Here is a 141,425-nt window from a genome sequence, read left to right as displayed (position 1 = left end):
TGTGGTCACTGCCCACTGACCCGTACACTCCAAAATGGTTAACGTGGTCAATTTATGTTACGTGTGCTTTATTACAATAAAACAATGACGTGGGGGGGCGGGCGCCTGGGTGGCTCAGTGGGTTAAGCCACTGCCTTCAGCTCAGGTCATGATCTCAGGGTCCTGGGATCGAGTCCTGCATCGGGCTCTCTGCTCAGCAGGGAGCCTGCTTCCCTCTCTCTCTCTGCCTGCCTCTCCGACTACTTGTGATTTCTCTCTGTCAAATAAACAAATAAAATCTTTTAAAAAAATAAAACAATAAAACAATGACGTGGGGCACCTGGGTGGCTCAGTTGCTGAGCGTCTGCCTTTGGCTCAGGTCATGACCCCAGGGTTCTGGGATCGAGCCCTGCATCGGGCTCCCTGCTTGGCGGGAGGCCTGCTTTTCCTTCTCCCACTCCCCCTGCTTGTGCTCTCTCGCTCACTCTGTCTCTCTCTGTCAAATAAGTAAATTTTTTAAAAAAGAAAAGAAAAACAATGACGTGAAATTCAAATTTCAGCTTCCATAGGTCAAGTCTGATGGGAATACCGCGCGGCCAGTCACTCACAGATCATCGAAGGCTCCTCGCATTACAACTGTAGACTCCAGTAGTCACAACAGAGACCATATGGCCCACAAAGCCAACATCATTTCTATCTGGCGTTTTGCAGAGAAGGTTTGCTGAGCCCTCGAGTCGTAAAACACTCCGCTCTTTGCCAGGGGGCACAAGCTGCCATCACAGCACTGAGGCAGACAGTGGGAGCCCCACGTATTCAGGTGTCTCTGAATTCAAGGCATCCCTCGTGGAGGTGGGGTGGTGGGACAGAAAGACATGGTGACGTGGGGGGGAGTCGTCAAGCTCTGCCACCAGCTATCTGGGTGACTGTGGACAGGTCCTATCCCTCTCTGGGCCACAGTGTACTGAGAGGTGTGGGGGTGCATGCGGGCCCCGGAGGGGCAGGTGTATATCTACGACCAGTCAGAGCCTCTTCTGAGCTGCGGGATGGTTGGACTAGGAATGGTACCGCCCCGTGCCCCAGTTTCCCCCTCCTCACTGGATTAAAGAGGAAAGTGTGTAGTTTGGGATGGTGAAAAAGTTCTGGACACAGGTGCTGGTGACGGTTGCACGACAATGTGAATCAACTTCATGCCTGTGAACCGCCCACTTAGAACACCTAAGACGATATACTTTACGTGATGGACATTTCATCACAACAATACAGAAAGAGTGGATCGCGCGCAGGGGTTAGCCTTGCACCTGGCATGCAGCAAGCACTTAATAAAGACAAACCATCTATGCGATGAAGGTTTGAAACCAGATGATGGTGAAGAATGATGGTAACACTTGGGATCGGAGGGGTGTGTGCTCTTTGGATCCCAAATTTATTGCCCTCCCGTTAGTTCCTGAAAGCAGACTCCACCTGCTTGGGCCTTCTCCCATGGGGCTTTTGCTCAGTGTCCAGCAGGGACAACTGGGCAGCCGTTAGGATTTTCCTCCCCATTGAAGGGAGCCACCCCCTTAAGGAACATGCTTGCGTTCTTCCTACTCCACGATACCCAGGGGGACAAAACATGACTTCTACCTCCCAGGGTCCCACCTGTGCTTCCTTGATGAGACCCAGCAAGTGACTGGCCCTCAGTGGCCCCCGTTATGAGCTGAGAACGGGGAATTACCTCGCTTGCTTGCTTCTCGTAAGAAAGCAAATAGTTCCCTTCCGAGATGATTAAGAACATTCCTGCTGTGTAATTAAGTGTCCTAAAACCCACTATGCCAATGCCGTGACTTACTAGTTTTAGCAGGCTTTACCAGCCTCTGCATTGGGTTTCCAAAATAATCGAGTTAGAGTTAAATTAACAAGGAGTGATCAGTTCATTGCTTTGAGAGGCTTGTACCGTCACATGGAACGGTCATTTCTAATAGGGCTGGAACAGGCGGGGAGGGCAGGAGAGTTAAATTAAGACTTTTCTTCGAGGTAAAGCTTTATCTCTGGTTTTTAAAACCATCACAGAGAAACGTTCGAGGAGAGAGCCAGCTGAAGCCCAGCAGCCTCTCTGCATCTTTACCCAGGAAGCCCACATGCCTGGAAGCGGACCCATGAGAAAGGCAGGGGCTGAGCCCTGCGCTTCTCAATTTCAGCAGGCGTGCTAAAAATCACAACCTGTGCTTTTGCAAAACGGCAGCTCAAACTTCAGTCTTGAGGTTTGCCACAGTCTGTGACCATCCGTTTAAACAGTCAGGTTGTAACTTAATTCTGTAGATCAGCGTTCCTCAAAAGGAGACGTTTTTAGCTGGGGGGCTCTGCCCAGCCTTTTCCTGGCAGCCTCGCTTGGAAGCCGTGTGTGCCTTTCTGCCTCCTCAGATCTTTAAGGACAAAACTGAATGCTGAGAAACTTTAGTGGATTTAAAAGAAACCCAGACCATATGTAGACTCCTGACAGGACCCAGGGCATGCTGGAGATTAAAAACTGTGATGATCACACTGTGTTTGGGCTGTGGGAGGGCGGGTAGAGGGGAACGGGATTGTTTTTTTAACCAGTAAAGGCATGTGTAAGTCATAGATCTGAAAGAATTTCTGTAAATGCATTTTTACAAGCAGCATGTTAAATGCACTCGTTTTGGGGGGAACCTTGATGGTAAAGGATTCTCTTCCAGATGGTCTCTCTCTCTCTTCATTCTTTTTTTCTAAGATTCTAGCCATTTATCTTAGAGATTGAGGGAGTGGGGGGGAGGGGCTGGGGGAGAAAGACAAGCAGACTCCGCACTAAGTGTGAGCCCAATGAAGGCCCTATCCCAGGACCCTGGGATCAGGACCTGAGCCGAAGGCAGAGGCTTAACCCACCGAGTCACCCAGGCTTCGCAACAGTGTTGTGCTGACTTGCCCACAATTGCCAGGGGAGGGCAGAGAACTGGGACGATGGGTAGACACGGGGAGGAGGATGTGGGCTAAGAAGAGTCAGGCAGGGTTTGGTGCCATGATTATAGTAGCAGCTTGTAAATGTGTAACAGCTGCTTCCCCGAGAGGGGAAAAAAGCGCCCCGATTTATAGCATTTGCCGATGTCTGTGGTGGAAACACTCCCACCATGGCCATGCTCAAGCTGTCCACGTGACCTCTCCAGACATGCCCTCGGCGGAGGAGCACACCGCGGCTCCCGAGAACCCGAGGAGCCAGCTCCATCCCACCTATGGGATAAAGATGATTCTCCAGGATTCAGGAGAGAGATGGCCGTGGGCACGAGGGAAGGAGCCCTGGCTGAGGAACGTCCCTGGCTGAGACCTAGGCTCAGTCATTTGGGGGTGGGGAGCTGGCACCTGACACTTTTCACTAGAGACAGGACGTGTCAGCAGGGATGCTTGGGGCCCTTTCTGAGAATTTTCATGTCTTGACAGGGGAAATTTGGACCCCGGTCTGTGTGTATTGCATTGTTGGCCATGATACTGACACGGAGAGCAATGGCATTCAGCAACCTCTGTGAGAGGCAGCAAGACCACCCTGGGCCAGGCATAGCCTCTCCTTCTGCAGAGCTCAGACTCCAGAAAGAGACATGTAACATTCCAACGATGCCATGATACGGACAGGTAAGGCAGCAAGGTGAAGGAACAGTGACTTCTGACCAAATGTCTGCATTGTACACCTACGATCACGACCAATCCGTGAGATCAGAAACACACACACCAAACGAAGATGTGAGATGTTCCTGGAACTGCAGCTGACATCAACATGCCAACTCCCCCTTGAGCTCTTAGGAGCCACGTGCTGACATCCCATACTTCAGTGGAAGAGTCTGGGACGCTGCCTGAGCTTACTGCTGTGTGGCCTTAGGCAAGTTTCTTAACTTCTCTGAGGTTCATGGTCAAGCATTGCAGAGTGGGACCTTGGGTCACAGGGATGGAGACCAGAGTGGCACTCCGTAGTGCTCCTGTTCTTGAGGGCAAGGAGCTTACACCCGCAGCGTGACTCTGAACCCGCATTCTGCTAATGGGCGATGTGGCTTCAGGTTACTCTTTACCTCCGCAGGAATCACTAATTTATGTGTTGAATAAATAGGTTGGATCTTATTATCTCTAAGGATCTCTTTACAAAACAGGGACAAGGGGGTGACCACGTGCGTTCACTTACCCGGAACAGTCCTGATTGACACTTACTGTTCCGGCATAATTATGAAAGTGCCCTATTTGGCCCATAGCATATACGGTCACCTTCTACAGCTGACATTTTTCAAGTACTTACTACTTGTCAGATGATGTGCTTTATAAATTTGATTTCATCTAATGATTTCACTTTCATCTCATCATTTAAATGTATGGATTCATAAGCCTGGAGGGTGTAAGGTCATCCAGACTGGCAAACATCACTGAGACACGGACCCGGATCCTTCAGTCTCAAGCCAACGTCTCAGTCCCTTCCAGACACCAAGCTTCACTGCCTCAATGTTGTTCAGTCACTCAACAAATATTTATAGAGTGCCTATTATTCTATTCTAGTCCTGTGGTTCAGAAGAGGGTTCCAGAAACGAGTTCAAAAGGCTGTGCATGTGAAGTTGGTTATTGCTAATAAGGAAAAGCATCATTAATTAGCCTGTGCCTACGGCACACGCTGCGGGCTTTCACGCACATGTGGTGCATACACGTGGCACATCTAGGCTTCAGGGAATCTTGCAGTAAAAAGAGATTTGCCTTTTTCAACTTGATGCTTTGGGGAGGCCAAACTAATGTGAAACATTAGCTTAAGTAAAGCTCCAATTAAGTAGGTGTGTTTGGTGCAAGGCGTGTTTCTGCTTGATAATTGTTCTTTATCGTACACAGATGTGGGTCAGATTCCCAGAGATGCCCAACCCTGACGCCAGAGAAAATCGGGGAGACCCATCGGGGGCTTAAAGAGACAGTAGAGCCTTTTCGAGTAGGACTGGTTTTGCGTGATATTTTTGCAAGGCTTCTCTGTGACTCCCAGTTGCTGTCTTTTTCTCTGACCACCGCAGATGCGTTCATCCGACGCTAAACCATACAACCGCACGCCCAGGCTGACTCCCAGCCGCTTCCTTCACATCGCCAACTAGGATCCCCATCGGTCTGCTTCAAGGCTGGGTAAACTCCAGGCTTCTAGATCTGACTTCTCATCATACGAATGTCCGTTTCCTCTGGTCGCACCATACACTGCAAGGAAAGCAGGGCTGCCCTGTTAGTATGGTCCACAGGCGGGCCTCCAGGGCCAGGAGGTTCAGTGCTTGCTAGCAAGGTCGCTGGGGCTCGAGTGTCATCCCGCCCAACCTGCTGCTCCGTCTGCAGCACCCAGGGCGCCTGAGGACCGCGTACAGCCCTCAGAGACTCGGTAATGAAAAGACGCAGGTCCAAGCAGAGTGAAATGGCTGGGTGCTGAGATGTGTGTTGGGGGCGGGGGGCTGCTTTGGGCAAGCCACTCGGCCAGGGTCTGCAGCGTGTCCCGTGGTCTGTAGTCCTTGGACCAGCAGCATCGGTGTCATCTGGAAGCAGGTGCGACAGGCAGCGTCTCAAGCCCCAGCCCAGAACTACGGTATGAGACTGAATTTTTTTGGTAGGATCCACAGGTGGTGCTTCGTGGGCAAACTGAAGTTGGAGACCCTCTTTAGACAGTGGCTGCCCACCTGCAGGAGGGTGGGCTCCAGACCACAAGGACGAGACCCCTCGGGCACTCCTGACCTCCAGCCTTTATTTCCTTGTTCCCCCTTGGTGTGAACTGTAATTGTCTTGTTTATTTATTTACTGGGCTATTGTCTGTCCCTTCCAGAATATAAGTTTTATTGAGGGGGGCAGCAAAGACCTCGTCTTATTCCATGCTGAATTCCTGGTGCCTCAGCCAGAGCTCTGCACAAGGCAGGTGTGCAAAAATACATGAGAAGGTTGGTTGGTTGGTTGGATGAGAATGAATGAATAGGGGGGCGGTAAGGAAGGAGAGAGGTGCGTTGGCAGACAAGTGGCCATCCTTTTCTCAAATCTCCTAAAGGCCCCTCTTGTTGCTTGTGAACTGTTTGTCCCTCTTTGTCACAAAGCTGCCATTAGTAGAAATGGGTGACATTTATAGATTGACTCTAAGAGATACAGAGTTGTCAGTGGGATCCTTTAATGACCTAGCACAGGGGTTGTCCCGTTTATTTTAGCAGGGAAACTCCTTCGAACGTGAAGTCTGATTGCAGAAACCAGACTTAGATGACGTACATAGCCAGCAGCAAAGGGATTCCAGATCCGGGGACCCTGGCATGTCCAGCTGAGGCCTCCCAGGTGCCCTGCACGGGGGCGGGCCTGGGCGCCTCCTCACTTCCATCACTCTTGTTCTGGCCCTGACCACCTTCAGAATGAACACAGAGCGCCCCCGTTTCTCCTCTTCCACGACGGGGCTCGGTGGTCAGCAGAGTGGTGGACAGCGGAAGGTGCTGCTCAGCCCAGGACAATGGGGGCCGCGGCCGGGACCTCCCTGGAGCCACAACCTTCCCAGGCCTGCACAGCGTGGGCTTTTCCCCTGCTAGACGGGTAACAGCACACAGGTGCCCAGACAACAGTGTGGTTGGGGACCAGCCTCTGGCCCCAGGGGAAACTCCTCCCCCCCCCCCCCCGCTGCCCGTTGCTCCCCTGTTGGTCAGTGGAAGAGCATGGCCCACCAGCCCTTTCCAACCATGTTTGCAGAGAGAAAAACAAAGCCAGAGAAGGGCAGTGTCTGCATCTGGCCTTCAGTGACCAAGCTGTGATGAGAACGACCGTCCCTGGGACAGTCCCAGTCCGGCCCCCGCTCCCCAGGCTGGGCCTGTCTTTTGGAAAGAAAGAAGGAAAGGAAGGAAGGAAGGAAGGAAGAAAGGGAGGAAGGAAGGGGAGGGAGAGCCGGAGGGAGGAAAGCAGGGAATTCTGGGAGCAGACGGCTTGTGTTCCCACCTCCCCGCCCCGGCCCTAAATTCAGGGCCCAAATGTGACGCGATCTGGAGGTGGGGTTTTGGAAGGGAGTTAGGTCACGAGGGTGGAGTCCTTGTGAAGGGGATCCACGCCCCGATAATAGAGGCCCGAGAGCTCCCTTCTGCCTCCACCCCTTGAGGACCCAGCTGGAAGATGGTCATTCAGGAACCAGAAGGCGAGCTCTCCCCAGACCTCCAATCTTCCAGCACCTTGATCTTGGCCTTCCCAGCCTCTGGAACCGTGAGAAATCACTATTTGATGTTTGAGGACCCGGTCTAGGTGTCTGTGTTGTAGCAGCCCCAACAGACTCAGACACTGAGTCACCAGAATGATGGGCTGCAGGGCTGAGTGGTGGGGGAGGGGCTGTTCGTCTCCATGGTCAAGTGTCCATTTCCTGGTGTGAACTTCAGACCAGTCTCTGTACGGTATTTGGTGGCCGGGTCATGGCATCACATGCAGGACTCTGCCCGTCGAAACTCGGCAGCAGACACCATTAATTCTCAAATCATTGGTTCATAATGTATTACTTTTTCAAACAGGACCTGGGCTGAGAGCTGCAGAACCCAATCTGTGCGGGCTCTGAACGGAGACGCAGGACCGACGACATGATTCGCATTCGCAGTGAGAAGTGGTTCTACAGCGTTCTTCCGACTTGTGATGACTTATGGAACACCTGGGCTCCCACCTGACCGCAAGCTCCAGGACGACGGGCTCGAGCCGCCCAGCTACTCAGTAAACGGTGACTGAATGACTGAATGTACAAATCAGAGTCATAGAAGTTGTCTGGAGTTTCTTGTTATTCATTGTGTGGCTGTCCATGCGTTTTATCAAATGCTCCAATTACCTCCCAGATACGTCTTGATGTGGAGACCGACCATTTTTTGTTGTTGTTGTTTCATTTTGCTGGATTTTAAATTGGTTTTGGGAACATCTCCAAAAGTAGGAGAATGTGCTGAGACAGCTGACCGGCGACACCATTAGTCACTGCGGAGAGTGAGGACACAGGCGTGCGATGACTGTCCCCACACCCCTGGGCTGCAGTCCGCAGCTCTGTCTTTACGCTCTCTGGAATTGCCTTGTGGATGAGAAATCGCTTTCTGGAAACCTAGTGTGGTTTCCGCATTACGGTTTGGGAGTCCTTTAAATCTATTTCTGCTACCCACACCGGTCCCCCACCGCTTTTCCCAGGAAAGGATTGGATTGGCCTTCTAGGTGTGGGGTGGGGGGGTCCTCGGGGGCCCAATTCAGAGATCACCGCCAAGCGATAGTAGTATCTGTAGTCTGTGTGTGTGAAATCAGGCAGGGATAAGAGTAAAGAGGTTAAAAAAAACCCCAAGACAAACAAGTGTGTGTCTCTTTCCCGACTGTTCTCGATGTGGATTTAAGTGTTCTGCCGTGAATTCAGCCCCCAGCTTAAGCTTCAGCAGATTTAGATCCCAGCACGGAGAAAACAGCTCCTGGAAAGTGTGTTTGAAGCTTGGGATGGAAAAGTGCGGAGCGTTGGGTGTCTTGTGGTCACCGGCAGACTCAAGTGGGCCAAGAGGACCTTTAGGGTCAGTGAGAGCTCCCCGTTTGCATCAGGAATGTCCAAACCAGGGAAGAAGTGACGAGGCCAGGACAGTGTGGCTTCAAAGCCAAGCCATGCTCCCGGCCATCTCTGGCCCATGGAGGGAAAGGTGGAAAGTTTCCTTGTTTCCATGATTCGTGTCTCCAGCCACACGTCTCCCTGCCGCTTCAATGTCAAGCTGGGACCGCTGTGTGACCGATCCTTCCGCCCGGGCTGCTGTGAGTCCTTAGCCACCAGTGGGGTCTTTAGCACCACAAAGGGGAGCGTCATCCTCCATCCCCCAAGAGTGGTCTCCTGCGGTGGATTAAAGATGGCCGCGAATTTTCTGCTGCTCCTCCCTCCTCCAAGGGCCCCTTCCCACGCCCCTTGGATTTGGGCTGGCCTGACTGGCTTGGATGAAAGGGATGCGAGGGAGCCTCTGGGGCTGGGGTCTCCCAGGTCTGCAGCTTCTGCTCGGAACCCAGCGCTACCCCCGCGAGAAGCTCAAGCCCTGCAGAGGGACTGTAAAGAGGGAAACTGAGGCTCTCTGTTGACGGCCCACCGGAGCTCCCAGATGACAGCTTGCACACATCGCTGACCGTGCGAGTGGTTGAGAGAGTGGGTATTCCTGCCCAGCGAAGCTTCCAGATGAGCGTGCCCCTGGTGACTCCACTGCAGAGCCAAAGACCCCCAGCTGAGCCCAGCCAACCCACACGACTGTGGGGAGAGCAAGCGGCTGCTGAGGCAGTCAAACATGCCTCCGAATTATGATAAAAAGGAGGTCCTGGCTCAAGAGCCCCAGGTGGCCTCTCACCTGGCTTCCTTGACCTTGGCAGGTGCTCTGGGCTGAGCCGAGGCTGTGAGCGGCAGGTGCTGAGGATGACCTCCTCGGCTGCTGGAAGAGTCGACTGGCTTGTGGCGAGGGCCTGACTGGATTGCACCTGGAGATGTTCCAGAAGGATCTGCAGCTTGGACTCTCCCTCCCCCACAACCTAACAGGGAGCATTTCCTCTGAGCGGAACTTCCACACGCAGGCCCCTAGGAGGGATCCATAAACTAGGGTTATTAACCAGCTGAGAGGCGAGGAGCTCCGGACCCAGGGCTTTGACGCTAGGAAGATTCAAACATCACCACATTTGTTTATTTTGTTTTACGTTTCTGAGCGAATGTATATTTCTTCATGTTTAGAGATTGGCAGCCCTGGAAAATGAAGTTTATTTATCCACCAGATACACATCATATAAACAGCTGCAAACGGCTTCCCCCTACTCCCCCCGCGGCTGTGGCTCTTAGCTCTGACCTGTGGGACCGCTCTGTGACGGAAAGGTGGTTTCATTTTCTGGCATGCTCTGCCCTTGGCCTGGCCTTGGGGTGGTGCCTGTGGGCAGTGGAGACCCTGCATTCTGGGACCCAGGTAGTGGGGAGACTAAGTCTTGGCTGCAGGAGGGGGCGGCTTTCAGAATCCTATCTGGTTGCCTCCAATCATTCCCGGTTTGTGCTTACTTGTTCATTCAACAAACTGATATCCCTCTTTGCCGAGCCCTGTGCTAGCCCCTGGTAATGCAGGGATGATCAGCCCAGCACCGCCCCTCCCGGGAGGGACCCTTACCCTGAAGGTGAGAGCCTCGAGAAGCAGGGTCTTGGGGGAAACGGTGACTTCCCTCTGGGGCGTCTTTCACCCCCAACGGAGCCTACCCGCCTCTCCTATTTCCCCAGCGGCTACAGCTGTCCCTCGTCCTCCCTGCCCTGTTCCCATCTGTGCTGGGGGGTGGGGGTGGGGGTGAACTTAAGGACGTTTCCGGAAATGAGGAGAGGTCAGGATGCTAAAGTGTTTGGAAGTCATTCTAGAGGACGCCCGCTGAGGCCCTCGCTCTCCATGAAACTCTGCTTGTGGGACTGCTCTGGCTTTGCACGTGTTCCCATTTATTAAACGTGGAGGCGCTCAGCTTCGGGGTGAGATCCCAGGGCTGCTGATGGGATCCATCAAACCTTTCCTTCACTGCCTGTCGAAGGCGGATGGACAGAAGAAACGCACAAGGGCGGTGGTCAGCCAATACCCAGAGTCTTGTATGTAATGCAGATCCCCCAAGAATTATGGCTCCTGGAAGGCTCACTTGGCAAGAGTGTTTGGATGTTATTGTTTTTCTTTCTAGGAAGAGCGGTTCACATTTACAAGATGGATGATTATTGGGCCAGGCGCGGCAGAGGGTGCAATTTCTTGCCTGAAAATTACTCGTCTTCTGAACCTTTCAGCCACTGAGTCAGCCCCTTGCTTTGTCTTTGCTTCTTCCTGGCAGGGCTGGGTTTTTCCTATCTGCATTTCCTAACAGGAAGGCTCTTTTTTTCCCGGCCAGCTGGGCAGCAGGATTTCCAGGGTGGTACCGCTTCTCCGTTCTCACTCTTTAATCAGCTCAACCTGCCAGTGGGCGCAGCACCTGAGATCTGGCCTTCCAGAGCAGGTGGGACTTGAAGAGTGGCCAAGAGTGGCCAAACGTGCGTTTGGACAGCCCGGGGGTGGAGGGCGGCTCGCAGGCAAAGGGGCAGCCTGAGTTAATGGCTCTAGGGAAAGCTGAACCCGTGCTGAGACAGGGACAGTCAGGAAGGCAGGACAGAAGGAGGCGCCATTTCTCAGGCTCTTGCCACGCGTGCACCAGCTGGCCCAATGCATGCCCGCCGGGACCCAGACCGCATGACCGTAGAGTTGCCCGGTGCCTCCCCCATTGGTTAAGCACCAGCCAGAGGTCTGGTCCCCATGCTAGGAGCTTTTCTGCCATTACCTTGTGTTTTGGGTTGAATTTTGTCTTTTTGAAGTCCTAACCCCATGATCTATGAATGTGACCTTGTCTGGAAATAGGATCTCTGCCGATGGAATCCAGTTAAGATGAGGTCATCATGGCGCGTCCCCCTTCAGTGGACTGGTGTCCTCGGAAGAAGAGGAAAATTGGGACCCAGACCTGCAGGGAGAAGGCTGACTCCAGACAGAGGCAGAGCGGCAAGACGGGGACTCGGTGACGGCCAGCCACCGCCAGGAGCAGGAGAAGAGAGGGAGAAGTCTCCCCTAAGAGGGAGCATGGCCCCGCTGACCCCTTGATTTGGGCCTTCTAGACACTAGGACTGTGAGACGAGTCACCTGGCCTGTGGCACTTGGTTCCACTAGCCCTAGGAAACCAGTACGCCGGGTGTTACCCTACAACGTTGTCACCCCACTTGTGGTTGGCAAATAATGGCCCCTGTCCTTCGATGTCCATTCTCTACTCCCCAGAAGCTGGTGAAAGGACTTGTACTTGTTGAAACAGGGAGCATACCTGGGTGGACCCGACCTGATCACCTGAGCCCCTGAAAGCAGACAGAGTCGTCCAGCTGGAGCAGAAGAGGTGCCTCAGGGGGGAAGGCACAGAGACTCGGAGGGCGACAGGGGCTGGAATGAAGCTGCCGGCTCTGAACATGAAGGCCAGGCGCTAAGGGAGGCTCCCGGCTGCCGGTCAGGCCAGGAAACAGCAACTGAGTTCTGCAGCCATGAGCAACTGCCTTCTGCCAACAACCAGAACACGCCCGGAACAGGTTCTTCCCCTTGGAGTCTCCAGGAAGGAATACAGCTCGGCCGATGCCTTGATTTTGACGGAGTCCCCCCAGGCCCCTGGCCTTACAGAACTGTGATCTGAGAAATATGTGTTGTTTCAAGCCACTAAGTTTATGGTCACGTGTTCTGGCAGCCCTAGGACACCGATGCACCATGTATAAACTTCATGGAGCAGAGAGAGGTTAGCCACCTTGCCCAAGTTCAGATGAAGGCTCAGTGGAGAAGTAGGCATGGGGACCCAGCTCTGACTGAAACCAATGTCCACGACTTACCTGTTGGAAGCCGAAGACATTTGTGGCAAAAGTGAATGACGGGTAAAGTGAGGCAGAGAACATCATTGATGTGACATATGGGGGCCGGCAGGGGGTAAGGGTGGATAGACAGGGGGACTGGTGATCCCCACGCTGATAGGGGGTTGGTACCCACCAGACATGGCTGACACGGACAGGGTCAGGAGAAGGTGCTGGGAACCCCACAGACTCGAGCAGAGAGCCAGCCCTGACCACCAGAACCAGGTAGAGTGGCAGAGGCTGGTGCTGGCAGGCAGCCAGAAAAATGGGCCAAGCGTGTGAGGGCGCATTTGTAGCAGGAGGGTGGTCTGGCTCCATTCTGGACCAAAGTTCTATTTTCCCCATAAACTAACTCCCTATAGGCTAGCTAAGACCAGGTGAGAAACCACAGTGGTGGAAGGCTGTCATCCCGAGCTTTGTGGCCACGTCCTCTGGGACCCACACGAACCCTGAGCAGGAAGGCGGGACCAAGGATGGCCCATGAAGCACCGTTCTGTGGTGCCATGGTCACTGGGTTCTAAGAAACGGACGGTGACCAGGATTTCTCCTGAGGACGGGTGCCAGAGGCTGGCTGCTGAGGACCTGCCAACAGTGGTGAAACTGGCTGGTCCCTTAAATGTCTGGGATCTCACAGAGATTGTCCACTGTGGCAAGACTCTGCCCTGGGGAACTGAACACAGCCACACATTTCATACGCACATTTGATGACCAAACACCATAGCATCCTCATGCCCCAGTCAACAACCAGATGCTACTTCATTCAAGAGAAAATATGGCGGGCGCCCGGCTGGCTCAGTCAGGAGGGCATGTGACTTGTAATTTCAGGGTTGTGAGTTTGAGCTCCACGTTGGGTGTAGAGATTACTTAAAAATAAAACCTTAAAAAAAAAATAAAACCTTAAAAAAGATCCCTTTAATTAAAAAAAAAAAAAGAGGAAACAGGACATTCTATAAGATTACTATCATTAACACCAAATATACAAATAGCTCTGTCAATTCATAAATGAATCACTTCGAAATAGGCCCACGTCTGCCATACGGTGGCCCCAGAAACCAAGCCCAGGGAAAGCATTACAGAGTTTCTGATCAGGGCTGACCCCCTTCTATTTAATGGAGACTTTTCCAGTGTGAGCCCAGGATGGAAGGAAAAGTCAGGTAATGCCCAGTGCTCTCTGGGAAGAATGCCCATTCCCTTGGACTTGTCCCAACCAGTCACTCAAAAGTGAGTGACTTTTCCCCAGTATTGGGTTGCCATAGAAAATATAGAACCCAAAGTTCAATCTGAGTTTCAGAAAAACAATAATGTTTTTAAAAAATTTTTTAATTTGATTTATTTATTTGACTGAGATCACAAGTAGGCAGAGAGGCAGGCGTGGGTGGGGGGGATGGGAGAGCAGGCTCCCCGCTGAGCCTAAGACCCCGAGATCATGACCCAAGCTAAAGGCAGAGACCCAACCCACTGAGCCACCGGCACCCTGAAAAACAATAATTTTTAACGTAAGTATGTCCCATGCAGTATTTGCTCATACAATATTGGGGAATGCTTCTACTAAAAAAAAAAATTTTTTTTAAGTGTTTATCTGAAATTCTAATTTAACTGGGTATCCTGCATTTTTATTATTTGGTCCCCCAAACTAGCAGTGTTCTGAAGTGGTATCTTGTCTTATTTGGAGGAGACAAGGTGAACAAATGTCTTGGTTTCCATTTTGAAGCACACAGAGGACTTTTTTTTTTTTTTTTTTAAACAAAGGAAATGTCCTTTTTCCCAGAGGATGGGAGAAAACAATGCTTCAGGCGGACCCATGCAGAAGGTGCCCATCACCATGACAAGCTACCTCTGGAATGAACCTGCGTGATTTCGGGAAGACCTTTAGAAGAAAGTGAGCGAATGCCCTGCCCTCAACAGCTCCAGCTTCTGCAGGAATCAAGGCTTTTAGAGGTGAGTCTGCAATATGGTTACACCCAAAATTCACAACCTATGAATAAGGACACAGAGTCAGAAAAGCCAAGAAACTTGCCCAGAGTCACACAGCACAGATAAACAGGGGGAAGTAAGGCCAGGGTTAGGACAGGGCTACAAAGAAGGTTCTGCATGCTTCTAGTCTGGAAACCGGAGTCTCAGCTAACACACACCGACCGGTTGCCACGAACTGAGCACCCCCCTGAAACCTCCCATTCAATCCACACAAACTCGGGTAAGCACGTTAAGCAGGTTTATTACTCCAAAGTACAGAGAAAGATGTGGTCAGAGGGGCAGACATGAGGCCCTTTGGCAGCCAAACTGGCATACAGATCCCGTGTTCCTAGCCACTTCTGGACAGCAGATGATAAGACCTGTAGACTCACAGGCCAACCCAACAAAGGAGTTAATGTCTAAAAATTGAGACAATTAGGGGCTCCTGGGTGGTTCAGTTGGTTCAGTGGCTGCCTTTTGCTCAGGTCATGATGCTAGGGTCCTGGGACGGAGCCCTGCATTGGGCTCCCACCTCAGTGGGGAGCCTGCTTCTCTCTCTCCCTCTGCCTCTCCTGCCAGCTTGTGCTCTCAATATCTCTCAAAAAAATAAATAATATCTTAAAAAAAAAAATAAAAACAGAGACAGTTACCGTAATCTGGATCGGAAGGCCGTCTCCTCCGGAAGGATTGGAAGAATGGGCTCCATTGGCCTACATTCCCAGTCTTGGGCTGCCCTGCCACTCTGGACCCTCCCCCACCGGGCCCACACCCCCTGCTCACCTATACGGGCAGCATAAGTGAAAAGCACACACTCAGAGATCAGGCTCCCTCCCTCAAGACCCTATGACCTTGGGCATGCTCTCAGAGTATCCGCTGCCCAATTTGTAAAACTGGGGTCATAATAGAATCCACTTCACAGGGCCCTCATAATCAATATGTGATGATTCATGGAAGGCTCTGCTCACAGTTGTTTGGAATGTAATAGGAATCCAGTAAGTGTCCGCCACCACGCAACCACTCTGTGCAGAGAGAGCAGTTGCCATGATTCTTGCCAATGGGGACCCACCATGGTCTGAGTGACCTGATGGTGGAGGAGGAGGATGGTGGTCCCCTCCTCTGGGCAGAGTGGCTGGCAAGCTGCCCAAGGATCCTGAATGACCATCCAGATGGAGCCTGGACAGCTTCAATAATACTGGAGAAAAGACCAAAAAGGATGGGGTACGGGGCTTTCAAAAGACAGCCCAGATCTAGGCTTGGGATGGCCTCCGTGAGAGGAGAGCCGGCAACCCCCCCGCCTGGAGGGGGCCAGCCCGGGTGGAAACTGGGGCCTTAAGCTCAAACAGGAGGCCAGTAGTTGAAGCCGGTAAAGGCAGCTCTCTGGATTGAGGATCCAGGGGAGGAGTTGCCGCCCCAAGCTGTGGACAGAGAGGAAGCCGGAGAGAGCTTCAGGCCAGGCCAGGCCAGGCCAGGCCCCTGGTGGAGACGGGGCAGGATCCCCCTGCCAGCCACGCTTCGGCAAGCTCCAGGATTCCTGCTGCAGACACGCCTCGGCCTTGATCGCTCATCACCTGCAGAGCCCGAACGAGTTCGGGGTGAGGCCTGGTGCAGACGGATCGCCCCTCCTCCGCGCTGAGCCTCCAACCCGCCTCGCGCCCCCAGTCCCCCAGCCCCCTGCCCCCGGCGCCGCCCGCCCCCGCATCCATCCTGCGCCTCTCCGGACGCGCGCTGCCACACGGGGGCGCTGGCACCCGCCGCGCGTACCTGCGCAGAGCCCGAGAACAAAGGGAGCCCCGGGGACCTTGGCCTCCTTCACCTGGAGCCACCTGCGCCCCAGGCTGCGGGCCCGAGCGCCACGTCGGCATCTGGCCCCCGGGAAGGAGTTAAGTTTTGCTCAACGCTGCTCTTAGAAATCTGTTAAAGAAATCGCTCCTCCCTTGATGGCCTTTCTCCCCAGCTTGGGGACAAAATATAAGAGCTCTGGGACTCGAAAAGGGTTACTGGGTTTGTGGTTTTACGATGCGTCCTGCTCTGTATTCTCCGTCTCCTTCCCGGAGTTAACCAGGATCCTGGCAGCATCATTTTTCTCCCATTTGGTTTATTAAAGTGAACTTCTTTTCACGTTTGGACGAAGTAGACACACACTCTGGGGAAGTGTGTAACAACCTCAACAGAAATCATGGGGAAGGAGAGAGGAACGCCTGGTGGAAACCGGGTCATCGCAAGGAAGGGAAACGTGCACCGCCGGCTTCCACAGGCCTTGCCCTGATGCGGCTTGTATTCTCTAACTTCGAAACATACCTCATCCACTAGGTGCAAAACCCCGTGCTAATGTACCCGGATGCCTTAAATGGGAAACCCCAAAAGAGGCTAAGTTACAATCACCATCAATCAAGTATCTATTGAGGGCCCGTGAGCACAAAGGGCCTGTAGCAAACTGCCAGAGTCTGGCCAGGCAGCGCGCCCGGCCCTCCAACTGCAAGACGGAGGAGGCAGCTGAGCTTTCTGGGTGTTCTAATGCAGTAGTCCCCGATTAACCCCTCTCCCCCCAAACTGATGCCCACGGTCAGATTCAATGGGGTGTTTTCGAAGTGCATTGCCCTCTTGGTTCAACCAGCCTTTCTCCCTCTGGGTTCCTGGCTCTGAACGCACAGCTCTGAGTTCCTGGGGACTTGAGAGAGGAGGAGTCCTCCCAAAGAGAATCAGAACCCACAGAAAACCCCTGTGGGGGCTCCTTCGAGTGGTCCCCAGAATCAGGACGTGATGCTAAAGACACCATATCACTTGGGTTCAGTCACCAGTAAGATTGCAGTTGTCCCACAAAGACCTTTCCTGGGAATCCCCAGGACTCTTGCCCAGCCGAGGAGTCAAGTTCCCACCCCTAAAGTCCTCTGGTAGCAGGACACCAGCGAGAATCCATGGGAGTTGGAGTGGGAGAGGCAGAAGCAGTTCCTGGGGACTCTCCTGGCTAAGGAGACCTCGGAGGAAAAGAGGAAGACAGGGTACTCTCCAATGTTCCTGTAATCCCAGCAACACTCAATTTGGTGGCCAGAGCCATTAGTGGCTGTTGAGCTTGTGAAATGTGGTTGACACTCCTGAAGGGCTGATGTGTAAGTTTTATTTAGTTTTAATGAACTTAACTTGAAATCCTCACACTGGCTAGTGGCTACCATATCAGACAGTGCAGGTAGAGCTCTAAGCAGGGACGGTGGGCAGGGGCAGCAATGGGACATCATGGTGAATCTCTTTCTAACTGCCCCACCCTGGCGAAAAGCACCTGCATATTTTCCCTCCAGTCTGCTGGGAGCCCATTGCTGTGGTGGAGATGGGGGTTGAGGGCAGGCCAAGGGTGTTGGGAAGGCACGGAGCCTTGCAGTCAAGGACTGACATGCCAGAAATTGTTCCTAAGCAGCAATGGGCCAGGGATTAGAGGATTTTCCTGGTAGATACCGTTACCAGTAGACAGGGGTCAACAGCAGGGTTCCTAGACTGTGGTTTTAAAATACTTTAAAGGGTATGCTGATTTCCCCTAACATGGTTGCTCTTTGCTGATGGGTCAATGACAATTTTTAGTGTCTCTGGAGGCAGCAAATGTTCAGCGATTGGAAAAGCTGGAGATCTTAGACAAATTTATTTTTTGAGGGGAGGCATTATGCAAGAGAAGCAAGGCCAAGTGGGGGGAGGGGTGGGACATGTTCAATGACTGTCCCAGAATCATATGGTTCTTGGCAAAACTGGGTTAAAAACCCAGGCCTTGGATGTCTTGGCCTGATGCTGTTCTACTGCACAACATGGCAGGTCAGATACCTTGTGACTTTGGGCAGTGCAGACATTACATGTGGCTGGTTTGGCCAACCATTGAACTGACCAATCAATTTTCTTTCACAGATGGACAGGCGCCTGGTAGGATGCAGCCCTGGTAGTGGTGGTGGTGGTGGGGGGTGGTTAGTGTTGAGCCCAAAGTAAAATTTCCCCAATTATTCCCCCTCCCGCTACTTTTACAGCAATTTTTGCTTTTCTTGAACCAGGATGCTGTCAAGGTTCCTGAACTGCCCATTCATCACTGTTGAGTAACAGACCTAGTTACCCAGTTTTAAATAGCAAATGTGTGGCAGATTGTTAAGCCTTAATTCCTCAAACGCAATTCTTCAGAATTTTCCATTTCTATTTGTTTTCATATTATTGTCGATAAGAGTCATTTTTATGAACCTCAAACCTTCAAAACCTCCTCTGTTTTGAAGACTGCGAATTCAGCTCGTGAACTGCAGGTATGTGAAAGAGGTCTAACAGTCTTAGGTACCTGAACTTGAAGGTTTCTTGGAAATGTTAACAGCAACAATGACCCTCACCAAATCCTTGGAGCACTTGAAGAAGTCAGATGAACCTATGATGTGTGGGTAACTGTTCTCTTGAAATATTAACACTTGGGGAGGCAATGAATTCTACTCACATATTTCAGCTCTGCCCTGAGTTGGACCACCTAGAAGCCATCATGTGGCACGGAGAGATGAAAATGGTTGACTTGCTGTAGTGGCTGCGGGAAGGAATCGTAACCCCATCAGGAGACAAGACTTTTGGTTTCCTTCCCCTGAACCAGTGGTGTGACCCTGAGGCCACCACTTCCCCTCTCTGAGCTCCACTTGCCTCCCTTGTCAAATGTGGAGTGTCAACATGATGTTTTAACACATACTTCCTCGCCTCCGGGTCTGGTCTCCTTAGGAAGACCTATGCATGTCACTGAAGCCAGTTGGAGATCCGAGATACCATAAGAGCAGAACGTAGTGGTAATTTTAATTCAGGTGCTTCTCATGTTTATACAAAAATTCTTTCTTGGGGCCGAATTTTTCACCAGTGTTAAAACAGCTTCTGTCTGACCTTCCTCCTGCCTCTCTTGCCACCCCTAGGTGGGGAGCAGTGGGTACCAATAAGCATGAAGTTGCCTTCCATTCGGATAATCATTTGTATGACAGGCGGACATGCTGTGCACGCGGCATTCCGTCTCAGGTGGGCTTTGGGTAGGCGTCACCAGGTCCTTCAACTGGGGCAGAGGGTGGGCATGGGGAATTCAGAAGTCACGGCTCCAGACTCTGTGAAAACCAGGCTGTAGGCATATCCGGATGGGGCCAGTGGGTTCTAGGCTCTTCACTGAAACACTTGAATCCTTTCAATAGACCCAGGGTTAGGAATATTAAGAACAGCTAATAATGATTATAGGAGACACATTGCATTTCCAGAGCCATGAGGAGTATCTGAATAAAAACTGGTTTTGTCACACTTTCATTCATTTCGTCTTGTTAGTGACCCTATTAAAAAACTCCAAGATAGGTACCACGATTGTCCTCATTTTGCCTGAGAAAATGGAAAACTCCGAGGAGTAACGTGCCCAAGGTCACACAGCCATTGAGTGAAGACAGCGGTACCTTGCCTTTTGGAACCAAAGCGCCTTGCCTCAAAGCGAGGTAGGAATTCTGGAAGGACTGTGTCTCCAGGGACTCTTGGCTTTGAGATTCTGTTCTAAGTTTAGAATCATCGCTAATGTTCGATGTGTGGTGCTGGGATTTATAATATCACTTCAGTGAAATGTGGTAAGTTCCCTGAAGATGGGACCGAGCTGTGAGGGGTCAGGCCCCTCCCCTCATCCCGGGAGTTAATTAGGCTAACCACAGTCCTTGAACTAGTCTATATATTCACCTCTCAAACGCTTCCTTCATGCTCCAGATATTATTGAGATGTAGCCTAAAGAATAAAATTCATACTTTCCCAGTGAGCTCAGGACATTAGAAGGGCTCATTAGCACTTAATGCCAGCGGCCTTTATTCATCTAAGTTTTCTATAGGGCGAAGGAACAACCACGCATTAAAAAACAAATTATTTAAAAAAAAATTCTGAATCTTTAGAGGAGAATGGCCCGTGGCTGCAAGGGCTCCCACCCCTCCGACCGACCGACCGACCATCTCCCCCCCCCCCCCCCCCCCCCCCCCCCCCCCCACCCGCCGCCCCCCCCCCCCCGCTCCCCTCCCATAACCGATGGGCTAGCGACACAATTTGTTTCTTGAAAGTCATGGGGCTTCAGAGTTCTGGTGTCCTCATTTTTCTTCCTTCCATTGATGTATCATTACTAGAGTGAAAGAAAGAAGGGCGTCTTGAGGGCTTTTGAAGAAAAAAAAAAAGGTGGCTACTCAAGACATTTTGTAAAGGGGGGAAAATTGTGAAGAAAAGGGACGCCAGTGGGGGGCGGAGGGGTGGTGAATGTGGCCTTGTCTGGCCTTCTTTCAGCAGAAACCTGGTGCTGGCCTTGTAGTTCAGTGCAAACTGTCACCTTTAGTTCTTGCTGGCTTTTCTGCCCTTGGCCCTGAACCTCAACAGATTGGGGCTTATTTACCTATTCACACTCGGCCGGGGAAGCTCATTAATAGGGTTATTAGCAACACCATTCACGGGAGGCCATTGACAAAAGAGGTTCCAGCCACTTGAAGAGGGAAGAGAAAAAAAACTGTCCAGAGATTATTTTCTCATTCAGAAGCCTCACTGGTGTGAAAGCTTTCCTAGACCCTCTGAGATCACTTGAAGCCTAAATATGATGACAGAATTGGTTTTTGTTTAAAAAAAAAAAAAAAAAATTCCAAACATGCTTTTGCTTCTCTCAAAACTGAAGAAGGTTGCTGCTGTGGGCCTGTGGGCCTTGCTCCCTTAAAAACGGGAAAACTCTTAAGGGAATAAGGGTCTTGTGACGGATGGGTGTCTTTTTATCCCTAGAAAGAATAAATTCTGCAAACTGCATTTGGACATGAAAGTAGGTGTCCTGATTTGTCATTTTCAGCGGAAGCCTGCCTTTTTATTCAGTGTGTGTAAAGCTATTGATGATTGGGGTGAGGGACGATGGCTTCCTGCACCAGCAATTTATGTGAGAACGTGTTCACAGCATTTTGAATGGCTGACGGATATGTTGCAGGACAGGAAGGGAATCCGTCCTGAGACACTTGAGTTTCCCATTGGTGGGGAATATAAAGATGTTAAGTGCCAGGGCCTGAGCTGGCAGACATTCAGCCCCGTCTCTTTTTGTGACCCCAGGTCTGACAACTTGAATAAGGTATTGGTATGTTCAGAACCATCCGGGTATATGAGCGGATCCGGCTGTGTGGCTGTGTGAGCAGACTGGTAAGATGTCAGTTCATGAAAAGACCTCTGGACCGATCCAGGTGAAAAGACTTGACCAAAAACATACGCCAGCACTTGGACCGATAATTTTGGTTGAGAATCTATTCTTTTTGCTGTCAGATTTCCAAAATAGAATTTCACAGCCATTTGCCTGAAGCATGTCAATGGATTTGATACTTCCAGCATGTAAGTCATTTCATGAAAGTTTTCTGTGATGTATCGTGAAGAAAAATTATTTTCTCATGATGCGTGGCACCTTCAAAAAAAATTTTTTTTTGTAAATGTTATTGAAGTGTGCTACGTCGGTGACCCAGGAGCAACTGCATTTCTCAGTGCTGGAAAAGTCGATTTTCCAGGTCAGTTTTGTACTCACTACTCCATCTATCTTCAGGCCTCAAAAGCATTCTGAAGCACTTTGGGGTTTAATGACCTTTTCTAAAGAAAAATAATTAAGGTTTTTATCTATATTGTCTTGGACTTAAGCACAAAAGCTTAGGAGCTGGATGAGTGGGGAGGAGAGAAAGTGTATTAAAAAATAAATTACCCCATTGCCACAGCCTCCCGAGAAAGGTAAATGGAAAACATGAACTTAAACCAGGTGCAGCCTGGCATTTAGTTGAAGAATCTGATTTTGCGGTTGAAGAATCTGAGATTCAGGAGGAGGAACTGCTTTGCTCAAGGCCACACAGCTATTTATAGCAGAGTCGTCTTTAGAATCTTTCTAATTTCTTTGGATTACTCCAGATATATATTACTAAACAACACTTTTTTTTTTCCCCTTTGTCGTTGCTGTTTTTGACTTTCTTGAGGGGAGGCCGGATTCAAAGTCAGGCTGTGCCCATAAGCGGCTGTGTGGCCCTGGGCCAATGACTTAACCTCTCTGCTCCTGTTTCCTTACCAGAAAGTGGGAATAGGACTTTCTGCGGGGCGTTGGGGCCAGGAAAAAAATAACCTGCTCAGCGTGTCCTGCCCAGAGGAGGACCTCCAGAGATGTTGGTTTCTTCCCTCACCGCGGCTGTTTTGCAGGACAGAGAAGTGCAATGTCCTGCAGACCTTCTCATCCACAAGTTTCAGTTGCATTAACCCCCACCCCCCCCACCGCCCCGCCGCCCCCACCGCGCAGCCGGCAGGCAGGTCGTCATTTGTTTTCTGCCTGGAACTGAAACAACCAACGCGATCAGCCGGCGCGCCGTCGGTCTGGGTCCCCGGGGAAGGAGGGGGCGGTGGCGCGGGGCGAGGCCGTCGCCGCACCTCTCGGGGCCGGCGGTGGCCGCGGTCTCGGGCGGCTCGCGGGCGTCGGGAGCCGCGCCGAGTCGGGGCGGCCGGGCGCGCGGCGCTGATTGGCAGAGCGGGCGCCGCCGTCCAGGAAACGGCTCGGGTTTCAGCGGGGGCGTGACCCGCGGGGAGGGGGCGGCGGCGGCGGCGGCGGCGGCGGCGGAGAGCGCAGCCGAGAGCCGAGCGGGCGGGCGGCGGGTGCGGAGCGGGCGAGCGAGCGAGCGCGGCCGCCACAAAGCTCGGGCGCCGCGGGGTCTGCGCGCGGCGTAGCTGGCCCGGCGCGGCGACTCTTCCCGGGCTGGCGGGGCCCGGGCGCCCCGAGGCCGCGGCTTTCCAGGGCGCCCCGAGCGTTCGCAAGTTGCGAGCAAAGTTTGGGGGAGGAGACGCCGAGCCTGAGTCCTTTCTTCCTCTCGCTCCCCAAACCCGAGGGCAGCCGGCGGGCGTCATGCCCGCGCTCCTCCGCAGCCTGGGCTGCGCCTGAAGCCTCGGAGCCTGGGCGCAGGCAGGACCCGAGGACCGCTCGGTTTCGGAGTTTGCCCCGAGTTCGTCGCTTGCTGCATCCCGACTCGCGCCGGGCGCGGGGACAGACCGGCGGCCGAGGAGCGTTGCCATTCAAGGTAATCGCCGCGTCGGGTGCCTCGGGGAGCCTCGCCCGCCGGGGAAGCTGGCGCCGCGGGAGCGCGGGACGCCGGGTGCACCGTCCCCCGAGCGGAGGGCGCGGGGGACTGGCACCGTGGAGCCTGTTCCCCCTCCTCCCTCTTTGGCTGCGTAGGTGATGGGGGAGCCGGGTGCGTGCTGACCGCGGCCCCTCGGGAAGGTCTGCCTCTACTTACACCCCATCCAGATGCTGACATCTGCCTTTGGCGCTGACACCCCCTCCCTGTCAAACTCCGGCCGGCGCCGTTCCACGGGCCGGCGCGATCCTCCGACCCCAGGGCGGTCAGGCGAGTGGCGGGGCTACCTCGCTGGTGGTTCGACCCCGCGGGTCCGGGGTTCGGAGGGGCATCGTCGGGGTGCCTCATTCCGGGGTCTGGGGGGCGCTCGCCTGTCCCATCCAGGCCGGGGGTGGGCGGATGGAGACCCTTCCCGGGGAGGGAGCCGCTGGATGGGACCGGCGCCCTCTCCATATAGGGCTGGCTATGCTCGGGGGGTGGCACCTTGGGCGGGTAGGCCGCTGGGGTTCCCCGGTTTCAGTAACCGGCGCCCCTCTCCCGCTGCCGCCGTCGGTGCTGGAGGGAGCGCCCCGCGCCTGGGGCTAGGGGGCGAACTGGACCGACTTTTCCTAGCTCGCCGCCTGCTCAGCCGGCAGCAGCTCGGGGGTGTCGAAAGCGCCGGCGAGTTCTAACTTGCGCGCCCATTCTTTCAGCGCCGGGGCCGCGCCGGGGAGTCAGCCGAGGGCCCTGCCAGGCGCTGGCTCCCACCCTCGCGGCCACAGGGCCAGGCTTCGGGGTCCCGGCCGGGCGCGCCGAGTCGCCGCCGCTTCCTTCGAAGCTCCGCTCCCGCCAGACCCTTCTCCGGGCCTGCCTTCCTCCGGCCCAATTCAATAAAACCTGCCCTTAAAAGCAAACCTGCTTTCACACTCGGGGCACCCATTATGTGTTTGGTGTGAAACGCTATCAACATTTAAAACCCCATTGTCCCCCTGGTCCCAAATCCCTGTAAATCTTCCACTGGCCGCGACTCATTTTCATCTGAAAAGCCTGTTTAGTTTGAATAGAAAAGCAATCAGGCGCCCCTCTCCCTCTCCCTGGAATGTCAATTAAAATGCAGATTTCTCTGAGCTCTTTAGCGCCCCAAGAAGGGGGAGAAAAACAGGATATTCCAGGCAAGCAAATGAAAGAAATGCTACAATGGAACAGGGGCTGGTGGTGCTCAGGAGTTCCCCAAAGCTGCGGCAAGTTCTCACTGGCTTGCTAACATTTACCAGGGCATGGATTGTCGTCCTGGATCAGCCTGTATTTTGAGTTTTTTGAGATTTCTGTATGTTGAAGAATCTCTTCTCCATCCCCCCTTCCCTCACCCGCCCAGATTTGACCCCTGATAGCTCCCTCCATTACTCAGCTCAGAAGACAAGGAGAACAGTGGGGAGGCTTTGAGCTCACTGATAGGTCTGCCCCCTGGGGGGACCCAGGCATCCCAACCTTGCCTGGCACTGTTGACTTTTCTGATGTAGAATCCACCAGAAACAAAGCACCCAAGTGCTCAGCATGGGTTAGGCGGCCGAGGACAGATAAGCGCTCAGCGATAGAAGCTCCGTTAAGGTAGGACTGTGTTGGTTTGTCTTCTTGGAGTGTAGGGGGGGTTGGGGAGTATTTTGGTTAATTGAGCTCAGCATGAACCTGGCATAGGGGCCACTCGCCAGCCAGGCCCCCTTGCTTGTCAGTTTGCCCGTCTATGGGGGCAGGCTTGTGTCCAGGTGAAAACGGACCAGGGGAGCGGGTGGCCACGGAGAGCCGTCCATCATAGGGAGGGTGACAACTCCTCCCTGGGCCCAGGCTGAGAAGAGAGTTCCCTTTCAAGGGGAAAAATAAACACGCTGGGGCTTTCACTGAGGCTCAGACTCCAGGAAGGATTATGGTATTGAAGGCAGGAAGCCGGGATTGTGGCCGCCAGAAGCCTGCTGGGCCTGTGTTCCCAACACCGAGCCTCGGGACCTAATTATCCTGCCTAGGAGGTCCCTCCACACTTGTGTCCACTCTAGTGAGGAGCTGTGCAGACCTGCTGCCTTAGGCCTCCGCCTTCCAGAGATTCGGGCAGGGGGCGGCCTGGGGCCTCGAGCTGGTAATGGCTAAAATTCGAGTTTCTCCTGCAAGCCGATGGGATGAATGAATGGTGTGAGATTTAGCTGGTTTAGGTCACTGGCCTGTTTTCTCTGCTTGCAGCAAAGGAGGCCCCTCTGCGCCGGGACAGGTGTGTGATGAGGCCAGGGAAGCAGCCCAGGATGAAATCTCCTGCTAGGATTTAAGATTGTTTAATGAAGTTGTATCAGAGGCAGAACATTCCCATGCATTCTGGAAATGCTTAGTAAATCGATGAGAATGCTTGTGTACTTTCCTCCCACACGTGTGTAGAAATAGATACGGAGTTATCTTTTGAGGCTCTTAACTTCAAGAGGAAAGAAAATTGAGGGGGGGGGACATCCTTCAAGCAAGCCTAAAATAGAGGGTGTGCTCACAGGCACACGCTTTTCCTTGCTTTTGCCCTGAATCACACCGTTTCATATGTGCTTTCTTTTGAAGCGGAGGTTTTCTTCTTTCCTTCCCAGGAACTAGTGCAGCATTCTCTTTTCCCATTTTAATCCTTAGTCAAGGCTAGCAGGAACAGTTTTTCTGATGTAGCTTTGGAGAGACTCAGGCAATGTTGAAGTCTCACATGGCAGTATTTGGAAACATCGAGTTGGCATGCCAAAAATCCAGGCTTTGGAGATTTTTATATTAAAGTTCTCACCCTTACAACTCCTCCCCGCCCCCCCAAAGTGAGGTTCGTTTGTTTCACCCAATCTGTGATTGTTTCAAATGTTCTCAAGTTTGTATATTTCGGTTGTGCACTTAGTCATGGAGGATAATGAATGCACTTAAAGTTATTTGGAATAGTTAAGCTTGGACAATTCTCTTTGCTTTTGGGTCACATGGGTGGCCAGACCAATGAGTGGAGCACCCTCTGTAATTTTTGAAGTCTTAACTAATAGGTTAGCCTATTGGAAGTTATTGGCCCAATCACATACCAGGGCAGTAATTTGCACATCACCTTCGTTCTTAATAAACACCTGCCTTCGCAGCCCCTCCCTTCCGTCACGAACCCCTGTGGGCTGAAGACAGTTACCGGGGCGCGAGGGGGGGGGGCTGTTGCGCGTAGTGGCAGTGGAGGGGGATTCAGGCTTTGAATGTATTGGCGGCTCCGTTCATTCTCCTGTAAGTGGCTGCTTGGTGAAAGATGGAAATACATTTCCGTATTGGAAAATGAATCCTGACAAGTGTAAACTGGTGGGGGCTTTCTGGTCGCCTTCCTGGGGTTCCCTTTATTTTGCTGGTCTCCTTTCTGGTCCAGTGCTACAGGGAGCCTGGGGCCAGCCACTCTGCTGCAGCCCCCGCAGAAATTCTGCACGTAGACACCTCCACCGTCCAGCTGTCTGAAGCCCCGTTGGCCTAAGAGAAGTTAACAAGGCGGGTTCTGCCAACCTGAGCACTGGTTAACTTGCTTTTGTAGTTGCCCTTGAAACTAAGGTCGTGTTGCTTCTGCGTTTTGAGGGCTGCAGAGGTGACAGTGGATGGCAGAAGAGAGTGCGCCTTGCCTAACCCGAGTGGCCGCCGGGAGCTGTGTCCTGGAGCTACTCCTTCATCTCCGTTTTTTAAAAGTCTGCTTTCTTTCGATCAGCCCGACATGGCCCGCGGGGCACTGATCTGGCGGGAGCACCTGGGACCCTGAGGCGTGCGGCCCAGGCGTTTGCAGATAATGCCGAGGAACTGCTGGCACCCGTCCGAAGAGGCTGAGACACTGTTGTAGCCCACTTGGGTTTGCACCCGTTGGCCCTGGGGAGGATTTCACTGACTCGCCGACTCTGTCTCCCCTAGAGGCTGCAGCAGCTGCGGGAGCAGCGGCCAGACCGGCAGAGGCTGCGGGAGCACCTCGGCTCCGGAGCCCACCGCAGGCTGGAGGTGTTGCTGGCAGTCCATGCTCGCCGGCGACGTGTGCAGATGGGAGTGACGTCCACATGGAGATATGGAAGAGGACGGGGGATTGGCACCGCCGCAGCCATGGTCAGCTGGGCCCGCTTCGGCTGCCTGGTCGCGGTCACCATGGCAACCGTGTCCCTGGCCCGGCCCTCCTTCAATTTCGTGGAGGATACCACATTAGAGCCGGAAGGTAAGTTGTTTCCTCTCACCCTTCAGGTCACCAAGTTTGTTTGGAGATGTGTCTGGGGAAGTGGCCCTGAGGTCAAGGCCTGCATTGTAAGTGAGTCTTTAAGAGCAAGGCGCATGGGCTCTCTGCTCCCCGGCAGGTCAGAGATTGGCAACTCCCACCTCCCCCAAAGTCAGAGATGGCGGGAGACGCTTCCTTGCTGTGACACTGTGGTCAGAAGGGTCCAGTTTGGTGGCTTCTCGGTGTGTGCGTCTGTTTTCCTGCGCAGGCTGAGGGAGGCAGCCGGCCCTTCCCCTTTCTCCCCCGCCCCGGGGAGCTGTGGGAGGGGGACGTCTAGGTGAAGGCCATCTAGAGCCTTCCCGGCAGGAGCAGTCTTACTGGAGGGAGAGTCTTGCTTCGGATGTAAAGAACTGGCTATTTTCTGACAAAAGGAGCCGCAAAGGGAGATTGCCAACATCTGAAATGCTGACATTTTATTTTCATTGTCTAAGGAGAAAAAGAAGCTTCTGGAGCTCACAGAGATGCTTGATGGTTAAGTTTTTTTTTTTTTTTAAAGCCACTGTAAGTCCTAATACCTCAGCAATACGTCACAGAAGCTGCAAATTCTGTTTGAGGTGAATTTGTAAGTGATGGTACCTGGGTGTCTCCCACATCTGTGACAACTTCCAGGTCGACCAAGCCACACACTGGTGTTTCAGCTTTGGAAATTGAATTCTCAAGGGAGAAAGCCAGTTGCGAACACTAAGTGGGAGCGAATTACTCAGCCGGGCAGGTCTGGAACCTCTTTCCTGGGTCTTTCCGAGATGACAGTAGCCAAGCCCTCACTTGGGGCGGCATTGAAATCTGTCATCAGCCGAGAATATTGGTAGCTGAGTTATTTTTCGAGTGGTAATCCGAGAATAAAATGGCAGATCCCAGCACTCATCGCCACTTAATGAACCTGTTTGCTGAGAGCCCACCTGGTGCTTGCTTCGCTTTGGGGGCCTGCCGGGGTCCTGAGTGGTCTGGGGTCAGTTCAGCTGTTCTGGAAAAGCACCCGGGGCCACAGGCTGGCCGAGGACAGAGAGCCTGGTCAGGACAACACGGGGCGGAGGGCTGCATTCCTGCCTGAGGTGACCGCACTGAGAGAGGGGCTCCCAGTGGGACCCTCATGGAGGGATAGGAAAGAGCAACGGCTTTTCTAAAACGGCCCTGATTTTACCCAGAGCAGTCGCGCTCTGCCCAGATGCTGTGTCTCACACAGAGGCACAGAGGCCTCGTGAGAACAGGTGCGGTGACGTCACAGTAGCTTCTCGGGGAGAGGAGTCTGGCAAGAGTCTGTGTCTGTGGCACTTACAGGCTCTAGCTACGGTGATGAGGGGACAGCCTCCTTGTGACCTGTGCTGGAACGTAAGCACACGTGTGATTTGCAAAGGCAGTACCTTTCTCCGGGGCTTAAAGGGAGAGAAAAAGGTCCTGCTTTCTGAACGTCAGGGCTGTACTTCTTTAATTTTGCTAATAATTAAAATCGATGTGTTTCCTAATTGCTGGTTTTCCCTTGAGTACGAGGCTCAGCACGCAGCCAGGCAGCTGAGCCAGGATTTCCCACCCGATGTGCCCGGAATGGCCCAGGTTAGGAAGAAACTGTCATTTTTCATTTCGATTCTCAGGGCAGCATATTCTTGGGAGTTTATCTCAGCAGAAAGTGTAAAACGGTCCTGGAGGACTTCTTTTCTCCTCCTTAATTACTGAGGAAAGTTTAAAATATGCAGGAAGAATGAGGTGGGGGAGAGAGGGGCAGAAACCATGGACAGCGATAAAATGCCCCCAAAGGTTCTTTGTGTAAAAATTTGTCGCCAACAATGGGAGTATTGTTGAAAGCAGGTCTTCCCAACCAGGGTTCTGGGGCTGTTCTTGGGGGTTGGGGGTGGGGTAGTTCGCCAGTTCCCCCAAATTATAGGAAATACTTCACCAAAGATGTTTGATGCATTTTTCTGGGCTCACAGCTTCTGTGAAGTTTGTGTCCAGGGTTGTGAGACGTTTTAAATGGAAGGCGCAGACCCGCAGAGGACTGGCTTTGGGAAAGCATGGGAACCCCCGCCCCTCTGTTTTCCTTCCTGCCCTCCCATGGTTTGATAAGGTGACCTTGAAAGGTCTTCATTAACGTTGTGTATGTTAACGTCGTCAGGAGGCTTCTGGTTCCTTACGTTAAGAGATCACCAGGACGTTTCAGCATCCCTGGGAGCAGAGTGTGGACAGTGTGTGGCCTGGTGTCTGCGGGGGACCCAGGACATGTCAGCCTCCTTGTGGCCCGAGAGATGGGCTCACGTGTCTGCTCTGTCCTGTGTGGGCTGGTCCTGCCAGTTGCCATAATGTCAGGAATCGTGGAGGCTCTTGGGGACAGTTGGGAAGAAAGTCACTCTGTCATGGAGAAGGCCCTTTGTGACTCCAGGCAGCCGTGTTTGCTTTCTGGAGCATCTGGGCCGCCCTGGTCTGTCCTGGTCTGTCAGTACCATGTCGGCAACCGATTTGAGTTCTTCCATTGCAGGTAGTTTTGCTTTAGGGTCAGAGGTTATTAGGAAGGTTATCTAATTCTAGATGAAAAAAGAGTTAGCTGGAAGCCAGTCGACTGACTGGGACAGCTCTAGTTTAGGCCATGGAGCCAGTCCCAGCCTGTCCCCTGTGGTTAGTGTGACTATACCTTTGGTTAATATAAGTTTAAGCTTAACCTTTTATTGCACCAGACCCCACCTTGGAAGACTTTCCGGTTTGTTAATTCGGAGGCTGAGATTAGATGAGGTCTGTTAGGCTGGACTGGAGGAAATCGCACCCAGGGAAAAAAGCGAGTGAGTTCCAGCAAGGAGCCTGAGCCCTAAGACGGGAGGATCCTTTGTACAACATGATCCTTTATCATCGTATCCTATCGTCCATCACGGGCCATTTGTCTTCTGGACACGATGAAGTAGAAACAAACAGTAGGGTTGGATCTACTCAGCTGGCTTGAGCAGCAAATAATCTCTAGGAGATTTTAGTTAATATCCCTGATTAAAAAAGAATATTTCCAGTGGGTCATTCATTGTTGTGGAGGAATGGCTGAAGGCTATAAATTCAGTTATTGATGCAAGGGGGGGGGGCAGTCCTCAATGCCAAGTCCTGTTCTGTTCATTAATATTCCCATTATTTAAAGTAGAGTCAAGCTTGATTATCCCGGGGAGGAGGTGGCTCTTTCGAGTTCTTGTCACCTACTCTGGTTAATTAAGTCATTGTTGACATTAATGATATCTTTGTTTACAGCAGCCCAGTAGGAGCTAAAATAAAAGGGCTTTTCCAACCCCAAACCCCTAATTACTTTCCCACCCTCCAGAAAGTGTGATTCTGGAGAGCAACAACCTGGGAAGAATATAGTTTTTCTTTTCTTTTCTTTTCTTTTTTTTTAAACCAGGTTTTTTTGGCCACCTTCTAAGAGGTGATGCTGTCCTGGACTGATGTGAGTTGGTCCAAAACTCAGTAGCAGAGTGGGCGAGTGTAGGACGCACATGGAGAACTTTCGAAGTTCAGATTTTTCCAGCATGGTTTAAGTTCTTTATTAGAAGTGTTGCAGATGCCACAACGCCAGCCACACGCATTTAATTGCAAGTTAAAAGAAGAGAAAAAAAAGAATGTGTCCGCATACCAAGAGTGATTGATTTAAAATAATCTTCTGTTTTGTATTATCTGCGTCTTTGTTCCTCAATGCAAGTGTTAATATTCAAGAGTCCACTGGACCTGGAGAGTTAGCTCAGGAACAAGGACTTAACTCTGGGTCAGTTAAACCAAATGCAGGCTTATGCAGTTAAACACACAATGAAGTACACACTCTTTATTAGTATATAAAGTATTTCACAATTCAGAGACAGAGAACTATGCTTAATATTACTTTGAGAGTGACAATTTGGCAAGCTGAGTTTCTATACTCGCTCACTCTGATCCAGATTCAGTGTGTGTGTGTGTGTTCTGCCCGTTTATTCTAACCAGCCAGAACACTTTGAGTACCTACTATGGGATGAACTCCCTGGCGAGAAGCCAGAAGCGTTTCTTTCCAAGTCCTTCTGACCCAGCTGAGGGTGAGAATTCAGATAACCAGAACAATCCAGCAGGTGATGTTTCCAGTATGAGACGGAAGGGCGTTGAGTCAGGAAGAGTCCTGTTCCCTGTTCATATTCTCCATAAAATGTATCCAGTAGCCTTGCAACCTGACGTCTTGTTTGGATGTTGACTTATCCAGGGTAATTGTTAAAAGGCTACCACCCCAGGGGCGCCTGGTGGCTCAGTGGGTTAAGCCTCTGCCTTCGGCTCAGGTCATGATCTCAGGGTCCTGGGATCGAGCCCCACATTGGGCTCTCTGCTCGGCGGGGAGCCTGCTTCTCCCCTCTCTCTCTGCCTGCCTCTCTGCCTACTTGTGATCTCTTTTTCTCCGTCAAATAAATAAATAAAATCTTTAAAAAAAAAAAAAAAGGCTACCACCCTTTCTCAGCACAGTCTGGCCTGATTTTCCATTTCCATGGAAGCTGCCTGATTTTAGTCTTTCAGGGAGAATGTGGGGAATCAGATTTTGGCCCCAGGCAGGAAGTAAAACTGGTGTGCTACTTGCCACGGTCCTGACTGGAGTCCTACTATGGTGACTTGGCTCGGTAGGCAACTCCGAAATTCTTTGGGGAAGTGTTTCAGGTGATCCCACAAATGATTCTGATGCAGGGCGTTTTCTGCTGCTGTACAGAAATTCCTGTGATCTTTATTATTTGTTTTCCTTGAGGAGGGTTGACTTTAGCCTTGGGTTTTTCTTTTCTTCTTCTTTTTTTTTTTTTTTTTTATGATTTTATTTATTTGTCAGAGAGAGAGTGAACAGAAGCGGGAGGCGGGTAGCGGCAGGTAGAGGGAGAAGCAGGCTCCCCGCTGAGCAGGGAGCCCGATGTGGGACTCGATCCCAGGACCCTGGGATCATGCCCTGAGCGTCCCATGGCTCTGTATTCCTTTTTATCCATTTGCAGTGTCCACTTACTGAGGTTTAGCAGTGGCTGTGTTTTTTTCAGCTTTAATGGCATGGCTTGAAGCTGCTCATCATGCCTTTGCCTCAAGGCCTCTGACCTGCCCTCTCAGTGAGTTTCTTTTAACTGATGGTGACTACGTTAGAGGCTGTATGTGGCTGAACAGTGAGCCTGACGTAGGGGCTGAAACTTTGGCCTTAGCTGAAGGGGGGTGAGGGGAGTCTTGGTAATCATCCTTCAGCATCGTCATATCCAAGATGAGTAAATGCCTAAGAACACAGCCTGGACTTGTTAGAGGCTCTTGGACTTGAGATTTTAGTATTTTTATTTATCTTATTATTTTCCTATGTAAGTTCTGTTCCCGTCGTGGGGCTTGGACTCATGATGCTGAGATCAAGAGTCACATGCTCTACAGACTGAGCCCACTAAGGGCCCCGGACATGAGATTTTAAAGCTCGGTAAAACTCGTGTTCCATTTTGGGGCAACTCTTTTTTATCTTCCTGTGGAGGCTTGAGGCTTTCTGGCTGCTGTAGAGTCTCCACAAAATGGCCTCTTCCTTCTGCTTACCCAGGTAACCTGGAGTGACCCAGCTGGTTTAGCTCTGGCCTTCTTGAATTAGGGAATGTGTAAAGAAGGAGGTAGGGAAGGGAGCCTGAGGCCAGGCTCTTTAATGAGTCTGGTTGAACAAGCTGTTGGCCTCTTTGCTATAATGATCCTGTGTGTCTTGGAGATGCCTTCTGGAATGAACAAAGGTTACACTTTTCCCAAGTGTTTTTTTTTTTCCTTTTCTCTACCCCTTCCTTGCTCTGATTTGTGACTACCTCCCACTTTTTAAAAAATGTTTTATTTATTTATTTGATAGAGAGAGAGATCACAGGTAGGCAGAGAGGCAGGCAGAGAGAGAGAGGCTGGGGAAGCAGGCTCCCTGCTGAGCAAAGAGCCCAGGACCCTGAGACCATGACCTGAGCAGAAGGCAGAGACCTAACCCACTGAGCCACTCAGGTGCCCCCGTGACTACCCCTTTTAACAGGACATGATAGAGAACCCAAAATGGGTTTCACTGGGCTTCATTTATGTAACTTCAAGCTTTTACCTCTTCTATATTTGTGCAAAAGGGTATTTAATTCTCTGGACAGACTGGCTGCCCTTGGAGAGAGTATGTTATGTAAAATGGGCATGCTGTAGGTTTTCGGTGATTATGGTTTTGGGAAACTTGCACCAGGACGGAGTTGTAAGATGTTGGGTGTGAACTGTTGTCATTTATTCCACTTTGGAATACATAAGTAATTACGCCCCATTCTGGATTTTTGCCACTTCATGGGAATATTGTAAATTTCAGATTCTTTTTGTACTGAGTCAGGGACCTAGGCTGTGACATATTCTTTCCTTTAACCCCTTGTTCAGCTAAAGAATGGTAAATTCTAAGTCCTGTACGAATGGAATACATATATGAAATTTCAGGTTACAGTGAATATGTTTTATGAGGAGGTCAAAAAACCAACGTATAGGAAAGTTCTGATATATTCAGGATGAGGACAAGGTACATATTTATTTGTTTGACTTATGTATCACATTCCCTGGAAAGAAGGAAACTCAGGCCTGACCTCTGACACCAAGAAGTCCTATATGAATTGTCATATTTCTTTTCTTTTTTTTTTTTTTTTTTGTCATATTTATTTTCTAACACCAGAGCTCCTGCTTTGTGGTACTAGGGTCTCTCTTTTCCACATGATTGTTCACTGTTAAGGATTTCCATACATGACCAGGTGCCAGGTGTCCTGCTTTAAGAATATGTAGACATCATGAAGGCCGTCTTGGCCTGTTGGGTGCAGAGCAGGGTGGAGAGGGGCCTTAGAGTGAAAATAAGGGTCATTGCAGCTCCTAAAGTTTTGGATTTAGCCTTTTTTGAAAACCCTGAAGCTTCAGATTCTCAGTTGATGGTGAGATTGCCTCATAGGAGTGTGGCTGGCGGTGTTCAAGGGCTTCCTCTTTGTTCGCCAAAGCTTCCTGGGTTTCCGCCAAAACGTGTTGCATTCTTAGCTGACAGGAGGTAGGTGTACAATTGAATTTGGATCCTAAATGTTCTTAATGTTTCAAAGTTAATATCACTCAAATCTTTAAAGACCAAAAAGCCCCTCTAAAATTAACTTAAAATTTTTCATCTATTCCCCCCCTCCCATAGAAACGAATAAAATACTGAATGGCCTGTGTTGTGTTTTCTGGAGACAGAAGGAACTTAGCCTTGGGAGTTCGGCAAGTCAGGCTTGAATCACTCTCCTCTACCTTCTGGGGCTGTGACCTTGGATAAGATAGATAATCTCTCCAAGCCTCCCTTTATCTAAAACGGGGCTGATAATGTCTCCGGGAAAGGGGGTAATATGAAGATTAAATGCAAATGGAGGTAGAGCCCTTACTGGAGTTCTTGGCCTAGGAGAGGTGCTCAGTAAATGCTACTTTTCTCTCTACCCATCCCTACTTCTTGTATATGTAAAAATATGATAAAGGATTTTTAAACATTTTTCAATTTTTTATTTTTTAAAGTTAGGCCAGTGGAAGTAGAGGGAGAGAATCTTTTTTTTTTTTTTTTTTAAGATTTTATTTATTTATTTGACAGAGAACACAAGTAGGCAGAGAGGCAGGCAGAGAGAGAGAGAGAGAGAGGAGGAAGCAGGCTCCCTGCTGAGCAGAGAGCCTGATGCGGGACTCGATCCCAGGACCCTGAGATCATGACCTGAGCCGAAGGCAGCGGCTTAACCCACTGAGCAACCCAGGCGCCCCTGGAGGGAGAGAATCTTAAGCAAGCTCCTTGCCCAGCACGGAGCCGGATGATTTGGGGATTGATCTCATGACCCTGAGATCATGACCCTGAAATCAGGACCTGAGCCGAGACCAAGAGTCAGACGGTTAACATCTGACTGAGCCACCCAGGCAACTCGGTAGAGGATTTAAAACCAATATTTCAGGTATATTTACCCTACCACGTATAATGATAAATCTTCTGATGAGAGGCATTTACGTTAATTAAAATAGAATGGGTGCTCTAAGCTATCCGACCCTTTTTATTTTTGTACGGTCTTTCCAAGTCTGGACTTCAGGAGTGTGCTCTGATCACCTTGCTGGTTGTAGTCCAGATGGTTCAGGGTTGACCTGTTTTTCCCCATTGAATATATGGGTGGCAGCTCTGCAGTCATGGTGGGACACACACTTCGTGGAGAGCCGTATATTTGGGCAAGGAAAGAGTTTTTCTTTTTCTTGTTGGAGGCTTTCAAAGGGTTGTCATCAGGCCCTGTGAAGAATGGTGGAGACCGGGGGTGGAGGTTGGGAGCGGGGTTGGGGTGTAGCAGGCTCTGCTTCTGTCCGGGCCATAGTATGTTACGGACATCCCGGCCAAGTCTGCCCAGTGATTTCCCCTGGGCAGCCTGCTGGGCTTTCCTTGGGGCTCAAGTAGTTAGGCTTCCAGAATTTAGGGAAGGGAGGGAAATTGTGAGGGGACACACATGACTGAGGGCACGGTGCTGAGCAGTCCTTAGCATGTTATACCCTTGTGGGGTCACTTGATAGGACCATTGGAAGTGAGAGGGGGAGGGGTCAAGATGGGTGGATGGGGTCATATTCTTTAGCCCATTCCTTGAGAGGATGTGGACGAAGATGGTACCAGGAGCTCATTACCATTTACTAAGTGCCTGCCATGTGTTAGATATGGTGCTACAACATACCTTGACCTGTATTATCTCTATCTAATCTTCCCCTTCCCCCCCCATTAATTGAGATACGATAGGCATAGAGCATTGTGTAAGTGTAGGGTATATAGCACGATGATTTGACTTATTTATATTATGAAATGATTATCGTAGTAACTTTAATATCCATTTTCTCCTATAGATGCAAATATAAATATAAATATATGTATGGGTCTCCTTGTGATGAGAGCTCTTAGGATCTATTCCCTCAACAACTGTCCCGTACACGACACTGCAGTAGTAATTGTAGCCCTCCTACTGTGAGTTACATGCCTGGTCCTTGTTTATGAACAAATGGAAGTTTGTCCCTTAGGACCACCTTCCTCTGGTTCCGCTCTCCTGCCATCTCTAATCTTAAGGACCCAGCTGATCCCAGGTGTTAACGCGTTGTCCCATTTTATGGAGGAGACTCTTGGCTGAGGCTCTTGGAGATGAAATGTTTCATCCAAGTTAGCATTCCTCCAGTTTAGCGTTGGCCCAGGCGTTTGGGTGAATTTATTGGTATGACAAAGATGTATCAGTTGATTCCTTCTCTTTCCTGAGTGGGAGGGTATTTTGTGGAATACTGTGCCGGCCCCTCGTTCTTTCCTAAATCTGTCATTGGACTCTTAAACATGTAAGGATGCTGCTGGGTGATTCTCTCTTCCCCACATAGCCACACCTATTTTCCTAAAGCTCCATGAAGAGAAGTCATGGGCAATAAAACCACTCCAAGAATGACCCCTTTGTGTTTCTTCTAGAATGGCCTTTGGCAGTATGTAGCGTATTAGTAAGGAGCTAACCCTTCTGCTCATTAGGGAGATGCTGTGAGTCCCAGTGAGCGACCCAGGCTCAGTCACCCAGGCAGGTAGGGATGGCTGGCCTGGTATTTGCCCATTTTCTGGCAGTTTGCTCTGGCACCACGAAATGTTTGCCTTGTTGGTTGTCACTCTGATAGCATGTCAAGCTTTCCCTCAGCATGTCTGATTTTCCGTGGGGTCAAGACCCACCCGCACAGACCAGTGTGCCTGGGGCTCCTGCCGCCTGTGGTCATGGCAATGACAGATGCCATAGAAATGAAAGATACCTGGCCCTTATGATGTCAGAGACCAGAGAAGAAAAAAAATAGTGGGGAAGGAAAAAAATTAAAGAATGAAAGGTCAGGGGCGCCGGAGTGCCTCAGTGGGTTAAAGCCTCTGCCTTCGGCTCAGGTCATGATCCCAGCTCCTGGGATCAAGCCCCACATCGGGCTCTCTGCTTGGCGGGGAGCCTGCTTCCTCCTCTCTCTCTGCCTCTGCCTGCCTCTCTGCTTACTTGTGATCTCTGTCTGTCAAATAAATAAATTAAAAAAACAAAAAAAAGAATGAAAGGTCAGAAGGAACAATACCTAGGCGGCCTCTTGGCTAGGAGGGGCATCCCAAGGGGAGGAAAAGGCTGGGGAGTAGAGCATTTTGCAAGCAAACAAAGTTCATTTTGGGTGGTTAAAAGTAATTTCTGGGGCACCTGGGTGGCTCAGTGGGTTAAAGCCTCTGGCCTTCTGCTCAGGTCATGATCCCAGGGTCCTGGGATGGAGCCTTGCATCGGGGCTCTGTGCTCAGCGGGGAGCCTGCTTCCCCCTCCCCTCTCTGCCTGCCTCTCTGCCTACTTGTGATCTCTGTCAAATAAATAAATAAAAAATCTCAGGAAAAAAAAAAAAGTACTTTCTGAGCGGAGCTGCTGGTCCTGGAGTTCTGAATCAGGGCCGGTTTAGTCTTTCGGGCTCTGCACGGAACTTGGATGGCGACTGCAGAACGCATGCCTAGGGGTTGCGGGCGTTGAGAAGGGGGCGCTCGGTGCCGGAAGGAAGGTGTTGGCCCGAGGAGACCCTGCACTTTCCCTCTAAGCCTGGAGGCCCTGGTGGGGTGACCACTTGCAGAGCTCGGCAGAGACAGACAATCGTCTGCACGCTCTCCACACTGCAGCACAATCGACTTTGACTTTGTCCCCCCAGATATGGTTTTTGAAACCCCACTATGTCCTAGGCTCTGTGAGGATAGCGTTTCAAGCCAGAATCAGCCTCAAGTGAGGATTTTTCTGGCTACTCCCGATGAGGCAGCTTCCCAGGCCGCGCGTCGAAGGGAGGTGGGCAGCCACCCACCGCATCGGCCCTAGTGGGTACCCGCCAGATGTGCTGGCCAGGTGGCTTCCTGTGCCCCTTGGGAACTGTCCAGGGCTTGGTCCCTCTGCTGGCCTCTGTCCATGTTCACTTGTCACCCAGAGGTGCCTGCCCGTAAAGGCGGGGCCTGTGGATGGGTGGGCAGGGGGAGCTCTCGGCTGCCCGCCTGAGGGTCTCTTTTCCATACCTGTAGTTGTTTATCAGGCCACTGGGGAGGCGGGGGTACCTGGCCTGGGTAGTGAACACCAATGGTGGGGCCTCCCCCGAAGACCTGGGAGTTCACATAAGACTCCCTCCTTTTCTTGGAGCGGGGTGGGGCACAGTCTTGTGTTCCAAAGGACAGATATGCCCTCCACAGCAAGCCAGGATGCTTGGGGGCCCAGCACAGCCCTTTCCAAGAGGAGATGTTCTGGTGGGTTTTGCAAGGGGCTTTGTCTAGAGAAGCAGGATCTCTTGAGTTTGTTTTTGGGAAGGTTTTTTATCTATGCAAAGACGTGGCTTAGGGCCTAGGAGAAAGGTTAGGGTCTAACCCTGCTGTCACCTTTCTTAATTTGGAATTTCCTGAATGGCTGTGGTTTCAGTCCTGGGGCACAGGATCGCCCAAGGGAGAATTGTGACACACACACACACACACACACACACACACACACCCACTCCCGGGCTTGGACCTTCCTTTCACCATCCTGCCTTTCTTGGCTTGAGGGGCAAAGCCGGCTGGGGACGTGCCCCACCCACCACAGAGGCTCCCTTCCCCCACTGACTTAAGGAAACCTCTCCAAGAGGTCATGCCTACCCAGCTGCTTGCTAAAGACCCCTCAGGCTATGAATCTGTGCCTTCAGCCTGAGCGTGATTTCTGCCCCGGCCGGCCTGAACTTGCTGAGGCCTGTGTTGCTAGATCAAACCCATTCAAATGAGGAGGGCCATCTGTTTCCCAGTATCCAGCTGCTGTCCCTTCACTTGTAAATGGCCGAGATGCTGCTGGGTTGGGGCGGGGGACCAGTCCTGGGACACAGCTGCAGACTGAACAAGTGTTGGAGCTGGGGTCCTGCTGAGAGGAGAGAGGTCCAGCCCTTTAAGTCAACTCGCCATTGGTGCGGCAAAGGGCCCCGAGCTGAAGTGCAGGCGTGCAGGCGGCGGCTTGCCCTAGAGGAGTCACTCTTAGCCCGCCCTCTTTCCCTTTTCTTTTGTCCCTGGGGGCACTATTTCACTGGTTCTGAAAGTTCTTACTGCAGGATAGGCTGGGGGAAAATGTCACAGAGGATCTGGATGTGATCTGACCTTTCAGGGACTTGTCAGGCAGATGTATCCACTTGAGTATGTCCCTGTCCGGGGGGGTGGTGATCTGGTCTCAGAGCAGCGGTAACACTAAGTATGGAAAGGTGACTTGCGGCCCCTGAAAACGTGCTTCTGGCCTGTAGTTGGAAGGCCGGCTGTGGGACGTGGTCTCTGGAAAGCAGGCCAGTTTCCCCCTTGCTGTAGCTTGGCCCCTCAAGCTTGGGGGATGTGCAGGGCATGGGTTGGGCCCCGTGCCCCAGGGGTTTGGTGTTCAGGGTTACTTCTGGCATGCTGTGGGATTGTGGTAAGACATCCTGTCAAGAGAACTCTGCTGGGGTTTCTGTGCCCTGCATATAAATATCAGGGACCCCTGATTTGTGGGATGAATGAACAGTAGATGCTATCTTAATAAGCCACAGGCCTCTTCCCTCACTGAAGTCATCAAACAGGTGTCATCGGTGTTGGTAACAACACTCTCAGGACGTTTAGTTCCATTTACAAACATTCCAGAGATCCCCACTTAGGTAACTTACACAGATGCAATGTGACAGATCTGCGCATTTGTAAGAAAACCCTGTCTTAAAGTCAGAGGAATGCAAATCAAGGTTCCCATGTGGTTGGGGAAAAAGAAAATCTGCTGCTCAGGTAGGATCAAGCTACAGCCCACAGGTAGGAGCCCAGGTCAGTCCTGGCTGGAGCTGCGGTAAGGGGCGCTTTTTCTCAGGTGTGCCCCCCACTTCAGGGCTTACAAAGGCCTTCCTAGGCAGCGTCCTGGTTTGTCCTCATGGTGACCTTGATCAGCAGCAGGCTAGCCCGGAGGTGTTTTTCCTGTTCTATAAACCAGGACTCAGGCTCCACAATGGGATGGGGCTGCCCACGTCAGTGTGGGTTCATCACAGCAAAACCGGGTCTCAGACTCTTACCCTTGGACACTGGTGCTGAAGTTCTTCCAGTGTGGGCTCTGGACCAGCAGTATGACCATGATCTGGGAGCTTGTGGGAAATTCAGATTCTCAGACCCCACTCCCTGAGGAGCTGTGTTTTAATAAACTGTCCAGGTGGTCTTTATGCAAAATAAAGTCTGAGAAGTGCCGTGCTGATCCCCTCTTAAGGAAGGTCTGTGGGAGAGGGCGGGTGGGTGAGGGAGTGGACTGTACCCGGCTGTGTACGTACTAGGTGCACAGACAGAGGCTGTAGTGCCTTGGAGATGAGAGCAGTGTGGGCTGTGTTGATGGGAATCAGGAATTTCCACAGAGATGATATCTGAGCTGGGCTTTGAAGCCTGAGTAGGAGTTTGCCAGGCAGAGCAGTGGAACAGGGTTTCCAGGTAGCGGAATGAGTGCCCATGAGAACAAACAAGTCTCGGGTGTGAGGGAGAAGGGGGAAAGCGTTCTGGGGCCAGGAACAACCAAGGCCTTAATGTGGGTGTTGTTCTCTGGGGTTTTCCCTGTCAGAGTGGGGAGTGGTCTTTGCTTTTTTTTTTTTTTTTTTTTTTCTTTTTAAGTCAGGGTCAGATTTGCTTTTCAGAAGCTTGCTCTGGTGGTCTGTGGTGGATAATCATAGGGCGTGCTGTGGCGGTGGGTTGGGGCCCTCGTAGAAGTCTTCTTGAGAAAAGGCTTGCCGTGAACCTGCCCGTGAGGTCTTGCCCTTGCTCTTTTCAGAGCCGTTTCAGAGGGAATTGGCCGCGGTGCAGGTGCGGGGCCCCATCGGATGGGAGGCAGGAGGGAGAAGCCGGGCTTCAGGGCGGACTTGGAGCTGAGTCACGTTGCGGGGTGATTCTATTCAGCAAGGAAGGGCACGTGCTGGTTTTGGGTGGCACGTCTGTAGCAGGGCAGCTGGAAATGGGAGCCCGAGAGCAGGGAGTTGAGCGGCGTTGACCTGGAGCGGGTGGGAAGAGCTGCCGAGATGGAGGGGAACAGAGGGCAGGGCAGGGAGCCCCGGTGCCGGGGTGGGATTTGGCACCTATTCGCAGACACGGGGTGTGTGGAAGGAGGAAGAGGTCCCAGGAAGCCAGGAACACCGCAGGGCTCTGTGGTTAGGAACTCACACATGCGCACGAGCAGAAAACAGAATGACACTGTAGGGGCGCCTGGGTGGCTCAGTGGGTTAAAGCCTCTGCCTTTGGCTCAGGTCATGATCCCAGGGTCCTGGGATCGAGCCCCCCATCGGGCTCTCTGCGCGGGGGGGGGCCCCCCCCCCCCCCCCCCCCCCGCCTGTCTCTCTGCCTGCTTGTGATCTCTATCATATAAATAAATAAAATCTTAAAAAAAGAAAAAAAGAATGCCACTATAGACAAATAACACTAAACCACATGTTAGGGCGCCCGGAATATAGTAGGAGGCTCCCCTCTGCTGCGTTACGTCCCCAGCCTTCCATGCGGAGAACACCGGGTTAGGTGGCTTTCCTTGCTCTTGTGCTTTGTCCGCTGCCGCCGAGGAGCCGAGTTTCGGCTGGAAGGTCTGCCTTCCTACTGGCGCATCCATTCGTGTTTCTGCGGAGGGCCAGCCTGAGCTTGATGCTTTCCGCCCGCTCTCCGTTTTATTCTGTTCCTGGTTTGCAGGAGAAGAGACAGGAAGTGATGACAAAAGCTGAGAGGTTTGTTTCCGGGCGCACAGGTTTTAAGTGGCAGACTGGGTCTTGGGTCTGGGTGTGTTCGCGTCTCCGGCGTGTCCTTTTCCGAAGAGTCACTGGGGCGGGGACCGAGATGGGATCAGAGCCTGAATGCCAGGACACCAGGAAGGGCCTCGGGGACCAGCTGTGGGAGTCCCAGGAGCATCTGATTAGGAAGGTGGCTTCACCCCTTTATACGAGGAAGAGGGCTGTGCCATAGTCAGGACTGGGAGGTGCTGAAAACATTTTGGGGGCTGATGGGGTTTTCAGAACCAGATGATGTGTTGATTTTAGAGGCGGTGCTCCTGCAAGGCCACTCCTGATCTTAAAGATTGTGTCGATAAACGTCCGGCAAATCCCGAGGATTCCTTCCTTCCTTTACCTCCTCGTGAAGCTTTGCGCCCCGGCCCCCAGTTCCCTTCCTGATACAGTGAGTGCGAAGCCTTCCCGTGGGGAGAGAGTTCCCAGGAGTCTGGGTCAGCCGGCAGGGACACCAGCAGTATGTCTAAGGAAGCCCTGAAGATCTTGAGAAGTGCCCCTTCCTCTTGTGTCTGGCAAATGTGTTTCCAGAAGGCAGGGGGCTCTGGCGGCCAAGAGAATGGACTCCTCGTTGTATACTAGACCGGGGCTGTGGGCTACTGCGACAGAACTTGTGGGGCTGGTTTCTGCTTCGGATAATTTAATGGCTTGCTTGGGATATGCTTTTTGAGCAGAGGGGGCTGAGTTTGGAGGTTCTCACTCAAGCAGAGCTCCCAGGGAGTTGAGGCAGAGGGGCCTGTTTGGTGCCTGTGTCCTGGGGGTCCGGTGGACATTCTGCTGTCCTGAACGTGAGGGTTTGATGCAGGTGTCGTGACCAGGGAGTAAAAACCCTCCTTTTGGTGTCCCCCTCCCTTTTGGAGAACGTGATGGGTAATATCCCGGAACGTCAGGATCAAAAGGAGGAGGAGATACAGTAAGACAGGGAGCGAATATTTCCACCTTTGGTCCAAATCTTGGGGGATAGTAATGACCCCTCAGATGGGCCTTCCTTGGCACTTGGCGGTTTCTCCAGTTTGATTTTCTCAGGGGCAACAGCATCATTTCTTTTCAAACTTGGAAAGCTGTTCACCATGGTTCTCAGCGATAGACCGAAATTATATGAGGGGTGTGCCTAAATATATAATTTTTAATGGTTACCATATTGGGACCATATGCCATTATCCCATCCGATCATGAAGCATGTGAGCCAGTCCAGAATTTCTGGAACAGGCGAGCTACTGTGGCAGAGGTAGCTATTAGCCGTTGTTACGGGCCCCGTGGAACCGACAAGGGGAGTTTGAAGCGCTGACGTGTGTCTATAAGACACCCCGACAAAGATTTCTCTTTCCGACCCTCTCTGGTCGGAAAGAGAAATCTGCAGCCTTTCAGCCTGGTTACGTATCTGCGTTCCGTAGCTTTGACTTCTGTGTGTCCCCCGTTTTCCTGCTGGCAGCATCTCTCGAGGGAGGGAGCTTTCGTCTTTGTGCTGTGCGGCCTATTTGCCTCTCCCTCCTGCCTCTTAAAGAACAAGTAGTGCCCCTGCCTTATAAGGTCTCCGTTTGATGTCAGGCTTTTCGTCTTCTGCAAGTCTGATCTTGTAGAGGGGAAGCTTGGAGGATGGCTCAGCCGAAACAGCCAGGTCCGCCGCCGCCGCTGCCGCCTTCACCGGCTGTGTGTCTGCAGAGCTCCCGTAGTAGGGCCCACGGGGGCCGTCGTTTCTGATGTCACTGGGGGGTGGGGACCCTGGTGCCTTTATGTCTTCCCGGTGGTGAGTGTCGGTGCCAGGAGGGCCGATCTGGTGCCATCAGCCTCTGTAGTTACAGGAAAGTGGGCCATGGTGCCCAGGTCTCCACTGTCCCGACTCCCTCCGGTCCTGCTTGTGAAAATGCTTCAGGAGTCCTGTGTGAGACGAGGGGGCTTAGTCGTCCATTCCTGTGGACAGAAAATTGGGTACCGGCCAGTTAAAACTTCGTACCCAGACCACGGTGTGGCGGCTTCAGGCCGTCTCCAAGACCAGGAGGGCGAGTGGAGGCTTACCAGAACGGACAGGATCAGCCGCCACTTACTTCCATGTGTGGCCCGCACTGTGACGCTGCAGTGTTCTGTGGCTGTTTCTGTCCCGACGCTGGCAGCCGCACGGCGGTGATGTTTATTTCTCTTGTATGGGGCGGTGCCGTATCTGGGAGGGCACCAGGAAACCCAGGCTGTTTTACTACTCCTGCCCCCGGGGCTGGTGCGACAGTTCCCGTGGGAGCCCCGAGCTGTGCCGAGGGGCGCGGGTTTGTCCCCGCACCCTGCCGCCCGCCGGGCCTCCGCTCCAGGTCCACACCCGGGGGTCGAGAGTGGGGGATCTGTTTCCCCAGTTCTTGCTCTTTCTACCTTTTTAAAACCCTTTCTGGAGGAATATGTTTGGGGCTTGGGTGCCCCTGGGAATCTGAGAGGGAGGAGTGCGGGGGGCTGCCTTCCGGGGGCCACCCCACCGCATCCTCGAAGCCGGGGTTCCTGTTTCTTAGCCGTGATCACCTTGGCTCGTGAAAAGCCACCGTCCCGAGGAAACCCCAGCAGAGGCTGACTCTGTGCCGTGTGACGTCGTCGTCCTGCTGGCATAAGCCGCTTTGTTCGCCCGGAACAGTTTAAATCTGTCGTCCGCGCTCCGCAAGCGATTGGACGGGGCGAGATGTGGGCTTCCCATCTGTTCTCTGTTTGCACTTGGGCGCCATTTCAAAAACCACACGGGAGAGTTTATAGGCAAACGTTATAAAAAGTGACAGTCTGAATTGCTGCTATGGCTGGTTTGGCAACATACAGCGTTACCTGAAATAGCTTACTGTTCCAAACGCCCGCCCCGCTTCGCTTGTCCCCAGGCGGTCCTGCTGGTGACACTGGCCAGGGACCAGGAACAGGCGCGGTGAAGGCGTGTAAGTCATGGCCCTTTGCTGACTTTAGCGGGATGTCCCCCCCACCCTCCCTAGCCCTCCCCAGGCCGCTGGGCACAGTCAGCCAGGATTTGCTTCCCTCGGCTTGTTTACCCAGAGGTCAACACTGGTCTGGGGCCAGTGACATCAGTGCAGTGTCACTCCGACGGTTCATGACCCCTGCCTCAGTTTCCTTCTCTGCCCCGATGAGGCCCCTCCGCTCCCCAGGGGTGAGGGCGCGAGGCCTTCCTGAGGGCAGTGGGGGGTGGCCCACGGCGGGGATCGCACAGACGGCATTCGGGGAACACCGCTGCGGGCGTGCCCGCTCTTCCAGTTCCTAACCTCCCAGTGGTCACTTTATAGAGAAGCAGTGAGACCTCCTGCCGCTGGCACTTCTCAGGGTTTGGAACTTCTGGGGAGAAAGTTGAAATTCACGTGCCCACTGTGTGCGGGCGGGTCATAGAAAGCAGCACGGAGAGCCCTCCCCGGACGTCACCTCGCCCGCCTACCTGCTTAGCGGTTTTAGGTCACAGCGACAGTACCCAACGCTAGTGTGTGTGTCTGCTCGCTTTCTTACTTCTTTGTGAACTTACATTATGAAAGACAGGCGGGGACATTCTGTGTCTGTCTGGGGACATCCCTGAAAGAGTATTTGGTGTGCAGCACAGTGGCTTCTGGAGCCTACCCCCGTTGTGATTTGGCGGGATCAGATGAGGAACAGCGTTGGACTGTGCGTTCCACGGGGATGTCAGCCCCTGCTCTGCACAAGAAAGGTCAAAAGTAAGCTGTGGCACCCGAAAAACAAAACAAAACAAAACCCCAAATCCAGGAAATGTTAATATGACTATAAAAGGTATTGTTTAAATCTCCCCCGGGGAATACTTTGCCCTGTGTGGACGGTCATGTGTTAGAGAGTGGACCGAGCCACGGTTGGAGTCCGGGGACGGCCCTGGCTGTGTCCGTGGAAGTGGACCGACCTCAGAGAGGCTGCTGGAGCATCACTGCCGCGTCATCACTGGTGTCCGAGGACTGGGGTGAGAGAGATACCTGTGCAGGTGTGGGCAGAGCACTCGGGGAGCGTTTTTGCCTGGCATGGGCAAGAAAGCCACCTGTAGGATTCAGGCACAGAAGAGAAACCAGCCCGGATTGGCCTCTTGGGGATGGGTGGGGACAGAGTGGCCCCCATGGAGCCAGCTGTTGGGGTTCCAGACAAAGCACCCATGTCCTTGGCACCTTGTCCCGAGGTGTCCGATGCCCGAACCCACAGGTGGGCAGGGTTGCTCCTGGGAGCAGTGGACCGGTACGGCATCCCTTCTCTCCCCTGCTCACCCCCCATCTCAGTCCTTCTGGCATGCACCCCGGTCTTGCTGGGCCTCACACAGCCCGGGTGAGCTTTGTGTGAACGGATCGCTCCGGTGAGGGAGAAGCACGTGCATTCTGAATGTCCCACGCGGTAGTCACGGTCAGACTCATGGTCAGTGAGGTGGCTTCATCTGATGGATGGACATCATTATTGATATCTTTGGGGGAGTTATTTTACTATCTTGGAGCTTATCACCTAACTGGGACACTGGGTGACAGTTTTGACCTGGTTTCAATGGGAAGAAAAACCACTTTTAGTGTAAGTCCTCTTCTGTGGAGATGGGAGCCCGTCTGTAAAACCGTCCTGTGTCCTGTGGAGATCCGCCAATCCAGGTTTTGTCTGAGCATCCTCTGGCAGGAGCGGAAGGAAGGCAGCAGCAGTGCCTGTCAGGGGCCCAGCGAGTTACAGGCGGGAGGATGAGGTTCCTGCTGGTCGGCTCACTGGGCCCTCCCAGGGGACACTGTGTTATCTGGGCCTTCTCGCTCGCTCGTCAGTGGATGAGGGGCCGGGGATGCGGAGGTAAGCAGGAATGGAGTGGACTTGGGCCTCAGGGCTCCATCCTCTTCTCGGGCAGGATGGTCCCCATTTATCAAGCAGCCCCTGTGTGTCCAGCCCCAAACAGGACACGGTCCCTGCCCTTGAGGCCTCCTGTGCCCTGTCCCTTCTACGACCGGAAGGATACTTGTGTCTTTGGTCACATGGTCCATGCCCCTGTGGTTTTGGTGAGCCTTAGTGGTTTCCATATTTCAGGTGAGGCAAAGGATTCTCAGTGAAAATGCTTTCCTTTAAAAACAGGGAAATCCTGGCTCTACCTTGGTCAGGGGAGAGATTTTTCTGTATCATAAATGCAAGTATCTTGCTTACCTTTTTTTTTTTTTTTTTTTAAAGCAGTGTGCGTGCATCTCCCTGCCTGCCTGTATTAGGGACATCATTCTGACCTGAGGGGCAGGGTAGAGGCAGGCTGGCTGCATGGGTCCCATCTCTCCTGAAGAGAGAGGGGAACATCATGGTTTGGGTCCAGCTCCCCCTCGTCCGTCGTCTCTGGATGACCAGCTCTGACTCAGAGGAATATGCTTAGTGATGTGCGCATGAGGCCATGTGGGCCTCACCGATACTGATCATTTCATGACCCAGGCTGATCCCGTGTAAATTCACTCTAACGTTGCGGGTGCTTTTCAGTAATTATTGGTCGGTTATAGGGAACCAAAGGGCATCTGATCCTTGCTCTGACCAGCTGTGGAAGGGGTGGGCCAGCCGTCCTTTGGGACACTGTGGGCCCTGAGGGGCTCCAGGCTGCTGCAAGTGGGGCAGAGGCTGAGATTTGTGGCCAAACCAAAGTAGTTTTTCTCCTCCTCTCCGCTCTCCTCTCGCCTACATGTTTCCTCCTTCCCCTTTTCTGGCCAGGCTTCAGAGTTCAAGGTCTCTCTCTTTGTCCTGCAGTTCAGTTGCATTAGGACTTGACCAGCCTCAGGAAGTGTGGCCTGAGGACCTCCCAGCTACGTTCCTAGCGGCATTTTTCAAAAGCCACTTTGCCCTTCACTCCCTAGGGAAGCCTTCCTCGAACAGCCCATTCAACGGGGCTTGGCAAACGTTTTGTAAAGGGCAAGGCTTTGCAGGACGGAGGGCATCTGTTGGGACTCGTCCGCTCTGCCATTGTAACAACTGCGGCCCCAGACAATACTTCAGGAACGAGCGTGGCCGCGAGCCAGCAAAACTCTGTTTACAATAACGGGCGATGGCTGGCTTTGGCCTGGGGGCCGCAGTCTGCCAGCTCCCGCTCTGGGACGAGTCCTCCCCCCGTCTGTGCTGGTGCTGCTGTCTTGCTGGCTTGGGCTTCCTGGCCCTTGAGACCACCTCCCGTACTTTCTATTTTTGGCCGATTTTCTCTTTATTGCCGGTCGCCTCCGCTGTAATTAAGGTCCCACCCGTGTTGCAAAGGATTTCTTGCGCCCCCTTGCTTCCCAAGCATCCAGGCTAAAGTGTGGCCCGTGGTACGTGTTCAGCACGTGTTGAATGAGGAAAACAGATTTACTTGGGAGATGTAATGTGCCTGCGAGTTGGGGTTTTCTGCCCTTGCTGCCGGCTAGGTTTGTCCATGGTAAACCTGACTTCTATTTTCTTCTATTTTGTTGCGGCTGTCCCTTTATGTCCACATCCTCTTCGGCGTCTGGGCCCGTCTCGGCACGTGTGCTTTTGGAGGTGCCCCTTTGGGGAGCCCTGGGCCTCCCATGTTGGCTGTTGATGGAGGTGCTGTGGAGAATTTCTAGAAGCAGAGGCACGCGGTCTTCCCTCTTCCTTCAACAATGGAACGAAGGCACGAAGCGACTTTATTCCCTTGTTACGTGGGAGTTTGGTCCCGACTTTGCTCAGAAGGGCAAAACAGCTGCCTCGTGATGCCCAGATTTGGAGCCATCCCAGAGCTGGGAGGTTTGGGTTCCTGGGCCTGGGACTCTGGGTACCATTCACAGTTCCCATTGTGAGGGATGAAAGCCCATTCATGGGTCCTCGTGGGTCCCAGCCAGCAGCTCCGGCCTGTGGCTCCATCTCCCCTCTCCTTGCGCACGTTGTACCGGCCCCTCTTGCCCTGCACATCTGGTGCCGGCAGTCCTGGTCAGCACGGGCCCCTTCCATGTGTATGCCTGGAGGCAGGGCGGGACCCTCAGGCAGGACCTGAGGCCTCCGTCTAGACCTCGCTGTCTCCCCAGAAGACAGGACGCGGCCATGGCATCCGTGGTGCTTCCCCAGAAGTGGGCGAAGCAGGCAGGTGAACAGGGAGGGGAGATCCACGTCACCCCAGGCCTGGGGGACGGATGACAAGCTCCCACCCAACAGGATGATTTGGGCCTTGAAGCATGAATTGGGTAAATGGGGAGGGGAGGGAGGAAGGACCCCTAAAGGGACATAAAGTTAGAGGCCTGAGGGGGCTGGAACCCAGGATGTGTCGGGGGAGCTGGCGGGTGGGGACGGGTCCTGCAGTGTCCGAGGCACGAGGCTCGGGTGCGCAACGCTCAGTAGGTTTGTTTCCAGATCGATTTGAGTGCGATATGGAGACCGCCTCTCGGACGGGCATTTTGATCTTTTCGGTGTGAAGAAAAACAGCATGTTCCAGCTTATCCAGCACAGAGTTAGGTCTCCAGACCAGCAAAGCAATCTGAGCCTGAGAGTTTTGTAGAAGGACTCCCTTGTCTCCCTTGAGTTTGAGGCTATTTCATTGTAAGAAGCTCAGCTTTGTGACAACAGAGTCTAGCAAAAATAAATACAGGGGTGTGTGTGTGTGTGTGTGTGTGTGTGTGTGTACTTGTGTATGTGTGTGTAGGTATAGACACACAGCTGTGCAGTTGCCCTGAATAAAAAAAAATGATAAAACACACATCCCTACGAATGAAAAAATGCCACAGGAATAGAATTGCCAGGTGTGGCAGTTGCAGGCAGACTTGGGACTGGCAATCGACTGAAAAGTTTTCTTATGATATCGTTCCATGCTGGGTTTCGGGTGTGTGTTTACAGCCGTCCAGCTCACACAGACCCAGCAGGGCCGCTTCTGCTGGGCGCTTCCTGTGGTCCCCGTCTCGGACCCTCAGTCTGCTCTGTGCACCAGGCTGTCTCCTGGGTTCCCGGGCGTGGGCAGCGGTGAATGCCTGCCCGGGCCATTTGCAAACCAACAACAGCCTCTCCTGGGAATAAACGGGCCGCCACTGACCTTTGTTGGACGTTCACTCCTTTTCCTCCTTCCCATCTGTCTCCGTCTTCTCTCTCCTACCTTTCTGCAGAGCCGCCAACCAAATACCAAATCTCCCAACCTGAAGTTTACGTGGCCGCGCCCGGGGAGTCGCTAGAGTTGCGCTGTCCGTTGAGAGATGCCGCCACGATCAGTTGGACTAAGGATGGGGTACACTTGGGGCCCAACAATAGGACAGTGCTTACTGGGGAATACTTGCAGATAAAAGGTGCCACGCCTAGAGACTCCGGCCTCTATGCATGCACGGCGGCTAGGCCGGTAGACAGCGAGGCTGTCTACTTCATGGTGAATGTCACAGGTGAGTTGGCCCGCGGGACCTCCGCTCTCTCCCCTTTGTAGCTGTTTTGTGGGTCAAATCATATTGGATGAGCGAAGTCATAGCGGGAGCCGCTAATTGGATGCCACGCACAGAGCTTTATAGTTTGCTGTTGATCTGTTTCTGAAGTGCTTCCACGGGACCAGCTCGATCACAGAGGCTGGTCGTTAAAAATGACGGGATTCTCGTGTGCAAAGTAACATTTCCCTTCTAAGACAGTCCACTCTTGTAGAAGTAAAAACGCATCTTCAACTCCCATTCCCCGCCTACGCTACCCCCCACCCCTGCCATGGGACTGGCATCCTTGGCATGTAGAACCCAAGATTGAAATTTGATGGGGGAAGATTTCTGATTCCTTTTATTAAAATGTGAGTTTCTCTCCTTCTTGATTTTTCCTCCATGCAGTTAAGGGGAACTGCATGGTCCCCCTGTGTGGCCGAGTTTAAAGGTTTGCTTTGAGAAGTCAGTGGATGGATGGAAGGCCACACAGGGGCTAAGTTGGGCTTGGGACTAAATACAGATTCCCTTCTTGAAGGGGATCCTGAGAACTGAAAGGTGGTGTTGGGAAGACTCTTTGGACGCATCACAACACAATCAGTCAATCTGTTGGGGACCTGAATGCTGTTTGAAGCTTAAAAATCTAGCTTCGATATATATCCAGCTTGACAGCATGTTTAAATAACGTGAAAGCAGAAAGCTTTGCGAATCATAATGCAGATCAACTGTCATCACGGAGAGAACATTTAAGCCATTAAAACCATCTTCGCTAAGCACGGTCTCGGACTCTTGCGTGGGCTCCCGGGTTGAGGAAGGCCCTCTCTAGAAGGACCGAGTTGTACGTGATTACAGCCTTTTGCTTCGCACAAACACAACCATGGCTATATTCTTTTGAATACAGATGCCATCTCATCTGGAGATGACGAGGACGACACAGACGGCTCCGAGGATTTTGTCAGTGAGAACAGTAACAACAAGAGTAAGTAGTGGCCGCCTCAGAAGGTTCCGGAGTGAGCAGAGCCTGGTGGGAAGTCCGGACTCTAACCTGTCATCTCGTCCGTTCTTCCGGATGCCGTGTCTGTCCTGCAGCCTCGCCTTTGCTCTGCTGTGTCTGCTCTCCCGACTTTCGAATTCTGAGAATAAACCATTGCTCCTGTACACCTTTCTCTACCGTTTGTTCTTTCTTACTGTGTCAGAAAGCCGCTCTCTCTGGAAAGCCGTCACGATTTTCCTTTCCTTGAGTTTCTTTTTCTCTTTGGTTTCTCACTATTTGGGGACATCACCCGAGTAGAACCGAATACCATCTTCTGGTGTCCTGGGACTGTGCAGGGCTTCACTCGGGGGTTCTCCGCTGGGGGGCTTCTCCTCCTCCTCCCTTCCCTGGGGACATTGGGCAGTGTTTGGTTGTCCCAACAGGGGGAGGAGGGATGCCAGTGCATCCAGTGGATGGAAGCCAGGGGGCTTCTGCAGTGTCCTGGACCGCCCGTGACCAAGAGGGATCTGGTCCAGGATGTCCGTAGGGCTGAGGTTGGGAAACCAGGGCCTTTTTAAACATTACTGCGTGCCGAGCGGAAGTAAGGGGAGTAGTGTGCCTTACTCTGCAGACCGATAGAGAAGGGGGCCGGCACGTGCCGTTTGCTTTGTGAAGGCAGTTAATGCTAGCAGTGACACGTGGGTGGCCTTGGTGTAGAAGCACGTGGCCTCTCTACCTCTGTCCCTCGGGCAAGTAATTTACCTCTGTGCCTCAGTTTCTTCAACTGTAAAACGGGAATAGACCCAGTGTCCATTGGGGTTAATGAGGATTTTGTTTGTATTTGAGTTTGTATTTGTACAGCGCTCAGAAGAGTGTCTGCGTTTGTTCAAGAAAGAAGGTAAAATAGAGCCTTTGTTGTCTTTCCGATAACACGGCTTGCGTGTTCCCAGAGTGATTTTAGACGGGTCCCCGGCATTCTTCCCTCGGGTGTTACATTCTACATTTTTCCAAAAGGATTTTCGTCAGTTTCATAAATTTAAAACAAGTCCTAAATAATACGACACTTATTAAAAGAGGCCCAGGGCTGTTTCAGGGAAGATGAGAAAAATTGAAACTGTCAGGGACCCGGAAGAATGTGTTAAGTGGGGAATTGCACTTGTCCCTGAGTCTCCTGGCAGCTTAGGCAAAAAGGAAAATATTTTGGTCTATAGTTTTCCCTGTTTCGGAAAAAGGCTTAGGGCCTGGACCACTAACATCAGCGTCATCTCTAACAACTTACCAGAAATGAAAATGGCAAGGCCCCACCCCAGACGCACTGAATTAGAAACTCCTGGAGTGATTCTCCTGTCCCGTGAAGAATGATAAGCTCTGACTTAGGGATTCTTACATGTCGATGTGCCTTGAGCAGGAGTTTGCCGTTAGAGCTCTTGTTTATAAAACAGTGGGTGAGTGAAACTGTCTTCTGCTGTGATTTGTACCAACCCTTTAACAAAGTTATTATTACCATTTAATAATGAAACTCTGGTGCATCAGAAGACATCACTCATTCCCTGTTATTAGTTCTTTGGCTCTACAGGGGAGGATACAAAAGAACCTGCTTTGGAGGTCCTGCTTTGGGCAGACTCTGTGCTGGTTGCTGGCTCGGGCAGAGCATCCCCCCCTCTGCCCCCACCGCATCCCACAAGGTAGAGAAAGGCATTATTCCTGTGTTATTGATTGGAAGTTAACGATTCAGCGAGCAAAAGGCAAAACTGCCATTTACTTGTAGATCAGTTGCATGTCGAGTCACAGTGCCCCTCTCCCAGTCCCCAGGGTGATGAAGGGGGCGCGGTGTTGTTTATAGCCCCAAGTGGGGCCCACTCTTGGGATATCGGCCCTGGCGGCAGCTGGGTTATGTTAGCATGATTGCCCGCTGCACTGTCCCGCTGAACCAAGTCTGATGGAGGTTACCTGCAATCCTTGGGACGCGGTACAATGTAACAGCAAGGTATAGGTTACGTAACAAGTAGACCGACTGAACCGACCCTCTTTCTGACGATTGGGAAGGATTACCTGCCTCGGAGCTCCAGGCTTTCCTCCTGAACACTAGTCCCAACTGCCCGGTGCCTGTGCAGACGGGCCAGAGAGTGGAACGCACTGAAGGGACGCCATACCTTCACCCTGGGACCAGGCTTCTTTGTAATTAGCTCTCGAATGACACCAAGTCTGCCCCGCGATGGGTGCTGTGCAGTGATTAAGGGCCGGTGTTAGCTGTACCAGGGAGATAGTGCTGTCGGGAGCTGCCTGTGTTTGGTGCCTGTGAAACATTAGATGCGATTTAAAGTGATAGCAGTTCTTAGCTGGCTACTTGGCCTCTGCCATCTGTTAGTGTGATTAGGCTGGTCTGATTCACAGGCGCAGCCTGGGGCAGCGGAGATTAAGCAGCTGTGGCCTGTGTGGACAGAGGAATGCCATGGCCAGGGTAATTGGCAAGGCGGGGAAGGGGATGTTGCCATTAAAACAATTTTTTGCCACCTCCAGTGTCAAATGCCTGACCTGATTAATAGGGAAAATTGTCGAAGCACCGAATTCCATGCATTTTCAGCCACCTGGAAAACACCCGTGTGTCCAAACTGATTCCTCTGGTGCCTTTTGATTGTCTGGAAATGCCACTGGGGTGTGTTTGAAAGTTCCTCTTCAGTGAAGTTAACAAATGATGTTCCAGGGACCCTGGGCTGGCAGTCCCATTTCTGGGCTTATCTCAGAGATTTTTTTTCCTCTCCCATTTTTGGGGTTGGTAGTTGTTCTGCAGTCGATGGCTTGAAAAATATATGGCAGGTCATTCCCTCTGCTGGTATGCTAGATTTTGTTTATCTAATTTGGGTGGTTAGCTGTAAGAAAGCGAGCTTATCTGCCTGGTGGAGGTCTTAACTTTTGTATGGAGTACAAAAAGCATGGTAGTCAGGGACAGTGGCAAAGATAAGCTCCAAATTAAGGCAGGATTGTTGAATTTTGGCCATGCAAGTAGGTCTGATTTTTTTATAGGGATATTTTGCAATATTTAGGTTGACCTTAACTCTCACAGCATCGTACAAGACCCAGCTCAGCTCAAAAATGGGCTTCCCTATAGAGATTTCCTTGCTTACACAAGCAGACCGAGTGGCTCGATCTTGAAAGTTCATGTGTCCTGTTTTCTGGCATCATGGGCAGCATCGCATCGTGTCTCAGACCCGCCTTTCCTGCTAGACCACTTTGGGAGGCAAGGACTCGCCTGGATGTTCAGGGAATAGTTTGTGAAATTACAGTCCTCACATACGTCTTCTACGGGTTACAAGTGGTAATGCTCAGGTCTGGTCTGTGCCTTAAGAGGACAAGCTGGTGTTTCCCAAAGTATATCCCTTTGGAACCCTAGTCCAGAATAATTCTGTGCCAAGAAGGAGTTGGATTTTGAAATGAATTTGAAAAAAATACCTCCTCCTATGACCCTTTCTCAGAGACTTACAGTGTCCATCCGTAAGCATAACACAAACTCTGCAGCATTCAGTGATAAAACATCTGTTTAATTTTGGCTTTTCCCAGGGTTTTCCAAACTCACTGACCATACGACCCTTTTTAAAATCCAGCATTTATTCGCATCCTGTTGCCCACGCTTTGAAAATCCCTGCAATGGGCTGATCTGGTTGACCTGACTTTTCTCTTGCCTTTTAAGTCAAGTCCTTCCATCGCAGATGGGAAGGGCATTCTCAGGTCATATTTTAGCAGCTGACTAGCTGATGACCTCACACTTTACCATCCCTAGACGTTTCCCCGAGCGGAGCAATCCTGTGATGTCATTACAAGCTTGGCTGCCAGGAAATAACGCCGTTTACGTATGCCCCTGTAGTGAAACAGATTTTCTCGCTCTGAAAGTTGTAATTTCAGATGCTGATTTTTGAAATGGATCCAGGTTGAGGGTTTTGAAAGGTTCAGAGTTTCTACTTCAGCAGGGAAAGCATAACCTTGCCTCCCCTAGGTGCAGGTATCTTTTTTTTTTTTTTTTTTAAAGATTTTATTTATTTATTTGACAGACAGAGACCATAAGCAGGCAGACAGGCAGAGAGAGGGAGAGGAGGAAGCAGGCTCCCTGCAGAGCAGAGAGCTCGATGCGGGACTCGATCCCAGGACCCTGAGATCATGACCTGAGCCGAAGGCAGCGGCTTAACCCACTGAGCCACCCAGGCGCCCCTAGGTGCAGGTATCTTAATGGGTTATCTGGCAGCTAATAAGTAGATGTGCATGTCCATTTTTTTTCCTCGAGTGATTTTTATTACCTCAAGCGGGTGTTTAAGTGATTAATGTTTCTGAAGAGCTGGAGACTTAGTTCTCGGGAAGATCAGGATTGACAAAGTTCAGGTTAACTGCTGAACTAGAGAGAAGTGATAGCGAGGCATCTCGATCAAGATTTTTGCTCCTGGAGTGGTTTTTTTCTCTTGAGTGCAGAGAGACACAAGGCAATGTTCTTTCTTTCTTTTTTAAAGACTGTATTTATTTATTTGACAGACAGAGATCACAAGTAGGTAGAGAGGCAGGTGGGGGGAGAAGCAGGCTCCCCACTGAGCAGAGAGCCGGATGGGGGACTCGATCCCAGGACCCTGAGATCATGACCTGAGCCGAAGGCAGAGGCTTTAACCCACTGAGCCACCCAGGCGCCCTGACAAGGCAGTTTCCTATTTCGGTTTCATTCCTGTTGAGAGCCGCAGGTTCTCAGACTCTGTGTCAGGGAGAAAGGCAATGTTTTTGGAACCGGCCGGGGAAAATGAAGGAACTCGGCCTGAGATTCCATACTCCTTTCGTGCTTAACCTGCTGATAATTAACAGTTCACCGTCACCTTTGCTCTGAGTTTTTTACTTGGTAGAGATTATATCTAAGTTGGTAAATGTTGTGTTGCAGTTTCCAGGAATTGAAAATAATAGTAATAATAATAATAATAATAAATAATAATAATAATAATACCCAGAGCACACAGCCTTCCTGAATTTTTTGACATTCTTTCATAATGAAAACCTCACCCTAAATTGGTTTGGGTGTTTTATCACAAAAACCAGGGATGGTGTTCTGTTTCGGAAGGTTGGGTTGAATTATCTCTTTCTTGGCCTCCCCTGTGGTCATCCAGCACAGCCAGTAAGTGGAGGGTTTTCTTTTGAAGGCAGATCCTAGAACTCCCATGGGGCAGCTGGTCTCCCAGTAGACTCAGGCATTTCAAAGGAGGGTCACTTGCCTGGCGAGTTCTAATGTGTTTCTTATCAAATGTGTCACTGGTCAGCAAGTTGTTGTTTTTAATGAGATTCTCCAATAAAGCCTGCCGACCCCATAACCACACGCTCACTTATGTCTCTGTATTTTGTTGTATTTGTTTTCTTCGAGTTTATTCAAAACTGAAAACAGATGAACCCAGTCTCGTGGAGGACGGGGTTGGCGCTCAGAGACCTCCTCCCACCCCCACCCCGGTCAGGGTCAAAGCATTCAAATGTCCTGATTAGTGATATTTTTAAAGGCCCTAATTATAGACTTAAGACAGAGGCCTTAGTGGGGCTTTAGGGAGTTTGTGAGACTTAATCTAGGAGCTGAAACAGGCTGTGTTTTTTTATTTTTGCATCAATAAAAATACAGTTGGCAGTCATCAGCATCCACAGCTCACATAAATCTTGAACTTTTGACTTAATTACCATGGGAGAGTTCAAAGGGCAGCCTGGAGGGGTTGAAAGAGCTTTGTCCAGGGAGCTGGAGGCCTGGGTCTTGCCTCAGCCCGGCCTTGGCCATGCAACCTAGATCGGATCACTTGACCTTTCTGGGTGACATTGATCAGACCTGCCGTTGGACCAGACGGTCACTGAGGCCTCTTGGTACAGTGGTAATATGACTCCATGTTTTTCCTTTAAACTGCTGGACTGTGTTCTCTTTTTGATTTCAGAAAGAAAGGAGACCATAAACCGTAGATGTCCATGTTGGCATATATTCTGGGGCATGTGAGGGCTTCTTGGGGAGCAGCCCATGTTTTCAATGGCACGGTCACAAGAAACCCTCTAATCCTACCGTGTGTTGACACGATCGATATCTGCCTGGAATACCTGCACAGAATGTTAGGACGGGGAGGAACCTTATCAGAACATTCAGTTCAGCTCCTTCATTTTGTAGCTCAAGCTTTTAGCAGTTGTCCATCTTGTACATTTATCCATCTGTCTGTCAGTCCCTCCGTCTGTCCGTCCATCCATCCATCCATCTGTCCATTCAATAAACCCTTGAGTGCCTACTCCATGCGCTGAAGACGACTCAGGCTGTACCCTCCAGGTGCTGTACTGTGGCTGGTCAGCAGACCCTGAAGGCGATACATTTCAGTATGGAGCCATCCTGGTGACAGAACCATGAAAATGACAGAGAAGAGGCCCAGCGAAGGATATGATGGATCTTCAGTGCGGGATGGAGGTGGTGGGTGGAAGGAACGTTGAAGGAAGTTTCTGTGGGATTCTACATCTCTGTTTAACCAGCACATCTTAAGAGGATACTGCCCTATTAAAGTAAAATCCGAATAGCATTTTCACTAATATACAATAACTGTTTCAGGGTGGAAAATAATATCGAGTATAGGTATCATATTCCTTGATGGAATGCCAAGCCTTGATTCCTTTACTTACTTTTTTCCATGGGTTTCACTCTTCCTTTAAGCTCATTGTTCGTATTTCTTTCATGACTAAGAGAGCATCATTCTTTTGCTACATGTTACATCAGAAGATCTGAGAATGTCAGAGCAGAAGGGACCCACCTGTCCTATAGGTCAACTTATTCACCTCTGACTTAGTGGAATTTGTTTCTCTGTGCCGTCCGAGATTTGTATCACCATTCCTTTTCTATGGATTGACTTTAAACTCACTCCTACACAAGTTTCATCTTTTATAAAGTTGTTGAGGCGATGTTTGCACTGAACACCTACTACATGCAAGGGCCATCTCGCTTTTGTAAACTGTTAATTCGTTCGGTGAGTTCCTTCTGCAAATGAGAGTTAACACGGTTCACCAGCCATGGTTTGAAAAAAGGAGCCTGGTCCTGGTCTCTCACCAGCTGCATTGTTGTTCTTGGGGTGTGCGTGTGTTGGGGAGTGGGGTGGGAGGAGATGGCTAGCATTCCCACGTATCCAGACTGCAAAAATGGCAGAAAACACCGAGTACAAAGTTCGCGGAGGACACGAGGCCGCTGATCAAGAAAGCGCAGTGAGGCCTAATTCTACAGTCTCAGTATTTTTCTAGACCTTCCACGTTCTTCAGTCTTCACATAAAACTAGTTTATTTCAGGAGGAACCATTATAAAATAATAACTCCTCCCCTCCAACATCATGCTCATTAAAAAAGTTTTTTTAATGTGTAAGCTCAAAATCTTAGAAGAAAGCCTTGTCACAGAAGCGTGTTGTCCTGTGTGATGTGAGTGGGACTGGGCAGAGTGTTGGGGTGGCCCAGCACTGCCCCCACAGAGAACCCGGAAAACTCGGCTCGACAGCTTTTCCGTCAAGTCACGGTTTTCAGGCATTTGCCGATGGAGCCCGAGACGTGTAGGTGATGGGTTTTGACTTGGTTGATTAGATTTTACAGTGCCCCGCCCACCTGGCATCTCTGTGACTTCAGGTGACAAGCCGGCTGCCCCTACCCTGCTTCATGGCCCTGCGTTTCTATTGCACGAGCAGATTTTATAGGTGCAGTTTTAACGATTGAAATTTTACCCCAGGGAAGTGGCTTCTTGCCAGAAATTCCAGCAAAATTCTTTGCACTCTTGTCCTTAAATTGTTCCTTAGGTGCCAAGACAAAGGTGCTGGCTGCCAGGGTGCTGTTGCCACAGGCCAGGCCCGTACGGGCTCATGTGGTCTGGGGCGATCCCTGTGTGAGTTCTTGCCTCCCGGACAGCTTTGCTCCGTGATTGGGGAACACAGCAACATTCCCAGGTCCTTCCACTAAATCCTACTTTTTAGCATTTTAGGGAACATAAAAATCCTGCCTCATAGAATTGAAACACATATCTGTTGGTTCCTTTTATATGGAAAAAAAATAAAAAGACATTCCAGAGGACCAGCTCAGCCCTAATTGATGCTATCTCAAAGAGTTACTACATTAATATTTAGCTAATTCATATGAATAGGCCATTGTGTTTACTTAAACAAATGACACGAGTATGGACACCTGACAGCATGAGGTATGCTTTTCATTTCGGTCAGATTTATAAAAGTCTTTGTGTAGTGACAAAGCTCATTATTTATTTTGTGCTCTTAATGGTTTCTTTTTAGTGGCTGTGGCTGTGGATGGATTTTTCTAAGTAGAAGCTTTTAAAATGAAAGATTATTGAAATTGTTCCAGTAGATGCCAGGCCCTGGGAGTCTTGTGATGAATAGCAATCAAGTAGTCCCTGGTGAGCCCGCAAAAGAATGGGTGTGTTTATGGGCATTTGACACCCAAAGCCAAATGGCTACCGAGTTGCCTACTTATTGCAGATACAACTGGTTTCAAGATGAAAGTGCGCAGCCCCGTTGTTCTTCCCTTGGCTCTCCCCCTGCCCCTGCTCTGGCCTTTCTTTCTCTGGCACACGGGACCGACCACCTCGGCTCTGCCTTGCCTGCACGGTCTTGGCATCGTGTAGACACCATCCACATCGACGCTGATGCTTAGATAAACAAGGATAAAGAAGATTCGGCATGCCCTTGTTAAGAAATCTCAGCTCCACCTTTTATAGTCAGGTTTTAAGAGCAAGGGTGAGGCAAACAGGGGTAGGTGTTTTGAATGCACTGTTTCCCATTCCTCATTCTGCCATGGGAGTCTGGCTGTTAAGGGCAGGGGATTGTGACCCCCTCCCGGGAGCAGGCTGTGCCATCCACAGAATAGAGGAGACTTCTAATCCGCATCAGAGACAAAACCCCTGCCTGGACGTGTTTGTTTCTGGTTTGTGAAATGTGTGTGCTGCTGCTCAGGCTGACCCTCATCAGCAGTAAACACGTTATGAATCAGGCTTCTAGCATTTCACTGTTCTAGAATGTTCTAGAATGTACAAGGCCCCCTGTTGATAGATGCTTTAGGGAGATTTCGGCTACCAGTTTGCTAAGACAGAAACACACACGTGAAAAGTTGAATAGCTATACGAGATTTCAGTGGAACTTTTGGGCCGTCATCGAGAAGGCAGCACACCTCTGGCAAGGGCTGGCTGTACTGGACTCCGGTCTTGAACATCGGAGTGGTTGAAAGTATGGATTTTGACCCCTTGGAGAAGCTGGTTCTTACCAGCCTTGGAGAGTAGGGGCAAAGACAGTGGGCTCTGGAATCAGAGTGCCTTGCCTCAAACCTGCCTGTACCTCTTCCTAACTTTGTAGCTTCTCTGTGCCTCAGTTTCCCTGTCTGTGCACAAGGATTATAATAATACCTTCTTATCAGATTCGTGTCAGGATTAATATGCTAAACATGTAAGAGTTTTTAGAGCTCTGTTTTTCAAATAAGCCCTCAGTCAGCAGTGCTGACTGTTGGCAGGCATGAAGAATTTACGATGGTATTCTGGGTCAATGCTGCGGTTCTTACTTAGATAAAATGTCCTTCGTTTGGGAATTTAAAAAGTTATCTTGTGAGTTTAAAGAATCACTTGTATCCATAACTTTGCAGGTCATTTAGAGGGCTCACCTTCATAGAACATGAAATCGATAGCCTTCTGTTAAGATTTTCCTGTTTAGAGACGGCGGTAGAATTATGGCATTCACAACCACTGAAAAATCATTGCTCATTTAAAAAAAATTAAAACGTAATTAGTGATAGGGCTTTTTGGTTTGTCATATAAAGTCCTGGGAAATTAATGTTACCTTCCTGAATGATTTCTCATCTTAGAATGGTAAATTCTATTATTGATTGTCCCTTACAGCTTCCGTGGCTGAGTTGGCTTCGAGCACACCTTGTGTGTGTATGCGATCACTTGCTAGGTGTGGTGATTTAAAAGGATACATTTTGGAGGACTCGGCTGTTGTTAGTTACCTATGTGTTGACACTGTCCATGTAAAGTCGCATTTGAAAACACGATTCGCTGTGAATTTATACTCTGGGACTGGGAACAAGGGGGAGAAGTTACCTCAGATACTTTTCCCCTGTTAAGAGACACAAACTACCAAGCAGTCTCTCTCCAGGGACTTCTGCTAGGCCATCTGCTAGACTTCAGAAAATTTTTTTCCTAATGTAAATATTACCAGGAGATTTTTGAGCATGTCAGCTCGCTCACATACAAAGTAACATTATCTCCCCTGTTATGGAAATGAAGCTCTCCTTCTCTGTACATCGTAATCTTGTTTTCCACCCCAGGAGCTCCGTACTGGACCAACACAGAAAAGATGGAAAAGCGACTTCATGCTGTCCCTGCGGCCAATACCGTCAAGTTCCGCTGTCCGGCTGGGGGGAATCCAACACCAGCGATGCGCTGGCTGAAGAACGGAAAGGAGTTTAAGCAGGAACATCGCATCGGAGGCTATAAGGTAGAATTTCAAAATGCTCTGTTTCTTAAGTTTTTATGAATCTCTATCTCTCTCTCTTTTTTTAAGATTTTATTTATTTATTTGACACAGAGAGAGAGACCGCGGGAGAGGGAACCCAAACAGGGGGAGTGGGAGAGGGAGAAGCAGGCTCCCCGCCGAACAGGGAGCCCAGTGCGGGGCTCGATCCCAGGACCCATGTGGATCATGACCTGAGCCGAAGGCAGATGCTTAACTGACTGAGCCACCCAGGTGCCCCTCACGGTGGATATTTTAAAACCGTTTTCCTGGACTCGAGTGTACTTTAAAAGCATAGTCCCGTTTGCATTGTTCTTTATGCGAGAAGAGTTTAATAATGGAAGAGTAGGAAGTTGGGTCCGTAAAACTGAAGGTGAAGCAGAATCGGAGAAGCGTGAGTATACTTGCCCCGTTTGAGTGGGATGTGTGAGTATGGATGGACTTGGCCTAGACCCTGGGTATGAAATAGTGCGTATGCGGACAGGATGCTTCCGTGGTGACAGGATCTCTTTCCTCTGTCTGCCAGGCTCTGGAGAGCCCATCACAGAAGCTGTAGTCTCCTCACACCGGGGGAGGTGGACCTTGACAGCCACCTTCCTAAAGAGGCTTGGAAATGCCTGTTCAAGCTCTTGTTCATCCAGTCAGTGGTGGGGATGACATCCTTGGGGGCAGGCCCATCTGAGGTTCTGGGCAGAGCACAACCCCAACTCACCTCACGGGGGTTCCTCGTGCGGTAGGGAAGGTAGACCAGAAAGCCGTGATCTGAGTAGGCCGAAGTCAGAAGAGCATGTTGTCCTGTGGGTGTGCGGGGAGAGAGGGTGTTGGCTCTTCCGGAGGCGACGGATATCAGAGGTCAGGAAGGGATCCTGGGCTGAGTTTGAAGGAAGGATGTCTCAGGAAGAGAAATGGAGTCTCTACATCATTTACCCTGGAAAGGGAGGCCTTGAGGAACGTAGCATGTGAGGAAGGCATAAGGAATTTGACTGTGACATTCTTTGATGCGTATGGAAAACATGAGTCGGTGTATTAGTTACCTATTACTGTGTAACAAATTCCCCCAAGGCACAGTCGCTTTAAACAACATTTATTATCTCACAGTTTCCAGGTGTGGCTTAGTTGGGCCTTCCACGGGGATGTCTCTCATAGTACTAAGATTTCAGTTTTGTCTGGAGTCTCATTTGTGGGGTCGGTTGGGGGGAAGGACCTGCTCCCGGTCTCATTCCCGTGGTTGTCGGACTCACTTCTTTGTAGGCTGTTGGGCTGAGGGCTTCAGTTCCTCGCTGGCTGTGGGCTGGAGGCTGTCCTCAGTTGCTTGTCCCATGGGCCTCTTTATGTGGTAGCTGTCACCCCTCCGGGAGGGGAGACCAGAAGAGGGAGCACTTAAAGAAGGCAGGAGTCCCAGCCTTTGGTAACCTAATGGAAGTGACCTCCAAGCACTTTGGCTGTTTTCTGTTATTCAGCAGATCATTAGGGAGGAGATGAATTCCCCAAGGTCACGGACATCGGGAGACCTGGGATCAGCCAGAGCCGGCTGAGCAGCCTGCAGGGGGGCGCTCTCGCGCGGACCCCGGGTTCCAAAGAACCAGGTCAAAGAGGATTTCTTGGTGGATGGACTTTCCTGCTATAGATGTGTCCACAGCACTGATGACACGTGAGAGGGCGTGTGAGCCCTCACCTCAGCGCTGCTGTGGTTCAGGGGCCTCCTCTCCACCAAAACGTACCCTAGAGCCCTTTTCTGAAATACTCTACCCAGTTCTCATCTTTATTATTATTATTATTTTTTAAAGATTTTATTTATTTATTTGACAGACAGAGATCACAAGTAGGCAGAGAGGCAGGCAGAGAGAGAGGGGGAAGCAGGCTCCCCACTAAGTAGAGAGCCTGATGTGGGGCTCGATCCCAGGACTCTGGGATCACGACCTGGGCCGAAGGCAGAGGCTTTAACCCACTGAGCCACCCAGACGCCCCCGGTTCTCATCTTTAAAAGGATTGTTTTCTTCTTCTAAAATGGCTGACTTGGGGGCACCTGGGTGGCTCAGTGGGTTAATCCTCTGCCTTCGGCTCGGGTCATGATCTCGGGGTCCTGGGATCGAGCCCCGCATCGGGCTCTCTGCTCGGCAGGGGGCCTGCTTCCTCCTCTCTGCCTCTCTCTCTGCCTGTGTCTCTGCCTACTTGTGATCTCTTTCTGTCAAATAAATAAATTAAAAAAAAAAAAAATGGCTGACTTCTGTTCTACCATTTAAAAACATTCAGAAGCCAAAACCCAGAGGGCAACGGGGAAAGCCTAGGAGTCAATTTCTAAGCGCAGACATGGGGCAGTTGGCGTGTGTGACAGGTGTGAGGTACGTTTGCTGCCAGGTGGGTGCCTCGGACGCTGTGGAAAGAGACACACGTGGCCCTTCTTCCACGACTCCTTGTTGGTGGGAGCAGGAGGCAGGAGGCTGCTTTGTCTCTTTGCTCTGAGATTGGTGCTTACCCCAGGTTAAGGAGGTCGGCTGGCTTTCTTTGTAAAAGACGGTAAGACCCGAGATTTACAGGTGGTTGCTGCTTGGAAAGGAGGACTTAAAACCACTCCAGTTGTGGCCCTGGGGATGGTTCTAACCACCAGATGCTTCTCGGGAACATAATCGATGTCTTTCCGATGATTTCATTTCAATACAACCGGAGTGTCAGAGCGGTGGTCAGAATCCTGGCCGTTAACAAGTTTCCTCACTTAAGTCAGCCTTGGTAAAAAGTAGAAAGAATTGATGAGCCTCCAGAAACTCCTGGTCTTAAAATAAATAGGACCAACATCATTATGGGTAAGGAGCTTTTTGCAAATCTGAATTAGTGATTATAAATGCGCTTAAAGACTAAGGGCGCCTGATGAGGAAATGCTGCTTGATTTTCAGCAGGTGCAGTTCAGTGTAAATTACCGAGGGCCGCATTCTGCTAGCTGGAGAGCACCCCGGTTCCTAAAGCAAAGTGGGGGACCTTGTGTAGGGGAACTTTCTTTTGCCTGTGCGCGCGGAGGCACAGATGACCAAAGGATTTTTGTTGTTTTGCGTTGGAACCATTTCTGGAGTGAAAGAGAATGGGAATTTGAGTGCAGGGGAACGAAAATATGAAGTATATTTTGCTATAGGCGTGCCTGGCTGGGCGTGTCGGCACGGCGTGTAACTCTTGATCTTGGGGGTGTGAGTTCTAGTCCCATACTGAGTGTAGAGATTAATGAAAAAAGAGGATCTGAAAAAAAGATAAAGTGAATTTTGTTATAAAAAAAAGGGCAAAGAAGGGAGAGTATTGTACCTTTGGGACGTCGTTTGCTAGCTGATGGTGATGAGTGCGTGTTTCTGGTCCTGTTGGGACTCTCTCCGGAGAAGAGTCCGTGGCCGTGCCTGGGTATCCTGGGGTATGGCAGGGGTGTCACTCTGTCAAAAACGAAGGTGGTCCACCTGGATTTAGTAAGGAGTTTTCACAGCAGTTGTGGTGCTGGACATTGATTTGGGGGAGACCGTTTTAGCTCAGGATTTCCTTCCAGCCAGCCCCAGGGGCTTCTGGGACTTGAAAGGGAAAGCGATCTCTCATCTCCTGGGAAGACATAGTTACCTACAGCATAAGCCTTGCTAATTATGTGTGAGGCTCACCCCAGGCCCCAGGTCATGAAGTCCTGGGGGGGGGTCACAGATCCCGACAGCCCCACCTCTACCACGAGTCCAAGCACTCTGGCTGGTGCAGGCCTTCTCAGGGCCCTGAACAGGGCAGAGTCAGGAGCATGGTTGCTACGGATGGGTTTTCTTTCTTACCTGCAGAGACTTTTAAAAGAATTCTTCTTCTCCAACATTTGGCATGAGGGAACCCTCCATTCCCCCAAAGCAGAGATCCGCGTGGATAGCCTGATGTCCAAATGTCCCTCTCCGACTCCCATCCCTTTGCTACTTTATTTAACGAAGAAGCAAAGTGTCAAGTTTTCCAAGATGTATTTTTCCAGAAAGCAAGACTTGAAAGTTTCCGCAAACAAATGTCTGTTATTTCTGTGATTTTTTTTTTTCCCCCTTCATAAATCTCATTCCATAAACCATGGTTGCTCTGTCTGCCTCGCTCAGCTGTCGGTTTAGCTCTTTCTACCTGTTTATGGATCAGGCATTTTGGCCCTTGTCCACTGTGTTCTAGCTTGTTTTGAAATGGTGGCCAGTGAAGGGAGAAGGAAAAAAACCCAAAACAAAATCAAAGAGACTTATGAAATGGGACAGAAAGCTCATTTTAATTAAAATGACCAACAAAGCCCTTCGGTATTCTGTGGGTCGGTCTTACTTACCAAAGAACTCATGCTGAGCCTTCCTTAGGTGATTTAAGAGTCATGTTACTGTTTCTCTTAGTATGTGGGCACAGGCTGGGTGGATGTTATTATTTATGGTGATAAAGGTTGACTTGAAGCGTAACTGCATCTCCCTAATTGTCCTCACGCCTGGGGTTTTTCATCAGTCTTGCCTGCGGGCAAGTTGTTGAAACTCTTCTTTTAGGTCATCTGTCCTTAAAATGGAGTTTGGGTGTATAGTCTTGAACATCTGATTCCTTCCAAAAACAATAGCACAGATTTTTTTTTTTTTTTTTTTTTTTTAGAACGAGGTTACCTATAAGGCTAGAGATTTCAAAGGGCTCTGAACAGTAATTACAATTTAATGCAGAAAAGCAAGAAGATTGAGGTAATTAGTAGACCACCTCAGTTCCTGACTCATTCCTAGGTAATGACTCAGGCATAGAGGGGAAGAGTATTCTTAAAAACTGCCTTTCATGCCACTTAATAACTGCCTAAGAACCAAGAGAGATCACAGGATCCAGCCCTCCCTCAATCTGGGCCTGGGACTGGCACAAGAGGGCGTGGCTTCAGGCCTCCTGAGGGTGAGAACGCCCGCGGACCCCAGGCAGGGTGAAGTGTCCCCGGATCCGGACTGTCCGTTTCCTTGTATGTTTCAGGTCCAAGAAAACCTGAGGAAAAATCTGTTTTCTCATAATACCGACTAAACTGGTGGTTTTGCTGGGTAGGTTCACTTTCCAGGTTGCTTAGCTGTCCTGTTAGCGATGTTTGATTAAAATGTTATGCCTAATCCCAAAGTACGTTTCTTGGGAAAAATCACGACTAATGTCCTTATGTTTATATTTATATTTGGTTGAGCTCTTTCTCAGCCCAGGCATTGCAGCATTCAGCCCAGATCGGGCCATCTGGGATGAGGAAGCAGGTGTAGGTCAGCCAACCTGTGTCGTGACTGCGCTGGGCACCTCCCGCCCGCCATGACGCCGAGTCCCCTGCACCACCTGAAGAGGGGGACGCTGTTATTTTGCCCCCTTTACAGATGACACTTGTCATGGGGCTCTTGGAGAAGCTGCCGTATTTGAACCTAGGTAGTTTTCGTCCAAGGTTCGTGCTCTTCCTAAACGGCTTTCTTCAAAGGGGGTTCCATGTCTTTATAAAAAACACTGTGATGACTTGGAAACATGGAGGTAGTAGAGGCATCCCAGGAAGAGGTAAGTATCAGTCGGCCCAGGGTATACTGTTGAGAACAAAGTTGGCCGTATGATCCATGACCAGTGTGGGATTTTTCAAATTGTGGTAAAATATACAGAATATAACATATGTCATTTATTTTTCCTCACTGTGTATCTGTTAAGCAATGATTTTCCTGTCCTCTTCCCCCTCCTCCCACGCCCTGGTAACCTCCAGTCTTTCTATTTCTGAATTTGCCTGTTGCAGGCATTTCGTGTAAGTGGAATCACAGGATAATTGTCCTTCTACCTGGGTTCAGGTGTGCTGTAGCAAGAATCAGACCTTTATGGCTTTTTAGGGCTGGATACTATTCCATTATGTGGATCGGGCCCATTTTGTGTAGCTGCTCATCTGTCGATGGGCCCTTGGGGTGTTTCCACCTTTTGGCTCTTGTGCATGAAACAGCTTTGAACATGCATGAGCAAGTATTTAAGTCCTTGCTTGCGGCTCCTTAGGGCATATACCTGGCAGTGTGATTGCTGGGTCATCTGATGGTTCTTCATTCGGCTTTTTGCGGAAGGTCATGAGATTTTTAAAAAAGAGTGAAATTCAGAAGGCAGTGATCCTGCTGGCAGTCTGCCCCCAGAGCACCTTTCTGAGCCCCTTCGGGCATCTGAGGACGGCTTTCCATGTTGTAACCCTCTCCTCCCTGCTCTGGGAGATCCACGCATCATTCACGGAGTGGAGGAAAGAGTTGTAGTTGTGCGCTAGATGGGATCAGAGCTCGCCTCGCCCTGTTCTCTGGACACCTCCTGCAAAGCAAACTTCAGGAGTTTAAGCATTAATCAGGCATTTGCCTCCACATCTGTGTGGTGATAAGCAGCAGTGAGTGCCACAGCCCTCGACAAGGGTGCGCTCTCTTTGTGCACACCTCCAGGGGTCTGGCTTAGAGACCCCAGGAACCTGCTGGAAAGTGGGGTCTGGAATGGGATTGTAAGGCTCTGTGTGTCCCAGTGGCAGCTGGGTTATGGCGTGTTGTAGGTCACGGGCTGCCTTTATGAAGGCCAGGGTTCGATGGGGTTGCTGCCTTTGTCCATAAACTAGGCCTGACACGGGTGGAAGGAAGTGCTGGGGTATTTGCCATCACACGGACACAGTATTCATTGCCTTGGCATCGAGCAAAACTTTCCATCCAGCTTCTGGATGTTTATTCTGCTTGTTATCGAACACCTAGGTGTTTGGAAATGTCCAGAATTTTTTTTTTTTTTCTTTCTGCAATGTGGAAACCAAACATCCAGGTGACAGCCGGGGTCTTTGGCCTTTCCCCTTTCCCCTGGGTGTTCTGGTATCCTAACAAACGAAATCTGCATTCCCAGTTGTCACCTGAAGATAGCTGAGGGTTTCCACATGCCTCTCGGAAGACTAAGGTAGCAGAGGAATTCTGAGAAAACCTGTCTGGGCCACCTTTGGTCTTTGTGACCAGGGGTGTGGAATGTTTGTGGAATCCACCTTTTTTGTAGTAAGAGTAAAAGAGTCCAGGCCATTAACTTCAACCTGCTTTGTTTCAGTATTGAAATGTTATTTTTACAAGTCTTCAGTGAACATAGTTTTGAAGCCTCGTGCTCTCTAATTCTGTTCCTTGGCAGATGAAAAAATCATGATGAATTCCGCAAAGATTTGGCCACAGGCAGGAATGAGGAGAAAGGGTGATGCGTGTGTCTGCTGGTGCAGGATTTCTGTTCTCCCCGGCCCTGTCGCTCAGTCTGCCAGAGGCTTACAGTCCCCGTGGTTTTGCCACAGAGCCGCTCCCGCTGAAGGGGGAGGCAGGGGGAGTAGGTTTTACTTCAGTTTTTGGGTGCCATGTCTGTGATTTCGGGTTAAATTTGAAAAGTGAAAATGAGAAAAAAGTCAGCAACATGCATAACCCCAGTACCTAATTATATATAGTGGACTGCTAACAATTTAGTACAGTTTTGTTCTGATTTTAGTTATGTTTATACAGTCGTGCTTACAGATTCAGGGTGATGCCATAGGCACCTGCAGGGCTGTGTGTGTGTGTGTGTGTGTGTGCGTGCGCGCGTTTGTATTTCTGTACAACGGAATCCTGAATATAAATATTTTTATCTCACCTACTCCCCCCCCATTTATCAGTAACTATTCATAGTATCTTACCAGGTCTGAACGTAAGAATACCTCTTTCTTTTTAATGACTGTGTGTTATTTTGTTGGAATGAATTAACCATCTGTTAGTTCATATAGGACAAAGTATATTTTAGTAATGATTTTATCCCCAGTGGATTGATTTTTGCCGTTACAAACGGTGCTGGAAACCTCAGTCTTTCTTGTTCATGTGCCTTGAAGTCATCCTGCTGTTTTCTGTGTAGGTCTCATTGCTAGCGGTGGAATTAACTAGGTAAAAAGAAAAAAAAAATGGATTGCTGATTTTAATAGGCCCTGCCAAATTATTGTACAGAAAGGCTTCTCTCTATGTTCCTGTTCTCAGTTTGAGCCTCTCTTGCCCTCCACCCTCGCTAAGTACTCAGTGACGTGGCTCTTCCTAATTTTTGTTAATCAGCAGGTGAATAACAGGGTCTCATTATTGTTTTAATTTGCATTTCCCTGATTGTTAATGAGGTTAAGTATCTTTTCATATGTTTATTGGGTATTTACATTCCCTCTTCTGTGAAAGCAAAGATGTGCATTCGCTCTAACTGGCAGAAGAATGATAGCACGAAAAAGATGAGGAATATAAAAAAAAAAACAACCCACAAAGAGGACATCTGACATTTTTGTGGGAAGGGCAGTGTCTTTAGGTTGACCCTGAATCGGGGTATGGTAGAGGAGTGCTTAGAAAAGAAACACAAAAGTCTTTGTGTCTTTGCCCCCTCATCTTGATAGAGTCACTGTTTGTCCTCTCTTAGCTTGTCATTAAGCAACCACTAATTAATGGTAGGATATCCCCTAGGAGAGTGTCAAACGTTCCCACTGTTGGCAGCTTCTAAGGGCGTCCGTTTGGAAAGTGCCACAGCTCATAAAATTTGGGATTGGTGGTATGTCAAGGAATCAAATACTGGAGCAGTGGTGTAAGAAAATAAATATTAACAGCACGGCATGGGGCAGTATTGACTGAGTACCAAGGTCTCGGGAAGGGCAGAAGCACCTTGTTTGGTAAGTGGGTTTCTCATTGTGAAAGCATTTTATAAATGTTAACTTATTAATATTTGTAGTGCATCTCTAGGAAGGAAACATTTCGGGGAGCACACGCTGTCGACGAGGGGTTTTACGTGGAATGCCATTGCCCCGATGAGAGCCCGGGTCTGACCATATGCCCCGGGGTTAAACACGGCAGTGGTATGCCGGGCTGCCCATGCCAAGATTTAATGTCTTGGGCAGAGGCAGACGATGCCCTCCCTGTGCAGTTCAGGTTCAGCTCCGTTTGGAATGTACCATGTGCCAAATCTGGATCCAGGCGCAAGAAAGACATTGACAGTTTGGACGAGGTCCAGAGACAGGCACTAGTCATGATTAAGGGCTTATGGGCATGACATTTGAGCAGGGGCTCAAAGAACTGAATATTTACAGCAGGGCTGAATGCTGGATTACGTGGCTTGGTGACGTTAGGCCCTGTGGCTTCATCCCCAAGTCACCCTCTGTGTGATTAGTCCTTCAGAGCCCAGGAAAGTCCCATTTCTGATACCGCCGAGAGCTTGGGGAGAGGGAGGGTCTCTGCGTGGGCCCATCTGAAGGAGTTGGTCTCTGAGTCGCCCATGCTCTACAACACATGGCTCCACGGTGACACCCCGGGGGGCCAGGATTTCAGTAGAGAATTAGCAACCGCTTCTTCTTGGTGTTCCCTCTACACATTGCACTGAAGGCTTATCCCTCCTGATAGGAGACCTCCCCTCTTGCTTGGGTTCTCCTAGAAGCCTCCAGCCCAGCCAAGAGCAGGAGGGAGGTCTTGGTTACCAGTGGAGGGGACACACTCTCTCCACTGGGGTCTGATGCCTTCAGGTTCATTTTACCACCAGACTCTTTGCCTGTGACACTGAGAATGAGTGTTCTCTCATCAGCTCCGTGACAGGAGGTGGAAGCAGTCCAGGGTTGTGGAGGGGAGCAGTGAGAGGACAGCAGCCTGAGCAAAGGGCCTGTCTGCCCAGAACTCACTCTCCCTTCCCTGATCGTCCTTGGTGAAGAAGAGTCCAGCCCTTACCCCCGGGATCCTTACCCCCGGGATCCTTCATGGGACTGTGCGTGACGAGCAGTGCTCTCATTTTTGAGCTAGCATCGGTCACTGCTGTCTGTGACAGCGGCTCACACTCAGCCTGTGACACGACATACGTTGGGGGTAATGGGCTCCGATAACCTCTTACCTCTGTGGGTGCTGCTTTTCGAAGTGGACAGCTGCTCTGCCCTCCCGTTTTTATAATGGAGGGTTCATGAGATGAGTTTCTTTATTCTCTAGTTCCTTGACTCACTCGTGTGCTCACAGAGGCTCGGCTGGTATTATCGGTTTTTATGTGATTAAGGCAGAAAACACTTGCAGTGCTCAGGGAATCATTCAGAAGGTCAATTGAAATTCCCGAAATCATAGTTAAGACCGGTAGGGCCCAGGCTTTTAATTTATTTTTTTTTATTTTCTCCTCGCCATGTCTTTAGAGTGCCTTGTCCAAAATACTTTTACAGCATGATTTGGATTTGGAGAGAAAGGGTAGAGCCTTGCGCCTGCAAGAGAAGATCTGCATTTTGGTCTTAGTGAGGAAAAGTCATGCTTGCTTGAAAGTTTGAGTCGGTGGAAATATTTTAAAAGCAAGGTGGGAATGTCAGAGTCTAGCTTGTTTGCGTGTTGACAGAACTGGGGGTGGCAGTCCCAATACCTTATTGTCACATGTGCTGCTTATCTTTGAAAAAGTCTCAAGGAGCCTGTGAGCAGACGGATATGCAGCTTAGGTTTCCTGAGGATTCATTGCTCCCATATTTGGAATTCTGAGTGTGTCTCACAGGAATATGTAGCATCTATTCGACCACTGCCAGAGATGGGAGGGGCAGACCTGTGTTCCCAGTTGAAACTTCTGGAGGCTTCCAGACAGCCTCTGAGGGCCGTGGGAAAAGAAACTGGAAGGTTCCAGAACAATACAGAATATAGCTTGTGGGCTTCTTGAGAGATTCACCTTAGCTAAGGCCGGATGGAGTGCTCAGATCAGTGACTGGCATACCGTAAGTGCTCATTGGAGCTGGCCCTAAGTGGTCCATGGGTGCCCTGGGGCCTGAAGGTTCCTAGTGGATGAGCAACCTTTCAGCCTCTCTGCTCTGGGGCACTGGTAGGGTCGCACGCTAAAGGGCAGGCTCCCCTGGCCATTTGGCAGCTCCTGGAGGAACCGTCAAACCATGACAGCGAGAGATCCAGTCCGCACACTTGCATATCTGAACGTGTCTGTATCCCCTTGTGAGACATTCACCTTGATGACAATATTGTTTTCGCTTGTCTCTATTCTGAATCCTTTGTATGAGGGAAATGTAAAATTCAGGGGATATTTCTCTACTTTTCTTGTCTCCCCCAACTGCTTTTTAGATCAAGAAAGCAAAGTATCTAGTATTCTGTGCTAAGCATGTTAAATAAGCACCTTTACTTTGATCTTTTCAGGTGCGAAACCAGCACTGGAGCCTTATTATGGAGAGTGTGGTCCCGTCTGACAAAGGAAATTACACCTGTGTGGTAGAGAATGAGTATGGCTCCATCAATCACACGTACCACCTCGATGTTGTTGGTGAGTTTGCTTCTCCCAAAGGGGCGGCTGTACGCCAGCTTGACTCCTGTGACATCGTGAAAGTGAGTCTTGTTTCTTTCCCATGGTTTAAGGAGAGTTGGTCCATTTCCTTCTTCCTCAACACACGCTGTCGTTAGAGAAGGATTCTTTTGTCAGTTGACAGTGTTCTGTTTCCCAAGGAGCCATGCTTTATGTATTTTGTGTGATCCTCTTGGTTCCCTCGCATCTTGTGGAAAATGCGCATAGTGTGAAAGGTGCTGACATTCTGGAAGCTGAAAATGGATGAACATAGAGAATGAAAATAACATTCTGGAGAATGTTAGTGTGTTCAGGGAAGGGGCACAGATATGCTCTAAGAGAACTTTTAAAGATTTCTTTATTTGTTTTAGAGGGAGAACAAGAGCAAGTGCAGGGGGTGGGGAGGGGCAGAGGGAGAGGGAGAGGGAGAATCTTGAGCAGACTCCACACTGAGCGTGGAGCCCGACATGGGGCTCGATCCCGCGACCATGAGATCGTGACCTGAGCTGAAATCAAGAGTCGGATGTTTAACTGACTGAGCCACCCAGGAGCCCATAGACCTTTGCTCTTAAAAGAGAGGAAGCACAATCAAAAGAAGGGCTATTGTATTGTATTGTATTGTACTGTATTGTGTATTGTGTATTGTGTATTGTGTATTGTGTATTGAATTGCCTGCGAAAGAGTAAAGGAAAAGGTATCAGTATGACTGAGCTGCTACCTGGCTGGGGCAGGTCAGGGTCAAGGCGCCCAAGTGAAAGTCATTCGAGATTGTAGACTCAGCGTTTGTTCCTAGAAATGATTCCTTCTGTGGAAAGGGAACTGTATATATGGGCTTCTAAATATCTAAGTGCTCAGATAGATAGGGCATTTTAATTAAATATCTTAAGATGAAGTAGCCTGATGTGCTGGAACTCAGATTTTTTCCCATCTTGCCTGTTGTGATGGGTTGTGTTGTAACTGATAAGGAAAGAGGGTTTCTCTGTCCCGTGGGAGGATTGGAGATGCCGAGGTTGGGTCTCTCTGCAGCAGGGACGGTGGCCTAAGATCTTTGGATCCTTTGTACGATCCATCTTTTTTCTGTCTTGTCGTCTACCTGGACTCGCAGGCTCACCGCCTGACCTTGAGTTCTGGCTGAGGGTCAGCTAACCAGTTCACCCTTCTCTTGCGGATTGCCAGCTTCAGCTAAGGGACTCAACTCCAGGCTCTCCCCGATGGATTTTGCCTTAAGGTGACCCTGTGTAACTCCACAGACCATGCCTACCCTTCATGTCTATGAACAGCGGCTTTCCTCCATTTTTCCTGCGCATGTGTCCCTAGTATTATTTTATGTGTGGACATTTCTTCTCCTTCAAGAAGCTATAAACTCTCTGAAGAGAGGCTCCATAGTGATTTGAATTGCCCAAAGAACCATGCAAACACCTTCCAAATCTTGATTAACCAAATTACATAGATTTTGGTTAATTGAAGTTTGAGACTAACTGCAAATTGAACAAAACCATTTTGATTTTTTATCAAGTTGCCTTAAATTAAATCCATAAGAAGATCAGTTTTCAAAAGCATGGGGTAGTATTTATTTCTGAGCATGTGTTAAAATGCAGTGAAAAAAGTATTTGTGATGCTTTATCTTCGTTATAACAATGCCAAATTTGGTAGCTTTTACATAATGTAGATCCCATGGACATTCCTAAAAGACTGAGTTTCTTTGCTCACAAGGATATCGGGGAAAGTTTCTTAGTGGGAATCACTACGCACAGATATTTTACAGATCAAACCGAAAGAAGTAACACAAACACGAGAAGAGAATGGTGAACATTTATTTTGGCATTGATGGGCCATAAATAGGTTGATTAAGCACACAACATGGGTTCACATTGGGCCTCACATCACCTGAATTTGACATGAGAGCGTTTCTATTTAAGGAAAGAAAGATTTGGGGCTAGAAATTCTTCAATACTTAATTTTGAAACAAAGTAATTGATTGTGTGAATAAGATAATCATGTAGCTGTCCCCAGGGATTCTGGCTTTGCACGGTGGCTCGCTGGGATTGGCTGGGGATCCATCCAGGAATCTGGAGTCAGCTGGGCCACCTCAGCTCCTAGCAGATTTTGGGTTGAGTTGTTATGTAAAACATTCAAAGCCCCTCACCCCACCTCTCCTTTGAGCTTTCTGGCAGCTCATCTCTGTGAAGCCCTCTGCCGTCTCTCTTACCGTGTAGGGCTGGATTTGAATTGGGCTGCTGAATAATGGAATTGTGCTGTCTAATGTTAATCCCCTGGCAATCAGTCTTGTTGAAAAGAGCGTATGATTCAGTGGTGTAATGTAGAGGGAGCATAGAGCGTATGGAGTAATGCAGAGAAAGGCCTGATTATGTCACAAATTTGGGAGGTTGCCCAGCCAGGCGTGGGCCAATAATGACACAATGCTGGTTGGGAATAGCCATTAAAGCTCAGCCCCTGGTAATTTTCCAAGCCTTGAACCTTCTTTATAAATAGAAGCCAAAAGTCAGTGGAGTATAAGACATTTTCAGGAAAGATGGAGGTGTGAAATACTGTCATCTTTGCTCAAAACCCCGGTAATTGCTTTGAGAAGCACTAATAAAATAAGAATTGAGTCGGCTCGAGAGTCTCATGCAGACTTACGGGGTTGGCAGGCGGGCGTTCTGAACATCTCAGCAAGTGGCAGCAGTGGATTCAGGCTTGAACACCGATTTTCTGGTGGCCCACAGTCCGAGCGTAATACACCGCCCCGTGATAACAGGCTTCCCAGCTACAACTGCATCTCCCAGAACATCGGAGACTTCCCCCGTGAAAGTGAAGTCCTGTCCTTGCTCAAGTTCCTCGAGAGTTTATTTTTGTTGCTATGATACATAGGTTTGGGGTTCAGATACTGCGAAGCATCAAAATGGGCAAGATCTTTTTATTGAAATTCTTCCTTGGGAAGGCATTCCCATAAGCACTTTAATGTAAAAGCCGTGTAATTTAAGTGACATTCTTGTGTTCTGGAATTAAACAGCCAGCCATTGTTGTGTGCGAGGGAAATGCTCTGGTGTACGGCAGCCCTTTTAGGAGCCTCGCTTGATCCTCATTAAAATTGACACCATTACTTTTCAGCCATTTACTGGCGAGGGAAAATTAGCGCGAAGCTCCACGTCCCAGTAATTGTGACTCTCCTAAACCAGGCTCCCCTCAGAGGGCTGGCTTTGGGAGGTGGCGAGTCTTGGCCCTTGTTCATCGGTGAAATGAGGCCAAAGCCCTGGGTTCTGATGGTTCTGCCACCACGAAGCCACAACCTGGGACACATCCCGTGACCTTGGGTTTCCCGAGCGAATGGCCACAAGTCCCTTCGCCTTTCCTGAGCCCTTCTGGCCTCACTGGGGGAGTTGGAATGTTGGTATTTAGCTCATTCCTATGATGGTGGGGTCTGTCTCCTAAGGGCTGCTGTGACAAGTGAGGGCAAACTGGGATGGGTTAAGACAACGGAGGTTGATTCTGTCTCCGTTCTAGAAGCCAGATGTTTGAAGTCAGGGTGTCAGCGGGGTTGGTTCCTTCTGCAGACTCTGACGGGGCGTCTGGTTCACGCTTTTCTCCCCAGCTGCTGCTGGCCGTCCTCGGCTTGTGGACATGTCACTTCCGTCTCAGCCTCTGACATCCCACGGCTTTCCTCTCTGTGTCTCAGATCTCCCTCTGTGTGTCTCCTACAGGGAAATGTGTCACTGGATGGAGGGTGTGCCCTCCATCCAGGATGGTCTCATCTCAAGATCCTTAATTAGAACGACCTCATTTCCAAATAGAGTCACATGCATAGGTTCCAAGGGTGAGAACATGGACTTACCTTTTTTTGGTGGTGGTGGGGGGCTACAGTTCAACCCACTACAGTTGTTATGAGGAATCTGTTTGGGTTAACAGATTAAAAAAAACAAAAACAAAAACCCAAAACACCAAATTGGCATCAGGTGGCCAGCAATAAATGCTGGTTTTCTTTTCTTTTCTTTTTTTTTTTTTTTTAAAGATTTTATTTATTTATTTGACAGACAAAGATCACAAGTAGGCAGAAAGGCAGGCAGAGAGAGAGGAGGAAGCAGGCTCCCTGCTGAGCGAAGAGCCTGATATGGGGCTCGATCCCAGGACCCCAGGATCATGACCTGAGCTGAAGGCAGAGGCTTTAACCCACTGAGCCACCCAGCGCCCCAAATGCTGGTTTTCTCCCTTCAAACCTGGACTCTCTGGAGAGTTAGAAGGCATTTTATTTGTTTTTATATATATTTTTAAAAGATTATATTTAGTTGAGAGAGAGAGGGAGGACATGAGAGAGAATAGAGGGAGAGGGAGAAGCAGATTGAGTGGGGAGCCTGATGCCGGGTTCGATCCCAGGTCCCCAGGGTCATTACCTGACCCAAAGGCAAATGCTTGACCTACTGAGCTACCCAGGTGCCCCTAGAAGGCATTTTTAATAGCTTTTATTAGACTCCATCAGAAGTTTTATTAAATAAACTGAATGCCATAATGGGACCAATGGAAAGGGCCAGGGGCTGCCATTCACGTCCTGCTGGGTTTACCCCTTCGGTTAATCCAGTTGTCAGGGCCGTCCCAGGACCGACCCAGTCACAGAAGAGGATCGTGGCGTGTTTTCGAGCCTCGGGTTCCTGAGGCTGGCCTCCACCCTCACCCCTCACACACTGATAGTTGAGGAACATCAGGTTTGGGTGTTGGGGGCTGGTAAGGGATTTATTTGCCAAGGACTTAAAAAACCTCCAGAGCCCGGGGCTCCATCTGGATGTTCTGGAAACCACGATTAATGCTCTGTCCAGCACTGCACATGTAGGTCTCGGTTTTAGGTGTCCCGTGGTGTGGAGCAGCAGGGACCGCTGCAAAACTCTGAAAACCCCCACCCTGTGTTCCAAACAACAAAGTGAGAGAGAGAGAGGGAGAGAAAGAGAGAGAAAGTGTTTAATGGACCAGTTTGTCCTCCTCACTCGCAGAGACCCTTTGGCTTTGATTTATGAGCTTTTTCTCCCTTTGGGTGTCCCAATTCGGGAATCCCAGAGACCATGATATAAGGTTTGAGCTTTTCACCTGGTGGTGGGTATTTGCAGGGCAGGGTGCAGGGGAGGTTGGAAGGAGTGCCTCTGAATTTACTGGGCCGGCCATGCCTTGTCCTCTATCGATCTGACTTTCTAGAGATTTGTCTTCCCCCAGGACAAGAGGTGTAGGCGCCAGACGGGGTCTCAGTGGTTGGGAGCCAGTCAGCGGGCACATATGCCTCTGGCTGGGTGGGGGTCGCTCAGGCTCCTCACCAGCCCTGACTTGCTCAGCGGCAGAGCGCAGGGGTGCTGTCGACGAGTCCTTGACATAAATCTCCTCTAAGTGGGCTCCGGACATGATGGGTCGGAGCCCGAAAGCACGAAGGAATCTGTCCTGGTGCTCACCCCCCGCCCCCTCCGGTGTGTGTTCAGGAGGAACGAAGCGTCTTTTTTATTCCAGCACTGACGGACCGATAAGCCTGGCTGCGGGGTTGACACCTGGCACCCATCCCCAGTGGGAGAAGGAGAAATTGCGTAAATTGTTTACTGCCTGGGGTAGCCTCTGTCCCGGGAAGACAAAGCCTCCAGTGTGGTCCCTGAGCAGAAGGGGGACTTGGAAAAAAGTACTATTTATTTAGGTAAATGAAGAAGTGGTGGCCTCATTAATTAACTGGTTGGTTTCTTACTGAAACTGTCAAAAATTGGGATCGTTCCTGATCGTTCTCCTCAGGGAAGAGCCCTCTCTGTCCTCATGTCTATCCTCCTGGGGCTTCTAGACAAATCTTTTGTTTCTCTGTCTGATGAGGGGTGGCTGTTGTAGTAGGTAACGTTGAACTACAGGAAACCGTGCGTCCACAGATTTTAACGCCTTGAACGCTGGACTCTCCCGTGCAGCAGTGGCTGTCCTGTGCATGTTCCTGGCGTCCACCAGCCTCAGCCTCACAGAGCCCCTGGCAGGTCTAAACTGGAGTCATCTTGACCTAGAAGCTTCCTGGCCAGGCCTCCTCTGATTTTCCATCTTCATCTTCTTGCTGCCAGCTAATTCTTTCCTTTTCTTGGTCTGGGTTTAAGACTCGGTGTGTTTCCCCTGATGAGGGTCCCACGTGCCAGCTCTGCGGTGGTGAAATCCTGCCCGGGGGGAGATAGGAAGTCCCTTGTTGACAGCGGGTTGGGGTGCCACGCTCGGTCATAGGTCACAGCCAGTGCCTTCGTAAGTAGGCTTGTGTAGTTACCGTAGGATCCTGGAGCGTGGGCAGGGTGGAGTAGGACGCGAAGTCCTGCTGCTGCTCTCTGCTGTGGCTCCTGGAGCCATTTCCCCATTTTCTTCCCAACCGATCTACTGTGTCCGCCCTCATGGGACTCCACGCCTTCTGGAAGCGACTCGAGGTTCGTGTGGGAATTACGTGGTGGGGGGGTTCACGTTCCATTTCCAGCTTGGGCAGTGCTGTGGCCTTGGAAGGCGCGGAACCTCTGAGCCTCAAGTCCCTCGTCTGTAAAGCGGGGGGCAGTGACCTTGTCCCGTTGTCCGGATGCAGGGAGAGGTGAGGTGGTGGGAGTCGGTGCTTCTAAATAATAGCACCATGTGCTTGAGGCTTAGTTACTCAAATGAGGTGGTCCCCCAGCTCTTCTTGGATGGCCAGGTTGATCCACGTGCACTCGGCACAACCCTGGGTAAAGGAGTGGCCTGTCCTCTTTCCTCCAGGACAGAGATTTCAAAACTTCCCTTTGAGCTACTGTTTAAATGAGCTTTGGGTTATTGCAGAGCGGATTTTTATACCTGTTTCACAACAGGGATTCCAGGGGGTGAAAGCCAGTCAGTAGGTAGCCCCGGCACCCCAAAGGTACTGAGCCATAAATTGGTGCTCTCCTGCAGGACCAGGACCAGCCAGAAGACCCTCCTTCAGGTCCGTGGGCAGGTGGTCTCTCGTGTGCTGGCTCCTGAGGCTGGAGCAGGCACAGGCCAGTGTGGATGGGGCACGTTAGGACTTCGCAGCGTCAGCGTTCTTGCCGTGTTCTCTGCAAGCCATCAGTTGCCCTCTGCCCCACAGCTGAGGAAGGAAGCCTTATTGATTGCTTTCGATTCTGGCAGGGGTCCTGGCCGAGGTGGCTGGGGAGAAGGCTAGGCTAATACCTGATCTCTTGTCTCATCTTTGGCATTGAGTCTATGGTGTGGGCAAAGAGGATGTAGAAGTGTCAAAGATGAGTTACGGTCTTGCGGCTTTTTGTACGAAGACGGTCTCTTCCCCACACCTGGTGGTGGGATAGGTCGGGGCAGGGGGTGGGGAGAAAGCTGCTGCTGTCCGAGCGCGGGCGAGTGGTCTTGGCATGAGGATCTAAGTGCACTGCTGGCAATCGCAGTGCCCAGGAATGGGCTAGAACTTCATAACGGCTCCGTCAGTGCTTGCTGAACTGGAAAAATAGAGGAAAAGCAGTTTAATGCATGACTTTCTTTTCTTTTTTAAAGATTTTTATTTATTTATTTGAGAGAGCAAGAGAGAGAGAGAGAGAGAGTGCACATGAGCAGGGGGAGGGGGAGGGGCAGAGGGAGAGGGAGAAGCAGACTCCACACCGAGCAGGGAACCCGACATGGGCCTTGGTCCCAGGACCACGGAATCATGGCCTGAACCAAAGGCAAGCGCTTCACCTACTGAGCCACCCAGGCATCCCTGACCTGGGACTTTATATTTGGAGTTTGTGGTTCTTAACATGGCAAATTCTGAAGCGACTGCTTTTCAGAGTTGCCCGATGTCAGTCCCCTTTATAACCAGAAGATCTTGGTTGGGAAGTATTAGGTCAGCTGTCATCAAAACATCAATACAGAAATGCTGTGAGCTTTCTTCCCGTTTCAAATGATACCTTCACCAGAGCCTTTATGCCTTTGTGGGTGATGCCGCCCTTAGAATGGGGGTAGCACCCAGTTGACTGAGAGATCCTGTCGGACTTCTCACATCACAGCACAGAAGACCCCAAAGCTGCCACAGTGAGATGATGATAGATAGGGATGGAGATTTCTGGATCTTGATAGAACAACTTTTTCTTTCTTTCTCCCAGAGCCTCCCCCTCAGAGGGTTCTCTCACGAGGATTCCTCTGGGAATCCTTTCCATCACAAAGGAGTATACAAATTAACAGATCTGACTATGTGCCGGACCTGTTTCCCGTCACGTCAGCTGGAAAGTGGTATTTCGCAAGACAGGTGTTGGATATTATTCTAGAAGGATCATTTGGCTGTGGCACTTTCTTTGACAAAGAAAGTCCCTTTTATTTATTTGAAAGAGTGAGAGAGAGTAAGAGAGAGAAAGAGAGCGTGAGCAGGAGGAGTGAGAGAAGCAGACTCTCCTGCTGAGCAAGGTGCCCAACACGGGGCTTGACCCCAGGACCCTGGGATCATAACCCGAGCCAAAGGCAGACACGTAACTGACTGAGCCACACAGGCACCCCAAGAAAGTCCTCATTTTATTGGGTTCAGTGTGCACTCAGGACTGGGGCTGACGTCCTTTGCATTTCGCATTTGGCCAATAGAAATAAAACCACTCTGGGTGTGAAACCATCAGTGAATGTTCGGCGGTGTTGCAGGGGGAGGGTGGCGCTGGTCTGCAGGCTGGCTTGAGGCTTCCCAGCCGGCTCAGACAGTGAGAAATGGGGCCTCTTGTGAGCTGGGTGACTCTCGGGACTCTTCTCTGTAGGCGATGCTGACAGCAAGGGGTATCGAGAAGCAGTTCTGTGTTCAGTTCTGAGTTTGCCTCTAAGAAAACAAATGAGGTTTTATCATTTAACTTCTCGTGTTGTTTGCACCAAAGGGAGGCATTTCTTGTTTGCTCAGATGGGCTGAAAGCTTTTCCTTCTGCTTGAATCACCCCAGGAGCAAAATACAGCATCGAAGATTTTTGGCATGGTCGATTTTTCTAGACTTCCTCTAGGGCGAAGGCCTTTCCATGGTGGAAGTTGATTAACCTGTGAACATTATTTTCGTAGACCTCTTCCCACATCGGTACCTGTTGTCTATTTCCTTCTTATTCGTGACCCCTATGCTCTTCTGGATCTCAGCTTATTTAATCATTTCCCTCTGGGTGGGTGTTTAGGCAGTTTCAAAAGAGGCAAGCTTTGTGCACACTGTAGTTGGCTGCCTGGGCGACTCTTTTTCTGGGCTGGATTTCTAGAGCAGGGCTCACTGATGTCAGTGAAACATCTCCAACCTAAAGAGCTCCGTTTTGAGTACTGCCGTCTCTGGGGACTCCCCAGTGATGTGATTTTTAGCTTCTCTGCAGGTCATTTGAGAGAAGTCATTCTGATCTGGAGTTCAGCAGGAAGGTATGTTTCATTCTGGGACTTTGGAAAAACATCTCCAGCATGTTCTTCCCATGGAGGGAACCCAGCTATGCAGACACCAGCTGATAATCTTACATTCCTGAGAGATGTCGCACCCCCTGTGGCAAGTAGCGGGGTGCTGAGGCTCTGGGACATGGCTCCCAGCGTGACCGCTCTCAGCTGTGTTTACCCCAGCACCACTGGAGCGAGCGCGTGGAGACTGACGTCTGAGTTTTACATCAGCGTGAAAACCAAGCACAAGACAGGGAGGGCCCCTGTGCGGAGTCTTTGTGTCAGAACAGAGAAAAGCTCTCAGTAAACTGGGCAAGGTAAATACACTTAACTAATTGAGAAGGCAGGTTTTCCGTGACCCTAGAAATAGATCTTGTTCGCTCTGAGATAGAGTCACCTTTGCCATGTCTCCTTTAAAAAAAAAAAAAGAAAAAGGTGGCAAAGCATGTATAACAGAATGTCCCATTTTGGTCAATTTCGAATGTGCAGTTTAGTGGCATGAAATAGACATTTACACGGTTCTGCAACGATCACCACCATCTATGCCCAGAACTTTGCTTCGTCCCGAAGCCACGTCTCTCTTTAACCAGAGGACAGGCCTTTTTGACCCTCTCTTGGACGTAACTTCGTGGTCACCTAAGAGTCTTCAGTTCTGGTTTAACTTTTAAAGGCACAGAGCTCAGGTTATCGTAAACATTTGGGGGTGTGAATAACACACAGCTCTGCTCTGGTAATTTGCCCAAGAAGACCTAAATTGACACCCAGCTGGTAGAAGCCACTCAGCCCCCAGCCACATAATACAGTCGATGACATTAATTAGGGAAGGCACTTTGCCTCCACCTGTTTTGGTCTTCCCAGGCCACCTGACCACGGCCAGCACTTCGCCTCGTTCTCCACCTCATCGAGCAAGCACAAAGGAATTAGTGGTGTTTTGCTTCTAGCATTTCACATGGTGCAGCCTCCCTAAGTCACTGAGGGTCTTTGACGCTGGAGGGAAGACACTGTGGCTCTCCCCAGACAGGCCTGGTCTGCAGACATTTTTGCTCTCTCTGTAGGAAAATTGTGTATGTTTTAGAGGAAGCTGGACCCCCACCCTGCCCAGTTCTGCAAGGCTTTCAGGATCAGATGTTCAGGCAGGGGGACAATGAGGCTCAGCTTAGCTCGGGACAGAGAGGCAGAGCAACACACCAGTGACCTTCTACAAAAAGGCATTTTTCCTTTTTTTAAATTTATTCCAGGTGCTCAATACCCCAGGCCACTCCGTCTCTTCTAGAAGATGACAAGTCGGAATGCCCGGTCTTGGTACTCAGACTCTTAATAAAAGAGATCAGTCCTACGAACCCTTTTTAGTTCTGACCTTCTTTTGTGCCCATCCCTAGAGGCTGGAGAAAACATAGGGAAAACAAAACTCAGAGCCCAACTCGATCTCTCTCGTGTGTGTGGAGTGTGTCAGGTAGAGGCTTGACAAGGCAATGAACTCGTTCTACTAATTGTAATTAGCGCGAGGTCTCTGGCAGGTTATTGGGCTCCTCGGACTTCAGAGGGCTTTGATCGCCTCTTGCTAACTGGGTTAGTGCGTTCTTTTATGCAGCAAAAGCAACTACTACCTGCTCTTTAGAAAATCATTCGAGGTTAGGCTTTAGAGAAAGAATTCTCCATTGTTTTCACTTGTCCTCCAAATCGCGTAGAACGTTCTTTCCCTATTCAGCACCTTGGAGTTGCTAAGAAACTACCATTTTAGAGGAAGGGTAATTAAATTTTGATTTCAATTTAAGGACAGAGCAGGCAAGGTTCTCTATGCTCCTTACGTGAATGGGTGCCCCAGAGCAGGAGACCTGCTGTTTCCAGATCAATACTGGCCACTTGGCGTGATTCGAGTCTCTGGGTGTTTTGCTGCCCAGAGAACAGATTTGAAATGGTTCTTTGTGACAAGCGCTGCTGAACTTTTGGGGGAGAAATACTCAGGAGACTAGTGTGTGCTGGGAAACCTGCAACTCTGGGCTTGATTAATTTATAGGTGTAATTTAAGAACCTGGTCTCCTTCTGATCCCCGGGATGCGTGTTTACTGAGCCTGTAGGCATGAGGCCTGTCTGCTCTGTGGACATTTTTTATGGCCTTTGCTATGTCAGAACTGAAGTTGTAGATCTCTTATGAGCCAAGCATATTATTATGTCCAGAGGAGGACTGGCATGTTATAAAGTTTCAGTGGTCAATTAACAAAGATTTATTCTTTGTCACTCAGGTATTTTCTCTTTCTCAATAATTACCTCTTGGAACGAAGCAGGCTGTTTTCCGCCTGCTTTTTCTGGTTGTGGCCCCCAGTGTCAGAGCAGGACCCGAGAGGGTCAGTCTCGAAATTCAGACTCGGAGCAGCTGGGCCTTCCACTTGGGGAGCATGGACTGGCTTGGAGCTCCTGACCAAAGGGAGTGAGAGCGAGTGAACCCACGGGGGAGAGAACGTATTTTTTAAAGCACTTCAGTCTGTGTTTACTACGCATCGGTTTGGCGGAGCCTCATTCCAGCCGGGCAGCCAACTGCCCCACCGGCAGCAGCCGCACACCCTGGGCTTCGTTCCCTTCTGTCTCAAGCTGGAATTCGCACAGGGGCCCGAGAGCCGCTCCTTTAAAGGTGCACGACCGGGTTCGGGTCCGCACCCTGTCCACGTGCCACCCGCTGCACTCAGGATGTATCTTTTAAAAATCCCAGGAAGGACGCAGGGGTTGAGCTCCTCATCAGCCTTTCTGTTTTTCCTTCTATTTATGTCACTGCCCCTGGAAAGAGAAAAGTCTGTTTTCTGTAAGATCTGAGAGTTAAACACGCAGTAAGAGAACCTTGCCTAAAACCGTCAAACCTTCCTGGTAGAGGCTGTCATTTTTTGTTATCCCATAGAGAGATGGACCAGCTCTGAGTGTTAGTGTGCAACCCAGAGAGAATTCATTGACTTCTTCTTTTCGTATCAGCCTGTTGCCCCAGGCGTTGGAAACCTGAGGGGTTTGCTGTGCCCGGGGCCTTGTGAGGTTCTGGGGAGAGCATGTTAACCTTTGTGGGGGGATGGTTTTTGTGCCCACCATCACTGCCCTGTTCCGGGGCGCTGGCCATGGAAGTCCCCTCTCTGCAGGAGCTACTGCCCGCACCCTGCTCTCCCCCCCACCCCCCGCCGTGTTTCAGAAGCTGGAACTTCTGTCATCCCCTTGCTGCTGATCACTGCTCTTTGGGGTCTAACAGACACCAGAAAAAGAGTGATCGCTGAAGGTTTTGAGAAGAGGCACAGCCCTCTGCAGATCCTGGCATCCTGGGACCTCTTCCAAGATGTTTGGGGCCTGGTCTCAGACTTGTTTAAGGGCAGAGAATAAGGTTGCAAAGGAAATCAAAGCCTGATGTGGAGAAACGAAACATGAGGCCTACTGACTTTTTAAAAACATTTTAAATAACATTCTCTAAGGTTTCATTTTATACCGAAGGCAGCTGTAATAAGTTTTGGAAGACGGTGTAAGGTTTCGATTACAGAGCGATCCCGACTTGCAGTTTCTGTACCAAAAGTGAGAAAGGGCGGAGGGAAGCCGGGCTGCTTGAGAGGTTATTTTGTAGAAGGTGAGAAAATGTGAAAGGATACATTCAGGACTGCAAGCGGCAACTTTGGGTGCCCTGTAATTTGCAAACGCAATAACATTAAACCATTGCAAGGACCCCGCCCCCCGCCCCCCCCGGTGGAAATAGTCCGGATAGCAATGGAATAACTTAGTAAGTGGAACAAGGCAGCGCGCTGACCACAAGTGAACAAGGCTGCGGCTCTGCGTGGGCCCTGCCAGTGCTGTCCCAGGGACTGCATTCCCTGCTGAAGGCTGGCGCAGGCCAGAGATGCCGGCCTTATGAAAGCACTCATTGTTCCCAGGACATCGTTATTTGGTATTACAAGCACAGTGTTTGCTTGTGAAACGATTTATTGGAAACAAGTATGTTTAAGAAGGAGAACTTGGTTTGAAATTCAGTTGATCTGGCTTATGACATTTAAGGTTTTATAGGGCCTTTGTTTCTAAGAATAAATATTTAGGTCCATTGTAAATATTTATCTCGAAACACACAAACACGGGCACACAAAACTGGAAAACTGAGCCAGGGAACGAAAGGGTACCTAAAATGCACTTCTCTGCGGGAAAGGGCAAACTACCTCAATATGAGGTATGTGTGAAGGAGGGGGTTTTGTGAGCTTGTCTGGCAGTGTCTAGCCCAGAGGACAGATTCCCCTCTCACGAGGCGTCATGGGAGGAGGCCTGGTGAGGACAGAGTGTGTGTGTGTGTGTGTGTGTGTGTGTGTATACACTTGACTCTGTTCTCCTCTTGTGGCTGGGGCTCGCTGGGATTAAACCAACCTTGCCCCTGCTGGCTCCAAGCCTGGTGCCACATGACCGGGAGGCTTGCCGTGGCCCATTGCAGAGATGGCATGTCCGCCAAAGGGTGAGGCTTCCGGTCATGTTTCTGGTCATCCATGGTCGTGAAAATATCATAGCTTTGAGATTTTCTGCCCACAAAAGTAGGCTTTCTGGGTTCTTTGTTCAGCCTCCAGGGTAATGTCCCGCAAATGAATGACTTTTTTGGAGGCTCTGAAATCCTTATCTTTTTAATCTGAAAGTGTAGATGTCTCTGAAGTGATGGGAGATACTGGAATGAAATGTGCTAAGAGTAACCCACTAGCATTTCTTTCTTTTCTTTTCCTTTTTAAAAAAAGTTTTTAAAGACCAACAGGCTTGTGCAGTAAAATCAATTTACATGTGGTTTGGTTTGTGTCCAACAAATTCCACCAAATACTATTTTAAGGCCCAAATATAGAAGGGTTTCAATATCTATCATTGTAATTTGCTGTTTCCAGTCCAGCACACGGGGACACTCAGGTACAGGGTGGAGGCATCTTTGGTGTGTTGGGTTGGCTGGGATCTCTTCCTTCCCGCGGCCATTTCTTAAGCCGGGGGTGAAAGGCAGAGGCCTCTGCAGTGCGGGGAGACAGGTAGGCTGGCTTGCAGGTAAGGTAAGAGGCTTACGTGCAGGTAAGGTGGGGTGGGACAATGTGTGTGTGGACGGCTGGACGGGCGATTGGGTATGTGCCGCCCTTGACCAAACTGCCTTGTAGGAAGCTGGCCGTCGGCTTGTGATTCTAGAGCTTTTGTGGACGGGATCACGCAGTGGGCTGCTCGGTTACCAGTTTCTTAGGGACACTTGTGTGCAGTTTCTCATGGACTTTGAACTACAGGATTTCTCTAGAGATCCCCTTGAAACCGGAGAAGGACTTTTGCAGAACTTTTTGCTTCGGCAAGGCATGTGAGGGTGGGAAGTGATGGCTACCATGCCCTCTGTGGGGCTTCCTTAAACGTGGCCTAGAACGTCACCAGGATTGGGGGACTGGGGTCTGTCTGTGTTTCTTTTGGTGCCACATCTGAATGAGGAACGTCTCCTTGTGCACCTAGCATTGAGCAGACGGTAACACTCAGTATATATCAAGAAAATGAAGGGGTGAATGGGGACTAAAAGGGGTGAAGTCCACAGTCAAGAGATGAAACCCATTGTTCATCCAGTCTGTTTATCACCTTGAATTCGTGCTTTTGGTTTCTCTTTCCAAACAAGAAACGGAGGTCTTCTCAGAGCACCTTAGTGATGTTTTGGGAGACACTGAGTCCAGGAGCCATTTTGGTGTTCTAGGTGACCTTGGGCTTGTCCCTTGCCCGTGACCTTAATCTTAGGGTCAAAGTGAGTCTCCACTATTATCCCAAGGGGGACAAGTGAAGAGGTCCCCGTCCCCCTGCTGTTTTTTCCCATTGTCAAAGTAAAACCTTTCCCCTTGTTTGGTGAGCGGCCACAGACAACCCATATCTTGACATATCAGAAGATCTTCTGTGTGTTTTCTAAGTAAGTATTCTTTTTACAAGGGTCGCGCTCTAGCAGTCTCCTTTGAAGTCGGTTTTGTTATACATTGGGCCGCGGTGATATTTCAAAGGAGTCAGCCAGCAGACTTGAGGCCTCTTAGGCTTGTGTTCACGAACATCTACCTTCTGGACAACACAACTTATTTATTCGTCTCCCTCCCTGCTCCCCAGAGCGATCGCCACACCGGCCCATCCTCCAAGCTGGACTGCCGGCCAACGCCTCCACCGTGGTGGGAGGTGACGTCGAGTTCGTCTGCAAAGTGTACAGCGACGCGCAGCCCCACATTCAGTGGATCAAACACGTAGAAAAGAATGGCAGCAAATACGGGCCCGATGGGCTGCCTTACCTCAAGGTGCTGAAGGTGAGGACTTTCTGGATCTCAAGGGACCCGCGGGGGTCTCCGTCGTGGACGTCGGGGGCAGTTTCTCCGATTTCCTGTTGGATCTGGGAGAGGACCAGTCTCCCATTTGACCAGCCAGGGGAGAGTGTGTTAGGGGATTAGCAGATTATTAGACTCGCTAGTAAAATTGCAGAAGGGAACTGGGGGCAGGGTGGGGTGGGGAGGAAGGGCTATTCGAGTGGGAGCTGGAATAATTCAGCTATTTATCAGCCCCAAGATCTCCGACGGGGCATTGAGGCTTAGCTGCATGTCCATAAAAGTGGGGGTCGCAATGCCCCGCTGCCTCTAGCAGAGTCCACGGGATGGTGTGCGTTGAGAGAGCTCTGTAAACTCGAGGCGAGGTACCAGCACTTACCGTGATGCTGATGTCTCCGTCTCTTAGTATGACATGAGGATCGAATTGGCATAGCCATCTGTCCAAAGCAATTCACGTTTTATTTTCAGAAGAGGGCTTTTAGCCTTGGAAGCTCGTTCACCTGCGGCTTAGACAATAAACTTTATTTTTATTTTTATTTTTTTAAAGATTTTATTTATTTACTTGACAGACAGAGATCACAAGTAGGCAGAGAGGCAGGCAGAGAGAGAGAGAGAGAGAGAGAGAGGGAGAAGCAGGCTTCCTGCTGAGCAGAGAGCCCGCTGTGGGGCTCGATCCCAGGACCCTGGAATCATGACCTGAGCCGAAGGTAGAGGCTTTAACCCACTGAGCCACCCAGTTGCCCCGACAGTCAACTTTAGAAAATGGTTTTGCACCAGTGAAATGTTGAACAAGGAAACTTTCTCCTTGCCTTTCGCATTTGGCTCCTTGAAAGTCCCCAGTGAAACCAGCATCAGCCTCTTTAATGTTTAGGTCTGTCTTGTGCTCCAGGGCGGTGATGGCAGGCGGCAGCTAAGTCTACAGCCTTTTCTTAGCCACCACCTACCACGTCTCCTGCATGTAGGTGCTCAAAGAGATTGTCCTTAGAAAAGGACAGTCTTCCCGTAGAACCATAGGTAGCCCCACTCAGAACTCTCAACCGGTGAGCTACTCTCCCCAGCTGAGAATCCCAGTGATCAAAAGAGCTGGAAGAAGCTGAGCAGCCCGGGGAGCCGCGGGTCGGTTCTGCTTGGTCTTGATCGCACGTCCCTCCCTCCCTCTCCACAGTCGAAGCCCACGACTCAGCTCGTTAAGGCAGCCGCTTAGACCTCATGGAAGTTGTTTTCTGTGCGAGTTGTTTTGGTGGTGTATTGGTGGTGGGACCATAGACAGCACAAAGTCCTTCCTGGTTGGCCGTTATATTGTTCTCCTGTGTCTGTTCCAGCACTCGGGGATTAATAGTTCCAATGCAGAAGTGCTGGCTCTGTTCAATGTGACGGAGGCGGATGCTGGGGAGTATATATGTAAGGTCTCCAATTATATAGGGCAGGCCAACCAGTCCGCCTGGCTCACTGTCCTGCCAAAACAGCAAGGTAACAATGTTTTGTGTTTTTTTTTTGTTTTTTGTTTTTTGTTTTTAAAAGAAGTCTGGATGTAGAAGCTGAAAAGACTTGGTGCTTTGGGAAACTGCAGGCAGCTTCTAGGATGACTCTGTGGCCTTGGTATATTCATAATCATCTTTCTTCGGTGATGCAGCTGGTAGGATGCCAGCAGCCATGGAAAAATGCCCACGATGCTCAAAGTGCTTGCTCTCCTCTCTTCTAAAGACCGCCCTCCACCCCCTCCCCCAACCCAGATTTGAAGTCGTTCCTTCTGGCTTGTCTTGTCCGGGCTGCACATTCCCCATCATGACTGTCCACCGTCAGCATTTTAAACACACGCAGGCATGCCTGTTGAATTTGGGACATTGGCGTATCAGCAGAATTCCTACCTCCTTCTGCCCCAAATTGGTAGAGAAGTGTTGGCACGCAATAATTTTTCCAACAGAATATCACTCCCTTGGTTACCCGTAATGGGTGCTTAGGAGACCCTGTCCTTGACCTTGCTGTCCCAATTGGGAGCATAATCCACCTCATGGGTGTGGACGCTGTTGAAGGCAGCCGCTGCCCTTCTCGGTTTGTCACAACTCACACTCAAATGTCTATATTGAAGGAAAAAAAAAACCCTGCAGTGTCTTTGCTACCAAGATTGTACTTTCTTCTGTTTTTTTTTTTTTTTTTTTTTTTACCCAACGTGAGTCAAAGTGGTGACACGTGAAAATCAGACACAATAGCCCACCCTGATTAGTGCCCCCAGGGCTGGAAGGACGTGCCAGGTGTCCACTTGGGTGCGTCTCCAGGGTTTTGCTCCCTACTGCAATAAATTTAAGACCGCACCATCCCTTCCTCAAGGTGGGAGTCTGCAGCCAACAGGACCAGAACCCAGCTGGGACTTTTGGGGTGTTCATGCTTTTGGAAAACCATCCCTCAATCCAAAGCAACACAAAGGCCAAGAGAAGGGATCTCTGTGGGTTGATTTTTCCATGCGTCTGATTGCATGCATGTCTAGGTGGTGAAGCCGGTGTGGTGACGGGCCTGTGGCGGCGAGCTGCTCAGTGTCGCTCAGTGTCTCTCGGTTGTGGGCTTTGTGGATGGGCTGCGATCGGAATCTTCTGCTGGCCAGCACCTGCCGGAGCCCCCTGGTGCAATGCCTCATGGTTCCACGGCCCCCTCCACGGTCATCCCTGTGTTGTCTAGCCTTTTCTCTTGCCTCCCTGTTTTCTAGGCCGCCGGTGTTAATACCACGGACAAAGAGATTGAGGTTCTCTATATCCGGAATGTAACTTTTGAGGATGCTGGGGAGTATACGTGCTTGGCGGGTAATTCTATTGGGATATCCTTTCACTCTGCATGGTTGACCGTTCTGCCAGGTACATACTGCTCTTTCTCTCCATGGTTTTTTCCCTTTTCTGGGTTGATTGCTATAAAATTAACACAGCTTCTGTTCTCAGAAACAGCCCCTTTAATGCCGGCATAAAGATTTTGCAAAATGTTGAAAATTATCCCCCGGGGATAAGAATGTTGCCTTTGGAAATTCACTTACAATGAGATCCCACACTCACATTTATGATCAAGTGAAATTTCATCCTTAAAACCCAAAGGGATCTTAACATTTTCAGTGAGTCAATGTATAAATTCACCCATCCGCAGTTCTCTGAAAGAAGACATGGCAATTACTTTGTAAAATTCAAAGTAATTTTTTCTCATTTCAAATTCCATTTCACTAAAATCCCATATGTACTTTGATCACGTGGTTCCACTCTCTCTTTTCAATGGTACGTGACTAGAGGGATGTACGTTGGGGTGCCTGGGGAGAAGCACCCTGGCATGTAGGACGTACAGAAGCAGTGTGTTACCTACCTTGGGAATCGGTGGCTTGCTGCATGTTGCAATGAAATGGACCCTCCGTTTGCTTTTCCTGCAAAGCATGCTCGCGCCGACGTGGGCTTGATGTGATTTCCGCCCTTCGGAGAAATCAACATCAGCGAAGCCCTGTTGCTACATGCTGCTGTGGTCTGGGTCTTCGACCAGCATCTCTGTCCTAGTTGAACCTCTCCTGATAACCACGGTCTACTTTGATGCATCTGTCTCTGTCATTTCCTTTGTGAAGCTGCCTAGACTGGTTTGCTAGCTCGTGATGTTCCACTCCAGTTCCTAATGCCTTATTTCTAGAGTAAAGTGCCTACCTGCATGCTTGTTTTTATATCTAGTAAAAAGAAATTGATCATTTCATTTTGTGCTGTGCTGCTGGGAGTTTTGACTATCTTGCAAGTATTTTTTTCTGATTAAAATGGATAAGCTTTAAATAATACCATTGCATCCATTTTGCCTTTTGTTTTGAGTCTGCTCTGTGAATATTTGCTTTGAAACAATGAGATGCCTTTTACTTTGAGCTTGCTTTTACTTGTAGTACTGCATTCTACAGGGGCCTAATTGGCCCTTCTTAACGATTTGCCTGACAGTACTAGCACATTAACTAAGGATGCAGTCCGAGAAAAATACCGTTTGGAAATACACTGCTTGTAGCTCCATGACCACTGAGGACGGAGGAGGGAGCAGATAGTATTTTAAGTCGATCTAAGAACGTGTTACCTTAAGTAATTCCATGGAAATGCACACGTCATACCGTTTCTATTTTTTCTTTGAGAGAAAAGTTGTAGTGACCTCAATCTAACCAGAAAACACAAATCTTAAATGGTAATTGAAATTGATTAAGGGATATTAGAAACATTCCATGGTATGGATGGAATGATTCTGTATCAAAGGCGATTCGGTCTTTAAATTCAGTGCTTTCCTTTGTTCCGTTAAATAATATGCTGGACTGTGGTAAGACATTGGAAACCTTTCCGGACCAGCCTACTAGATGAATATTTACTTCATTTCATATGGAAGTGTGTTCATCGGGGGGAAGTCACCCCGTCGCATCTTCCTTTGGAAGGACTTACCCAAATAAGGGGGACGTTCCATCTGGTCACATGCGAAAGTGGGCGTGGGCGTTGTTTATATTTAGGAATTTTTAATTTGGTTTGCATCAGAGATCCCCTCGGAAGACAGCTTTTTTCTTTTTCTTTCTTTCTTTCTTTTTTTTTTTTTTTTTTAACAAGTGTGGATAACTGTCCTATTCTGTCCACATGTGTGACAGAATGTGGCCCCGTAGCCTGCCCTTCGTGGCTTGGAGCCAGCCAGTCTGTGACAATCACTGGATTGTAGAGGCCCGTTGCGGCGAGAGATAGTGGCTGCTCGGGCCCTGGTGGTCCATCGGGCAGGCCTTGGTCACTCACCCTTATTTGGGAGCGGTGCAGGGCAGGCCCATAGCCCGTGCCATTCTGCAGCACGGAGGCAATGGGAAGCCTGTCGTTGGGAATGGTCATCACCATGTGTTTCGTTTAGCTGTCCGGGATGCGTCATCAACCCCGTGTCCTAACTCTGTGGCCTGCTTATCTGTTCCTCCCCTGTGGTGTCCACTCCAGCTCCTGTAAGAGAGAAGGAGATCACGGCTTCCCCAGACTACCTGGAGATAGCCATTTACTGCATAGGGGTCTTCCTAATTGCCTGTATGGTGGTGACGGTCATCTTGTGCCGAATGAAGACCACGACCAAGAAGCCAGACTTCGGCAGCCAGCCAGCCGTGCACAAGCTGACGAAGCGGATTCCCCTGCGGAGACAGGTAACAGAAAGTAGATAAAGAGTTTAAAGAAATGTACTCCTCCCTGCACGCTCCAGCCAGCGCCCCGCTCTCTTTCTGGGCTACGGTATCATCTACTTCTGCGAGCTTCCGTGCGCCACGTGCCTCTCAGTGGCTCTCCAGTTAGTGTTTGGGGCTCAGAGAGTCCCAATTCTGGTGCAGCAGTGGGGTCTGCTGGGTCAAGTTCCAAGGGCAAGAAAGTGGGTCGGTGTGAGACTCTGGGAGCTAACTGGCAGGACTGGAAAGAACACAGGGAGGCCATGCCCTTGTGTGTTCGAGGCTCAAGTGTAACCGTCTTTTGGAATCATAGGCCACTTTTGTCCCCTGTGATCTAATGCTGTTTTTGAGACAGGCTTGTGCCACTAGTTGGAAAGGGAGGGACTCTAGTTCTCTTTGACTTATTATTATTTTTTTTAATCAAGGTCAGAAACTTACGCCCTGGAGATGAAACTGAACTACTGCTTGATTTAAACCAGACTATGATGTCTCTAGTAACTGGGTTTTGGCTCGACCTCTCTGATTCTTAAAATAGACGTGTACACATATATTATGTGTTATTGTTAATCGTTCGCAAGTGCGGCTGTGGATTTGGTGGTAGAAAGATTTTTATACTGAATGAGCAACAGATTGTTCTTAACCCTGTGTCTGGCCTTTGGTGGTTACTTTTCACTCGTGTGTCCCTCCTGATGGGTGTCGTCTTGCTGTGGAGAGGCAGGGCAAGATAGAGCCTCTGCTGCCTCTGCTGTAACCCACAGCTGCAAAGCTGAGTGGGACAGGATGTGCTTTGACTCCTTCCTCTGTGTTCCTGAACATGCAAGGGGAAAGGCAGATGTGAATGACAAGGGTTTACAAGTCAATATTGGGAACTTTGTTCCGATCAAGGAATTTCTTTGGCGGCAGCAAGTGAAATGCCTAACGCATGGCTCTGTGGCAGCGTGTGCGTTAGTGGAATGTACGGGGGCCTCTGTTAAAAATTGCAGATTCCCTGGTCTTCACCCCAGAGGCGTGTCATCCAGCAGATGTAGACTGGGGCCAGGAATCTGTATTTTAAGTGGATCCTTAGGTGATTCTGAAATGCACTCTGAGAAACTCTGGGTGAATCCCAGCCCGGCCCCTGCCGCCACCCCCTCCCACCCCCCCGGGACTTCAGGTGACGATGACATTTTCTGGGGCAGGCATTAGCACGGATTAGGAACCGGTCAGCCAGCCGCAGCTTTGGCATGGCTCTGGCTGTTCCCAACCCGGCTCCACACTCCTGGCTGAATGGGTCCCTGTTGACTTCTCTGGAGCCATGAATCAAGCAGCTCTTTATTCTTCTTAGAGGCTGAGCGTGGCATTCGAAGTGTGTGTCAAGTGCTGGTGGTTGCCCAGACTGTTAAGAGCAAGGGAAGTAAAGGTGCCCATTGGGTGACTCCTGCCACCAAGATTGCTATTGTTATTAAAATGACACCACCATCATTCTTGGGGCCTTCCAGAGCAGCAATGATGGGGCCGCTTGCCTGACTTTGGGAGAATCCAGTCTGAAGGTGACTCTCAACATGGCCAGGTGGTGCCTTCAGTGACCTTCAGGGGCTATGGCCACCCCTCTCCCTCCCTCCTCCTTTCCAGTCACCTCTGGGCCATTCTTCCAGCCACCATCTTGAGAACCTGACCTCAGGGAGTTGCAAAAGGGAGTGGTGTTCCCATCTCTATTATTAATTTTTTTTCTAATAGGGGAAAAATGCTACCTTCTGGAGGAAACCTGCAATTTGGTGTAGCTAGACCATTGGCCCGTAATGATGTCATCATCTTTTTCTGCCACTGCGACAGTGCTCTTCTCTTTACTTAAATATAAAAGACCCAGTTGCCCTTAAAATCTCCTTGACTCAGCCCTAGTCATTGTATTTCCGCTGCTCTTTGGCTGACTGGCCTTTTTGCTTTGTCTGCACTTTGGCTCGTCATTCTTTCTGCACTCGCCCCTGCGTAGCCAAAGGGAACATTAGCTTTTCTCTTTTTCTTCTCCTTCTTCTTCCTTTATTTATCATAGTTTTCTGAGTGCTTGATCTAACCCAGGTTCCATGCAAGATAAGACCTGTCACCTTCCAGTGTTATTTGGCCATCATCGTTTAGGATGTAGCTGTCTTGGGTTGTAGCAGCGTCAAGGAGAATAAGAGAAGCAGAGGAAGGTGAGCAAATAGCCATGCCCTGGAGAGGGGGAGGGGAACCAGCAGATCTCGGGGAGATTAATTGATTTGGAGGAGTGTTGATTATTCATTTGGGGGAAGGTTGACACCCCTCACCAACTCTTATGTGTTAAAATGGGTGTGTGATTCTTGACAACGAGCACGGCCCCTTTGGTGGGGAAGGAGATGCCTATCAGGTATCTGGATAAAAGAGGGTTATTGGGCTGTAGCTGGAATGAAAACCCCATAAAGGCTGGCAGATATGTTGATGACAGCGAAAATACCACAGGGATGCCAAGCATGCCTTTACCTGGCGACAGGTGAGCCTGTAATCAGATGTCTTGAGGATGGGTTCTTTCTAGTTACTTGCAAGGCCACTTTTCAGGCTGTATCTGCCCAAGCTCCTCTACCACACAGGGAACACTGAGTGTCTTCATGGTGGAGTCCGAGTGTTATCTTCTTGGCCCTGACCCTCGCCCCTCCCCCAACACACATACACACAACGTCTCCCTCAGCTCAGTCCATCATTGTTCTCTGTTTAGAACAAGAGGAGTGGTGTTCTTATTTTTCCTTCTTTCTCTCTCTCTCTCTCTTTTTTTAAATCCCTCTCTGAGTTTTTCCTTCGTGACATTTACTCATTGGTCCTGGACTTAACTGTTATAAGACCGACATTTCAGTTTGTTATTTTATTTGAGTCAAAAATACTTTTTCCTCGGGTAGCTCAGAAGAAATTCCTTGTGTTCCTGTCCCAGTAAGCAGGAGTTTTTTGAGGTTCTTTATGCATTTTGAAGCTTGAGGAAAGGGGGGAACTTTCTGGTTGTGGGGGAGGTGGGTGGCACACAGCATCTCCCCGTGTCCCTCGACCGGGGTTCACCCTGCTTTCAGCGCTGGGGCTTGGACGCCGTGCCCAGCCCCTGGCTCGCCCGCTCTCACTCCTCTGGAATCGGCATGATCAAGGTGGAGGCCAGCCCGGAGAGTGTGTCCTCGTGCGCTTGTCAGTGCTAATGCAGGTATCGGGGGCTGCCCGTGGACGGCTGTAGTCATTAGGAGGCAGCCTCTGCATGGCCACGCGTGCAAGAGAGGACTCCGCGTTCCCTGGACGCACGCATCACTTGGGCATCGCTGGAGGGGGCTGCGAGGAAATTGCGGAGGTTTCTTTAGGAAGCATGAGCTACTTTGCTGAGTTTGGTCAATCCGGTTTTCAGTGAGTACCTCGACTTTCTTCTCTGGAGCCAGAAGTCTCCAGAGGGCAGGATGGAGATTTCCCTTTTGCCATAAACAGGTAAACCCATCTCCTAGGTGGGGAGGGACACACGTGCGTGCAGCGCACACTCGCACTCCTACTGGCCTCTGAGAAGGGCCTATGGGGTACTTTTTGTGAGACTTTAGTTTTGCCATCTTGGTTGCTGATACAGGTGGATCAGGGGCATCTTTTGTAACAGTATCTTTGAGGTGAGTGGCATAATCCCAGAGGCCTCCTGAATGGGACAGAAGATGTGGGGGTCGGGGAGGCCTGGCTGGGTAGCAGGGGATTCAGGAGCCAGTTCTTGGGGCTGCGCACTAATGGGTATTAAACGCACTGAGCCCTGTGAAGGCGGGTTGCACTCTTAGAAGCTCATTCATTGTCTAGCAGCCAGATACCATGATCTTGGCATATTCTCCATGGTTTGGTCAGTCATGGGGTCTAATGAGACCTCCCTGGTTCCAGAACACACATGGGTAATGAGATTGGCCATGGGTGGCTCCCTGCACTCTGCCCTTCCATGTGGGCGCCCCCATTGGGCTGCTCTCCCCCCTCAGCCTTCCAGAGACAGGGCGGCGTGAGATCTGGTTTGGATTTTGGCTCCTGGGATCTTCTAGAAGAACCAGCCCATCCAGGACTGGGGAGCCATTGCTCCGATGGGTTGAGTCATGGAGTCCAGGGAGCAGCATGGGGGAGGCAGAGACCTAGTGAAGGAGACGAGTGACAAAAACACCTCGTCTGATGACTTAAATTTTGTTATGGAGGGAAACAGAATCCAAACCCCGAACTCCCTTGAACCTTTAACCCAGCCACCTGGTTTGAGGTGGTGAAAGCATTTTGTTTGGACATTGGGGAACGGCGGGCAGGGCTTAGAGCAAAAAGTATGTTAACTTGAAGCCTTCTGTTCTGGCTTGGGACCGTGGACCCACAGCTTCAGAGTCAGGAATTAGCGTGCACATTCGTCACTGCCTCCCCCCCCCTTCCTCCTTTGCTTCTGCCTGCCTGGTTCTCTGTGCGGTCCCCTGCCTTGGTTCTCATCTAGTCTAATCTCGTGTGCAGAGAGAACACGATTTCTTGGTGGCCCTTTAAAAAGAAAAAAAAGGATCACTTCCTTTCTTAATCTCTCCCCTATAGACTGTAGAAATATACAAAAGGTACATTTCGTTAAAAGCCTGATTTATGGCACGTGTTAAAGAGATTCCGGAAAGTGGGGAGTTGCGTAGAGACTGAAAATACATGCTAGAACGTGCCTATGGGGACTGAGGATGGCGAAGGAAGTTTATTTTAGGGTGTTTCCATTTATGGCTTGTCTGTCACTTAATGGTCGCCACCCATGGAATATTTTCAAATTAGATAGGCTATCCAATGAGGGGAGATCATGGTTTTGTGCAAAAAAAGAGCAGTTTGTAATTGAATAGTGCTGCGTTAGGAGATTCACAGGTGGGCAGTGGGAATGACTTGAGGGGTGTGTTTGGAAGGAGAGAAGCGCCAGCGAGATGCTGTGTTTCGTGGAAGCATTGACAAGCCAGCGGGGGAGTGCGCCAAGCCCCGGAAGCGTGTCCGCTCACGGCAGAAATGGAGTGAGGACAAAGCCAGCCATAGGTACAGTCCCAGAGGGGATTTTCAAATCTTAGTAAAAATGCATGGAGGTAAAATTAAGATAACACCTCGACGGACAGAGTGACCAAATTCTAGTTTCTCATATTGCTGGCATTTTCTTACCCTTTTCCCCTCCGCTTGGTGCTTTGTACAGAAGTATTTTCCAGATTTATACATTGAATTTAACCTCCACCCTTGATCTGGACAGAACTTTCCTAAGTAATCCTTTTTGTAAACACGATTTTCAGGTTTTTAGTAGTCACGATAACAACCAAGTTTGCCAAGGGTTTCCGTTTTGAAAACTTTCACAGGAAAACCTCGTTGAGATTGTTTGGAGGAAGATGCCTACGTATGTGAACTTCTGCTGTGGGTTTGTGGGCGAAGGTTGCTCTGGGGTCATAGGTGAGCCGCAGAGCAGTCAGCCTCTGACGGAGTGTTAGGTTTTTCTGCTCTTAAGCCCCCTCTGAGCCGTATTTGTCACGAGGATGTTTTTATGCTCCAGCTTTTCTCCTGCTCTGGGACCGACCCCTGACTCCCGGATCCTTTGTTTCTTGGTTTTGCTTTTTCCCTGCTGGAGCCCCAGCCCACCCTGGCTGTGAGCAGAGGGTCTCATCTTCCAGGCCAGTAAGGCAGTCAGCCCTTAATGCCACTGCGTTTCATTCTTAACAGGGCACACAGGACACTAACATCTCCCACTCGAAACCACCAAAGGCTCCAGATCTTCTGGGTTCCCCAGAGGAAGGTGCCGGTCATAAGCTCCCTTAGATCTGGGCAGCTCAGGATTCTGCAAAGGTGCTAGGAAAAACTGCTGTGGTCTTGGCAAATATTAACTGAGCTTTTAGCAAGCGCCAGGCTCAGCACTAAATGTCTTATGGGCGTGACTTCATGGTGCCCCTGTGGGGTGGGAGCTTCCCTGGTTTCCTTCTAATAGGTAGGAGAGTCTAGTTTGGGATGGGTTCTCACAGTTGGCCAGCATGGGAATTGGCACATGGCCCCCACCTGATTGGGCCCCCATGTCGTAGGTAGTTAGCAGGGGAAGGGGACCAGCTAGGGTGGGCTGCTTGGCCAGGGCTGGTCAGTGGGGTGCTCATGTGGGAGGGTGCAGAGACGTTGCAGCACCCAGCACAGGGAAAGGAGAAGGGCAGTGTTCTCGTCATTTCCACCTCGTGTTGGAAATCAAGTCATTGTGTTTCAAACGTGTTTTTCTTGTTACAGAAAGTGCTATTTCTAAAACATCAGAGAAATACATAGGCAAGGTAATAAAATTCAAATGGCTTAAAAGTTCTGAGGTAGAACAAGTTCTGCCCCATCCCTCAGCTGTTTGAGTCTCTCTCTGAAGGGGGCCGCTCTGAAATCTATATCCTTCCTGAACGTTTGGAAGTAATGCTGTGTTCTCACACCCACAAGGGAAGAAATTCTGGAGGACCTCTTCACTCAGAACCACATCCCCCTGTTATTTCCCCATTGGGTTTCCCCTCCTCTCTACCAATGCCGGCACACCAGGCACCGGTGGTGGAATTCTGGAAATCCTTGCAGGGCCGGTGGCAACAGTCTACCTGGCTGGCCTTGCAGAGAGCGTCATGATGGCCGAAACGGTTGGGCCGCGGCCTTGTGAGGCCTGCATCATCTCCTCGTGAGGCTGACTCTTACTAGTGCGGTTGGTATTCGTTACTTGTGACCTTTAAGTACAAGTTCCCGTTGTAGTAAATGGTGATTTTTTTTCCTCTTCATGAGGAAGAACTTTCCAGAAAACCCCAGCCTCTTGGTATCCATAGCACATGGCCTTGAGTCAGCGTAGTGCACTGAGTGGGGCCCCCCACACTGGAGGGGTGTTCCAGGTTTTCGGTTCGGCCAGGGTGGGGTCGCTGCCTCAGCCCCGGCATTAGTGGGGGGCAGGGGTGGATTCTGGGGGAGTCGCCACGGTTACGACTGTGCTTTCTTCCTTGCTTCTGCCGTTCGAGTGTGTGGACACTTGGTGTGAGGTCACAGCCTTTTGGAGCCCAGTCTATTCATGGGGTTCTCTCAACTCCAAAATTAATGATTCTTCAACTCCTTTTGAAAGAAGAAAAATATTTACGCGCTCACAAGAACACGGCTTGTACTGTCTGCATAGTAAAATTTAGGAGGGAGTCCCCTGTCAAAAGATTGCTTAGAAGGGTTAGAAATGTTCTCTTGTATGTTTTATTTTTATTTTTTAAAGATTAATATATTTAGGGGTGCCTGGGTGGCTCAGTGGGTTAAGCCTCTGCCTTCGGCTCAGGTCATGATCTCAGGGTCCTGAGATCGAGCCCCGCATCGGGCTCACTGCTCAGCAGGGAGCCTGCTTCCCCTCTCTCTCTGCCTGCCTCTCTGCCTACTTGTGCTTTCTGTCTGTCAAATAAATAAATAAAGTCTTAAAAAAAAAAGATTAATATATTTACAGGGAGAGTGAGTGGGGGGACAGAGAGAGAGGGAGAATCCTCAAGCAGACTGTGCTGAGTGGAGAACCCAGCATGGGGCTCGACCCCACAGCCCTGGGATTGTGACCTGAGCTGAAATCAGGAGTCTGATGCTCAACCGACTGAGTCACCCAGGTGCCCGTTCTCTTGTACATTTTAAAAGATAATAGAAATTCTGGCTTAAAAATCCCATGCAACTTGATTTTAATACTGAAACCAACTTCCTGTTCCTAAAAATGATTTCCCTCTCCCAGTCCATTCTTGGGTGTCTCTAGGGATTCTGTCTGCACTAAGGGCAGTTTGGGCTTACCAAGAAGAGAATAAAGGTTTTCCAAATAGGACGTGCTCCAGGAAGTACAGATCTTCTGGTTCCCAGTGGGGATGGTTCAGGTTCTACTTTGTGAACACTCATCCCAAGTAAGTTTGCTCACCTGCATTCCGTCTTTGGCATCTTAATTTGAAAATTACGCTTCGGCACAGCTGAGGCGTGCAGTTGACCTGGACAGTCGTGCAGGGGATAGAACTGGGTGGGGGGGACGGCGGGCTGCTTTGTTGGACCATGTTAAATCTCATGGTCTGACTTTCTTGACCCCAGGGTTGGCTCATTCATGGTTTAGAATAAGGTGGTGGTCAAGCAGCCCATGATTGTATCAGGACAGTTCAGTAACTGTCAAAACTGGTCTTCAGGTGGGCTCTGCACATGTTTTCCTTTACAGAAACCAGCCCAGGGAGGACGCTATGTTTAAGAAGTAACCCTTTAATCAGACGCAGCCCGAAAAGGATGATGGTGAATGACAAAACTCGGGGAAACCCTTGCCTACCTCAGGTGGGAGAGGAGCTTTGCCATGTGATTATGAATCGAGGACGTAGTTTTTTTTCTCTTTGACTCTTCATCCCTTGTGTTCAATCCACTCGTTTCTGAAAGCGAAGTTGACAAGAGTCTCGATTTTCACCGAATGGTCGGCGTCAGCAGAGAACGGCCCCAGGGCCTGGGCTTCAGGTTTCCTGGCATTATGGCACTGGGAGCGAATAGAACGCCCTTCACCTTCAAATCCTAGAGCTAGCTCCTGGAGACATCCGGCTTTTCTTTCCAAAAGGCAGATGAAATATCGAAGAGCGGATTTTCTAAGACGGTTCCATGGAGTTGCATAGGCAGAGAATTGATTCATGGTCTGAGCTGGTCCGCAGGGAGACTGATCGTGCGGGGCTCTGGGACAGATCTAGACCAAAAGGCAATTGCGAAGCCCGTGGGGTGGTTGCCCTGTGCTCAGGTGCTTATTTGGAGGAATTAGGTCAGAAAGCTGACTTAGATGTTGCTCAGGTACCATCTAAAAATGTTTGCAAATCTGGTCTTAGGAACCTCGGATGTGGGTGGAATCTGGTACTGCAGAGATGGGAGCACAGAGGAGCTGGAATCCAGTGGTTTGGGGCTTAAATTCTTGACTTTAGCCAGTGCTCCCACTTGTCTTCCTTTCTACGGATTGAACATCTGGCTGGGCTCTGGCCGGCTGCCAGGCCTCCCAGGTAGAGCCAGGATTACATCTGGGGCTTTGCATTTTGTATCCAGGTTTCTGCCGAGTCCAGCTCCTCCATGAACTCCAACACCCCACTGGTGAGGATAACCACACGCCTGTCCTCGACGGCAGACACCCCCATGCTGGCAGGGGTCTCCGAGTATGAATTGCCAGAAGATCCAAAGTGGGAGTTCCCAAGAGATAAGTGAGTATTTCTATTGGCTGCCGCCCCGAATGGAATCGTAGGTATAAATGGGGATGCTGGATTGACACGTTCTTTTCCTGATCTTAACTGCAAAGGTCATGTGTGACGGTGTCGGTAGGAACGAGTGAGATTGTAATTCTAAATAACCAACTTCTGAAAAAGAAAAGAATGGATTTTCTCTCTCTCTTTCTATTTCACTGGTTCTTTTAAAACAGGTGCTAGGCATGGCTGGTCCCCAACCAAGATAATACTTTCTTAGCACTTTTTTTACTTTTGAGATAATTCAAACCCAGTCACATGGACTACACGTAAGGCCGTATCCCATTTGTAAAACAGATACGGTGTTCCAACTTCTGGTTATTAGAACATGACTCTTCTATAGTTCATTTCTTTGGGGGAAATTAGGTATAAGACATAAATTGTCTGAAAAATCTTCAGTCCATGTTGTTCCTTTTAAGTATTGTTAATGTGATATGTGGCTGTGAAGGTTTGAATATGGTACCTGATGTCACATTTCCTCTGGTCCGAAGTATTTTCTCTATCGGATGATGTGGAGGTGTTCCAATCCGATGTTTAGTCAGAGCACGGCCACCTGGGCTCTGTTGAAGGCATTACTGGGGAGTCTTTATGTCTTGATTTGTTGTCAGGCCTGTGTATTTGGGCTGTCTTGGGTGGGATTTGAACCCTTGCTCAGCTAGCCAGTGGCTGGGCAAACTTGACTCTCTGAACTTCATGTTTATAAAATGATGACCATGCTATAGCCTTCACAGGACTGAGTACGGTTCTGGGCTCATGAGTTTCCCCGTCTTGCTCTCTTCTTCATGTAGTAAGCTAGGGGCTCTGAACCATAGACCCCAACAATATGGCGGTGCTAGGTAGAGAGTGCGGGAGGCAGACCCTGTGCTCCCAGCCCTCTGTCTTCCGGGCGGGACCAGCTTCTAGACCTACCTTCTACAGTACGGTCTGATGGTCCTTCAAGGCCCTCAGCTCACTTCTGGGTACCACTTGTAGTCCCTCTAGTCTGAACCGTGGTACTAGTGGAAGGTGGAAATCTCCATCTACATCATGTCAACTGGGACAAGCTCTTGCCTTGCTTCTATAGAGCTTCTACTCACCGTTGGTCTTGACATTGGCAGTATCTCCCTGAGATTAGGTCAGAGAGGTGTTTAATTAAAACAGAAGAAACTCATCCACCAATGTAGAGGTACGAAGATAAGCTTTTCCAGAGCCTGGGTCTGACGAGCTCTGTTTGGAAGGAGAGGGAGCTTATAGGGCACCGTGATTTTGATTCCCACAACTCCACGCCACTTTTGCTTCCCAGGAGCCAATCTGGAGATACTAATGTGCATCATAAGCTAGAATCAAATAACTGCCCAGGTCTCACTCTGTCAGGAGGGTTAATGGAGGTCATTTCCAGTGTGTTCGTGTGTTGTAGTAGAGAGACCATTCACTTGGTTTTTGAACAATAACTAGGAGACATCAGAGAGAAACACAAAGAATGGTGTCCTTACCTGGGGAGTGTGGAAAGAGAACAGGGCTGTTTCTCACGAAGCCACCTCGCTCCCTCCTTAGGGCGTATAAGCAGGAGGGCTCACGCGCACGTTCCTGTGCTCCTGTGCGTAGCGGACTGACCTGGGCGGCTGTGATCGCACGTTAAGAAATGACGGCTCCCGGGTTCGGGCCACAGTGCTTGCCGCCCGTGACGCCGTCAACAGTGGACGTCTGTGTGTGCCTAACCATCCACTCCCACCTGGGCGGGGGGGGGGGGGGTCGTCCTGAGTGTGGAAAATGTGAGTGCTAAGCGTTTCAGAACAGAGTTGAGCACAAATGTAGGTGGGGCAGATTTCCAGTGAATGAAGGCTATTTAGAAGCGGTTTATTAGATTGGAGACAGAGGTGGCACAAAGAAAGGATTGTTGTGCTTGTACTAACAGGGCAGTAGGACATAAATTAGCCATTTTTCCAATGCAAATGTTTATTTTCTGCCAAGATATTAAATTTAAGTTTAGTTCAGGAGAGAAACAGAATGACCTCAGCCTAGTGTACGCTGCCCTCAGTCTTTGCTTAGCTTTTGTAAACCATTGTGTACTTAACCATAAATACAGTATATTTACTAAGAGCTGCTAAATACTTTGCTTTTTTGTGCTTAAGTGAAATCCACACACACACTCATAAGCATTCCAAGGATTTCACCGTTCTGTCGGCTTTTAGAATGTCCAAAGACAATATGTGGCCATTAGTTGGACAGGCACCGAGCTTCTGAGCTTAGAAATTAGAAAAATCGTTTATCGTGTTCTCTCTGGATTTTCTTCATTAACAATTTGGGTAGTCAAGGATTTCTAAACTGTTAGGTCAAGAAAGATTTCCCTCAATTTCTAGAAATGTCTTTGTCCTTTAGGGAAAAATTAGAGATTCCTTGAAATGCATTTAAGATTCATATCATGTAACTTGGCCAGGAATGTGACCGTAAAATCCACTGGTATTTGAATAATAGTGATTTTAAAGACATCACTTCACAGAGACCAAAAAAGAAGAACAGCTTTAACAGTTTTTCTTTAAGACATTTTAAATTACGAATATTCAGTTGGCCCGAGATCAGAAGCTCCTCCTGGTTAGCACTTAGGAACGCTGACCGCCTCACTAGCAAGGATACCTTCCACAAAGAAAATAAATTGTGAACACAAATGTGAAACTTAATAGCTGTCCCGCCCGTAATTGACATTCTCTACAACGTCACTAAGAAAATACTCAAGCGTGTGTATACTCCGGCCTCATTAGTTCCATATGATAAATGCTCCATGCTTTTGCAAGCCGCTGAAAGATTTTTATATTTCGTTCTGGAATTTCCCCTTCACCAGATGCTCTGCGCTAATCCCCTATTTACACATTTAGGCTGACGCTGGGCAAACCTCTAGGGGAAGGTTGCTTTGGGCAAGTGGTCATGGCTGAGGCGGTGGGGATTGACAAAGAGAAGCCCAAGGAAGCAGTCACTGTGGCCGTGAAGATGTTGAAAGGTACGTGGGGAGGGGGACGGGCGGGGGGTTGGGGAGAAGCCTTATCAAGAATGCTCCTTTTGTGGCATGTGAACTCTATCATGGCAGGGGGTCAGAGAGCACATAGTTGACCCAGGGGTTGAGAAGTTTTCAGTATAAATCAGCGTCCTGGACAGACGATTTATCTTGAGCTGCGTGCACTTCCAAGAAAGAAAAGCCAGTTTTGTTAGAAAGGGGCGGCTTCCCGTCCCCGATTGTTCTTGGTCAGCTCCTTGTGGAGGACCGTGATTTTTTTTTTTTTTTTTTATTCCCACTATATCTGTGTGTGCTTAGAAAAATCAACTCACCTGTGATTGGTTCCTTTAGATGAGTCTGGGGATGCGGAATTTAACTTGCAAACGAAGGAAGGTTGGCCTCTGGGAGGGAGTGAGGAGGCGTAGGGAGAGGAGGACCTACCTCTTTTGTAAGAGGAACAACGCAGAATAGACACTGGTCTGGGAGAAGCCCTTGGAGAGCTGAAAGGGAAGGAGCGGGATTGGTGGCCCGGCAGAACCTTCTGGAACATGTGAACAGTTACTGTGTGATGTGGATGTCCCATGGCGTTCGTGGGATGACCGCCCGGCCCTGCTTCATGCTCACGGCCAAGGAGCTTACAGCACCTCCAACTGTCAGCTCCGTGGTATTCTCTTAGGACAGGAGTTCCAGGGAATGGTTCTCTTATAAACCCTATTGTTGGGGGCTGAGAAAGGACGGAGCTTTTCCCGTGTGTCCAGGCAGAGATGCCTGTTCTTGGATGTGGGTGCCTGTCCCATCGTGGATGCTCCCGGAGTTAGGCTTTTTCTTTCTTTTGTGGGCTGTCTGTGATGGTCATCCTGTCCTTCCCCAAGAGGGGAGGTAGCAGGGTGGAAATGGTATTTAAAAAAAAACAACTTTTTTTTTTTAAGCTGTTGATCTGAATGGCTCCTTGGGAAGCCTGGGTGTTTTGAGCCCTTCCACTTTGGGATTTGATACGAGGGAGGCCGGTGCTCAGCAGCCCCACGTGCCTCGGCTTAGCTGCACCAGCAGAGGTGGCCCTCTGGCTTTTGTCCTGCATGGCTGGGGTCCGCCCCTGTGCCCTCGCCCCCCTGTGTGGCAGGTGTAGGTAGCTGTGTGCCCCCAACAGCCAGCCTCAGCAGCCCCTGACCACCGACCATGGCCAACGTGGGGAAGGCCTAGGCTTCCAGTCTCTCTCGGCTGAACTTTTGTTTGGTTTTTGGAGCTCAGAATTAGAGATCTGAGTGTTTGTTTCTCTGGGTATAATCAGGCTGGCCTTCCCTTTAAGGGTGGAGGCGGGCATTGGCCCCAGAGCCCTGTGGGGTCCCTGGGGACTCTTAAAGGCAGTGGGTGGCTCTCATCAGGACAGCCCTCCCCGTGCTCCAACCCAATGCGTTGCTCATTCATTTGTGAAGTTAAAAAACCTTTGGACACGTGGCTCCTATGCATTTCTTTATCTCTCTCTCTCTCTCCCTTTTTTTTTTTTAAGTAAATGCAGAGTTTTTCATATCAAATGAACTTGAAGGGAGGCCCATGGGGAAGAGTCTTGCCACTCTCCAGAAGCTATGAGCCCATGAACATGGGACCGAAGGTGTTTTTCTTGAAATTGGGGAGCAGAGGTTTATAAAACTTCTATTTTTTTAGGTTGGGACTCAGAGACCCCTTTGGAAGGCATGAAACTTTGCCTGCTCAAAATGCACACACACACACACACACACACACACACACACACACTTTTGTAAACACTTCCAAGGTGCCCTCTGAACCTGTCTGTGACTTCTGTAAGGGCTCGGATCAGTGGCATTTGGTCTGGAGAAAGTCTGTTGATTTGGGGAGCCCCATTCCCCTCGCCCTCCTCTTCTTTCTGTCGGCCTCCCAGTTGCTTTCAGGCACCTTGAAGTTCGATACGGTGTTTTGGAGGCACCGTAGATCTGCCAGAAGGTGGACTTGCTTCAGGATAAAGTGAAACACCCCCACACTCGGGAGGGTTGCTAGAAAAGAATTGGTCTTAGCATCAGAGGCCTATATTCTCATCCTGACTTTTGACCCCACTGACCCCAAATTAGCTGTTGGACACGGATCAGGGCAGTTCCCTGTCTGGGCCTTTGCCCCCTTACCAATAAAATGAGGGAGATGATTTAGAAAGTGTTTTCTGGTCCTAAAATTCAATTTCACGCTGTTTCCACTAAGTTTCTGGCAACTAGCCGCAGCTGTCGATGGGTTAGAGGAAACTACTAACTGGGTTTTAATTTACCTAATGTTTGTAGATGATGCCACAGAGAAAGATCTTTCTGATCTAGTGTCAGAGATGGAGATGATGAAGATGATCGGAAAACACAAAAATATCATAAATCTCCTTGGAGCCTGTACTCAGGATGGTGAGTAGGAGGAAAAAATGCTTTCATCCAAATAATTTGAGCTTCAGTGTTAACATCATTTTAGAAACGGTTGGACTTTTGGATCTTGCTGCTAGGCACCTCAAGGGCATGTTTAAAGTTCTCTTTCAAATCCCCTTAGGAAGATGTTCCTGGCCGTGAACACAAAGGGGACTTTGTGACCGTACAGGGGGACGGGGGAAAGGTAGGCGTTGAGAGGCTTTGAATGGGAGGGCCTTCTAGAGTCCTGCTGGTTTTAGGGCATAACCTGGAGGGTGTTTAGAAATGACAGTCTCCTTATGTTTTTGTTCTGTAGTGCTAAGAGGGATTTTTCAAAATAAGACCCTATGGGGGGCGTCTAGAGGGCTCAGTGGATTAACAGTCCGCCTTCGGCTCAGGTCATGATCCTGGGGTCCTGGGATCGAGCCCCATATTGGGTTCCCTGCTCAGGGGGGAGTCTGTCTGTCCCTCCCTCTCTGCCTCTCCTCCTGCTGATGCTGTGTCTCCCTTTCTTTCAAATAAACAAAATCTTAGGAGGAAAAAAAAAAAAAGAAAAAAGACCCAGTGTTATGGTTAGCAAATCCCTTAAAATGGGGATTGAAGAAGTCCTGTCTTGCTGTGGGCCTCGCTGGCTGAGCTCCCAGTAGTGCGGGACAGGGACCGAGTCGGACAAAGGGACACATTACCTTCCTTAGAGGAGAGAGGGCTCTGCCTTCTCTCACTGGAGAGCTGACACTTTGGAAATCAGTTTGACGATAATTTGTAAACTTGAAGATGGCTATCTGTGCCTCAGCCTTTTCTCTTCTAGGTCTATACCAGGAGTTGGGAGACTTTCTGGGAAGGGTGATTGTAGATATTTTCCGTTTTGTGGCCGTTAGGATCTTTATGGCAACTCCTCGCCTTTACCAGTGCAGCGAGAAAGCAGTCACAGACAGTACAGAAATGAATGGGCCTGGCTGTGTGCCAGTATGCTTCAATCACAGAAAGAGGCCGTGGGCAGGATTCGGCCTGCGGGCTGTAGTTTGCCGGCCTCTGGTCCATGCCTCGGAGAGAGGGCGGCACGTGTGTGTCGGGAAGCAGACACAGAAAGGCGCGCTGTGTGTTATAGCCGGAACCTGGAAGCAATGTCAGTGCCCACAAATGTAGGAAAATAGTGTTTGTGTGATGGAATGTAGATAGGAATAGAAAAGGAACGATCTAGATTTATTTTTATCAGCCTGATTGGGTTCCATGCGGATAAAGGTGTAAGGGAAAAATGTTAGCTGTAGCTCTATTATATATACACACACACACACACACACACACACACAGGATTAAAAATAATAACATTGTTTCTTGATCAAAAATAATAACATTGTTTCTTGATCCGTATCTGTATGTCAGATGGTTAAAGTGAACTGGAAGAGGCAAATTTATGATAAGCGTTGCTCTGCAGGGGGATGGCAGGGAAGGATACTCCCTGTGTCTCTGTCTCTTCTACTCGGACTTCTGAGGCTGTCTTGACCCAAGTCTCAGTGATCTCTGGGGGAAGATGTGGTTGCAGGTGTTGTGTTTTTGTGTGTGCTTTTCTGTATGATTCAATTAAAAAAAAAAAAAAAAGTGCTGGGTTATCAGAAACAAAACTGGGCTGAGCTTCCCAAGGCGGGTCTGGGTGCGTCGTCTCAGCGAGCTTGCCCTGTCCGTCCGCAGGGCCTCTCTACGTCATCGTCGAGTATGCCTCGAAAGGCAACCTCCGGGAATACCTCCGAGCCCGCAGGCCGCCCGGGATGGAGTACTCCTATGACATCAACCGCGTTCCCGAGGAGCAGATGACCTTCAAGGACTTGGTGTCCTGCACCTACCAGCTGGCGAGGGGCATGGAGTACTTGGCTTCCCAGAAAGTGAGTCTTTCACATTCTCCTCAGTTGGGTGGATTCCAGTGAGAAAGGTCTGTGAAGAAAACAGGCGATTTGGACGTGCTCATTTGCTGAATCAAGCCCTTGCATGTCTTGTACAACCTGGAAAATATTTATCGCGTTATTCACGTTGGGGTTTGGTGAGCTCTTTAAAAGCCAAAGCAGCCTCAGACGTGACATGGCAGAGATGAGCAAAAAAGATGTCTCTTCCCCTGGGATTCTGCTCTCCGCACAGAACAGCTAGGTTAGGGGGCGCTGCCTTTAATTCTGATGAGTTTTTTGGGCTTTATTTGTTTTGGGAAGAGTTTTTGGACATAGACTTTGGGTGTCGTGTTTATAGTTTTAAGCTTGGAAGGGCCTTGAATATTCTACGACTAAAGATCACGCAAGGGGACATTTTAGGAACACGGGGTTCTGGGTGTCATCTGGGTTTATTTTGTCTCATTTAGCGGGGTGACCCTCTGGTTCGAAATTGGCCAGGTCCCCTGAGGTGAACCGTCTGCATTCCAAGCATGCCACTTGGCAGTGGAACTTTAAACATCTGAGTTATTCTGGAAGCAGTTAGACAGGTGCCCCGATGTCCTCTGGGGCATTTTGGATGACCCAGGACCCCCTGCCTTAGCTCACACTTTGGCAGGGAGGGAGGGTTGCAGAACTTGCCCCTTGGGCAGAAGTGGGGTTCCTTCCTACCTGTGGTGGGGCTTGATGCTGCTCTTTGGGTCCCCAAAGAAGTGAGGTTCTCTTGTGAGCGTGGCCCCCATGTCATTGGGGACCTGGGCTCGGTCATGGCTCTGCCCAGTCACAGCAGTGAGGGATGCGGCCACAGGGAGAAGGGAGGGGCGGCTGTCCCTCAGCCGCTGCTTCTGTGGCTGTGTTGGAACGTGGCCAGAGCTCCCACATGTTCTGTTTTTTTGGTTTGTTTTTTATTTTCTTTTTTGTTTGTGTTTTATTTTCGAGGGAGTCCAGAGTTGGAGACTTCCTCAGATTTCTTTTTTTTCTGGGAAAAGCTCTTAACCTGTGGATTTTAGGGAACTGTTCTGTGCCCGCGATTGCGCACGTGTGTGGGAATACAGGCCCCACTGAAAAGTCTTCGACATGAGGAAATGGGTCATATCCAGAACGGGGGACATGTGACAAGACATCACTTCCACATGTCCAAGTCGTGAGAGACAAAAACTACTGGGAGGGAAGTTCAGATTAAGGGAGGCTTAATGGCCAGGATAACCGTGTGTGCATGTGTGACCCTGGACTGGGCCTTGGGCAGGGTAGGAAAGGGGAGCAGCTTTTATAGAGAACATTTAGGAACGGTGGAAACCTGAATTGGGTCTACATTGTATAATACGATCGGATTGATACGCAATCTGGGGGTGGTGAGAGTGGTCCTGGATTAAGGTGGGAGATATTGTTGACGTGTTAGGGTGTGAGGTGCGCAGTCACTTTTAAATGGTTCAGGCGTACAAAGCTGTGTGTTGGGGGGACATTGTGAAGGGAGAGAGCCGGCGTGACAAGCCATCCCCGCACACATGGACCATCGTTGTCCTCTTCCACCTTGGCTGTAGCTTTCAAATGTTCCTCACTAAACCCTGGGGAGCGTGACCCCCCAGGTCTGGGGGCCGGGCCACTCTGTACCCTTCCCCGCCTGGGGTGGGGGAAGCAGTTCTTGGATATAGCGTGGCTCTGCTATTAATACAAAGGCAGTAGGAAGGCTGGTTCGGTCATTTTATTATCCCTCAAGCGAACATTCCCGAGCACTCCTGACTCCTGCCTCGCGCCCTAGGTCAGGCTCCCGTAGTGGGTGGCCGCTATGGGTGGAGTCCTTGGACCTCTTGCTGCAGGAACCTCCGGTGACAGCAGGAGAATCAACAATAAGTGTGGGAAGACAAATATGGATGGGAAAGGTGGAGAGGTGTGCCGAGTAGGAGACCGATTGTGGGAGGTCCGTGGGGGGTTGGTGGGGGAAGGTGGCTGGGGAGCGCCCCCGCGGGGGGACAGCCGGGAGCCAGGGGCCGAGTGTGAGATGTGGCTGGAGACAGGCAGGCCCAGCTCATTCCTGGCCTCACGGCCCCGGGCCAGGCCTCCAGACTGCACCCTAGGCAGGGGTAATGGGGGCGGGTCTGTGCTCTGAGGGTGGCTCGCTGGGACGCTGCTCACAACGGATGGGTCGCAAGCCTGGTGCTGGTGTGTTGGGCTCGAGTTTCTTGGCTCCTGCAGGTACAGGAGAAGAAGGTGGATTTTGGATAGCTGTTGCTCTTGGGATACTTCGTGATTTCCAGCCTGAGAGATCAGACGGTAGGACCAGGAGGAGGAAGACTCCGAGGCGAGAGGTCGGGGAAGACGGTGGGCAGAGATCCTGGTGGGCCCTTGGGCAGGTGCTCTGAACACCAGGGAGAGCCAGTCAAGGGCTGGTGCCGGGAGGAAGCTGCGGGCTGAAGCTCAGCCCTGGGGCCTGGGCTGAGACCTTGGGAGCCAGCAGAGGAAGTGTGGTTCCCAGGCATGGGCGGTCCTCTAGCCGGGGAGAGTTAGAGCAGAGGGGGAGTAGGAAGAGCTCTCAGTTTCTCGAGCTTGGCTCAAAGCACCTGATGGCAGTGGAGGCCAGGATATGGTTCACGGAGGCCACAGGACGGGTTTCTGGAAGGCAGAGTGTTGTTCCGCCCAGAACGGGGCAAAACAATGTGTCTTCTTGCACCTGGCTGGTAGAGCCCGGGTGCTCCCCTCATTGCTCCCCAGCCCTGAGGACTCTGAGATCCTTCCTCTTTGGAACTGTTGAATATAGGGAAGAAGGGATTTTGTGAAAGGGGGCAGTTCTCATTATTAATCAGTACCAGGTTTTGAGAGCTCAGCATCTGCTAGGCACAGGACGAGCATTTTCCGAACAGTATCCTCCATAACCCCAGAACATGTCTGAAATAGGGGCGATTTTAGGAGAAGGATTCTGAGGACTGTTCGGAGATGCCAGGACCCCTTCGAAACCAGGTGTGCCTAAGTCATTGTCCTTATTTCCGAGATGGGGACTCCTAGGTCCACAGAGCAGAGAAAAGTCACTGGTCCTGGGCTTGGCCCTTTGGCCAAGTACCCACCATGCCCCCCAGCCTCCCCTGCTGCTCTCTGGTAATCCCTGCCTCACTCTGGTTGGTGGGGGGTGTGTGGATGGGACTGATAAGACGCCCTGTGTCAGGGCTTTGCTCGCAGACACAGAATGGACTAGAAGGGATGGAGTTGTATGTCATTACGGCCTTGGAGGGTTCCAGAGCCCTTCGTAGAAGATTGCCTGTAGTTAAGGACCTAGAGCCGGTGGTAAGCCAGCGGTAGCTGAAGATCTTAAGAATGGTCCCCTCGAGTGGAGACTGCCTGCAAAGATGGAGGCTTATTCCTGGCGGGGGAGGGTGAAGAAGCAGGGAAGGGGCCAGATTCCGGTCTGCGCGTCCGCACGCCTCCTAGCCCCCAGCCAGGACCTTGCTGGCGGCCCGCTTAAGGAACTGTTGAGTGAGCTCTCTGGCTCATTACTGATGGAATGCAATACTGAATTCGGCTCAGTAAACATTTACTGGGTCAGGCTCCGCGGTCGGTGCTGGGAATGTAGACATGAACATGCAGGGTCTGTCCTTGAGCCGTTAAAGTACGCGCACGCGTGTGCATGTGTGCGCGTGTGTTGGTGGCGAGCTAGGGGTGGGCAAGTAAAGAGACTGCCAGGAGTATACAGACTACAACAAGGTAATGTGGAGTATTTGAACATTGTACAAATTATGAAAGCTTTGCTTTCTAGTTCAAAGCACACTAATTTTGCTTTTTACCAAATCCCAAAGCCAGTTCGACTTGCTTCAAAGTGTTAAACCTGAGTAGGTGGTGTTTTTGTTACTCCAAGCAGGGCCAGCTTCCCCATCTGTAAAATGGGTACAATCATACCCATCTCATGGGGAGCCCTGGGAATTTAAGTCAGTCAGCCGTGCAGTGGCCCCCGTCACACCGTCTGGGCCCCAGGGATGTTAGTCTTCCTTTCCTTCGTGACCTGTGGCTCTCTGCTTCCTTAGGAAATGGATGCCAAATGGTCTGAGGGCCTTAGTTACGTAAATGGTCAGCTCTGCCCTGGAAAACAGCTCCAATTTCTGCAGATGATGGGAATTTGGCTTAATGTTAATTATTTTCTTTTTCTTGTATGTTGGTTCCAAGTCTCTTACCGTCCAGCCCAGAGGGTGGGCGTTGGTATCTGCTAGCACCGTGGGATGTGGGATTTCGGTGCTCGATCCTGCCTCTCGCCAAGACAATGATGGAGGTCACTGTTGTGGTGTCTCTTGAGTTGAGCCCTCATGTGTGGTGGGAGCCCAGCGTGTGGGAATCCAGAGTCTTCTGACCACACAGCTTGCCAAATGCACAGAGCTCATGTCGGCCGGGAGCACGCCGCCGGGAGAGTTTGGCCGAGGCCTCGGAAGTTCAATCTGAGGAGGCCTCCAAACTAGAACATGGCTCCCGCCCCGGCCGGATCCCCAGGCGGCTTCTGGGAGCGCTCACGTTTCCTGCTTCCGTTCTGGCCAGGCTCAGGCACACTTACTTGCGGGCTTTTCCTGCTCTCCCTTTCCCGGTCTTCGCCCATCCAGGGGACCACAGAAGCATCTAAAATCAAGGAATTGTTGGGCGGTGGGTAGGAAAAAGTAATTCCTAATTTATTCTTCAGTGAGAGTGTGGCTTGTTCCTTTTTATTGGCCATTTCTTGGCATCCCTAACGACAAGCAGCCCCGTCTGACCCTTGTCAAGTGGCTGGGTTAAACCTTCCTTCATCCACTAGTTAACTTTGCCAGGAGCCCTTGTCCAAACATTTGGTAGAACTTTTGTTCATTTCCTTAGACTTTGCCTTTTCCAAAAATAGGGGATGGTGATGGGCGAGTCTCCTTACCGTGTGCCATGATGAAGCTTTGTGATACTGAAGTGTAACACTTTACCAAAGCCTGTCATTTGCAGAAAGGAGAAATGGAAGTTATCATGACCAGACCTTTCTGAGACCGAAGAATAGGTATCAGAACTGTGAATTAGCTGCCCTATAGGGAGCATGTCTGCATTCTTCCCCCCTTTCCCTAGCCACACACCCCCCCCGGGTGTTTCGCAGACCTAGGTGGCGCCCGGTGTCCTCCAGACCTGGGCGTGGACAGACAGGCTTGGGTCATGATACAAGCCTGAAAAGGACGTGGTGGGTTCTTTGAGAACCACAGCTTGTGGCGAGCATAGCAGGGGCGGCCAGGCTGGGTCTGGAAGCGTGGAGACCAGTCCGTCAGGCCGGCCGTGTGGCTCTCCGTGGGGCTGGGGGTGGGCAGTGGTGATGTCCTGGGCTAAGTGTGGCTAGAAGTGGGGACAGAGCGGGGTGGACAGACTGCAGAGGCCTGTGGGAGTCCGCGTCTGCAGAGCGGGGGAGGGGTGTGCCGAGAATTCTGGTGTGTACCTCTTGGACTGAGAGAGACCCAAGATGAGAATGAGGGGAAGCAGAGGCCTTGAATTTGGGATGCTGACAGGATGTCACAGTGGAAATGTCCCGTAGCCTGTGGAAGACGACAGTTAGGGTCCCAGGAGAAAGGTTAGGAGAGAGGTAGGAATTTGCAGATCTTTTGTGTGTATCTAAGACTAGAAGCCCTGCGGATATGTAGAAGTATACAAAATTAATGGGCTATTTCTTCCATTTTAAGGGACAGGGGAAGAGAGGAGCTAGACTGGGAGAGGGTGAACCAAGAGAAGGGATGGCATAGAACTCAAGATAGGGGGCGGGGACTGTTTTTTAAAAGGAGCGCGAATGCTTTTAAAAGGAGTGTCCAGAGTTGCAGAAGGAAACACCGAGGGGTTAGAAGAGCTCCCTTGGGTCTGACTGGAGGTTCCCCATAAACTTTTGGGAGGAGCAGGGATGGAAAGAGAGTGTTTGCAGACCTACCAGGAGGTAAAGACGATGTGGTATTGGAATTTAAACAGCTCTTCTGAAAGTCTGGCTGTAAAGGCTGTGTAAGGCTGAGTAAGTGTAGAGATAAAAGGTTTTTAGAATAATCTAGTACAGATCTCCTGGGAAGGGTGACAGTGTTGTTGGTCCTTTGCAAGTAAAAGAGAATCGGCAGCTTGGTGTATCTTAGCTCTTCGAAATTATTGGGGCCTTGGTTTTTTGAGTTACCTTTAATTAGAAAAGAAATACCATTTTTTGACCCAAGATGTATTTTTCTGTCTGCATTGTAAGAAGTGAGAATGATTTCTCTTTATTCTTGAAATAGTTTGAAACGAGTTCTTTCTTGATTTCAGTGTATTCATCGGGATTTAGCGGCCAGAAATGTTTTGGTAACAGAAAACAATGTCATGAAAATAGCAGACTTTGGACTGGCCAGAGATATCAACAATATAGACTATTACAAAAAGACCACAAACGTAAGTCTACGGTGGTTCTGTGGTGGAAGGGAGGGGCTGGTGGTGGCACGGAATGTTCCAGATGAGAGATAATAGGCCTTCATTCCTCTGCCCTTTATCCCTGTTCCTGGGCCACACTCTTGACAAACTTCTCAATAAGCACATTTCAGCTGCCTTTCAGATACTTGGAGTAAATGTGAAACAGCCTTGTCCACAGAACCATCATCAGGCTCTTTGTCAAGAACTTCCCCAGCCAAAACTAGAGCTTGGGAGTTTCTGGATTGATTTTTGCCCAGGAGATGGTCAGAGTGTGTCTCTGTGTGAGGGAGATCAAGCATCGTGAGAGTCCAGAGAAATGGCATTTTACTCGTGTGCCCAGATCTGTGCATTTTGCATGTTACACACGGGCCCCGCGGGGACCAACTTCTGCTCTGGGAACGCACCCGTCACAATCAGTGTCGGCTCTCAGATAGGACACAGCCTGCTGAGCAAGCAAAAGTAAACTGGTTGTAATCTAGCAGTTTTTACCTTTTTTTTTTTTTTTTTTTTTACCCACACCCGCAGGGGCGACTTCCAGTCAAGTGGATGGCCCCAGAAGCCCTTTTTGACCGCGTGTACACCCACCAGAGTGACGTGTAAGTAACTCCCTGCTCCCCAGCTTCTTTGCCAGGTTGGGTTGCAAAAATACTGTATTCACCCTTCTTCATTCTTTGGCGCCTGCCGTATTTCACACATCGATGGAAGGTGCAGGAGCCAGCCTCAGAAAGGGCGGATTTTCTGGTAGGCTGGTCACCAGTGCGCTGTTGCTAATCTGCCCAGCTTCAAAGTGCACAGGGTCCGGGTGTGTGTGTGTGTGTGTGTGTGTGTGTGTGTAACTTTGAACCTCCTCCTGCCAGGGCGGAAGTGCTCCCCCCTCCCCCCAACTTACTCATGGATCTACGACTACAGAGCTGCTGTGTCATTTGCCAGGCCCACAGCGTGTTCTTTGCTCCCTGAAAGAAGGAATTCTGAAACTTTTTTTTACTGAGGCCGGTGTGTCCTACTCCCCCACCGACCCTGCATCCTGGGCTCGTCCTTGTAGGGAGAAGCCAAGTGGGGCGGGTGATTTCCACGGGGCCCACTTGTTCTGTTTGTCCTCGGAAAAAATCTGACCTCGTCCTGCCATCCTTGATGAGATTAGAGAAATAGAGTGAAAACTGCATAACGTTTCCATTATGATACACTTAAAAATACCATCAGGGTCAGGCTTCAGCTGATATTTCAGAATTTCAGGTTTAGAAATTAGGTTGGAAGAAGTTATCCTGGTGGGAAACCAGGGGGAAGGTACAGAGCATCTCTCTGTACTGTTTTTTCCAAGTTCCTGCGAGTCTATAATTAGCCCAAAATAAAAAGTTAAAAAAAAAATCAGTTGAGCTATTTTTATTTACGGGACCAAGAGGCTCCCTGGGGTAGGCCTGGTGTCGCTGCTGGTCCCCTTTAGCAGTCCTAGAAGAAAGGCTTTCTGAAACCCGTTTTTGTAGGCAGTCAGCTGCCTGCATTTTGCTCCCACTTTTGCTCTAGACAACACTGGGGAGAGTTTCATTGCTCACCCCAAACCTAAAGGGAACCAGGAAGGGTGTGTGTTTTGAGCCTCGGGGACGTAGGTAAATGCAGGAGTCTTGGCTTGATGATCCCCGGAATGGCGAGCATCCTGAATGAGGCTCAGGAAGGCCACTGGGCCTCCACGAGGTCAGGTACCCAGGGTGCCCTGTGAGATGCTTTCAGTTTCTGTTGTAGGAAACCCTTCGGGCTCTGGGATTCCTTCATTGTCACCCCAGCCCGGTGCCCGCTCCCTTCCTGACCTTCGTGGTGAAACCTTTGTCCTCTCAGATGTTCCAACTGCCACAGCAGGCAGCTGTTTACCTCACAGGAGGGCTTGCTGGCCTTATTCAGTCAGCAGCCCCTACTGGTGGGTCCCAGCGCCCCCCCCCCCGGGGGGGGGGAGGGTGGGTGTCAGGCGCAGAGGCTGATGGAAAAGCTGGACGAGAGCATGAAGAATTTTGCAGCTTAGGAGCTGAGATCCTCCCATGGCTAACGCTGCATTTAAGAAGGTCAGAATAAAAGAGCAACCGCTCCAGATCTCCACTAACAAAAACCAGAAAAATGGAGGGATGGTTTCCCAGCCCTACTCTGTTGTCTGTTGCCGGAAAATTCCAAGGGAACGTCCCTCACGTCCTCATTTGGGAAGGATGCTCCTTCGGGGCAGGGAGGGGCCTGTGGGATGAACTGGAGCAGGGCTCGGGCCATTCGTCTCTGAACAGGAGAAGTGAGTGGGCGCTGACGTTATCCACTGGGTCCGTTTGGGTTTTGGGGATTCAGGTGGGTCGGTAACACTGTTTTCTCTCTTCCTTGCAGTTGGTCCTTCGGGGTGTTAATGTGGGAGATCTTCACGTTGGGGGGCTCCCCCTACCCAGGGATCCCGGTGGAGGAACTTTTTAAGCTGCTGAAGGACGGACACAGGATGGATAAGCCGGCAAACTGCACCAGCGACCTGTAAGGACCCTGTTCTCTCCTGACACCGAGCGGACGCGTGATACCATTCACTCTCTCCCAACTTATTTCGGGTTTCCCAAGGCCCCTGGTTTTCCGTACAGGCCCTAGGAAGAATTCCTGCTGAAGCTTTCTGGGCTTAATCCCAGGACTGGGGAGGATGGCTACACCCATGGCCCTAACTGTCCAAAAGAGAAAACGTCCTTCCGAGGTGTATGGAGTGACCTCTAAGTCAGGGCTTTGGGCTTCCCGGCTGAGGGCGTCTGAATTTCTTAGAGAGCGAGCCTCGGTGGTCTTCCTGGGCCACTGGGCCGTGCTTTGCTCTTGTCTCTTCTCCGAGGGTCAGGGAGATGGAACTGGCCTTCTCTCATACGCAGGCTAGAAAGCACAGCCTTTCCTCATGACCTGTGTCTGTCCCCGATGCAGCCAATGGTGTGGGCGACTGCTGAGAATGGCTCTTATGGATTGAAGTTGACCACATTTCTTCAGAGCACACCGGTGTCTGGTTACCTCTGTTCTACCCATAGTCTAGCACAGAAAATTAAGAATGTGTCCAGGTGCCACCCTTGGAGTCCCAGATCTGACTATAAAACCATGAGCTGGTTCCGAGAAAAGCCTGGCCCACACTTCAAGTGGAATTACGTTGTGTTTGTGACATGCGTCTTGTGCAGTAGAATCAGTGCTTTGAAAGGGAGTCTCTCTTCCCAACCCCCCTAGGATTAACTAAGAAGAGTGATTGTCCCGGAGACTGTGGTCTATTGTGTATCGTTTCATGGGGATTTTATATCCATAATCCCATGAGTGCTTTTCACTGTACAGTGGACATCTGATGAATGGCCACATTTTTATAGTATATTATATAAAGGTATTTATTGTGCTGCCTGTCATTCCTATTGCTTTTTCTAATATAGAGGGTCTGTCGAAACCCATGATCAAGATAAGGCCTGGGACCCTAGGCCTGTCCAAGAGTTAATCAGGAAGTTAATGTGCAGCCCTGGGATGGCAGCTTAATTCATGAAAACCTTACGTTAAAGTTGTGGTTTTCAAACTTCATTTTTTTAAAACTGAGGAAGCTTTGTCCTCTGTAATCATTAAAATAAAACCTGAAGTGTCTGGGAGAAGAATGTGTAGCAGCTTTGGTCTGGAGCAGCGGCTGGGGGGCAGGGGGCCGGGTGTGCCGGGAAGAGACTGGAGAGCCTGTGGGTCCTGGAAGGCTTTTCCCCGCAGCGTCTGAAAGTGCCCGAAAGGTGTGATAACCACCGTGCTGTGTCACTGTCACAGGAACGCACAAGTCTGCCCCAAAGATGTCTCTCCTGAGGGCATAGACACTATCCTAAAACATTTGGGGTGTAAAGTGATGTGTTTGTAGCTCAAAGTGCCTTCTAAGACAAATTAAGCAGTGAATATTTTTGGAAAGCAGATAACTGCTTTCTAATTTGGAAAGTTCTGATAGATCTTCATAGTTCAGGACGCATCTCCCTAGCGACGGTTAACACTGGCTGGTAGCCGTGCACCTCGTCCTTAACAGAGTTAATTCACCAGGAAATCTGTTTCCCAGGTACATGATGATGAGGGACTGTTGGCATGCGGTGCCCTCCCAGAGGCCGACGTTCAAACAGTTGGTAGAAGACTTGGATCGGATTCTCACTCTTACAACCAACGAGGTAAGAACCCGTTCTGGGAGCCTGGGGTCCTTTCTTGGGAGGCCCGTGGGCTTTTCCAATTCAACCTCCCCCATCGGAGTCTGTGGTATGGGTGATTGTTTTCCCACAGGGGTCAGGCAGAGTTAAAATGTGTGTTCCTCCTAAATCCTGGTTTCTCTCAGGACTGTGATTCGAGAGTTCTGACTCAGGAAACCAGACCGAGGGCCCTAGTTGAGGCTGCCGCTCTCTGTGGCCTTCAGGGGTGGGTCCAGGCTGTGGTAGGCTGGACAGTGAGGAGTCGAAAGAAGTGTCCCAACAGCAGCATTTGGGTTTGTGTGTCAGGAGCTTGGGTTTCTGTGCCCTAGAAATGAACGTAGGAGCTGCTGACCTGATGGTCAGCACCAGAAGCAGTGACATCCTGCCATTCTAGCTTCCCGCGCACGGCGCAGTCCTCCGTGACCATCTGGTAGTGGTGAGGGGCATGTGGTCTCCATCCGTGTGCATGTGAATGTATACACAGTTTCATATAATGAGGGGCTTGTGATTTTTTTTAAAGATTTATTTATTTGAGAAAGAGCGAGAGAGTGAACAGGGGAGGGGCAGAGGAAGAGGGAGAGAGAGAGAATCTCCAGCAGACTCCCTGCCAAGCCCAGAGCCTGACGTGGGGCTCGATCTCATGACCCTGAGATCCTGGACTGAGCCAAAATTAAGAGTCAGATGCTTAACTGACTCAGCCAGCCAGGTGCCCCTGGGATTTATGATTTTTAAGTGAAAACTTGTACCCTTTTGTTAAAATATTTATCTGGAAAATATTTATAATCTCTACCAATGAAGCAAACACTCGTCTGTCCCTGACTGTCAGAATCCAGTCACGGTAGTGCTCAGCATGCAGACAGAGTGGTCTCTAGGGTTGTGGAGAGTGTCTGATCTGAGCAGGGAAGATGATAAACCCACCAAGGTCAGAAGAATCCCACGAAAAATGGTTAATGAATCAATTTGTGATATTTAATGAGGATACAGCAAACAGTCTTCCTTCAAACGGGAAAAAAAGTCCCAAAACCCATTTCTCTTGACAACAACAAAAAGAGGTTAAAATTGTTTGAATAAAAATATACACTTAATGTATTTTAGAATACATTTAATAGTTTTAGAATGATTTTTTAAAAATCAGATGTTGTGATATGAAGCCTTAAGCCAGCAACATTATCTTGTGCGTCTAACTGTAGCTGATAAAAGGGGAGATTGCATTTAAATGAATACAGCTGACCTTCAGAAGTTGAAAGGAAAGGAACAGTTCAAGGGGAAAAAAAGCAACTTTCTTCTCCTGCCAAAATTGTTGTTTCTAGTGTAAGTTCCTTTAACCCTAGACTTGGAATCCACTGATACCCCTCTCTGTCCTCTATCAGATCTGAACATTTATGGCTGCATTTAGAAACTGGGAAAGCACTGATATTCCATTTTAATGGTCCTAAGTCCAGGCGCAATGCTCTGTATTTAAATATTTGTATTTAAAGTGGGCCCATTCATACTGAAATTTCCATCTAGCATCCTAAAATAAAAAAGCAGAATGCCATATTGTCTAACGGATATAAAAATCGAAGTTTCTTTCCTTCTGAAAATCATTACCATATGCTTGAGAAAAATGGTTCCATTTAGGACAAAATTTCATTTTTATCATTGTAAGCAAAAAGTTCTCTTTTGATGTGGTGGGCGTGTTTGTTTCCAGTTGTGCGGTTAATGCTGATGTTGTTGGAACTGACACATTCCCCATTCTGGGATGGGGACTCTTTCCCTTGCCAGCCCTGGTGATGAATTATAGTGGGGTATTTTTTGGGGGGTGGGGCGGAGGGGTCTTTTACAATGTAGAGTCGCCAACATTCTGCGGCTTCTTCTCTGATAACACCAGGGCCGGTTGTGCTGTGGTCTGCGCTTTTTGCCTCCTCTCTCAGCAAAACCACACATCCTGGAATGTGACTGGCTTCAGGGTGTGGGAGCAGAACCACCCCAGCGTGTGAGCCCAGTGGAGGCAACAAAACCCAGAAGTTCCTCAGTTTAGAAATCTTTCCATAGTTTCTGAGCAAGGGTCTGCGAATCTGTTCAGTAAAGGGCCGGATAGTGAACGTTTCTTTATCTCTGTGAGCCCAACTGTTCAGTTCAGCCGTCAAGGCAAGAAAGCAGTTACGGACAACACGTCAATGAGCGTGTTTGTGTTCGGAGTAAAACTTGATGGACCCCAGCATTTAAATTCTATATGGATTTTATGTCCTTTGATGTCATTTTAATGCCACGAGATATTATTCTTCCTTGGATTTTTTCCCCCCCCTCCAACCTTTGAAAAATGTTAAGAACATTTTAGCTCATGTTTCAAAACATGTTTTTAGCTCTCAGACCATACAAGACCTGGCATGGGCTCTCACCCTGCCATAAGTTGGAGGAAATGTTATCCTGGGTCATCCAGTGGGTTCTCTTCTCAGCAACCCCAGCAGAGGCTGGAGGGAGCAGAAGAGCCCCTTTCGAATTTCAAACTTTTCTTTAACAGTCCATTATGGATTTAACATACACGAGAACATCCGAGCCTTTTCTGAACCTGTTTACGTTTTCAAACTCAGAGAGCTTCTGAGAGTAATGAATTCCATCTGTGAAATTATTCGCTGAATGGAGACAGAGTCCCCCTAAATTATCCTAGAAACTGCAATAGTAAAGCGTAATTCCTAAAATAAATATTCACAGTCTCCACTATTTTAAGGGGTCCCCGGAAACCATAACACATTGCGTTTTTTTCATTTTTTGTGGGGCCTCAGATTTCAACTGTGTGCTCGCTCTCTCTCTCTCTCTCTCTCTCTCTCGACGAGGCACGTAGCAAGCACTTGTTGGGATCTGTGCAAGTGGACTGGAGGGCCCAGAATTTTCTCATTCCCTCCTTGCCACTCGTTTCTTGATGATGGATTGTAAGAGTTCAAGGCAGCCTCGGGTCGATCAAGTGGGGGAGGGGTCTCGAGGAGGTCTTTGTGGGAGCGGGGGAGAGGGGGGACTGGGTCCCTGAATCCTCCAGGGGTGCCCCGTCCCGTCTCTGCTCCGGTAGAGCATCTCAAGAGCCTGCATTTGAAATAAAAGTCTTCTCTTCCCTTCTTTCAGGAATACTTGGACCTCAGTCAGCCTCTCGAACCGTATTCACCTAGTTACCCTGACCCGAGATGAAATAAAAGTCTTCTCTTCCCTTCTTTCAGGAGTACTTGGACCTCAGTCAGCCTCTCGAACAGTATTCACCTAGTTACCCTGACACAAGGAGTTCTTGTTCTTCGGGAGATGATTCTGTTTTCTCTCCGGACCCCATGCCTTACGAGCCCTGCCTTCCTCAGTATCCACACGTAAACGGCAGTGTTAAAACATGAATGAGCTTGTCCTTCTGTCCTTCTGTCCCCACACGGGACGGCGCCAGGAGCCCAGCCACACTGAGCAGGGAGGCCATGCCTCCAGGAGCCGCTTGGCTCCGCTTGTATATATGGATCAGAGGAGTAAATAATTGGAAAAGTAATCGGCACACGTGTAAAGAATTTATACAGTTGGAAACTTGTAATCTTCAGCAGGAGAAGAAGAATGTTTCTGGGGCTGTGGACTGCCGTGCGCCGCCACATGCCCGTGACCCACTGTCGGTCCTGGCTGTGAGCCCTCCGAACTCAAGGCAGATTTACGTTCTGCCTTCCTTGTGAATTTTGTAATAATTGGAGAAAATATATGTCAGCACACACTTACAGAGCACAATGGCAGTATATAGGTGCTGGAAGTATGTAAATATATTCAAATTATGTATAAATATATATTATATATTTACAAGGAATTATTTTTTGTATTGATTTTAAAATGGATGTCCCAATGCACCTAGAAAATTGGTCTCTCTTTTTTTAATAGCTCTTTGCTAAATGCTGTTCTTACACAGAATTTCTTAATTTTCACCGAGCAGAGGTGGAAGAATACTTTTGCTTTCAGGGAAAATGGTATAACATTAATTTATTAATGAATTGGTAATATACAAAACAATTAATCATTTATAGTTTTGTGTTTTGTTTTGTTTTGTTGTTTGGTAATTTAAGTGGCATTTCTATGCAGGCAGCACATCGGACTAGTGGATCTATGGCTTGGACTTAACTAGTTATCAGATTCTTTGAAAAGAGAAATATTTACAGAGTATGACTAATTTGGGGAAGGTGAAGTTTTGATTTATCTGTTTAAACTCTGCTGTCAAATGATTGTTCTTACACCTCCAAACCGCCGATAGGAAACAAACCCGTTAGGAAGAGAGTGTTTTTGTTTGCTGTGCAGCTCTGTCATTGGGCCCCTGGAACATTCAACTACACTTCCCGAGACAAATGGTACCAACGTTCTCTTAAAAAGATGCCTTAATCCATTCCTCGAGGATGGACCTTAGTTGACGACTGTACTCCTCTGCGGCAGCTGGCCTTCTGCCCTGAGTTGCACGTTAATCAGATTAGCCTGTATTCTCTTCAGTGGATTTTGATAATGGCTTCCAGATTCCCTGGTGTTAGAGAAGCCTTTTAGAATCTTCACGTCCCATCGTAGAAATTGAAACACTGAGCTGTTCTGCTGATAGTTTTGGAGATACTTCCATCTTTTTAAGGGATTGCTTCTGCCTAAGTCTGGCAGGACCTCACCAAAAGATCAGGCCTCATACCAACGTCATACACAATGTTGCCGTGTTGTGCGTTCTATATGAAAGTATCGTGTTTTGCTTTGGAAACAAACACCTACTCACTTTGCTATAGCCATGCAACATGAGTGCAGATTACACTGATTCTACTTGTTACAAAATTGGAGAAAGTATTTAATAAAACCTGTTAATTTTTATACTGACAATAAAAATGTTTCTACAGATATTAATGTTAACAAGACAAAATAAATGTCACGCAACTTATTTTTTTAAGACTCGTGTCTCACCAAATGGTTTCCTGTGCTCGGAGGTGTTGACTCAGTGCTGTTTGGTGTGATCGCATGAAAAGCGCAGCTGGGAAGGCTCGTGGTTGGCTACAAACCGGTGACTTGCGACAGGAGCTGGCCAGGGCCAGCGGTACCGGGGACAGGTGCATTGGGTGAAAATCAGGGGAGTTGGTTTAAGCTCTGGCTCAGTTGCTTCCTGAGGCCCCGAAGGTGTCGTCGTATCTTTCTGGGCTTTAACTTCTAGAAAAGCAAACAAGGGATGGTGCGGGCGAAGCTTTGCAAATGGGGAGGTGTCCTGCTCGTGGCAGGTGCTGTGAGAGGAGAGGTTCAGGCGATCTGGATCCTGGGGAGGAATCCTTGAAACCTCCTAGGCTGGCTTCCTCCTGATGTACAGGGAGCAGAACTGGCTTCAACCTTTCAAGAGAGCTTGAACAAATGTTAAAATACTTTGACCTATTTCCAGGCCACCACGACTCTGAAGAGGGAAATGGTGTTTTGCCTGCTAACGAGATGAATTTATGATTCAAGGTCCCATTATGTCTGCTCGCCAGCCTGCCTATTGGGAAAGGGAGACAGAAATAGCCCAGATTCATGCAGATTTCAGCCCTGCTCTCAGAACCGTATGGTTGAAAAAGGGCCATGTTAAGGCTGTTCACTGGGTTTGAGGCCAGTGGTAGTGGAGTGAGGGTCTGGCCAGTCATCTGGAGGCTGGCTCATTGTCCTGGGGTTCTGTGTCAATCTGCTGTTTACCCATCATCTATTATCGGTGGAGCCCAGTTATGTGAGCCCAGAATTCTGGAGCCCAGAATGTGACTTTAGAAATAATTGAAAGCAGCTTTGACAAGCAGAATGCCGATTCTGCGGCACACTGGTCATCTTCCCTGGTGGGAGATCTTGGTGCCGGTGCCGTGTTTGAAGCCAGGCCCCGCCTCTGTGCACCGACTCTGGGAAGACCACTGGTGCGCATTTTATGCTTTGGAGACTGAAGGGGTAGTTTTATGGCTTTCTAGGAGACTGTGTAGACTAGAGCCCTGTACTGGCTGTTGGCCACTTGGATTTTTTGGATTACTTTGGAAGACTTTACATCCAGGAGAAGAAGTCAGTAGGGTGCATGAAAAGAATGAGAAATACTTTATTTTTTTGAGCCCTGCCCCCACATAAACAGATGGAAGTAGGGTGTGGTAGGATCCTGGAGCTTTTGGCTTTCCAGTTCTCCCACCACCAGACCTAAGGAAACTAGTTAGACCACGGTGTGATTGGCAACGTAATGGGAGTGAGTTCATTTACAAAGAACCAAAAGTGTCCGGCATCTCGCTGAGAAATAAGTAGGGCCTACTCTGTCTCCAGCTGGAAAGGGGTAGTCGAGAGGCTAACAGAGGCTGGTGATGGGCTCGGGCGGGCTGGGGAGGACAGAGGAGCAGGGCAGAGAAGTGGGGCCTTCCAGAGAGTTCTATGGATTCCTTTGGGACGGAGTACCTTTCTCCACTGCTCAGCCTCTCAATGCCTCTTTACCTCAGGAAGCTTTCCTTCACTGGATCTTGGGGAAAGGTCCTTGATCGCACATACAGAGAAGTAAACCATGCAGTTACAGTCAAACACCTGGCAGACCTGAATGGCCACGGAATGAGGACCCAACCGCCCATCTGGAAACAGGAAGCAGGTCCGCTAGCTTGTACTGCACAGTTGAGGCTCCAGAAGGGCAGAGAACAGAGGTCTCCGCTCTTCCAGATCAGGAACTGGAGGTTCTCGGAGGGTCACATGGCTGTAGATGGTCTAAAGAAGGCTGCAGCCTTAGACAGGAGAGGACTGTGGGTTGAGACAGATTTGGATTGGTTCATTTCTTAACGTTGGACAAGTCACGGATTCTGTCTGGACTGTCCCTTCCTCAGCTGCAAAACTAGTTCTCACCAGCCTTGTGATCTTAACAGTGAGGTCTAGGAGTAGGACCTTAGCTCAGCTCTGGCGTAGCATCCTTAATAAATAGTGTTCTAAGAATTTGTTTTTGGACACTTGTGATTTTTTTTTTAAAGTATATTCACAAGGTTATGCAACCATTGCCACCATGTAATTCCAGAACATTTTCATAACTCCAAAAGGAAGCCCTGTACCAATTAGCAATCACTTCCCATTTTCCTTTTCCCCTCAAGCCTTGAGAACCATCGGTCTGCTTCCTGTCTATGGATTTGCCCGTTCTAGCCATTTTATAGAAATGGAATGGTGCTATGCATGGTCTTTTGTGTTTGGCCATGCTTTCACTTAGCATAATGTCTTCGAGATTCACCCATTTAATAGTATCTCTCAGTACTTGATTCCTCTTTTAAAAAAAAGATCTTGTTTATTTGAGAGAGAGTGAGAGCAGGAGGTGGGGACGTGGAGGCAGAGGAAGAGGGAGATGGTTTCTCTTGGGTGCAGGCCTGGCGGGGGAATTGCTGGGACATATGGTAACTGCGTTCAGCCTTTCAAGGAACTGCCACATGGTTTCCAAAGTGGTTGCCCTGGTGTATATTTTCACGAGCACTGTAGGTTGCAATTTCTACATATCCTTGTGGACCTTTGTTATTGTCCGTATTTTTTATGATAGCCATCCTACTGGGTGTGAAGTGTCTTCCTAAGAATTTAATAGCTGAAGAGATACCACCCCCATCATGAATCAAAGATGCAGAATGCCTTACTGGGTTTTCTAGAACAAAATACTTAACTTCAAACAATGGGCCGGCTTTTGTGGTTAGATAGTGGCCAGAATAGCTGAGGGGCTTCGGTGGAGCCTCCTGGAGTGGAGGGGCTGAGAAATTGATCATTTCCTCTTGGCTGAGAAAGGAAGGAAGCACTGACATGTGATGCAACGGAATAGACCTGCTTTCTGGCTGGAATCCTTGAGTATATCTCTGTCCCGTGTCCCCAGGTTTAGGGAGTCTGGTGAGCTTCAGCAATCCGCTGGGACTGATTAATGCACCATTACTTATGCATGCACATCAGAGCCCTCCTTATCCAGCCTGCGTTTTGATGTTATTTATTTTCTGATGTTTTTTAAAGATGAAAGCCAAGTTTATCTTCTCTCACATTTCATCCCCAGGAAGCCTTGAAATGACTTGGCGGGGCACGGACTGCAGCAGTCTTCCACGGCTTAAGTGACATTCTGGACAGGGGCCCCTCTTGTGTCCTTTCTCCCTCAGGGTTCCGGGGGTTTTGATGGACTCAAAATTGCCTCTGAAGTCCTGGCTCAGAGGTCACACGAGGTGCTATAGAAAGAAGACAGTGGCTATGAGAACGATCAGTGTTGACCACCTTGTCATTATCTAGAGACTTGGAAATACAAGGCTGTGGAAAGCAAATTAGAGTATGTAGCAGCTGAGTGGCAGAATTGGGCTTAAAATACCTATGTAGGTACGTGATCCTTCCTCCTGTGTCTCAGAACACTGCCTCCTTCTGGGCCGTGTCTTTTTAGTTTCTTTCTCTCTTCTAATTCCCTAGTTGAGGGCACTCAACAAAACCTTGCCTGATTCCCTTTCAAGTCAAAGTACACAGCACAATGGATTTGGAAAGGGACAGAGAACGCTTATGGATTTGTAAATTAAGAATAGAGGAGGAAATGTATTCTTATTCTGTAAGTGGATGACAAATGATCTCTTTCTCAGATGATTGTTGAATTAAATGAGATTTTTACCCGGGAAGTGCTGAACACAGTGCCTGCTACATAGCCCTCAAATACTAACAGCAGTTTATTTTTTAAAGCTATTTTTATTGATCAGAAAGAGAGGGAGGGGCAGAGGGAGAGAGAGTGTCAAGCAGATTGCCCCCGGAGCCCGACACAGGGCTCCATCCCACATCCCTGAGATCATGAACTGAGCAGAAACCAAGAGTCGCACGCTTAACTGACTGAACCCCCCCCAGGAGTCCCTTAGCTGCTATTTATATCTATCATTTTTTAAAAATAGATACAGATGTAAACATACACATAGATATAGACCTAAAGACAGAAAGGAAAACATACCTGGGTATATGTTTATAATCCCTATTGAAGAAACTGATTCCTGAAATTGCTAGACAGTTGTGAATTTCATGAGGGTGATTGTTTCTCCTCACTTTTGTAAACAAAAATCCTTTAAGTTTTAAAAGAAAATGATCAAAAATTTTTAAAATGAAATTATGCTTACGACATTCAACATGTTATGTTTCCCTTTTATTTTTTTAAAATATTTTATTTATTTATTTGACAGAGATCACAAGTAGGCAGAGAGGCAGGTAGAGAGAGAGGAGGAAGCAGACTCCCCACAGAGCCGAGAGCCCGATGTGGGGCTCGATCTCAGGACCCTGGGATCATGACCTGAGCTGAAGGCAGAGGCTTTAACCCACTGAGCCACCCAGGCACCCTATGTTTCCCTTTTAAATAAGAATTTGCTCTACGAACACTGCCAGGCAATGCCCTGTCTGTGCTTTAAGGGATAATTCAACATGTTTGAACTGTATGGACCCAGCTGCTGAGTGGTTGAAGTACAACGGTCTAAAAGGCAGACCAGAACAGAGCAGTTCAGGAGGGTTTTTGCAAGGGAAGCTCCTTCCCAGCTCCGCGTGTGATGTTGTTACAAGCAAATCCAAACGGGTTCTGTGACAAAAGGAAGTATCACACGGAAAAATCAGAGAAAGCCTGATGCAGTGTTTTCCCCGGGTTAGGGTTGTGTATTGCTTGGGGGCTGTCCCACTGACTCCTTGGGAATTGTGAAATGAACGTAAGTTACCCAACAGGGCTGGAGAGGCTGAAAGACACTGTGTTCTGTGGGGAAGTTCATTAAGGGTTCTGGTCCACCACCGGCTTATCTCGTTGCTGCAGTGAGTACTGCAAGAGTGGAAACGGGAGAAGATGGCTCGAGAGTTTATGCAGACTGAGAACTGCCCTTTCAAATTATGCTGTGACTTGACCGGCTGCCTCTTCTGGAAAAAAAGGCTAAGTGTATTTGTGCATACACTCACCCAGTGGGAGAGGGAGTGAGAACCCATTTTCCTTCTTGGCATCATTGTTACTCCCCATGAAACTAGCTAGCCCTTTGGTTGCTTTGTAATGAATTTGGATTTAACCAAAATGCAGAAGTTCCTGGTTTATTGCTGGCCATCACCCAGTAGTTGCCAGAAGGTGTGAAGGAAAAAGGCAATGTCAAAGCATTAAATCGCAGCCTGGGCAGTGACATCACTGGGGTTGCCAGTGTGGTCGATGAGAGAGCTTCCCGCTCTTGAGGAGATCAGATTAGACAAACGGTGGCCCACAGAGCTGATCTGGCCAACCACCTGCTTTTGTACTGCTTGTGAGCTGGAAGGAAGGGTTTTACATTATTTATTTATTAAAGATTTATTTATTTTAGACGGAGGGCAGGAGCTGGGGGGGTAGAGAGAGAGGGGGAGAGAGAATCTCAAGCCGACTCCCCACTGAGCAGGGAGCCCAATGTGGGGCTCCATCTCACAACCCATGAGATCAGGACCTGAGCCAAAACCAAGAGTCAGATGCTTCGCCAAACGAGCTCTAGTTTTTACGTTTTTAAGTGGTTGCAAGAAAAGAAAAAAACATGTATCTTGTGATGTATGAAAATTGCATAAAACTTCAATTTCAGCATCCATACAGAAAGTTTTATGGGCAAACAGCCACGCACGTTCACTGACGCGTTGCGCTCTGCGCTTTAGCCCTGTTACCGTGACGGAAGAGTCGCAGAAGCTGCATGGCCCAGCGGACTGAACACATTTGCTATCTGTTGCCCTCTACGAAAAAGTTTGCTGAGCCCTGGTTTAGACACAACAGTTGGAGCCCAGGCTTCATGCAGGTGGCTTGTAGGCAAGGACACCAGCAGATAAAGAGGTCCTGACGACGGGTGATGCGTTAGAGAAGGGGTCCACCTGGAAGAGAGGCCTGCGAGTGTGGATGAAAGTCGTGAGCAACACCCTTGGGCCCGGCAGGGTGTTTTAAGTTCCTTTGGAGACGGTTAGTGGCCGACGTGCTGTGTCTGAACGAGCCTTCCTGGCGCCGTCTCTCGCTCGGAGCGCTGTGTAGCAACGTGCCTGGGGCTCTTCCAAACAAGGTTGCCACAGAGATCCGCGAACCCAAGGCTAAATAAATAATAGTGTGGCCCTTCCAGAAGCAGGGAAGGTGAGAGGTGGATGTTCGGGTTTGAACGATGCTCGTTTGGCAGGAAGTAAACCTGCTCTCTTCCAGGGAAGGGGCACGTCTGTACCATCACACTCTCTTCCTCGGCGGGGCTGGGAACACTGAGTTCAGGGGTCAGGTTGGCCCCTAATCTCTTTGGCCGGGTTTTATTTTCCATCACTCGGGTGTTCTTGTGTGCAGTAGGATTTTCATGGACGAGATGGGAGGCACACATCCTTGTCCAAACTCTGAACACAAAGGCCATCGCTGGACAGATGGTATTGGGGCTGCTTTAGTTCACCTGCCCTCACCACCAAGTACGACCTCTATTTGCTTCCCAAGAACTGGAGCTCAAAACATTTCCGAAAGCCAGACTTGACCTGACGGGGCCGCTCGCCCCGTACGGCAGCAGCACGCAGCTCCCTCACGTAAGCAGATAGGGGAAAAGTCTACATACGCGACCCGTGCGTGTAGGTAATGGAGATTTGGAATAAAAATCCGTGGATCTGGTTTCAGCTTTTCCCTTGTCTTCGGGATGAGGGTTAAAGCAAATCAAACACTAAGCCGTTATTTTTCTGACTGGATAGCAGGTGAGTTTAGTCAAGTGCAGGAGAGGGAAGATCGGGGGAAAGGAAGCGTGGGTGTGCAGAGCTGCTTTGAACAAGCCGAGCCTCTGGCAGATCCCCAGGGTGAAAGCCTAGACCCTTTTCCAACACCCGGACAAGCGTGAGGGAGAAGGCAAGGGTGTAAGTGGTGCTCCTTGAAAGGTACACATTGTTGGCCTGGCCTGATTTACATGGCACCTGCAGAACCGAGGAGAAGCGGAGAAGGTACCCCTGGGCAGCGGCCAGGCGGGGACGTGTGGTGGCGTGTGTGTGCACAGGCACCCTGGTCGACTTGGCTTTTACAATTTGCAGAACAACAGCAACATTCAGAGTTGCCCCTGGTTATTTAAGATCGCCAACACGACTCAAGAGCATCTTTGAAGAAGAGTTCAGATCAGCCCCTCACCTACAAGAGACCGTGCCTGACAGAAGGGGCTGGCTTGGGTGGTTCCAGAATTTCTTGTCATCGGATGAGTTGAGGGTCTGGGGTTGGCATGGAAGGGAGCTTGGGGACTTGCAGCTGCTTGTGCAGAGCAAGTACCTTGCTTTTATGCAAATCCAGTGGTTTGGGTATTTTTGCTGCATTTGAGGGGTTGGAGGTTGGTGGGGAGTGTCCCAAAGTACCAAGCCAGCCCACCCTGGCCCACCACCACCAAGAATTCTATTAGCTCGAGCAGTTTCCTTCCCAAGCCCTTCTCCCCGGCAGTCCACGGGACACCCCCCCCCCCACTAACCTCTCCTGACCACCCTGCCTCCCCCACCCTCACAGGGAGGAAGGAACATGGAGCATCTTTCCCCCTCCCTTAAGAAGTCATGTCTTGCTGCCTGGATCTGTGGCTGCTGGATCTAGCTCTCGAGATGAACACAGAGCACTGTCTGTCTTTAAAGCCAAAGGTCTATCAGAAGTGTTTAACTTAGTTTCCGTGAGGTAGGTGTTTTGACAGAGCCGAGGGTCACGTGCATTCTGGAAGTGTGTAGTCACACCCTGCTTCTGGGTAGAGTTGGCATTAGGTAAGGAGAAAGTGGGACAGTACCTTCAGAAATGGCTCTGTAAGCCAGTGTGGGAAGTCACTTTGTCTTTACAATTCGCGAATTTGGACGATTTCTAGGCTCATTCTTCCATTCGCAATGGAACCAGCCAGTCTCAAGTTGTGTACTGTGGGCCCAGTCCTGCCCTAGGGATTGGAGGGTGTGTTAGTTATCAGGCGTTGTTGACACAGTCCTCTTCGGAGTTCTATTTTCCTGTGGCTGCTGAAAGAAATTGCCACAAGCCTGGGGGCTTAAAGCACCAGAAGTATGTTCCGCTGCCATTCTGGAGACCAGAGTCCCACATCAAGTTCTCAGCAAGGCAAGAATCTATCTTTGCTTCTTCTAGCATCTGGTACCTCCAGGAATTCCTTGGCTGGTGGCATGTGTCTCTCTCTGTCTTCACGTGGCCTTTCCTCTCCTCCACGATGGCGCTCCTCCTCTGCATGTCTCTGATAAGGACTCTCGTCATCAGATGTAGGGACCACCAGTTGATTTAAGAGGATCTCGTCTTGAGACCCTTAGTTGAATGATATCTGCAAAGGCCCCGTTTCCCCTCAAATTCACATTCACGGGGTTCAGGGGTTAGGACATGGACTTATTTCTGTGGGGGGCATGACTCAACCTGTTAACTTAGTGGAGGGTGGGGTATTTGAGATTCACCAGTCCTCTCAAATAATGCTACATCCAGTTGGCAGAGAACAAGGCTGAAACCCATGAAATAATTTGCTGGGAGCTTCCATTTTATTGAAGAGCTTTCTGGTGTGCCAGTTACTGGCTAGATGAGAGCTCTAAGACCCATTCCCTCCCTGGCCCTGATGAGAAGGGAACTCAGCTGTGGGATGGGGGCGGGGAGACGGGTCTCCAAAGCATCTTCTCACGCTTTGCTTTCGCGACATTCCTCTGAGGCAGATGCACGGGGTCACTCAACACGTCCACAATCACACAGTTGCCACAGGGGGAGCTGGGATCCGCACCCAGCTGGCCGGATTCTAGATCTGGAAGTCTGCTTCATACCTGCATCTCTGGTAACTGCCCCACAGTCAGTCCCTCCCTAATGGGTGAGAGTTGTGTGAGGGGGTGACCCACACCTTACTTTCTCAAAGGTTAGAACCCACTGAGGAAAGTGATCTCAGGTCAGAGGAACACTGGAGGGTTGTTCTCCAGAGGGCAACAGCCATAGGACGTCCTCCGCACATACTCACAGGAGGGAAACAGTGAGCATATCTGCCCGTGGGAAGGTCAGTTTTTAAGGGAAAGTGGTCACCTGAGCTGACTCAGCCCAGGTCTCCGTGGGGGATGGAAACAGGATCCCCTGGGGTTCCCTGCAGGTGGGAGAGATTGGTGGGGGGAAGGGGTGAGGCACGAAAGCTGAGGGTTGAGGCCAACATCATGCATCCTGAGTGGTGACCAGCCATAGTGAGTTGTTTTTTCTCCCTCGTCTCCTGAGTTGGTGCCTGTCTTAGCTCCAGTGCCTGCAACAAAACACCACAGGCTGCGCGGCTTAAACAACAGGAACCTCCCGTAGTTCTGGGGGCTGGAACTCCAAAATCAGGACTTCAGCTGATTTGGTTTCTGGTGAGAGCTCCCTTGCTGGCTTGTTGATGGGGCCTTCTCACTACGATCTTCTATGACCTTCCCTCAGTGCCGGTGCAGAGTGTGGGGAGAGGGAGGGCAGGAGGGAGCTGGGGCGAGAGGGTGGATGGAGAGGGGAAGAGAGCTGGGGAGAGGCAAGGGGAGAGCGGGAGGGACTGGGGGAGACTGGGAAGAAGGAGACGGAAGGAGGGAGAGACAGAGAGGGAGGAAGCACACTTTCTTTCCTCCTTCCCTTCATATGAGCCCACCAGTCCTATAGGAAGAGGTCCTTACCCTTATGACTTCATTTACCTGTAATTATTTCCCTAAACGTCCCATTTCCACGCACAGTCACGTGAGGGACCAAGGCATCAACACACGAGTCAGGGAGGGACCCGGTCCAGGCCATAGCAGCGCTTGTCTGCCCCTGCCTTGTCTTCCTGGCCTCACGGCCAGCCCCCAAACATTGTCCAGCAGAGAGACAAGGGCTGGATTTCTCCTCAGACCATGCCAGCGTTGTCTTTCCAAGCTGGTGCCGTGGCCACCGACTGGCCAGGGCTGCTCAAAGCCAGGACACCCTCGCTGTCCAGAGCACAGGGAGACCCCCTGGCCTTCAGGGGGGTGGTGAGAAGAGGTCCCAGTGTGGCTAGGCAGCCTGCCCAGTGGAGATCGGAAGCTAAACTTCAAAGCCAGCGCAGCCGTCTAGCCAGATGGCCCCGGGCAAGTGACTAGGTCCCTTTGAATGTCAGGTTGTCCTCTCCCGCATCAAGACAGTGTTCTAAGCCTGGGCCCCGCCTCCCTGGCACAACAGTGGTCAGGTAGCTTTGGGAATGCCCTGGAAAGGGACAAAACACAGTACGGGAGTGTAAATCAATAAGGAACCCCCAGATTGGGGCCACAGAAGAGATGCCTGCGCCCAGACCCCGCCGTGGGCTGTGGCTCTCTGTGGCAGACGTGGCTCCGGCAGCCCCTCCGGCTCCTTCCGGTTGCTCGAGGCATGTGGTTCTGGAGAAGAAGCCGCTTGTCTCAACACGGGGGACTTCCGTTTCCCCTGGGGACACAGGTAGGCTTGCTCTGCCTTCTGTGATCCCAGGGCGCCGCAGGGACGGGGGCGGGGAGGCCCTGCCACAGACCGTATTCTGCCTTCTCCCACATCCGGGCTTCTGAAAGAAAATGCCATCAAAGAGAAAGGAGGAAAACTCACTTTCCTTCCAGGTATTGAGTCTAACTTGTATTTAAGCGGAGTTACGCAGGAGACGGGCTACTTGGCTGAAGGAAGTCCTTCGACGTTGTAGAATGTGGTCCAGGATTGGGACAACGGCGCTGCGCTGTCCTCCTGCGCCGGGATGCATGTAGAAGGCACGGGCAATGATGATGGCCTGGTTTTTAACACAGATGCTCATGCCCTCCTGAACTGTTTGGGTTCCTAGTGCCTAGAACAGGGTGGCTTCTCCTTACAGAGACCAGTCTCAGTTGAGCCTGACCTCCTCCTTGCTGTGTGACCTTGGGGAAGTTGCTTAATACCTCTGAACCTCCCTCTCCTCATCTTTAAAATGTAGACCAAGAACTGGACCAGGATTTGCTGTCAGGAGGAGGAGTGGCGACAGACCAGAGGGCCTCGATGCCTGTAGAAGCCCCTGTGGTCTCCGTGGGGTGGGAAAACAGGTCACCGGGCCCCTGACACCTCAGTGTGACTTCGGCAGGTCGGCTTTTTCCTTTCGCACAAGAAACCACCGGAAACCTGAGGGTCAGGAGGAGGGCCCCATCTACCTGAATTCACTGTCAGCTCAAGGTTGACTCTGCATCCCAGAAAAATACCTCTTATTCGTGGAATGGTTTCTGTCAGCCGAGGGCTCAGATGTAGGAGGGTGTAGCAGGGTGTAGCAGGGTGAGCCCTGGGAGTGCATGTCGTCTGCCCCCCTCACTTCGGAGATTGTGGCGTCAAGGCCCAGAGAAGGCAGGCAGCTGGCCCCATGACACACAGCGGAGCTGATCAACGACCTAAGACAGAGACCCGAGTTTCCTGACTTCGGGCATCAGGATAGTGAGTAACACATGTGTCCTCTCGTCTCTTTCCTTCTCTTGATGTTGAAATTCTGCCTTGAGAGTGATCAGGCATAGCAGAACACGGGGCTCCAACGGCATCGGGGGGGGGGGTTTGTGCACAGTGGGAGGCCTATGCTGTGTTGAAAACTTTCTGGAATTGTTTCTCCATTTACAGTTCAGAAGATTTCACACAAATGTGCATACCTCAAGCTTCTCTTGGAAGGTCAGGTACTGGCGACATCGGCATTGCGTGGCCACAGGCACTGGAGCGGATTTGCTCTCACTCCCTTCAGGCCAGGCCCGTCGGCTCTGCCTGGTGTCCCTCGGTCTGGCCAGCCTTGCTACCCGCTGCCTCTGCCAGGACTCAGTGGGGACCCGAGGCCCTGTCATCTGGACAGAAGTTGCTGATCTGACATCATTAATTCTCCCCGCTCGTCAGACATCATGTCTGGATAACAGGTGGATCCGGTTTTTCTGCCTCTGTTCTCTCGACCGGTTAACCTGGCTGCAGGTAGACGCGAAGGCACTGAGACGTCCCGTTCCGCAATGGAGTTATTTTTCCAATGTCCATCTGCAAATGGCAAACTTTCCAGAAGAGATTCTTGCTCTCCTTTCCAGTTGTCCTAGTTGTATAGGAAAGTCTTATTTTCTTCAGGAACAGAGGTCTTGCTGGGGTGGCCGAGTGTGGACAGGCTGGTCAGCATTTCCATTAGGAACACTTTCCTGGGTTTTAAAACCCAGCCATAAAGATGTGTTTTGGGCAAACCTGGGAGTCTTTATTTCAAGGACACTTTCAAAAGAGCGTTCACTCTTGGTACAAATATGTGTGGTTTGCGGCTCGGTTTGGATTTTGCTGTATGACATTTTTCCAACCTTTAAGTTTCAAGCCATCCTGTCCTATATTTATTTCCATGGTTAGAGTCGGTATTTTCTCTCTCTCTCTCTCTTTTCTAGTGGAGGAGGGTAACATGAAAGGGGACTTTGTCTCTCCTTCCCAGTTGGGGTGCGCACGGCCGCGAGGCCTTGGCAGAGTCTGAGGGTGGATGTCTCCTAAGTGTGCTAATTTACGTTAACCGGCAGAAGTACAGGACATGATTCAATTACGAATCGAGAGGAGTGCTGCCTTCCCAGCAGGGCTTTGCTTGTTGCTCTCGTTTTGATGCCTGCCCGGCCTCTGACAGAATGTTAGGGTCCTCTTGATTGTTTTCATTATCGGGAAATGGGGCTCCAGACTCTATACGACTGTTCTCAGGCGAGTTTTGCAACTCACTCTGTACCACTGGGTTGTTTTCTTTTTTTAAGGATTACTTGATGTTTTAAGCATGGAGAGGAGGCCTCCGTAGGTAACTCACCCCAGATGTATCCGTTTGCCCCATTTGCACTCATCTACTCAAGGCTGTTCCTCTTCTCGGTTCCTTGCCTTGGTCCAGAACATCTAGCCAATCTCCCAAGCTAGAGACAAGATGCTGGCTTGATTTCTCCCACCTCCACCTCCCAACACCCAGTTAGCCACCACTTCCCAGCTCTTGTCCCCATAAAAATACCCCAAGTTTGTCTCCCTCCTTCCCACTTCCACAGCACCCCCTTATTCCCGTCCTCACCATGTCCTGCCTGGGCTCTGCCTCCCGAGAGCCTGGCCGTACCAGTCTCTGGCCAGCCAGACCAACCTCCACCCTGCGACCAGCTTTAGTCCTAAAAAAGTCACATCTCATCCCATTCCATTCTCTTGTTTAAAAAGTTATGCTGGCTCCTGCTGTCTCAGGATAAAGTCCAAGCGGCACCATGATGTACTAACCGACTTTCCGGGCTCCTTTCTTAGGAACCTTATGTTCCTAGCACTGTGAACCCATCATTCCGTGGACAACCAGGCCCTTTGCTAGAACCAGCACCCTGTTCTCTGTATCTAGCACGGCGTCCCCCAGATGCTTTTCCTTCGGCAGATTCATTCAAGGCCGGGGTCAAATGTCACATCCCTTGGAAATCTCTCTGGCTTCTTCCAGGTGGAGTTAGTATTTTATTCAAGGATCAGTAACAGCATTTGTCATAATGTGCTGTGGTTTAACTTTCTTTGGGTCTTATCTTCGCCTAGTCTGTGAGCACTTGGAAGATAATGTTCCGGATCTTTATTGATCTCTGTATTTCTGCCACTTAATAGTGTCTGGCCTAGAGGAGGTGCTCCTTCGGTGTCTTGTGAATTGAATGATTGGAGCTAATATTGACGGAGAGCTTGGCGTGCACCAGGTCCCATTTCAAGTGCTTCACACATTTTAATTTTCACAGCCACTTTTGAGGTATAGGCACTTCTGCAATTCTGATTGCTGACGAGAAGCCTGGGGCACAGAGAGGTTATGTGAGTTAACCAAGTCACACAGCCTGGATTGAATTCAGGCCAACCTGCGCGTGGCCGAGTCCTGGCGTTATTCTGTTTTCTGGTAAATGAGCGCCAAGTCAAAGGACCTGACCAACCACTGGACAGATTAGAGGAGAAGGCCACAGGGTGCGCTCACACCCAAGATCCGTTTCTGGTTCTGAGATTCGCATCTCGGACTGTGGCTGGAAGGCGCCATCTCTATGCTCTTCATCTCGTCAGTCTCCAGACTAGGGTAAGCCTGAGGGCCTCAGGAGGTTGGGTAGGAAAGCTGAAAAATCTCTGGCCCGCCTGAAATCCTGATCTGAACAAATATCTCCTTGGGAGTGTCAGAACTTCAAGGATGAAGGCAGAGACACACTGACCCGTTTGTCATCGTCTTCGTCATGGTCGTCATTGTTGGGGCGTCTTTCTGAGGTCAGAAAATAAACTCGGTGCCAGTCTGCCTGCCCAAGTGTGAATGACAGCTTTCTGTATGTTTCTCCGGGACACAGGTTCATACATGAATGACCCAGCGTGACGGTACGGTGTGGTCGAAGTTTCCCCAGGAACACCGGTCTGGAGGACCAAGGTAATTGCCTCCTTCCCAGAAGGGTTTGGATGGGATTCATCAGCCTGGAATGCTTAGGTACAGTTTTCCCTGGAGGTGGAGACCTGAACTTGGACTCTTCCCAGATCCATCTCACCCGGACAGAGAAGCCTAGATCCAGCATCAATGCCAAGTGCTAGCCTCTTAAATAGAGGGCCTTGCGGTAAAGAGCCCGGTGTACTGGAACAGACTTGGGAGCAGGTCTCACTTGGGCTCCAGGGCTGGCTCCAGGACCAAGGTAGGTGTCTCTCTGGTCTAATTCCCACTTCTCATCCCTCTCAAAGAGCCCTACCTTCTGTCCTGATGATCTGTGTGATTCCAGGGAAATGGATTCACCTCTTGGCCCCAGAGACTGAACCCAAGGTCTAGGCAGGCCAATCGGTGCATTCTGGCTCTCCCAGGGGCAGTGTCTGGTCAACTCATTGGACGTGAGACTTTAGTAAGTCCGACTGGCGCGCCTTTGCTGGAACGCAGGACAGTGGGACCCCCTTTCCCCTCCGAATATACTTGAGGAATCCTGTAACCCCAGGGGCTTGCTAGAAATGCAACTTCTTAGGCCCTACCCCTGACCTGTGTCTGAGTGTCTGAGTGTCTGAGCCAGAGCCCGGGAAACAAGCCTTCCAGGTAATTCTGATGAACATTCCCATTAGAGAACCACTTCTCTACTTCATTCAATGTACAGATGATTAAATTAAAACAAGCAAACAAAAAACAGGTTCAAAGCGGTGAGGTGACTTTCCCAAATTCTTCGCCGGTGAGGCTATAAGCCCAGGACAGGAATTCAGGTTTGGTTTCCACCCCCCACCACGTAAGAGGCATTTGTGTTTTCTTTAAGTTGTGAAGCTACTGGAGCACCAGAAAGCACTCCTCACCTTTTGAAGGTCCTCCCCTACCCGGTCCCTCTCTGCAGAG

General features: G+C 50.0%; 1 protein-coding gene across 6 annotated transcripts; it reads left to right on the top strand.

The window, feature by feature from the left end:
* The first annotated feature begins 22,922 nt into the window (after nucleotides 1-22,922).
* On the top strand, nucleotides 22,923-126,163 carry FGFR2 (fibroblast growth factor receptor 2). Of its 6 annotated transcripts, none has more exons than XM_059398717.1 (18): nucleotides 22,923-23,352; nucleotides 27,307-27,598; nucleotides 50,425-50,691; nucleotides 51,608-51,685; nucleotides 62,006-62,175; nucleotides 73,296-73,419; nucleotides 88,864-89,054; nucleotides 90,392-90,539; nucleotides 94,016-94,219; nucleotides 103,241-103,391; nucleotides 106,283-106,404; nucleotides 108,684-108,794; nucleotides 110,481-110,671; nucleotides 116,951-117,073; nucleotides 117,617-117,687; nucleotides 119,447-119,584; nucleotides 121,140-121,245; nucleotides 124,452-126,163. In XM_059398717.1, exons 2-18 carry the CDS (start codon nucleotides 27,430-27,432, stop codon nucleotides 124,614-124,616), a joined length of 2,529 nt encoding a protein of 842 aa, XP_059254700.1. In that variant the 5' UTR covers nucleotides 22,923-23,352; nucleotides 27,307-27,429; the 3' UTR covers nucleotides 124,617-126,163. The 6 variants fall into 6 exon arrangements, with proteins under 6 accessions (XP_059254700.1, XP_059254702.1, XP_059254703.1 ...); XM_059398716.1 differs by lacking the exons at nucleotides 22,923-23,352; nucleotides 90,392-90,539 and adding exons at nucleotides 24,873-24,996; nucleotides 91,771-91,915 and having other exon boundaries at nucleotides 94,016-94,212; nucleotides 103,240-103,391; XM_059398715.1 differs by lacking the exon at nucleotides 22,923-23,352 and adding an exon at nucleotides 24,881-24,996 and having other exon boundaries at nucleotides 94,016-94,212; nucleotides 103,240-103,391.
* Nucleotides 126,164-141,425: the final 15,262 nt, after the last annotated feature.

This window comes from Mustela nigripes, chromosome 4, assembly GCF_022355385.1.
Source record: "Mustela nigripes isolate SB6536 chromosome 4, MUSNIG.SB6536, whole genome shotgun sequence".
NCBI lineage: Eukaryota > Metazoa > Chordata > Mammalia > Carnivora > Mustelidae > Mustela > Mustela nigripes.
The sequence above is the reverse complement of the archived record's forward strand: the minus strand, read 5'-3'. Positions and strand labels throughout refer to the sequence as shown.

Bases quoted from the DNA above. Each gene is read 5' to 3' on its own strand.
- FGFR2 (XM_059398717.1), top strand. From the start codon at position 27,430: ATGGGAGTGACGTCCACATGGAGATATGGAAGAGGACGGGGGATTGGC. The intron at 51,686-62,005 runs GTAAGTAGTGGC...TTTCCACCCCAG, and splicing joins TGAGAACAGTAACAACAAGA to GAGCTCCGTACTGGACCAAC. The intron at 117,688-119,446 runs GTAAGTAACTCC...TCTTCCTTGCAG, and splicing joins TACACCCACCAGAGTGACGT to TTGGTCCTTCGGGGTGTTAA.